We start from the raw sequence: 140,898 nt of genomic DNA on the forward strand, positions 1-140,898 counted from the left end.
CACCGGACAGTCCGGTGCACACCGGACAGTCCGGTGAATTTTAGCGGAGCGGCTGCCACGCGAACCCGAGGCTGGCGAGTTCCGGAGACCGCGCTTCCTTGGAGCACCGGACATGTCCGGTGCACACCGGACAGTCCGGTGAATTATAGCGCGCCGGCTTCCGAGAAATCCCGAGGGTGAAGAGTTTGAGTCTGAGTCCCCTGGTGCACCGGACAGGAACTGTTCACTGTCCGGTGGCACACCGGACAGTCCGGTGCGCCAGACCAGGGGTGCCTTCGGTTGCCCCTTTGCTCCTTTATTGAATCCAAAACTTGGTCTTTTTATTGGCCGAGTGTGAACCTTTTACACCTGTATAATCTATACACTTGGGCAAACTAGTTAGTCCAAGGATTTGTGTTGGGCAATTCAATCACCAAAATTATTTAGGAACTAGGTGTAAGTCTAATTCCCTTTCACCCACTTTGCGATCCTGCCCGAGGCCTCTCGGCACTGGATGATCTCCCCCAGGGGGAAGGATGACACCACAGTTACCGGATGGGACTCGAAGTAGTGTCGCAGCTTCCGCCTCGTCAGGATCACAGCATACAGCAGCTTTTGAACTTGTGGGTAGCGGATCTTAGTCTCGGACAGCACTTCGCTGATGAAGTAGACCGGCCTCTGAACGGGCAATGCATGCCCTTCCTCTTGCCTTTCGACCACAATCGCGGCGCTAACCACCTGAGTGGTCGCGGCGACGTAGACCAAGAGGGCTTCTCCGTCCGCCGGGGGCACCAAGACAGGCGCCTTTGTAAGGAGCGCCTTCAGGTTGCCGAGGGCTTCCTCGGCCTCAGGGGTCCAAGCGAAACACTCGGCCTTCCTTAAGAGGCGGTACAGAGGCAGACCTCTTTCGCCGAGGCGTGAGATGAAGCGGCTCAAGGCCGCGAGGCATCCCATGACCCTCTATACCCCTTTTAAGTCCTTGATGGGTCCCATGCTGGTGATGGCCGCGATCTTCTCCGGGTTGGCTTCGATGCCTTGCTCGGAGACGATGAACCCTAGGAGCATGCCTCGGGGGACCCCGAAGACACACTTCTCAGGATTAAGCTTGACTCCTTTCGCCTTGAGACACCGGAATGTCACTTCAAGGTCGGAGAGGAGGTCGGAAGCCTTCCTTGTCTTGACTACGATGTCATCGACGTAGGCCTCGACTGTGCGACCGATGTGTTCGCCGAACACATGGTTCATGCACCGCTGGTACGTCGCGCCCGCATTCCTCAATCCGAACGGCATGGTGACATAGCAGTACATGCCGAACGACGTGATGAAAGAAGTCGCGAGCTGGTCGAACTCTTTCATCCGGATCTGGTGATACCCTGAGTAGGCATCGAGGAAGGACAGGGTTTCGCACCTAGCGGTGGAATCCACGATTTGGTCGATGCGAGGCAGAGGGTAGGGAACCTTCGGGCATGCTTTGTTGAGACCAGTGTAGTCTACACACATCCGCCATTTCCCCCCTTTCTTCCTCACAAGCACAGGGTTGGCAAGCCATTCGGGATGGAATACCTCTTTGATGAACCCTGCTGCCATTAGCTTGTGGATCTCTTCGCCAATCGCTCCGCGCTTCTCCTCGTCGAATCGGCGCAGAGGCTGCCTGACGGGTCGGGCTCCGGCCCGAATATCCAGCGAGTGCTCGGCGACATCCCTCGGTATGCCGGGCATGTCCGAGGGACTCCACGCAAAGACGTCGGCGTTTGCGCGGAGAAAGTCGACGAGCACTGCTTCCTATTTGGGGTCGAGCCCGGAACCGATCCGGACCTGCTTGGTGGTGTCGCCACTGGGGTCGAGAGGGACGGCCTTGACCGTCTCCGCTGGCTCGAAGTTGCCGGCGTGGCGCTTCACGTCTGGCACCTCCTTGGAGAGGTTCTCCAGGTCGGCGATGAGGGCCTCGGACTCGGCGAGGGCCTCGGCATACTCCACGCACTCCATGTCGCATTCGAACGCGTGTTTGTACGTGGGGCCGACGGTGATGACCCCGTTGGGGCCCAGCATCTTGAGCTTCAGGTAGGTGTAGTTGGGGACGGCCATGAACTTCGCGTAGCATGGCCTCCCTAGCACGGCGTGGTAGGTTCCTCGGAACCCGACCACCTCGAACGTCAGGGTCTCCCTTCGGAAGTTGGAGGGTGTCCCGAAGCAGACGGGGAGGTCGAGTCGCCCGAGGGGCTGGACGCGCTTCCCAGGGATGATCCCGTGGAAGGGCGCAGCGCCTGCTCGGGCGGAGGACAGATCGACGTGCAGGAGCTTGAGGGTCTCGGCGTAGATGATGTTGAGGCAGCTGCCCCCATCCATCAGGACCTTGGTGAGCCTGACATCGCTGACAACGGGGTCGACGACGAGCGGGTATTTCCCCGGGCTCGGCACATGATCGGGGTGGTCGGCCTGGTCGAAAGTGATGGGCTTGTCGGACCAGTCTAGGTAGACTGGTGCCGCCACCTTTACCGAGCAGACCTCCCGGCGCTCTTGCTTGCGGTGCCGAGCCGAGGTATTCGCCGCATGCCCTCCATAGATCATGAAGCAGTCGCGGACCTCGGGGAATTCTCCTGCTAGGTGATCTTCGTTCTTGTCGTCGTCACGGGCCCTGCCACCCTCGGCGGGTGGCCCGGCCCTGTGGAAGTGACGCCGAAGCATAACGCACTCCTCGAGGGTGTGCTTGACGGGCCCCTGATGGTAGGGGCACGGCTCCTTGAGCATCTTGTCGAAGAGGTTCGCACCACCGGGGGGCTTCCGAGGGTTCTTATACTCGGCGGCGGCGACAAGGTCCGCGTCAGCGGCGTCGCGTTTTGATTGCGACTTCTTCTTGCCTTTCTTCTTGGCGCCGCGCGGAGCAGACGCCTCGGGAGCCTCTTCCGATGGGCGGCCCTGGGGCTGCTTGTCTTTTCGGAAGATAGCCTCGACCGCCTCCTGGCCAGAGGCGAACTTGGTGGCGATGTCCATCAGCTCGCTCGCCCTGGTGGGGGTTTTGCGACCCAGCTTGCTCACCAGGTCGCGGCAAGTGGTGCCGGCGAGGAATGCGCCGATGACATCCGAGTCGGTGATGTTGGGCAGCTCGGTGCGCTGCTTCGAGAATCGCCGGATATAGTCCCGGAGCGACTCTCCCGGCTGTTGCCGGCAGCTTCGAAGGTCCCAGGAATTCCCGGGGCGCACGTATGTGCCCTGGAAATTGCCAGCGAAGGCTTGGACCAAGTCGTCCCAGTTGGAGATCTGCCCCGGAGGCAGGTGCTCCAACCAGGCGCGAGCAGTGTCGGAGAGGAACAGGGGGAGGTTACGGATGATGAGGTTGTCGTCGTCCGTTCCACCCAGTTGGCAGGCAAGGCGGTAGTCCGCGAGCCACAGTTCCGGTCTCGTTTCCCCCGAGTACTTTGTGATAGTAGTCGGGGGTCGGAACCGGGTCGGGAATGGCGCCCATCGGATGGCCCGACTGAAGGCCTGCGGACCGGGTGGTTCGGGCGAGGGACTCCGATCCTCCCCGCTGTCGTAGCGCCCCCCACGCCTGGGGTGGTAGCCTCGGCGCACCCTTTCGTCGAGGTGATCCCGACGGTCGCGTCGATGGTGCTCGTTGCCGAGGTGGCCCAGGGCCGCAGGCGCGGTGTTGCGCGTGCGCCCGGTGTAGACCGAGGCTTCCCGCATGAATCGGGAAGTCGCGGCATGAGGTTCCGAGGGACAACCTTGCCTTCGGGAGGCAGTGCTCTCGGCCCGCCGGGCCGCAGCGCCTTCCAGGAGATTCTTGAGTTCTCCCTGGATTCGCCGACCCTCGGTGGTTGATGGCTCCGGCATCGCGCGGATGAGCATTGCTGCGGCTGCCAGGTTCTGACCAACCCCGCTGGATGCGGGCGGCGGCCTGATCCTGACATCGTCGGCGACGCGGTGCTGGAGACCTCGGGGCAGGTGACGTATTTCTCCGGCCAGGGGTTGGCCCACCCACGCCTGTCCGACGTCCCGACGGATCGGCTCAAGCGCTCCTGTTCCCTCGTTGAGCCTGGCCTGCGCCTCGCGGACTTGCTCGAGTTGTGGGTCGTAACCTCCCGCCGGAGCGGGGACCACAACTAGCTCCCGTGGGATGTCGGCGCGAGGCACCGGCCTAGGGAGATCACCGTCCTCCGGCATGCCAAGATGGTTGCCTTCGGAGGGATCCCCTAGCTCGATGTGGAAACATTCGCGGCTTGGGCCGCAGCTCTCGTCGCCAAGGCTGCGGCTTCCATCGGAACAGTCGGATAGGCAGTAGTCACATGCGGTCATGAAGTCCCGCACGGCACTAGGGTTGCCAAGTTCGGAGAAATCCCAACCGATGCTGGGATCGTCATCTTCCTCGGACCCAGAGGGCCCGTAGGTCGAGACGTCCGTCAGTCGGTCCCAAGGCGACCGCATACGGAACCTCAGTGGGGTTGCACTCGCCTTAATGAGAGCGCCCGCCAAAACGAGGTCGTTTGGCGGGTTGAGGCCGAGTCGAAATGACGCAAGATGGGAGTTAGTCGTTACCTTTTGGTCGACGAGGAGCGACGTAGTCACATCGGGGACTGGTTGCACCATCATCTCTGGTCCGAGGGCGACGTCCTGCAGGCTTTCCGCGAGCGCGCCGGCGCCGTCTTCTTGCTCGGGGTCAATGTGCCGCGGGGGGACGGCGCTTGTCTCCGTCTTGAACGCGAGGTCGACGTCCGGCGTGCCTTCCATCGGGGTGTCGGGGGCGTCGATTTGCTCGACGGCCGACGAAGTGCGGCCTCCCACCTGGCCTTGACGGCCCCGTCTCCTCCTCCGTTGGCGGGGGAGAGAACGGAGCGAGCCCGAATGTTGCCCTTCCACCACGCGGGGAAGACGTCGTTGATTCCGCCGCCGGCTGGCGGGTTGTCGGCCGCCATTGTCGTAGTCGCGCGGCGGTGGAAGGAGTATCATGTCGTAGCTGCCGTCGAAGGACATGAACTCAAGAGTCCCGAAACGAAGCACCGTCCCGGGGCGGAGAGGTTGCTGGAGACTGCCCATCTGGAGCTTGACGGGGAGCTGTTCGTCAGCACGCAGCAGGCCCCTACCCAGCGCGCCAACTGTCGGCGTTTCGAGACAGGGGGGTCCCTAAGCCGACGAGTGAATGTGCTGCGTGCCCTAGCCCAGATGGGTCGAGCGCGTGGGCGAGCGCGAAGGGGGGAGAGGCGAGGTGGCCGGAGTCGAGCGTGAGAGAGGTGGAAGTCCCGCGGCCTTCGTGTTCGTCCCGCGCCCAGGTCGGGTGCGCTTGCAGTAGGGGGGTTACAAGCGTCCACGCGGGTGAGGGAAGCGAGCGGCCCCAAGAGAGCGCCTGTCCCGTCCTCGGTCCCGCGCGGCCAACCTCCTCTGAGAAGGCCCTGGTCCTTCCTTTTATAGTCGTAAGGAGAGGATCCAGGTGTACAATGGGGGGTGTAGCAGAGCGCTACGTGTCTAGCGGAGGGAGAGCTAGCGCCCTAGGTACATGCCAATGTGGCAGCCGGAGAGATCTGGGCACCCTGCTGGTGTGATGTCGTGGCTGTCGGAGGTGCGGCGGAGCCTGGCGGAGGGACAGCTGTTGGAGCGGTCGAGTCCCTGCTGACGTCGTTCTGCTTCCGTAAGAGAGCTCGGGGCCGCCGTCGTCATAGAGCTTGTGGAGCGCCATCATTGCCCCTCTGGCGGAGCTGGCCGGATGGGACGCCGGTCTTGTTCTCCGTGACCCGAGTCGATTCGGGGTAGGATGATGATGGCGCTTCCTGTTGACGTGGCGGTCTGTGCCCTAGGCAGGGCGACGTGGGGGTTCCTCCGAAGCCGAGGTCGAGTCCGTCTTCTGTTGCCGTGGCCGAGCCCGAGCTATGGGGTCGGGCGAGGCGGAAGTCGTTCGGCCGAGGCGAAGTCCGAGCCCTGGGGTCGGGCGAGGCAGAGTTTCGTCGTCTTCCGGGTCTTAGCCCGAGTCCGAGCCCTAGGGTCGGGCGGAGCGGAGTTCGCCGTCTTCCGGGTCTTAGCCCGAGTCCGAGCCCTGGGGTCGGGCGGAGCGGAGTTCGCCGTCTTCCGGGTCTTAGCCCGAGTCCGAGCCCTGGGGTCGGGCGGAGCGGAGTTCGCCGTCTTCCGGGTCTTAGCCCGAGTCCGAGCCCTGGGGTCGGGCGGAGCGGAGTTCGCCGTGGCGCCTTTGTCAAGACCTGACTGCCGGTCAGACTCACTCTGTCGAGTGGTGCTGCAGTCGGAGTGGCGCAGGCGGCGCTGTCTCTCTGTGAGACTGGTTAGTGGAGCGGTGGAGTGACGGCGGTCACTTCGGCTCTGCCGGGGGCGCGTGTAAGGATAAAGGTGTCAGGCCACCTTTGCGTTAAATGCCCCTGCAATTTGGTCAGTCGGTGTGGCGATTTAGTCAAGGTTGCTTCTGAGCGAAGCCAAGGCCTCGGGCGAGCCGGTGATGTGTCCGCCATAAAAAGGGGGCCTCGGGCGAGACGGAAGTCTCTCGAGGTCGGCTGCACTTGGCCGAAGCTAGGCTCGGGTGAAGCATGATCGAGTCACTCGTGTGGACTGATCCCTGACTTAATCGTACTCATCAGGCCTTTGCAGCTTTATGCTGATGGGGGTTACCAGCTGAGAATTAGGCGTCTTGAGGGTACCCCTAATTATGGTCCCCGACAAGTAACATATCCACAGGATACCCGATACCCGGTGGATACCCGATGGGCACGGGTACGGGTACAGTTTCTCGCCCGATTGGCTTGGTGGGTATGGATATTTGTAGAAGTCTCGAGTACAATTTCGGGTTGGGTATTATTACTCGAACAAAATCCGATCCGCTGCCATCTCTAAACGGGGCATCGAATCAAACGTTTGCGCTGCAACGAGGTACGGTACGGTGATGTGGGTGATGAACAGCGATCCAGCATCAGATTACCGCTTGCGCGTTTGCGTCTCAGTTATTAGTGCGAATAGTAGGACGTTGCTTACTTGCACTACTCATACTGATAGTGATTACACCTCTCACTATAGGTACGAGAGCAGGTCAATTAGACAATTACTGCTAACTGCTTGGTGTTGACATTGCATAATCAGTCTTCAGATCATTTATTTCACCGTACCACATAAAGGCATGTTTCTCATCACAAGAGTAGAGCTTGAAAAATGTCGCGGGAGGCCTGCAAGCTCAGGTCCCCCGCTCCCTCGGCGTTAATCAGGCTTTAGATTGTATTCGGATCGACGAAACTAGTTTTCTTCGTTTACTAGCCAGTTGTCTGTGCTTTGGTACGTTTTTAATATAATCAGTTTTAAGAGGTATCTAAAAAATTAGTAGAGATAGATTTTAATCCTTTCTCTAACAGATTACTTAAAGTGGCAGATTGTTTCTGAGGAGCCAAAAAAACTCTTTATTTGTAGCTACAAATGAGGGAGCGTTTTAGGAGAACTGTTAGAGACACATTTTTGTGTTTTTCCAAAAAAAAACTTGATTTAGAATAGACTTCTTAGAAGCTCTTGGAGATACTCTAAAAGTATCTCCAACAATGTGACCTATAAAAATATTCTATAATTTAAAATTGAGTATACCGATTAAAAAAAACAGAGTTATACTAGCATTGGCAAGATAGTATAAATACTTAGCCATTAATTTTGTTGTAAACGTATCAGGTGCAAGCAGCCATCATGTTTTTTCGAAATAACCTTCCAATCTCCTCTTGTATATTTTCAAATACATTCTCCTGTCTTCGACAACACGTTGATTCACACGGCTTGCACTTGATACGTTTCCGACTTTGTTGTCGTCTGAAATCTTCGTACTCATATGATGTTTTACGGTTTTAAAGTTGTGACTGTCATGATTTAAAAAGAAATTAGTTTATTTTTCTTAAAAAATAGTTTTTTTTTAAAAAAAATAGAGATATCAAACTAGTTCTTACATGTGTGTTTGACATGATTTTTCTTCGGTGATAGAAATATGACTCTAGTTTGAGAGCCATGAAATCGGAGTGAATTGAATAAATAAGAAAGAGATTTTAGTCTATAACCTTTTCGATATTTTAGCTCCCAAACTAACATGAAGATTGGTTTGGTGCAAGAAGAACCGGAGAGGATCCATAAAGAGTGAGGACAAGCGGCGTGTTTGTTTTGTTTCACCACTGTCATGTGAGCTGCGCGGCACGCAGAGGACAAACATTCCGGTTAGTTAGGGTGGTGGAGAAGGAAGGAGCTCACCACTCATCTAGACATGTGATACATCTCGTGGGCGTGGGCCTGATTACATGGGAATCGCACGCACTACACTGCACTGCAGGATTTTAATTTCAGTGAGTTCATCTGAATACTGATCTCCAAATCACATAAACTTGATTTTATTCGATCATCATGTAGTAATCCTGAATACATTTCGCGGCGAGAATTGTCCTCGCGGATGATTCAGAGGACGGTGTGGATTGAACAAATAAAGAAGACGACTGCTTCAGCTCGTACTCTTGCGCATGTGTGTTGCAGAAAATTTCAGAAGAAGCGGCCGTTGAGATCCAAAATGATCAAGAAGCTGCTCCCGGTTTGGTTACTTCTGGAGTCCGGACAGCTACAATAATCTAGTATTATCTACTAGCTTAATGAGATTGGCTCGCTTATCATCTCATCTCATCTCATCTCATTAGCTTGGTGGTAGCCAAAGACAAAAGAGAAAGGCATCTAGACCGAGGTAGTCATGTCTCCTTTACCTGCCCATCAATCAGAACTACCATACCTACTGAATCCGTCAGGTACAAGCAGCAACATTAGATAACACACTTCTTTTGTACCATGTTCGAACCCTAATAAATACGTTGTCACCGTCCGACGAGCCATAAGCCCATACCCATACCTCAACAAAAATCTATTTATTTAGAACCCCATCAACAAAAAAAAAAAGATTCATAGTACCATGTGCAAAAAGATGCACTGCCGTTTGGTACCCTGTGGGAGTGTGGGCTGTGGCCGCTCAGGACAGGTTTGGGGATCACACAAGGATCCATGGGGAGTAATCACTTGTTATTCAAAATAACAAGGGATCACACAAGGATCCATGACTACCTCCCGAAAGGCCGAAAGAAAGATAGGCAGTATAATGAATGTCCTGACGAAGAATGTTGGCGGACAAGTGCAACAGCAATCAGCGATGGCCATTAACGTTTGTAAAAAGACCTTGTCTTAACGTTTTCGTTTCGTTTTCGTTTCGCTTACTTAATAAATTTCTCAGTAGGGCCCCCTACTGATTCTTCAAAAAAAAAGCAATGAACTAGCGAACCAGAATTCGAGGGGAAAAAATCTGTACATTCCGAATGAAAACACCATCTTTTATAATCTCTCACATCCACCATTTAGTGATCCATAAAAACATATCAAAATTTACAATCTAAACCTTTAGTACCATTTAGTGATCCATAAAAACATATCAAAATTTACAATCTAAACCTTTAGTAATATATTTTTATTATATTTATATGAACCATCAGTTGGTGGATGTGAGAGGCTGTAAAAAAGATTCTTTACATTTTGTATGCATTTTTTCCCGAATTCGAGTGGCATGCAATAAGGTGTCCCTTCAGTTCCCTCTCTCTGAGTTCTCGCCATGGATATATGCATTTCTAATGGACGCGTATGAAAGTTAAAAAAATGCCTTTGAAAGTTTAGATCTTTTTTTGTGGCTTTTGTGATGAGAGGAGTCCATTTAACAAAAGATAATTTAGTGAAACACAATTGATAAGACAGCAAACAATGTTATTTCAGTCACGCAGATAAAACGGCCTGACCTGTTTTTTTAGTGCCGGTTAGCTCGTATGCTTTAGGCAGATCCATGTGGATTATGGTCTTTCTCAGGCCACCTAATGTAATGTTGGCACTTGGCTTCAAAATGATTAGACATGACATAAAATATTTATTACTCACTCCATCCTAAAATATAATTTGTTTTAGACTAATCATATATTCGTTAAGTAACATATTTACTATCATTTAACTGAATGTGGGCAAGAGAAAAATAGGTTAAAAAGAACTATATTTTAGAACGAATGGAGTAATTTTTTGGAGCCGCTACTGCTACTTGTTGGGCTAGTGGTTACGTAGGAATGTAATGGTATTCCAAAACAAAGAAATATCATATTTGCAAGGGTTTTTTTTACTTAATTTTGTATTATCTTCTACTTTGTACGATATAGTTTTAGCGGCCTCACATTTGTCGTAGAAGGTGTATAAGGAGTGTTATTCGGGCATATAGATAACGGTCTAGTTTTGAAATCGATAGCCACCATTGTTTCTCTTTTCCGAATGATAAAGTTTATGCAGAAACACTTTCTCATTACTTAACTCACAGCTATCTGCTCAGTGCAGAAAAAGTGATTAGCCGTTCAGAGAGCCGTGTATAGGTGGCATGCACATCTGAATGGTTGCTATTTAAGCAGTGCTGATTAATAAATGCTTGAAACTAATATATTTATTCTTGATGTATGTGTGTGGCTAGTCCATTACTCCATTTGGTACAACTGCTCTAGCATCTCTACTACCTACGGTAAGGGGTAGGCTGCTTCATTCCGTGTTCTGTCATTCTCATTCCGTCCTCACTGCAAAGCTCATTCCCATTCCCCCCCCCCTCCCTGCAAAGCCCATTCACATTTCCATTCCCGACTTTCGAACCCACGACCTCTCAAATAAATGTGTTTGTAGCTACCACTACACCACATGTGTGTTTATGTCTACATCTATTATAGTAAAAACATATAATACATCTCTCCCGAAACCCACCTGCTACCCTTGCACAATGTGTAGTAGTAGATAAGTATTACTGAGATTATTAAATTATATTTTTGGATTGAGGGAGTAGTATTTAAAGAAGAGCCTTGCATGCAATTTCTTTTGTTTGAATAATGTTTTCAACTTAAATACTTTTTTTTGCATGTGTAACATTTATTCTCCGTAATATTTTTCCATGTATCTAACTTATAAATCATTTTCATAAACCAATGCCAAAGATGAATCCATGTTTCTTACTTGGAAACCCCGAACAAACACCACTAGCACGAGGCGCTCGCGTTGGCGTCGCTCACCGACGACGAGAAAAAACTTGGCGACTGCCAGTTCGACCTCTGGAAGCAGTCCTACATGGCCCATGTGCCGCTGTGTACGGCAAGCTCCGGCGCAGCCGCCACTTGGACGTGGTCCAGAGCGGCTGCACCGCGCTGTCCATCGTCAAACATGGGGACCTCATGGTCGTCGCCAATGTCGACGACTCTCGGGTTGTTCTGGGCATCGCAACCTACGACGACGCCATCACGCCGTCTAGCTCATCATCCACCTGAAGCCTAACCTGCCACGTAAGTCGCTACTGACCGACCATGAATTCTTGTGCGCTGGAATGACGACCATTGTTGTTGTTGTGTGAGTGTCCTCGAACAAGATGTATGTAGAGGAGTAGCACATCCGGTGGTGCAACGACCAGGTGTACTACCTCGCTGATGAGTCCGGGGTGCACTTTATTTGGCAGCCCAGCCAAGAGTGATCGGTACTCACCATATCGCGCGGGTTCGACGACTATTATATCAAGGATTGTGGTGTCATCTCGACACCGGAGGTGAGCAGAGGTGGACCGACAACAATGACCACTCGCCATCGTCGGGGTACCTTTTGTGCCGGCCTGCCTTTAATTCTCTTCGCAAACACACACTTGCATTTTTTGTTTAAGCAAGCGTGTATGGTGGTGCGTGCCTGATGACTAACGATGTACGACGGAACTTCTACCAGCAGGTGTGGCACGTGCTCTCCAATAATGAGACCATGCAAATCATGACATATATCGAAGTCTGCATTACTGATGGTTGCAATGTAGTAGTGAAACAACTAAATTAAAATAACAAAATTTATGTATGGCTAGGATCACAAATGGATTATGAAATATTTTCTTATAACAATATAAGACACATTTTGTATATAAGTTATCATGGTATTATATGTTCCCGTTGCAACGCACGGGTACTGACCTAGTCATTAATTAAGAATGATAATCGGATATGTACGCATCCAACTCTGGGTGCTGATCAGGCCAACCTTAAACTGAAGACCACGACAGAAGGTGATCACGAATTCGTTTACTATTTTTTAGATTATTAAAATGAATTTAATTTTGCGCCTGATAGGGTAGCCGGTAGACGTTGTTAAATCATTAAATCATGTAGGATAGGTGGTGGGTACTTGGGCTTACGTACGTTTTGGGTCTGATGAGTCGTTATATCCACGCCAAACGTATAGTTTCGTAGCCCACGAGTCCACGACGTTCGCGTATTAATTAATACTTCCACATAGCAACCACCACATTTCACGTTTCAGTAATCGTCAGTTCGTCCCCCATGTTGAAGTTCCTAAAAAATTATCCCTACCCTAAACCCTAAACAGTAAACACAATAATCTTTTGAGCGAGAAGGCCTATAGCCAAGTTACGCACTTACCATATTGAGGTATTATATTTAGAGTTACTAAAAATAATTATTTCAGGATTTAATGTCTTTGTGCTGAATAGTATTCCTCTGCAGTAATTTCGTAAATTTCGTTTCGAAGATTTAGCGGTTCAGTCTTTCAAGGTACTTATTATATAGGGGATTTTCATTTTAATATTTGCAGTAAGCAAATATAACAGTACAAAATCGGAACAACGACTTGAAGCCAACACATGTGCATTTTAAACAAAATTAGCACGGAGCAGAACTTTCCATGCAAGGCAAGCAACAGCAATGGTACGGATAGGCACTATCCATGAATAGTGTAACAACATGGGTGCAATGACCCAACATGCACCTAAAGATAGATTATGCATCTGATAATAGTAGCCACATAAATTATCAACTTATAATTCACTCTAAAGATTGAAATCAAGCTAAACACAATATATTAGCTTCACAGGTTTATGAACTTACACGATTGGTCGATTGCATATTAATGCCGTCGAAAGATATCATATATTAATTACATGAGTATATGAATAAATGAGAACAGCATAGACAGAGCCAAGTAGTAGGTAGCATAGGGTTTTTGTTTTGAGATAATTGCTATAGTATAGGGGGAGTTGGGTGAAGGAAAACGTTAGAGACATACTGTATGCATAGGGGAGAATCTTTAAAGAGGAGATTGTAAAATAAATTAGAAAGTATAGATAAAGAAAAATGTATAGGAGAAATTGTTGGAGATGGCCCTTAGACCAACAACAACAACAGCTCCTTGAATACAGTGAGCGAGACTAGGCTATTAAGCCGTGATGTGAGTGGCGAGTACAGTAGCTCTCCTAGCTAGTCCTAGACGGCAAAGGAGTACGCACAGAGCTCCACGGTGACAGCCCCAGCACGGATAGCTGAAATTGTCAGATAGCCTCGAAAATCATGATTCGACTCAGAAGTGCTTTACCAGTGTACATTGCCTTTTGTTTAGCGTTAAAGTTGACACTCCAATTTTGACAGCAGCTTAAACCCACCTTTTGTTAATCCCAGTAGATAGAAGGTCTAACTACAAAAGTACCAGAATTTAGTGCATGGTATAAACGATGGCTCCTATTGCGCAATGCTAAACAGTATCTTTCAGCGTTCCCATGCCCAGCTCAGCTATTCAATCATCACCAAAGGCGATTCTCGATCACAGCTACAGTAATATCCTTCAGCGTTCCCTGCAAAGTTCAAAATTGCTACTCATCAGTCATACATTTTGCCATAGGGCTCGCCATTAATGCTTTCAACTGGGAACTGTCCCGACTGCCTAGTACTAATTATTCAATGTGAGCATTTCTTCTAATAATATCCAAGGGTTTGGAAACCACAACTAATTCAGAAACCAGAACATGTGTTTGGAGAAAATAACAATGGCTCGAGACCATCAAACCTATTACCAAAAAAACAGACATTCGATCTTACCTGAGAATGATCTTTCAGACCCAGAGAAATCACCAATGACCGGGCTGAGCCACTGCCACTACAAAAATGAATGTACAATGTTGTGTGTGAGTATAATATTTCTTTGTGGGACACAAACGTACAAAAATGATGTATCTGTCGTCAGCCAAAAGGAACAGTTAACAGTGGTGTTAGAAATATTACTAATTAAATTTTGTTATAACAGAAGCATGGAAGTTAGTTGAACAGACTGACGATTACAATCAAAGAGCCATTGCTAGGGAAGTTATTTATTTGAAGCATGAAAGTTAGTTTACGCAATGTTTAAACGGTAAAATGTGTTTATGAGTTGGAGCATCCAAACGATTTGATCACATCGCGTAGAAAGTATGTGAAACACGTTTAAATGTATGTTTCGTGTCGTTTAAACGTCTTTGGATATTTAACTCACATTTCAGGCGCTTTAGAGTATTGGGCCTCTCAAAGGCCCATCACTGTGAGGCCCATCATCTTCCAAGTCAAGCATCGTTGGCCTCCAGCTCCCAGAGCATCGTTGGCCTCCGCAATCTGCATCTCCTCTAGGTGCCGCCAGGCGCCAGCAGCCAGCGCCTCCAACTCCGTCGCTCGTCACCTGCCTCCAACAGCGCCCACATCCCTCTTCCAGCGCGCCGCTAGCAGACAGTGCAGCCTGCCTCCAGCAGCCAGCGCTGTCACCCTCCTCTCTGCTCTGCTCTGCTCTGCTCTGCCCCTTTGCCAAAGCAGTATGGAGCCTCAACCTGGCATGGATGCATTTCAATGCGAACCTAATCCAACCGACGAATGAGCCTACACATCTGATCCGGTGGTGGGAAGAAACCCGAGACAATATCCCGAAAAATGATAGAAGGCGATTTAATGGGGTGGTGATCTGCTCTTCGGAACATCTGGAAAGAACGGAATAGAAGGATCTTCTCTGGCACCTCTGAAACGGCAGCTCGGGTGGCCTCTAGATCAAAAGAGGACATCGAGCAACAGAAAAGGGCATAACCTGGGACGGGTAGAATTTTGAGATCATTGTTAGTTTTCGTGTGCTAGGTGTTTCACGGCGCCTTAACCTCTTAAGTGTGTACATAAACTCTTTCCCTATCTTAATTGAAAGGCAGAGCTCCTGTCATTGCCCTTCAAAAAGTTGAATGATGGTTATTGATCCTAGATGCAAGTTCTAACTTACATGTTGCATAGTTGCATAGACTTGTGCGGTTGAACTTGATCAATTTACTTTTATGCTATTTGATTTGTGAACTCAACTTATGAGGATGAACATATCCTATCATGTGTTTTATGTCGAGTCTGAAAAGACGTTTCAACGTTTAAATGTTGAAAAGGTGGTTCCTAATGTTTTATCATTTTATCGCTTTAATAACCATGCATACAGCAAAAAGTAGATGGTATAGGAACTAGGAAGCAAACCTTATGTGCTCAATAAGTTGACGTGCGCAAGCTAGTAGGAGTGGCTGCAGTCACAAAATTTAGTGTGGTCATTAGTCTATGCATGTCTATATCATAGTTTGATGCCAGATAGTTTAAAGAGCTTACCTCATCTCTCTTCCCAAAAAGAACAGACACGTTGTAGGTTGGGTCGGAGAAAACACTTTCATCTTTCCTATCAAGTGAAATTAAAGCTTTAATGAAAATATATAGTATACAAAGTTATAAGGTAAAAGGAAAAATGGTTGTCTACATTCATTATAAGGTCAACATTCTTAAGCTAGAATCACCTTTTGTAGAAATGTCATTCAACAAGGCCTTACAAATAGTAAGATACGACGCACTGATTCCATCACCCATGTCAGATATAGAAATTTGCCATAAAATGTATATATATTGCAATAATAATAACATATAGGTGTTTATTTTAATTGTAAGTTGCAAAACTAGGAAAACTTGTATAAAAACAATCCTTGCTTGTTCATGATTCCCTCATTTCGTCTGGAAAGGGAATAGCATGATTTCTAGTTTATGTCACAAACTAACAATACGATATGGTGATGGAATAAATATTAACCAAGTTCCAACATTAAAAGTTTAGGTTTTCAAACAGCCAACATCTAGCGACCAACAATCTGCCAGTTGTAAACTGATATGCTTGTGAACTGATATCATTAGATAAAGGTATTATCTTGCATACAGGTTTAGACATGTGAACAATCTGCGAGTTGTGAACTAATATACTTGTGACTGCAGTATATCGCAGATCTTTCTACTAGATGATCGAGTTGGTGAAAATATTTGTGGAGGGAACCTGAGTATTCTATCATAAGGATCGAGCAGAATGACAATTCACAATTTCAATGCATTGTGAAAGAAATAGCAATGGAGCTACTTGTGCAGAAGCAGAACTAATAATGCAAATAACATAACTGGATTTTACATGTTTTAGGGGAATGAATTTGCATAGAAACAAAAAGCATACTTGGCAGCTAGTATGGTTCCCATGCAGCCGATTTGGGTCACAATCACCTGCAGATTTAATAAAAATGAACATCTTTGGCAAGTGAGAATAAGGGCCAAACTGAATAAATAACAACACTTTCAACTTACCAGAAAGGTATCTTCGTATTTATTGATAACAATATCTGTTTTATTTCCCTAGAAGATCCAAAAGGGAAAAAGGTAATCAAGTTACCTTTCATAATTAGAGAACTCTAGGAAAGCAAAACATATTCAGATATTCTACAATACCAAGTCGATACTAATAATCATACAAAGCAGATATTATTAAGTCTTCAGTCTAAGAAAACTATTTTATTCTACTGTACATTATATTCATCATATTCGCTTAATCTGACTAAATGCAACAAAATTCAAAACTTTTTGCAGCAAGACAGGTACCTTGATGTCTAACGAGAGGGACCGATGCTGCACAGGGAAGTGAGGACCAGATTGCGTGGTGTTCATTGGCACCTCCATCTATCTAACCAGCAGAGCTGTACATCACAACCTCCAAAGCATTAGCTTTGCCACACTTACGGCATGTTTGGGAGCAAGGGAAATAGAGGGGATTGGAGGGGCTAAAATCCCTAGCAAGGTGATTTTAGCCGCTCCAATCCCCTCCATTCCCTTGGCTCCCAAACAAACCCTTAATTCAAGACACACAAAGCATCACATCTTAGTATGCATCTAAGGCCCTTTCCGAACTCAAATTTTGCTAGGACTTGAGTGCAGTAGCTGACTGAGCCCAAAATTTTTGGAAAAATAAGTTACAACCGTATTATATGTGCAGATTTGCAGAACACGAATAGACTAATCAACCCAAATGGGATGAGGTGGCTAAGTAGCCACCACGTGTATCAAATTACGGTGTTGGCAGTTACCTCGTCATCTAAAACCACAATGTTTGGGCTCGTTTGGTAGAGCTCCACTCCATGATTCTCTAGCTCCAAGAGTTGATTCTTCGATGAAGTGGTTCCGAATGATTCTCTAGTAGAAGTGAATCTATCTGGCGAAATCTGTTTGGCAAATGGTGTGTAAAGTGATTCTTGAGAGGTTGGAGAGTGGGGAGCAGGTTGGGAGCGGTGGAAAGCAGTATTTTTTACTCCGCTCCCACCATAGAGCAGTTCACTTTTTTTTACCGTTTGGCTACGTGGGAGTGATTTGGGAGTGATTCTCGCTGGGAGTGGAGCTGGGGCTCTGCCAAATGCCCCTATACAACTTGAGGCGTAGGGTCAGCGCAAGTATGGTTTCAATTAGCTCAGAGAGCTGAGCTGGGCGGGCATTCCATACTAGGTAAGCGATTCATACAGACAGCTACATCCTAATACTGGTTCGAAGCCATGAAATCCTGTTTTGAACCTAGGGGGGTAGGGATTGGTGAAACCCGCTCCAAAATTAAGGTGTTGCTATTGCTAAGCAACGACAATGAAAAATCATAACACAATTTAAATCAATTTATATCTACGAAATAAATAAGAGATGAATGTGGAAAACAAGCGATGTCAGTGACACTGACCAAATTTCTGTTTGCTGAATCCGGCACAGGCACTCACGGGCGGAGCTGGGCCTCGGCGTCGACGCCTCGACGGAGCTCGCGGCTGGCCGGAGCTCAGACTGAGCAGAGGCGGATCCGCGGGGAGGAGCTCGGCGCTGGCGCGCGGCTGCCGGGGACGGGGAGGAGCTCGACGCGGGCGCGCGGTTGCCGAAGAAAAGATCGGCGCGGGCGAGCAGCTGCCGGGAAAGAGCTCGGCGCGGCGTCCTGCCAGGCGGGCAGGCGGCCTGAGCCACTGGGGGGAGGCGCGTCGTCTCGGAGGCGGAGCTCTGATCGGCGGGCGGTGGCGGAGCTCTGGCCAGAGACGGACCGCCGGGGCACAGCAGCTCCAAGGTTGGGGTCGGGTCGGTGCCTCGGTGGGCGACTGGGTGTCGGCGGCTGCGACTCTCGGCGGAGGCTACGGGTGTTTGGTTTTTTAGTTCCTCGATTTTATTCAATTTTAATTTCTAAGTTCGAAAACTAAAAAATAAATTTTGTATTTAAGAATTTATAAAATATAATAAAATAAAGACACTAAAAATATTACATAAAAACAAAACAGGAATAGCCGAACAGAAGTTTGGGTTAGAGATTACTAGTTTCTTTATCGCTCGTCTCTTGTTGAACTGGGCCTAGATATTGCTTAGGCAATATCAAGCCATACTGGCCCTCCTGGAAATCCATGAAATCATTTTTGTAAGCAACCCGGACGGTCAACTCGACGAGTTCTTCTCGCCATCCTGATGTCTGCTGACTGTTTGGACAATCAGGAGGTGCTAAAACATTGGCAGGACGTGCACCTGTGACGCTGTAGGTTGTGACCGGACAATCGGACAGATGCCGGCAAGCCTGTAGGTTGTGACCGGATTGGGAAGACATAAGTAGAGATGGCAATGGGCTCCATCTCCATTTTCCGCCGGGAATTTCTCCATTAATTCGTCAGTGAGTCATCAGTTTCATCATCCGAATCCCTTACCAGTTACAGTATTAAACTAATCATCTCGTGCGCAGCCGGTCGTGGAAAAGAGACGCGTCTCTCCAGCCCTGTGCCCTCTGGGATGCAATGCAATGCAACGCAAAAAGAGTACAGCAGGGCTGCAGGGATGCCATGCCATCCATGTCATGTCGCCCGGTGGAGCACTGATCGAACTGATGAATGTCATGTGACGAAATGGGAATCGGAACGCGAGCGGTTTGGACTGCTGGGCGTGATGTTACCTCTGAAGAACCATGATGAGCGCATTGTCAGTGCGAGCCATGGGATGGGATCTTCCAGGTAGTACTTGTCAGGGTCCAACCTTTGTGCTAGTATACCGTACCGATTGCTACAACAGGTTTTGTTGCACCCATCAAGAACAACAACAACACAAGGGTTCTAGGCTTCCAGACGCCGTGGGAATTTTTCAGCTGCGCCCTGTCGGATCAAGCAGATTGTACCAGAAGGGTGAATCTGCTAAAAAACAGAGTGAGAGAAAAAAAAAAGACCCTTCTGAAAAAAAATAGAGAGAGAGAGAAAAAAGACCCCTTCTGATAAAAAATAGAGAGAGAAAAAAAAAAGATTGAACAAAAAATTGGCGTCGCCCGGGTTCGAACCGGAGACCTTCAGTGTGTTAGACTGACGTGATAACCAACTACACCACGACACCATCGATGGGTTAACTAGGATCTTGTATTATATGTCCTTATATTTGCCTTGTCATACATGAGCACATTAGGCGTGCGTGGGCGGGCGGACCAACCGCGCCACGGGCAAGGAACGCCCCATCTCCTCCTCCTCCGGCGACGGACGCGCAAGACGCTGGTGTTCCACCAGGGCAGAAAATTGAGCGACGGTAAAAATGACGATCACGTCGGGAGCAAGAAGGAAGCATAGATATGACTAGTTGGCCACTGGCCTGCACGTGTACTTGAGAGAGAGAGAGAGAGCATCGAGCCTGATGCGCCCATGCTTGTGGTGGGGACAAGAGAAGGCTGGATGTTTCGATGGTGGGCATTCAGAGTTCTGACTGGCTGGTCCTTTGGCATGTCTGGTCTGGAAGCTTTTTTGTTGCCTCTGCCGGTCCCAAAGAAACCTAAGGGCATGTACAGTGGAGAGACACCAAAACGGTTCTACAAGCACAGGAGACAACTAAAAGACTCTATTGTACAATGGAGTGTCTATAAACGTAGTCTATTAATAAATACAGAATTAAATGTATTTGTATAGCATCAGATCGATAGAACAGACGACAAATTCGTACAGTGGGAAGTGAGACGTCTGTTACTACTTGGTTTACGAGCTAGAGGCGTCTCTTCACGGAGAGACAGCTCTAAGATTTTTTTGCAAATAAGCCCCTTAAACACCTTAATAGACTCCACATTAAACACCATTGTACATGCCCTAAGAAGAACTGGACCTGAAAGAAGAACGGGAGGCGAAGCGAAGGGAGCAGGGGACGGGTGCCCTGTGACCTGTGTTGGTGGGTGGATTGGATCTACCTATACCTGTCAGATCAGGAGACGGGACGCGATAGGGGTTGGGGCCTTAGGGGGCAGCACCGGCGGCGCTGTCCCTGCCACCATCAGGGCGAGGGAGGCGCATGCGTGCTCAGTGCTCACAAATGCATGTGATGGAACAATTCCATTCCGTCTGGACGCACCCTTGCCTTTTTTCCACATTTTCCCACATTTGGGATTCAGCTGCCAGCCAGCTAGCTTAGCTATAGGCTGGTCGCTCGTTTGAGGCCCGGCCGCCGCCCGGTGCGTTAAGGGGACATATCTATTGCACATATAAGACTGGTGTACATGGTGCACATATTAAATTATCACCACTTATTTTAGATTTAACGTCTCTAGTTGATTATTCAATTTACAAATAACACCTTTCACCACTACACATCACCATGTTGAAGGGTGTCCTTAGTAAAATATACCAAACAACTAGAGACGTTAGATCTAAAATGAGTGGTGATGATTTAATATGTGCACCATATACACCAATGTTCCATGTGCACCAGATACGTTGTCGTGCGTTAAAGCCCCTCCCCCCCCCCCCCCCCCCCCCCGCCTGGCTTTTTTCACTGAACATGCCACGCACACGCACGCGATGCACGCAAGAAGCAGCAGGGGTGGATGGGCCGGGGTAGGGGTGGGCACTTTTTTACCATAAACCGAAAACCGAACCGAACCGTACCGAACCGAACCGAAATTTCGGTTTTTTCGGTATTTCGGTTCGGTTTCGGTTTTTGTATCTAAGAAGTTCGGTTTTCGGTATCGTAATCGGTTCTTACCGTATACCGAACCGAAATACCGAAAAAACCGAATACCAAATTTTATCAATTCTCAAATTTGACTATTCGATTATGTGAACTAAATGTGTGATACAATTAAATTGTTAGTATGTGATGTATGATGTATTTCTAAAAATTTATACCTATATAATTTTTACTTTTTAAAATTATGTGTAATGTATCATGTAAACTTATTGTATGTATTGTCTTGAGTATAAGTTTGGTATTCGGTTTTTACCGAAAAACCAGAGTAAAAAACCGAAACCGAACTACTCGGTTTTTCATTTTCTAGAAAACCGATCGGTTTCTAATGTCTGAAAAACCGAAGTTTTTAAAAACCGAAAAACCGAACCGAAGTTTAGAAAAAAACCGAATACCCAGCCCTAGGCCGGGGCCGGGGTAGCGTGGAAGGGGCAGGACAGGAGCATGCATATCCATATGGTTGGTTGCCCTAGCCAGCTGTGGGCGCTCCCAATATTAGCGGCAACGGCAACCAGATGTGCGCATTTTACAGGCAACAGTGCTGGCATGCATGCATGCATGAATGCGCGCCGGCAGATCATCCATCCATCATCGGGGCGGACCGGAGCAAAACCGCCACCGCAACGCGGTCGCCTGACCCCTCCTCGCCCGGCGGCGACTGCTCCCCGCCTTGACAGCCGGACCGGGACGGATTAGCGTAGCAAACGGAGACGGGACTGGATTTGAACTTTATTAGACTGTCTGCACGGGTCGCCGCTATACTTTCCTCTTCCCTTGCATGCCGTATACACTCCTGGCGGTTCACTGTTCAAGCGTCCTTACACTGTTTGACACTGTGTTGTGGGCCCGTGATGAATTATTAGTGGATGAAAAATTGATAGTGGATAAAAAGTATGTATAGGAAATGATATTTTATGGTTGTAGTGAGGTATAGAGAGAGTATTTAGGAGTAACCGCTGTGGAAGATAAAAAAATAGGGGGGAGAAATTGGGGGGGGAGTGATATAGAGGGGAAAATTTAGATGTAACGGTTGCGGATAGCCTTAGGGTGATGAGAAGGGAAAGGGGAACCAACTTTTTTACTCCCGTTTACCAGGGCGGTAACTTTACCTCTCTGACTAGACAGCAGTCCTTATCCGCAATGGACAGCCTGGCACCTGCAGTAGTCTGGATGGGCGGGCTTTGTAGTCACAGGTCCTTATCCGCAATGGACAGCCTGGCACCTGCAGTAGTCTGGATGGGCGGGCTTTGTAGTCACAGCCCCACCCACTGCAGCTACAAAGCTGCTCAGGTATTTCTGGAATTTGCTCCAGAGCGAAGATACAAAGAGGAAAAATGCTACCCTGTGCTGCCAGAGTACTAGTATTCTATAACTGACCTACATACTTCAGCATAACCAACCTTCAGGTTTAAGTGCGGCCACCTCTCCACATCCACGCCCTCAATCCAAGAGAGAGCCCAGGCGCAAGTACACTGTGTATACATGTACATGTGGGCTGGTCTGGCCCGGCACGACACAGGTCCACAAAAGCACAACCCATAAAGGCACGGCTCACAAAAACACATATCTAATTATGGGCCGTGCCGTGCCAGCACGTGTGCCCAATTATCGGCCCACGACACGGCCCACAATTAGTTATGTGTGCCAGACCAGCCCAAATAGCCCAAAATACCTTAATGTGCTAGACCGGACTATATACATACAACAGTAATACATCAACAAAAAGTATATAATATATATATGACCAAAATAAAACTAAGATGTTTTGTGGATGCACATTATAAACCTTTGGTCAGAAAGAAAAAAATATTACAACTAACTCACAAATAATATTCAGTTCTCTGTTTAGTGTTTAATTGAGTACTATACATCCATACAGAATACATATACAATGATCATCATCACTATTCATTATCCATATCTAGGTATTGGTTCTCGATGGCTTATTGAAGCTCTAGATTCTCCAAGTTATGCTAGTCATGTGGGATTTGACGGACCTTAGTTAAGTACTGAGTCTATATTTAGTGGGCCTCGGTGGGCCTTAGTTAAATGGGCCGTGCCCAGCCAGCCCGTGGGCTTGACTTGAGGCCCAGCCCAGGCCCACAATTAGGTTGGGCCGTGCCAGATATGGGTCGTGCCAGAAATTGTGTGTTTTGGGCCGGCCTATTAGGCACAGCACAAATGTACATCTATAACACTGTGAAAAAAAAAGACATTCCGTTATGAGAAGATAAAAAGGAGGGGGCCGCCAAGCCATGTGTGTTCTGCTGATTAAAGTGCCAGTGTTCTGAATAAGCATGTGTGAACTGCTAGAACCGCGCCAACAGACACCGTCCAGATGCAACCAATCTATTAAACCATTTTTTTGGTCTCAAAATACGAGGCAGGAGCCGTCCAATGACAAGGTGACAACATTTTTGGCTGATTTTCGAGGTAACAGTGGGATTAAGCATGGTAACAGTAAAAGCGTAGCAAAGGTAGCTTGCGAGCCATTTGGCGTTCGAACCCCCGGGACAAGCAAAGGGTTGAGATAGATCCTCCATATATATATACGCGTCCCCTCCCCCTATCCAGGCCTCGCCACCCATGCCCTCCCCGTCTCACTGACGGTGGCCCCCACCGCCCGGCTCCGCTCGTCGGCGAGCACTCTTCCCCTCCTCCCCCGCCCCACCGCAGTCCCGGCCAAGAGATCCGGCCGACTCCGGTGAGTTCTCTTGCCGCGCGCACATTTTTCGTTTGTTTTTTTATTGGGCGAGGTGTGCCGCCGAGTGTATGTAACCGCTTTCCTCGTGTGGCCCGTGTGCCTCGCAGGTCGCTCGGACTCGGAGGCCGGCGAGCCGCTCGTGCTGGGCGCCGGGATGCAGGCGGCCGGCACCAGACGGTTTCCCGGATCTCGCCGGCGCCGCGTCTCGGCGAGGTGAGGAGTGGAGGCGCCTCAATTCTCTCGTGCTCACCTTTTCTCGTTCCCGTTACAAAGTAGTGTGCTGTTTTTTTTTGTTTTCTGTTATTATTATTATTATTTTATCCTTTTGCTCGGTACAGAGTGCGTGCAAACCGTTGTGGCGAGCTGCCGAAGAAACTTTAGCATTCGATATATTTTATTTTTCTTCAGTTCTGAGACAACGGATAACAGAAATGTGCCTAGTAAACGGCTCTCCGTGTTTCTCCGGCGAAGCTTGTCTACAGCTGTATGCGCATCAAGCGTTGTTCAACCAGGAATCAATCGAGTTGGCATTGTGTTGGAATTTTTTTTTTATCTTGTGGCAGCTGTTATGTTGCAAATGTAAGCCTAGTCATGGTAACGACTCATCAAGTGCTTGCTCTTGTGTGATTTATTGGGAGATTGGTATGATATTTTTTTGCCTGATTGAATTAGGAATCTGCCGTGCAACAGTATTCTTGCAGCCTTTCATACTGTTTGCGACAACGAAAGAAGAGTAGCTTTATCTCAAAAGAAAATTTCTATGGGAGAGTATCTTTGAGATTTTTAGCGCTGTACTTTGTAATTTTAGTTGATTTCGGATACGGCAAAGTATGAGATCGGCGACGAAGATATTTCTTATGAATAGTTCAAATATAAAGTTGAATGGCTACCTGTGACCTAGTATCTGTATCTGCCATGGAAGTAAAAAATATCGTGTATCTATTACATACTCTGTTTTTAGTCCACGATTCCTGTGAATCTTACCAAATATCATGTAACATTACGCATTTTCTGAAAGTTTGTCTCTTGATTTTTCCAGAGGGGGCCTCTGGCCTTTCTGACCTCAGGCCCTCGATTTTGTCATAGATCAGACAAATAATGGAAAAGATACAAGATTGCAACTCGAAAAGCCTGGTTGCCCTTCCAGGCTCTTTGGTTCTGCACCTCTTTAGGCTGCTTGGCCATCAGGATCAGAGTTCATGGCAGAAGTACATACTAGCTTACTTTCTGTTGGTCAGAAAGGGCTGCTACTTCTCAGGGGAGTCGAAGAAACACTCAGATGTGTTCTGTGATATCTCAGAATTAGATTTCTTTCCATATGCTACAGATTCGGATAGCGAAGAACTTGAACTGAAGGAGCAGAAACCTGTTCCGAAGGCTCTGTCGGGAGGCGATTCAAGTGGCAACAGATCAAACGATTGCTACTTCCCAGGCCTTCATGATGACCTGTCACAAGACTGCCTTGCCTGGGCAAGCAGATCGGACCACCCTTCCATTTCTTGTCTGAACAAGAGATTCAATCTGCTAATGAACAGCGGGTATCTGTACAAGCTGCGAAGGAAATACGGCATCGTTGAGCACTGGGTGTACCTCGCTTGTAGCCTGATGCCCTGGGAAGCATTTGATCCATCGCAGAGACGGTGGATGAGGCTCCCGAGGATGCCATGCGACGAGTGCTTCTCCTGTGCAGACAAGGAGTCACTCGCCGTCGGAACACAGCTTCTTGTCTTCGGCCGTGAATACACCGGCCTCGCTATTTGGGTGTACAACTTACTGACTCGCAGTTGGTCCCCGTGCGCTCCGATGAATCTGCCCCGCTGCCTTCTTGCCTCGGGAAGCTCAGGCGAGATCGCCATTGTCGCTGGTGGGTGTGATAAGAACGGACAAGTGCTGAGATCTGTTGAGCTGTACAACTCAGAGACTGGCCACTGGGAGACTGTCCCAGGCATGAACCTGCCCAGGCGGCTCGCTTCAGGTTTCTTCATGGACGGCAAGTTTTACGTCATTGGGGGCGTATCGAGCCAGAGGGACTCGTTGACCTGTGGAGAGGAATACAGCCTTGAGACAAGAACCTGGAGAAGAATACTTGACATGTACCCTGGTGGAACCAGCGCATCCCAATCGCCTCCCCTTGTTGCCGTTGTGAATAGCCAGCTCTACGCCGCCGACCAGTCGACGAACGTGGTCAAGAAGTATGACAAGGCAAATAACGCCTGGGACGTAGTGAAGCCACTGCCCGTCAGAGCTGACTCGTCCAATGGCTGGGGCCTAGCTTTCAAGGCCTGTGGCGATAGGTTGCTGGTGATCGGAGGCCATAGAGGACCTCGTGGCGAGGTAATACTGTTGCATTCCTGGTGCCCCGAAGGCGGGGAAGACTGGGAGGTTCTGTCGGTGAAGGAACGCGCAGGCGTCTTCGTTTACAACTGTGCAATAATGGGGTGCTGAGTTACCTTTTGCTCTTCGGTACATGCCGCCGCTGGTTTAGCAAGGCAACGACCATTTCTTGCTGCCATTTAGCTGCCCTTTTATAGTGACTTGTAATTCAGAAATGACCTCCCCTCCCCGAAATTTTGCGGCGCTCTCAAATGTTGAATGTTTTGTAGAGAGCATATATAGAGCATTCAGTTCAGTTTACCTGGAACTACTCTCTTTTTTTTTTCTGTTAAACTCGTTCACATTTTTCCTTGTTCTTGTCCAGTACGAATTTTACGCGGTAGGAGTATTCTTTATTCATCATTGTTGCGAACTTAAATGTCTGCGCCATTGTCCGGAGACATATCTTAGGCCTCGATTTTCAGTGCACCGTACTTCCGTACTGGTATTCAGAAATCATGTGGTCGAAGTCAGAACTTTGTTGTGTGTAGTACTTTCAAACCATCATTGTGTACTACATATTAGCCATACTTTCAAACAGTATTATTCTATACTTTTGAGTATTCTGTTCATACCTATATTTTTTAATTGCAAGAGCTTGACCAGTGGTCTCTTGTAGGGACAAAAAAAAACTATAGCGAGGACAGTTGCAGAAAAAAAAAACTAGAGCTCGGTTTGTCACCTTCTCGTTTACTTCGCTGATGGTTTTGCCCCCCATCTGCGGAACAACCTCTGGCTCTGGCTGGCAGCAGGGTACACTTGCTAGTGACAGGCGTTGAAACTGGAACTCTGCTAAAAAAACACACAAGCTGGTATGATGTGAACGTGAATATGATCTCTGAATAATGAATGCAATGTATGAGGGGTCAATCTCGCTTTTTAAAAGAGTTGAAGGGGCATCGATTCCGACAGCATTTGTCTACAGTTGACATGTTCACGCCGGGCAATTCTCGCGGCGATACAGGCAGCTACCCGGTGACGGCGGGGCGACGCGTTTGTCGTCCGAAATCTCGTGCACTGCTGCGCGGGGATTTCCAGGTTTGATCGGTTCTTCGCTCTTCCTCAACTGCCTGTCGCATCTCTGCGAAAACTCGGAGCCACTTGACCGTCCCTGTTCTTCCTGCCGACATCGGCAGCATGAGCGTGCTGTCAACGTTAGTACGTACTAGAAATCTGGGTGCTCTCTTTTTTTTCTCCCTCATCACGTAACAGCGCGAAGCTAAGCGGTTCTCCTTCACGTATTCTGTGGGACAAAAACCCAAAAGATGTAAGGTGAACTGATCCAAATAATCACCGAGTTGCAGCAGTCCAAAGTAGTTCGACAATGAGAACCGTCGTGCAAAGCTTATCTTGATCATCTTCGTTTACAGATATTTACATGATCAAAGATGCAATAAGAGGCCTACGAGATCTTTCCTCACAGCAAAACAAACAAGAAACTCAAAAAAAAAACCTGTAACCCTGCCCACCTAACACGTCCACACACTATACAAACTAAACCAAAAAAAAAAATGCGTCGTACGCCCACGACTTCACATGGACGACTGCGTGGGCGTCTCCGACGACGAGAACGGCTCCGTGGTGGTGAACGATTTCGTGGTGGGAGCCGTCGTGGGCGAGCGTGCCTCGCCCGGCCTTCGCTCCTTGCTGCTGACCTTGAGCTCCGCGAAATCGGAGATCATGGCGGGCCTAGTGATCTTCTCTACGCTGATCCTCCTCTCCCCCGAGAGCATCCGGACGACGTTGGTCATGTTGGGACGGCGCGCCATCGCGTCTTGCGTGCACAGCAGGCCGATCTTCAGGAACCGGCACGCCTCCTCGACGTCCCGGTCGCCGCCGATGTCCATGTCCACGATGTCCTCTAGACGTCCTTGCTCGTAGAGTGCCCATGTCTGCGAGAGGAGCAGCATAATTGGTAAGATGATCAGCACAAAACTGTCCAGGTTTGTTCTAATTATTTGTTTTTTGGCAGGTTGTTTATCGGAGCGGATGTGTGGCAACAGGGGCTTACCCTCTCAAGGAGGAACTGGTCCTCGCTAGGTAATCTCGTGTTGGTGTTGCATCTCCCACTTACAATCTCTAAAAGAAGAACCCCATAGCTATAGATATCGGACTTCTTCGTCACTTGGCCTCGGATCGCGTATTCAGGAGCCAAGTACCCTCTGAACATAAACAGGAACCAAGAGTCAGAGCTACCGTCAGTTACGTGAAAGAAGGCTCACGTACAGGAGGAGTTAGGGGGTACTGTGCTTACAATGTTCCTGCCACTCGGGTGCTGACATGGGTCGCGTTGGGCGGCAGGAGCCTTGCCAGCCCGAAGTCGGAGATCTTGGGGGTGAGGTCCTTGTCGAGAAGAATGTTGCTCGCCTTTATGTCCCTGTGGATGATGGGGGGACGGATCTCCTCGTGGAGAAACGCGAGCCCACGGGCAACGCCGACAGCGATTCTGGCGCGGGCGTGCCAGTTGAACCGGATGTTGCTGTGCCTGGATCCTGCGATGGCATGCATAGCATAGCATAGAACACCTGTAAGGCATGATGCAAACTTCTGAAGAACATAGGCAACGCGTCGAGGCGTTAGGGTCGCAGAGCAATGTGTCACCTAGCAATGTCTGCGCAAGGCTGTTGTTCTCGAGGTAGTTGTAGACAAGGATCCTGCGAGATCCTTCGGCGCAGCAACCGATCAGAGTGACCAGATTCTCATGCTTGATGTCGGATATCGCCGTAAGCTCAGTCAAAAACTCGCGGATGCCTTGCCTTGAAGTAGCAGATAAAACTTTCACCGCCACCACTGTCCCATCTTTAAGCACTCCCTGTGTTTAGTCAAAGACTAAAATGTGAGCCAAGGATTTTCTTTCCCCCCTCCCCTCCCATACCGTCTGCGCAATACACTGACGGAGTGCTGGAAAAATTTTCGCGCATATTTACCCTGAAGACAGAACCGAAACCGCCCTCGCCAATCTTATTCGCGCCGCTGAAATCCTGCGTAGCCTTTCTCAACTCGCTGTAAGAGAATACCTTGACGCTATGTAGATCTGGAAAAAAAAAAACAAGCACGCGTAAGAACCCGGAAACTGTTTGCAGGTACTGTACTAAAGTAAGAAGCGATGCTAATAAGTGCAAGGAAGTAGCTAACCTTCATCGCCTTCAGTGGTTTGTTTCGCTTTCTTTCCAAACAGAAAGCAGCAGGCCATCTTTACCAACGCAATCGCAGTCGCAGATGCGCCCGCAGAGAGGAAAAGCAGTTTCTGGAAAAGCAGAGATGTGTCGACCAGAGACTATCAGAGAAGGGCTCAATTCAGTAGATCCACTGACATAGCAAAAGAAATGAATTGCAGTACGGTTACAACTAGCATTGGCAAGCAGCCACTGGATGCACATGGCAATCCTGCGTAAACGACAATTTGCGTAATCCAAGTAAGTGAGTGTTTGGTTACTAGGGACTAATTTTTAGTCCCTCTATTTTATTCCACTTTAGTCTATAAATTGTCAAATACGGAAACTATAACTACATTTTAGTTTCCATATTTGGCAATTTATGAACTAAAGTGGAATAAAATAGAGAGACTAAAAATTAGTCCATAAAACCAAACACCCCCTAAGCTGTTTAGTTATCGCATCTGAACTTATCGTCAGGTCGCTACAGTAAAGTCTACGTGTAGAAGAAGATAGGAATACAAAAAAAAAAATTGAGATCACTAAGCTAAGATATTTCCGGTTTTCAGGTGCAAGAAAGCATTAGCCAAGTCAAGGACAAAGTCATCATCAGCCCTGAATTCGCCTACCAACCTGAAGAAGCGAAGCAAGGACCCGACCGTCGCATGTACTCGCGACTCCGAAAAGAACCAGAACCTAACGCGACAGGCGGGGCCAAATCATGCCAGCCAGAGTGTGGAAAATAGCGAGCTACAGTAGATAGCGATGACGAGTCCTCCTAGTTGCTTGTGGTAACCGTCCGGTGCCGACTGCCGACCGACCCATGGTGAAAACTCTTTTGAGCCAGGAAGGAAGAAACAAAAAAAGAACAAGAGAGAGGATGCCTGAATCTTTGAGGACCCCATGGAATGGAACCGAGCAGATACTTCCCTAGCTGCCTACATGCAGAGCTGCTAGTGGTTTCTATGTCCCAAATCAAATCGTACCTGGGACAGGAGGACACGGCAAAAAGGGGGCTTTGCTCTTCAAAGGCCCAAATCCAAATCAGAGCAGGGATTGAAGGAGGACGGGATAATTCGCTCCCGAAGCAACCAGTCCCAACAGACTCACCGACGGGCCGGCAGACGCAGACGCAGACGCAGACGCAGTGAACGAAACGAAAGACGAAAACTTCACGGTTTGTATTGTACGGCACCGCGCCGCGCACCGACGCCCTTCGCTTAGACTCAGGTCCCTCCCGATCCATATTGTGGTAGGAGTGCCAAAAATGAGCGAGCAGTTTCCAACCTCTAGCGCAGTGTCGGAAGTCGGAACATGGCGCCGGTGAAGCCAAACCGCCCGAGAAGAAAAAGAAACCTCAGCAGCACCGACAATCCAATCTAGGAAAGCTACAGACATGAGGGAGCGCAAGAATCACCTGTGGAGACGGAGCGCAGCCTCCCCAACCGGTACGGCGGCGGCGCAACCAGTTCAGCGAGACGCCCGCAAGTGGGGAGGAGAAAATTCTCTACAGATGGAGTGGAGGTAGAGAAGCGGCCCTGCAGCCGTGGGAGAGGGAGGGAGAGGAGGGGCCGCCGCTCTGCTCGACTGCGGCGGTGGTGGGCGTTGTTAAAAGAGAGGGAGCGAAACGTGCGGGGTAGGCGGAGCAGACGAGGAAGGATTGAAGGAAGGAAGGAGGAGAAGGCGCCTCGAGGGTAGGGGATCGCGAGCCTTTGACTTCTCGCCGCCCCCAGCCCCAAGTTGCTTTGCTCCTCCTCTTCGTCAGTGCTTAGGCTCACCGCTCACCCGTGGCCGTGTGAAGCGCAGCGAGATCAGCTGCTCCACCGCACGAGTCCCCTCGTCCTCGCCTCGATTTGTTTTTCCGGGAGTGCCTGCCTTGTCCTTGGCTTGGCGGTTGCGGCGGCGTTACATAAATGGAGGGGTTTGGTTGGTCCGGGAGAGCCGTAACGGCGACGGCCGGCATGGTTTCTTCACCGTGCCCGCGGGCGCGGGCGGGTGCGGCGCGGAAGGTCCGGACCGCACCATCATTAGTACGGACTAAGAAACAATATATATTCTTAGGGGGTGTTTGGTTTCTAGGGACTAATGTTTAGTCCCTTCATTTTATTCTATTTTAGTCTATAAATTGTCAAATTTAGAAACTAAAATAGAGTTTTAGTTTCTATATTTAGCAATTTTGGAACTAAAATGGAATAAAAAGTAGGGACTAAAAATTAGTCCCTAGAAACCAAACACCCTTTTACAGTCATTCTCTCGTGACCAGTCGTGATCGATCGATTGTGGATGAGGTTTTTGTTGACACCGTCGCGGCACTTCATTTTATGTGAACAGTTTAGTTAGTTATATATTTTATTTATCGTGGTTTAGTTAAAAATAAACTAGGAGATGACACGTATTTGAGAGCGGTATAATTTACTTCGGTGGGGTACGGCCGAATCTATACTACTTATTAAGAAGTTAAGAGTAGTCTATCGTTCTGCCGTTCTGCCATCCTGCAATCCCAACCGTCCATTCCGTTGTACTGCAATTTCAACTGTTGGATCTCGCACATCAGCCGCCCGATCCTGCCGCCCGATCCCACCCCTCGATCCTGCCGCCGGACACCGATTTCACCACGAACCTACCTTTCTTCCTTCCCCGATTTCACCGCCACCAGCCGTCCAATCGCGCCGCCCAGCCCCCGCTCCCAGAGGTTGGAGGTGCGAGCGATGGCCCCGACGCCCCCACTGTCGTTACCACCGCCGCGATGCTCGCGTTCGTGAGGCGTCACGCGCACATCGCGCAGCCCAACCCCCTTCCTCTACCGCGGCAGAACGACATCCTCCAACTCCGGCGGCCTCCATTTCCCCATCCTCTTCAACGCGCGGCACAACGGCCTCCTCCTCTCCCACCGACGGCCTCCACCAGACCACCGCCCCACCGGTCGTCGACCTCAACCGTCCCCACCCACCCCGTCGCCACGCCCACGCGCGGCACAACGGCCTCCTCCTCTCCCACCGACGGCCTCCACCAGACCACCACCCCACCGGTCGTCGACCTCAACCGTCCCCACCCACCCCGTCGCCACGCCCACGCGCCGCGCACCGCCCGCCCGCTCGCCACGCCTCCGATCCCTAATCAATCAGACTGACCCTAGCCCGCCGCCCACGACCGCCCGCCTCGGCTCGTCTCAAATCAGGCGCCCCAGGGGAGCGAGGCCTCAATCGCGGCGGACCCCGATGCCTCGCATTCCGGCCCCTCCGGCGACGTCGGCGGCAGCGGAGGCATGATCCGGCGGGGACTCGGCGGACCTGCCAGCCATGGACGCCACCGCAAGCCCGGCCATCGTCATCGACAACGGTACAGGGTAACCCCGATCCCTCCCCCTCTCGTCCTTAGCATTTCGCTGGCGCCACTACTGCTTTATCGCTGCGCGATCCCCCCGTATGCTCGGTGGTTCTCGGCTTTCGGCCATGTACACGCGGTTGGTTCCTGAAATGGGTGCCCGTGCCAGGGGATGGGGCTCGTGGCTTGGTTTGTGGTCGGACATTCTCGTTGTACAGTTTGGAGGCACTGGTTAGGTTAGGACAACTCCATGTGGAAATCTAGATCGTTGGCTAAGATTGGGAGACAGTACCCTAAGAATGATAACTTTAAGTATTATATTTATTCCCTTAACAAAAAAAAGATAAGTGTGCAATTTAATTCAAACGATTTTGAAGTGTTAAGATGACCTGGTAGATTTTTAGACAAGGCGCTGGCTTAACATTGATGAAAGAGAAATGTATAATAATGCATGAAGCACAAAAGGAACACATGTAAGGTAGCAAGGGTATCAGATGACCTTAGTATTAAGAAGGTTCTGATGTTTCAGAAATGGAGAAGTATTCATTTTCATCATAAGGTTTCGAGCAGAAATATTGCTACATTCAAACACGCCAAACTCATTTATTAAAATTTTACAAGGCCAAAACCTGTTCATTTATTTCACTATAGGTTAACAGGAGATACATTTAGGAAAAAACAACGCAAATTTAATAGGAGGATGTACTCATATTATGTTTTCAATAAAGATGTACTAACATGGCATCATGCAATCAGTACATCCAATTATTTCTGCAAAACGTGCTCTTCAGAGATTTTCTAATTATATGGAGAAGATTAGGTTTGCCAAACCAGCATAGGAAAAGCAAATTCTCTTACGACATGAGATTAAGAGTTGATGCCTTATCTTAATGACACATAGCTCTCTTGTGTCATTCGAGAGAGAAAAAGATTAAGCGTTGGTGGATGACGTAAAAGGTCTATGTGATGGACATCAGAACATGTAATAGTTTATTTAAAAACAAATTTCAACTGAATAACTTTTGTGCATACATATCCTATGCAACCAGTGGATGCTATGCTAGACTGCCAAAAGTTTGGCCTGCCAGTCTTGACCAAACCAGGAACAGAAAAGGTAAATCAGCACAATACTTGGATAGAATTATCTGACCACTGTATACTCATTGTTGATTCTGGACGTGCATATGAACAATTTGAGATCGCAAAGGAGTATAAATTTTCACCAAATATAATGGATGACAGATAAATGTATACTTTATCGTAATGTCATGGATACGATCATGTAAGAAATAACTGAAGAAGAATATTTTCTTGGACAGCGCAGTTAAAATCTTGCACGTGAACCTGGATAACGTCAAAAGTTAAGTAAAATGCAAACAATGAATTGCATTCTCAGTTTCTCACTTGCATAAATAGAAGTGTGCCAACCAAACAACATTTGTGGAAATAAGTGTTTTGCTTTATTCAAATTGACATGATAGTCCATAAATTTAAGGTTATCCAGTGGCAAGTGCTCTTGAATCAAAAGATAAACTTGACATGTATGGTGACAGGCTATGTTATTTGAACACTTGGCTTAAGAGTTATTGCTCAAAATCCACCTATCAGCCTACCTTTCAATCAACAGTTAGCAAAATAATCGAGTATTATCACTCAAAATCCCCTTTTTGTAGAGTGGTTCAATCAACTGTCGACCAAAATCAAAACGCGGAAGGAAACTCATGAAACTACAAACTGCTTAGGAGTGAAGTAAAACTGATAATTATAACATGGCTTCTCTGAACTCAGTCATTATTGAACCAACAGTACAGATGCATGTATTGTACATTTAGTAGATGTAGATCAAACCCAACTCTCAAAGCAATATGCTGGTATGGTCCAGAGCAAAGGTGGAAGGAGCGAATTAACAACTCCATTTGGAAGTCTAGATCGTCGGCTGAGATTGAGAGATAGTACCCTGCTCTTTTTGGTTGTGCTGTTGTGCAGTCGGGATAAATCCGTGCAGGTGCAGTGTAAGGGGAAGAGTTAGGGATTGCTTTGTAATGTGGAGACTGGAGAGAGGTCAGAGAACCTTTATTTTAGTCTTGTGATACATTTGAGTTTGGGGGTTCGTCTACACGTCTGCTTTAAACTGGTCCAATATCATCTGTGAACTGTGGTGTGGTGGGGGCGGCGATTCCTACAGCATCCTGTAGAAGCTTGGTCGAATTCTTTTCATTTGAATGTATAGCATGTAGCTAGGGGACATCCTAAACATCATCCAAAAGCAAGCAAGCTACTACCTTCAGATCTTAAGGTCTTTATATTTAAGTTTCTAGATCACCTTCAGCTTGTTGTTCTAGACTATGACGATTTTAATGACAGAGATTTTTTTTGTCACTATATTGGACCACCTCTCAGAAAACGTCATAAACAGAACTAATTTATGACGAAAGTTTGTAGTGTCATTGTATATTCGTCATAGAAGACATAAAAGCTTGTGGCAAATGCTTGAGCCAGGAAGGTAGTGAGTCTAGCTTGGGGCATCCAATGGTTATGAAATTCATGAGTGAAGGCATATCTCTTTTTTTTCGAGGCCCAACCATGACCTCAGTTTGCTCATCTTGCTGGTAACCAGCTGCTCCAGTTTTGGAAATGCCACCCATCATCTGGTGTCCCACATTGGAAATTGATTTGGCAGTCCACTGAAAGTTGGTGTTTCCCCTTCCTTTCTTTATAGTTCAAAGTCCAGTCATTCTTTCAGAAAAGTAGGAAGAAGAAAATCCAAGGTGAAAATGATCCAGCATTGGAGAAGGAGCAAGCTAAATGTCGTAAGCGTGTTAAGAGTTTAGTTAAGAGGCGGAAGATGAGTGAAGCACAGAGGTTAGTTCAACAGGAGTTGGAATTGGAGGAATGGGGCACAGAAGCCCAAGTGAAGGTTTGTTTTCTGTACAGTGCAATGCAAACAGACCAAGGTTATTAAGGCGTTAAGGCGAGACATGGCGACCGACCCCCTTCCAAACGCCTAGGCGAGTTAGGCGTGCGGCGAGGCGACGCCATATGAGGATCGCCTAGGCGAGGATATGCAAAAAAATCCTAACAATCTAACACTTGCAATAACAAAATTGGTAAGGTTAGAGAATACAATACAAGCTTTTTTGTTGTCCATGCTTTGGTATGTACTCTGCCCTTCTCTTTGTTGTTCTTGTAGCATCCATGATCCATCTCTCTTATCGAAGATCCAACCCCTCTTCTTTTCTTTCAAGCTGCAAGCTACATTAACCTTTGAATATTGACATATTAAAACAGTAAGCAGCAGACATGTATATCAAATTAAACCCACAATACATTGGTGGGAATAAAATAGCAGCAACAACATATGCTAGACTGCTAGTCTTAGTGGCATAATTAAATTAGTTCCAGTCCAGCCCCATAATGACTTAGCGACATAGATCAATCAAAAGATTAAAAGACTAGTTGATTAAGAGCACAAGCAGTGAAGCATTGAAGCACTGCACAAAATTAGGTAAGCTGCAAATCTGAAATCAGCCAACTCTTAGTGAGTCAATATCCATCTTCGAACTCATCTGGAGCAGCCTCAGTGTTTTCTCCACCAACATCATCATGTGCATCTTCAGAATCAGTCACATCAACATCATCATGTGGATCTTGGTCCTCCTCTTCTTCATTGGCTGAACCAAAATCTTCTTCAAAGTCAAACCTTGAGTGTGAAACTCTTGCACGCTTGTTGGCATTCCTTGGAAGATTTCGGCCTCGCAGCGAGCTTGATGCACCCACAGCTTGATCAACAAGTTCCCATGTAAGGCCATTCTCATCCTCACCACAATCACACCCACGAGCACCTTGAGGCTGCACATAGGAGGAATCAGCCCACTCATTATCCCAATCGAACTCTTCAATGACCAAAGGGTCAAAACCTTTCCCTTTCTTCTCACGCCTTATTTGAAACCTAGTCTTCATCCTTCGGTTGTAGGAAACATAGACAATATCATTCAATCTCTTATGCAGCAACCTATTACGTTTCTTTGTATGGATCTACAAAAGAATAATTTGTTGGCTTAAATTCTAGACACAAGCTAAGAATTAAACAATTAGACAAAGACAACAATACTCACAAACTCAAATCTACTCCAGTTTCTCTCACAACCCGATGATGAAGCACAAAGACCAACAATACGCCTAGCAAACCTTTGAATCTCAATAGCACGCCCACCATATGAACGCCACCAATCAACTTGATTGCCAAATGTGAAATACAACATAAATTTAGATGTTAATGTATAAAACCTGCTGCAATTACAAGACAATTAGACAAGCATCACTTACGTGGGTTCATTGTCTCCAGGTTGTTCTTGGCCATTTTGTTTGAGAAGGCCTCTCCTCTAAGAGCTTCATAGTCTAAGGATTGAGCATCAATCTTGGCTCTTGTTTCTTCATCATCCACCATTCTTGCAAGCACATCAAGGAAACAACCTCTTAGTTGGCCAACAGTTGCATCATCATCATCTCGAATGAGAGGATGCAATTTTCCTGGATTCAAATAAAGAGCAGCCCCATACAAAGGATGGTCCATTTGTTTCATCCATCGTTTCTCAATGATGTCTATGATTCTCTTAAGTAAGCTTTTCTTGCTATCAATAGCAAAGCTTAGCTTGATCTTCTCTTTTGCATGTTTCATTAGTGCCGCGACCTCTGGCATTGCAGGTTTCTCATCACCATCAACCACTCTAAGTACAATGAGGAGAGGGGCTGAAGCTCTAAGACAATCTTCAACTTTATTCCAAAACTCCACAGAGAGCACAATATCACAAGCCTCCTTACCTGCAGCAGTTTTTGCCAACTTGTTTCCATTCCATTCTTCACTAAGAAATAGGGCCTTCAAAGGATCCTTGTGCTTGTACAAACTTTTCAAAGTAAGGAAAGCAGTGGCAAATCTAGTGGCTGCAGCTCTCACAAGATCTGCCCCACCTGTCTTCTCTCTCATTAAACTAAGAATTCTACCGTGCCTATAGATGAAAGTTGTGACACGTCTTGCACGTACAATGGGCTTCTTAAATTCCTTCAAGTTTCCTATGTCTTCTAGCATAAGATCTAAGCAATGTGCAGCGCATGGGCTCCAAAAAAGTGAAGGAAACCTCTCCATAAGTATCCTACCTGCTGCCTTGTAGTTAGCCCCATTATCAGTGATAACCTGAACCACTTTTTCTTTCCCAATCTCTTCAATTTTCTTCCCTAATAAATCAGCTAGCATAAATGCATCATGAACTTCACTTGATGCATCCACAGACTCTAAGAAGTATGTCCCCTCTGGACTATTCACAAGAAAGTTGATCAAATGCCTGCCCCTCCTATCTGACCATCCATCCGACATAAGCGTGCAACCATAATGCTTCCATGCCCTCTCATGTTCCTCCCTCATAGTACTTGTCAATTTCACAGCATCCTTTAGCAATGGCTGCCCAAGTTGATATGGAGATGGAGGCTTATAGCCTGAACCAAACTGGGCAGTTGCCTCAACTGCAACCTGAAATTGTCTTGCTGCTGCAGCATTAAATGGCACACCACATTCATAAAACCACAAAGCCCATTGCATATCCACATAATTCTTCTCCTCTTTGGACTTCATCTTGGATGGAATTGTGGGTTGAGAACACCCTTTACGCCTTTCATCAACTACATCTTCAGGTGATTTCCGAAGCATCTCCACAATTGACTTTTGCTTGCTTGCTTGATTTGCCTTGGTCTTGATTGATGTTGTATCCTTGTACAGATAGGTTGCACGCCTGTGTTTGGCTGCAGTCCCTGAACTTGGTTGTACCTTAGAGCCTTGGGATTCTATAGGTTCATCTTGTTGAACTTGAACAGATTCAGCTGCTGCATCCACCACCATTACTTCCTCTTCCTCCTCTTGCTGCTCATTATCATCTAGGAAAATAACTCTTTTCCTTCTTTTGGATTCCAAGTAATCCCTCATCTCCTTTCTAATTGCAGTAGTGGTCTTTGAACATATCTTTGTATCTCCATAACCACCTGCTAGATGCTGCTTTAGCCTTTTTATCCCTCCAGAAACTATGGTGTCACAAAGGGTGCATGTCACTTGATCTCTATTTGCCAAATTTGCCCAATAACCATACTTCCAACCTGGATCATTTGAGTTAGCCTTCCTTGCTTTGTCTGTCTTTGGATCATAGTTGACATTGTTGACTGAAGATGGGCTAGCCATTGATTGATGAGGGTGCTGCTGCCTGCTGGCTGCTGTAGTGTTGCTGGCTTGCTGCTATAGTGCTATGCTGCATAAAAATAGGAGATTAGGGAGAGCAGCCAGCAGCAGAGCAGAGGAACTGGGGAAGTTCAAGAGCAGACAACAGAGGAATTGAGGAAGAAGAAGCAGACAGCAGAGGAAAGAACCGGACCGGCTGGAGCAGAGGATTTCCGCTTGGGACCGGCTGGAGCAGAGGATTTCCGCTTGGGACCGGCTGGAGCAGAGGATTTCCGCTTGGCTGGAGGAGGCAGCAGAGGAAAGAACCGGACCGGACTGGCGCTTGCCGCTTGGCTGGAGGAGGCGGCGGCCCGGCGCACCGGCTGGAGGAGGCGGCGGCGCGACGAGTGGAGGACTGGAGGTGGAGGAGAGGCGGCGGCGCGACGAGTCCAGTTGGAGGAGAGGCGGCGCGGCACTGGAAAGGCTTTATTCGCGCGCTGCGCGCGATTGTAAACCCAAAACTACGCGCGCAGAGGCGCCAGCCGCCAGCCCTAAAACAATTCCGCGGCGTCCGTGGCGAATTTTGGACGCCATGGCGACGCCTAGGCGAGCGCGGCGACGCCATACGCATCCATGGCGCGGCGAGCCCGACGCCCAGCTTCTACAGCCGCCTGGACGCCTAGGCGACGCCATAATAACCTTGAAACAGACTCACAAGCCTTTTCACTCACAATATAAATTTTTAACACTCATTTCATGTATACAGTTGGGAAGTCGCCTGATTGAATTATTACTAGATTCAGCATTTGTGCAGCCAGCAGCTGATCAAACACCAGATAGTTCTCCAGATATTCGACCTGCATTTAAGCATGTGCTACGTCAGCCTATAATAGAAAATGGGTAGGGCTGTGTTTTTTCTTTACAATCGTATTGCACTGTTCCATGAGCTGTTGTTGCACTGGGATGCCTTGTTTCATCACCATCCTATGCTGGTTTAGGCATGCTTGTGCAGATGCATGAAGGGACCTTTTGTGATATTTCTCTTTAACCTGCAGGAGGCTAAAGAAGAAGCATTGGGTGATAGAGTGTGACCATCTTGTGCATGAGGGGTTTGAAAGCTCTGTAAGTTTACTTTGCTCTGCCAACCACATCAGTTTTTTTATATAAAATAGATTTATTGATCACGGCAACCAAAAGATTAAATGGAGAACAATTCTATCATCTTCCTTTCTGTGGGCATTGTCTCACATGCCAAAAGCAGGGATGGCAAATTGCAAATTTCTTTTTCTGATCGATACCTTTTTTCGGTTTGCATAAATGGAAGTTTAGGATTATTTTAATTCGAACTTGCAGGCTTGGCATGTTGATATACCCAACCTCCCTATGCTGGTACCTCCTAAGAAATGGAAAGGGTATGTTGGTGTTCAATTTTTGTACCTTTCCAGCAAACTCCTTACATGTTGAGACTGTTTATGATTGTATTAATTCATAGAACTTACTGCTTGTTGCGGGTGATTTGAATGTGCCAACCATAATTTGCTGCAGTTATGATAAAGGTGGTCACCTTTTTCTACCCTCATACATTATGAGGACACATGGTGTGAAGGACCAAAAGGATGCAATTAATAGTGTTCCTAGAAAACAGCTGCGAAAAGTATTTGAGGTTTACTGATCTCCCATCTATGTCACAATGTATATTTATATTTATTATTGTTGTTCTCTGCATAAAAAGTACTTCACATGGGTTCTCTGTTGCTCTACCGAACATAAGCCTGGCAACATGGGGTGTTCTAAACCACGATAACCATCGTTATCTTTACCAAATTCTTTTTCATTTTGTTCAAAAGATAAAACCATTAGGACTATGGATGAAGCATATGGAGAGTGCGGGCCTTTGCTGACGCTGGAGCAGATGTTCTATTCATTGATGCCCTTGCCTCAAGAGAAGAAATGAAGGCATTTTGCGCCATCGCACCTGGAGTTCCAAAAATGGTTAGATATGTGTATCAGTGTTTCTGGTTTTCATATACTTGCAATGCCTTCATCATACTCTTGACCTGCAGGCCAACATGTTAGAAGGCGGTGGTAAAACTCCTATACTGAGCCCTGTTGAACTAGAAGAAATAGGTTATAAAATCATAGCTTATCCATTATCTCTAATTGGTGTATCGATGCGTGCAATGGAGGTTTGTTTTTCATTTATATATGTGAATAGAATGTTTTTCATTCATGTATGCGAACAGTATGATTGTTTTTCATTTATAAAATTAGCCAAACCAGGAGCTAGGTTTGGGACATGCAGGGTCTGGAGTATGCGAAACCAGACTGTCTGGAGAAACTGCAGCCGACCAGAAGGTGGGTGATTGTCTCCGCAACTTGATCACAGAAAGGACAAGCCCTAGGATGGGGTAATCCTCTTTTGGACAGTCTATCTGCTGTCCAACAGCGCTTCTTGAGCACCAACTAAATAAAGAATTTGCAACGAAGGGGAGCCTAGCATTTCTAGATTTTCTTCCAAGGTGAAAAACGGATGGTTCCCAAGAAGAAGGCTGCATTGGCAGACCAGCTGGTGTATTCTCCTGAATCTGTCAACTTCCATCGAAAAGTATGAAGAACTACCCCTTGCAATTGGTCCCAAACCTGGACATATTCCACAAGTAATGGTATGGTTACGACCCTTTTTATATCAGCCACCCACTTGTGGTTATATATAGCTTCTACTACAGTTCTTTTGTTAATCACTCGCCTTGCAATGTTTTGGATCAAATGAGGAGCCAAATCAGCAATGGAAGTTCCGTTTAACCACCTATCCTTCCAGAACAGAATGTTTTCCCCATTACCCAGTACTAGAGCTATTGCCATGTTAAACAAAGCAGTAGCATTCCGAGGAGCCTCAATTTGGAAAACAACCCAAGGAAGGGGACGGTCCACTTTATTGGCCCACAACCAACGAACCTTCAGAGCCCTTATATTTATTCAAAATTGAATAAGAGTAGACTACATTTTTTCCTGGAATAAACGGGAGAGCTACGTATCAATAATATTAAGGAGATAAAAGAGGTCCAAAATAGACTAGCATTGGGCTATGCAATTAGTAATTTAATGGGATGTACCAAAGGAGAAGAATTATGACTTCCTTAGTTTATTGCAGCCTACTGAAATTTTGGTTACCAAATGCTTGATGCTTTCAACAAGACAACAACTATCTAGCTTGAAATGCCTTCTCCATCCCATATGCTGCTGCTGAAGCAAGTGCTCCAATGATAGCAGTGCACTGATGAGTGGCTAATTCCCAGTAAAACGGCCCTTGATGTAGCCAAAGAAAAGTAGTGCGACCAATGTGACTTCAATGGATGTGGGCATGACTTTCTGGGATGTGGAGACGAACATGTAGAGCAGGAGAGGGACCAATCCACCGATCACATAAGATAGTGCGATTGTAAAAAAAGCACTCTGCAGAGCCCTTTTAGGATCTGGTTTCTCCAATCCTAGCTCAAACCTGAACACGTTTCCCTGGTTAGTTGAGAAAACCATTCATCATCCGTGAACGATATTTCAAAGTTTGTTATCATCTTTTTTAGGTTTTTTATGATTAATAACATGATGCTTTATGTTTTTTTCACTCTCAACAGTTTTATGAATTACTGCAAAGCCATTCAGAAGTGTAGCCAAGCTTGAGGGTTTCCCCTACCGTCGATGACAGGGCTATACTCCTGAGGTTCAAGCCCATACTGCGACATGGTCTCTCCAATCTCAACAGCCTCTATAACGGATGACCAAATCAAGGATTCAGAACACCAACGGGTCAGAATGGTCATTGATTAAGGTGGGTTCTGCTGGTTGATGGTCATTGGTGACCATATGCTTGTGTAAGAAACATTTTTTTGTTGTTTATACATGATATTTGTTGTTGCTGCTTCATTCGATAATATGTAATATATAAATTTTGTTGCAGCCTCAGATGTTATAGATGCCAAAAAACATCTATTTAGTTACCCCGGTATATTTTTAGAATTTTACTATTGTGCTCAATTAGGCTACTTGTGTTATGCTAAAGAGGTCTATAAAATCCATGCGCTTCACGCGCCGCCCTCTCCCCGGCAAGCTCGGAGACGGCGATGCCGCCCCCACGAATCTGCTTATCGCGCGTCCCTCCCCTTGCACCCTCGTCAAACTGTAAAACAGTATGTCCGATCAGGCCAATGTCTGTCTGTCTGTCTCTAAACATTATGAACACTTTTGTTCTTATGTGAAGTGTTACATAGCTCCATTTTTTCCATGTTGTTTTCAGACTAGCAGGCAACTGCGACTGATGCGCATTGCTGAGCACCGAGGTGGCCATTGTGGACTTCAACCTGTGGTGGTTTGAGGCCCGCTGCGTTCACGCCGTTGGGAACATTTACTGGAGTTCCGCATCCTCAGCGGGACGCAAATAGCCCAGCTGGGTAATTTCAGACCCTAACATTTTTAGGCTGCTATTGTGCTTGTAAATCTTATGGAGTTTTTTTTCAATATGACAGTCTACTAGCTATTGCTGAGGAGACCTTGGCAAAGTTTCTGTCGAAAGCAACAGGAACTGCTATCGATTGGGTGCAAATGGTTGGGATGAAGGTAATTCACTTATTGTGACAAAAAGAAAGATATGTGCCTTGTGTTGTCTACTTAAATTCTATTTTGGCTAATTACTTAAAGCATGTATTCCTTTATAGCCTGGTCCGGATTCCATTGGAATCATCGCTGTTTCGCACAATTGCAGTGGCGTAGCAGCCCAAGCAGATCAAGGCCTGGTTCCAGAACCGCAGGCGCGTATGTCGCCGGAACACCCCGAGCCTCTCTCTCCGTCCATCATCTCGACTCTGTTTACGCCTCCGCTTATCTGCTGACGAATTATGCGCTCCTGCTGCTGAAACAGGCACGGCTCGGCTCACGGGTGTCAGCCCGTCTCTCTTCTGCATCTCAAGCTAAACAGGCAGGATTGATTGTTGATATTACACAAGCATCTCAAGCTCTACCAGAACTCTGAGATTTTTGCTATGCAGTATTCACATAAATTTCTTTCCTGTGGTCGAATTCACTTAAAACGGGCACTAATCTAACTGTAAAGTTTATGCTCTTCTTTTATTGTGGATTTGTTTGAAATCTGATATATCATTTTGTTTTGGATTGGTTCAGGCAATAAGGATGCCAAATCTGCAGCTTTGCCAACATGAGCAGTTTATACTCGCTTCCCCGCACCCTCCACTTCCTTGTCGTCGTGCTGATTCCAAATCAAGGGGTAGTGATATGGAAGGTGGCTATGTTTTTGTAAGTACAAGGCTCAAGATCTTGTTCAAGGAAGGTGGTTGTGGTACTTTTGATCCTTTGTTCCTCAACTTGATTGCATCAATGCAGCGCTACAACCAGATTGACGCCCAATTTGCTGCTAGCATGACATCTATGTGGACCCTCTGCAATATGTGTATGATAGGATGTGTCATGCGTGAGTTGATATATATTAACTGAATTGGCAAAACACTTGATATATGTTAAAATATGTTGACCTCAATGATCCTACCAAGATCTTTCTTTGGCATTATATATGTTTCATACAAATTTTTTTACTCCCGTCGCAACGCACGGGCATTCTCCTAGTTATACATATATGTAGTTAGGCTAGCTGCTAGTGCCAGCCATAAAAGACAACTTGAGATTTTTAATTCCAGGTCCCTGGTTCAGCACCACCGCTCTGTTTTGTTCCTCTCTCTAATAGCAATTCGATGAGACATGTTTACTATGAGAGATGAGCGAAACAAAGTAGTGGCGCTGAATTAAAGACACGAATTTCAAAGTCTGAAACAACTATGCATGTTAGCATGCATACGTATGGCTATAGAATCATTTCTCAGACGCGCTGTAAGGCTATCTCCAATATCTTAGGCCCCGTTTGGTTAGGGGTAACTAAAGCTTAGTGACTAAATTTTAGTCACTTTTAGTTCCTAAAGAAGCAAACATGGTGACTAAAATGGGGTGACTAAACTTTAGTTCTTTAGTCACCAAGGGGTGACTAAACGGGACTAAAGTAGTATTTTTACCTTATTTGCCCTCTCAACTTTCTTCTTATAGCAAACATTCATTAATTAATAGGGGTAAAACAGTCAATATTCCCAGCAATTAATGATCTTTAGTTCGGTTTAGTCACTGGAACCAAACATGGTACTTTAGCAACTAAACTTTAGTCACTAAAATTTAGTCTAGTGACTAAAGGAACCAAACAGGGCCTTATTCATCTTTAAATCTATATTCGAACTTCACAAACAGCGCAAATCAGTACAATCAGTATTTTTAGAATAAAATATGGATAAACTGTTGCAGACAGTCTAATAATTTTCACGTTGAGCAACATCCAAACTCGTTGCTTCATAAACAACGTGGAGTAAACATGGTGTCACACAGTGGCGGAGCGCAAACAAATAATAAGGTAGGCAGTGGAGCTGTTCAGACTCGCGTCGTCGAGTGGTGCAGAGCTGCAGAGCTGCGCATGACGTGGATGTAGAAGCGTCTTCAGGAGGGGCCGTGAAGTTGAGCGCATAGGCGGAGCCGGGCTCGACGAGGTAGGGTGCGAGCGTGCCGGCCCCACGAGCACGAGGACCCATAGCGAACAGGACAGGGAGGCATGGAGGGAGGCGGCGAGCGCGAAGACGATGACTGTGCGGAGCAGCTTGAACATGAAAACGACATAGACACGCTTCATCATCAATAGCTTTGTCTCGCCGAAGTTCCATACTGTTGACGCCTTTTCGGAGCGCCAATTACTCAAGAAGAACCGGCGGCGGTGCTCTCTGGTCAGGCGCGGACGGTCCGCGGCCTGGGGCCGGACAGTCCGCGACCTGGTGTGAGGCGGCGGTGCTCCCTGGTCAGACGCGGACGGTCCGCGGCACAGGGCCGGACGGTCCGCGACCTGGTGCAGGAGCCCGGGTACCCTGCCTGACGGCCGGACGGTCCGCGCTCTAGGGCCGGACGGTCCGCGCGTGCGCAGGGGCGGCGGAAGATCGCCGGCGGCGCCTGGATCTCGCTCCCGGGAGGGACCCCGTCGGGGAGGAGAGATCCCAGGAGTTGTCTAGGCTCGGGCCGACCGACCTAGACTCCCCTAATCGACGTAGAGTCGAGGAGAGGCAGAGAATTTGTGGATTGGAATACTAAACTAGAGCTAAACTAGAACTAGACTAGAACTACTCCTAATTGTGCTGGAAATAAATGCGAAATAGAAGTGGTATTGGTTCGATTATTGGGGGTTCAATTGGCCGTAGCCCTTCATCTATATAAAGGGGGAGGTCTGGATCCGCTTCCAACTGATTTCCGAGTTAATCCCGCGGTTTTAGGTAACAAATCCCGCGAGAAACTAGGAACCCTAACTGACTCTGCGCACGCGCGGACCGTCCGCGCCACCACCGCGGACGGTCCGGACCGCGGACCGTCCGGCCTCCGGGCCGGACCGTCCGCACGGTCATTTTGGGTTCCAACATATGCCCCCCTGCCTTTTGGTGAAGGTTGACGAACCAAAAGCATATGAACTAAACCTGATGTAAGTCACCGGCTTTTCGATATGGAGATTATTCAATAAAGCACCAATATAAAGGCCGTTTCGGATTGTATCTTTCTCGGCCATGACCATTTGATCAATGGATCAAAAGGAATAGAATGGAGGTGCCCCCCAGTCTGGATAGACGAAGGGACTATACATGTACCATGGATTCATCATCGTGCCATTCCATGTTTGAACAGGATAATGTACCGACGATGAGTAAATAGGTGGAAAGTACCCTGGTCTCATAGAATGAATAGGCGATGCTTGTTGTGTCGCCTTTCGGGTCGTTTTGTTTAACCGTTTTGTTTTAGCAGGTGGCCGGGGTTTCTTTGTTGACCGATCACGTGGAACAGTCTTTTTGCTAGCATTTTTGGAGAGCAACTGATCAAAAGTCGGATCGGCTTTGATCAGCCGATTATATGTGCTTTGACATTGCGTCTTTTTCCTTGCTTTGTGTAGAGGTTGACGCCTTTGGTCATAGGGGGACTGTCCGGCTGAGTTAGCCGGACCGTTTGTCTGAGCACCGGATCGTCCGCACATAGGTGCCGGACCATCTACGATGCTCGGGTTAGGCTGATGTGTTTGGTTCATTAACTGTGCCTGTCCCCCAGTGTCTTCGGACTTTTTAGCCTTCTCGTCCGAAGCCTTTCGAGCAATCTCCTTTTGTGATATATCTGACATGCGGGGATCGCCAATGACGATACCCTTGCCTTTGCCTTTATCGGCCATTTCGGGCCGAACCAAGACCTTTTTGCATGTGAGTTCTATTGTATTAACAGGAAAGGGTTGTGTGTCTACTTGCATCTCCTGAAAAGTCAATCGACCATCATTTATGGCCGATTGTATCTGTCGACGAAAAACATTACAATCATTGGTGGCATGAGAAAAGGAATTATGCCACTTACAATAAGCACGCCTCTTTAATTCATCAGGAGGAGGAATAGTATGAGTTAATTTAATGTTGCCGTTTTTCAGTAACTCGTCAAATATTTTATCGCATTTGGCAACATTAAACGTAAACTTAACTTCTTCTTGTCGATTCTTTCGAATCGACTGTAAAGCAGAACACGGTGAAGGTTTAGCCTGCCCTGGCCAAACCAGTTCGGCGGTGTATACATCCGTGGATTCATCGTCCGAGTTATCGTATCCCACTAGATGCATCTTATGGCTAGACGATTTTGATGTTTCCTTACTTCGGCTTTCACATGTCATAGCCCGCTGGTGCAAGTGCACTAGCGAAAAGAATTGTGTGCCATCTAATTTTTCTTTTAAGTAGGGTCGCAACCCATTGAAAGCTAGCCCTGTTAGTTGTTTTTTTTGCGACATGAATCTGAAAGCATCGGTTTCTAGTGTCCCGGAATCTCCGGATATAGTCATTAACCGATTCTTCAGGCCCCTGTCGGACTGAGGCTAAGTCAGCCAATTCTAATTCATGTTCTCCTGAGAAGAAGTGTTCATGAAATTTTTGCTCTAATTCTTCCCAAGAGTTAATAGAGTTTGGTAGCAAAGCTGCGTACCATGCAAATGCAGTATCAGTAAGGGACAACGAAAATAAACGAACGCGGTAGGCTTCCCCATCAGTCAATTCTCCTAAGTGTGCTATGAATTGGCTAATATGTTCGTGTGTGCTTTTCCCACCTTCACCAGAAAACTTAGAGAAGTCTGGTATTCTAGTTCCCTGTGGATATGGCACGGTGTCGAATCGGTGGCTATAAGGCTTCCGATACGATTGCCCTGTACCTGACAAACTAACACCGAGTTTGTCCCTGAACATCCCGGCTACCTCGTCTCTGATCCTCTCCGCCATATCTGGCGACCATCCATTGAGTTTGTGGGTGGAAACCTCAGGTTGCCTGACATCACTCTGTCGGCTTTCCTCCCAGGGATGTTTGAGGTGTGCGCTAGGTGTCCTATTAATGTCACCAACTCCTGCCCTATACCTCTCAGGCTCTCTTGTGGCCGAACAGTATTCAGCCCTATGTCCATGAGGTGGTATGGCATGATTATAATGTGTTACTGGTGGGGCACCATAATGTTGCTGCGATGAATGCGGAAACTGTGCGTATTGCGCAGCTCTCGGCTCTGCGTATGCATATCCGGACGGTCCGGCGTAAGAGGCCGGATGGTCCGCGACCTGGCCAAATGGTCCGAAGGTATATCCGGATTGTCCAGCCGTATATGGTGCTACATGGGTAGTCTCGTACCCAGACCGTCTGTCGTAGAGAACTGGACGGTCCGCGATCGGGCCGAATGGTCCAGGGCTGTACCCGGACGGATCGGTCATATATGGTGCGACTTGAGTAGTCTGCGCGTGGACTCGTGTAGAGTCGGATGGTCCAGCGTAATACGTCGGCCGGTTCATGCCATATCCGGACGGTCCGGCGTAAGATGGCGGACGGTCCGCAACATATCCGGACGGTCCGGCGTGATGCACCGGACGGTTCGTGATGGGGCCGAAGTGTTCTGGGTTGTACCCTGATGGTCCGGCCATGTACGGTGCGACCTGAGTGTTTTGTGTGCGGGCCTGCATCTGGTCGGACGGCCCGACGAAATACGCCGGACGGTCCGCGGTATGACCGGACTGTCTGAGATGATGCTCGGACGGTCCGGTCGCGTCCAGTACCTGCCGTGTGCCTAGTGGTTGCGGCTGTGATGGTGACACGAAAGCGTGCATCGGCATACCATATGATGGTTGGGTCAAGGGTGACCTGTTTATAGCCGATGTGTTTGACGTGGGTGGCACTGTATTAGACTCTCGTGATGGAAAGTTAGGAGCAGCTGATTTCTCGTATGCACGTAAATGCATTTTAATAGATTCATCTACATATTGCTTTAACTGATCTCCTCGTTGATCCATGAAAGTCGTAAGAGATAAGTCTGGAGTACTTACAGCGGGACCCTGAAGTGGCGGTAGGAGAGATTCCATATCGATCTCCCCTTGACGGACGATCTTCTGGTGGCGATCTACCGTGAAGTGTGACAAGTACTTGTCCGCCGCCTCCTTGCGCCTTTCGGAGAGTTTATGCAGCAGTTCCGCCTCTTCCTTGTCGCGTTGTTCGTTCCATTGCCGCATCACCTCCTTCTCATCGCGCATTACGAGGTCTTCAAAGGGCCTTTGGTCATCAGCCGGGAGCGCCTCCATGGCCGGCTTGATGATGTTGGTAGTGGAGATCTTGGTGGGATCCTTAGAACCGGCCATTTATGGGCCGATTTTTAGCAGATCTAGACACCTAGTCCCCAGCGGAGTCGCCAAAAAGTATGTTGACGCCTTTTCGGAGCGCCAATTACTCAAGAAGAACCGGCGGCGGTGCTCTCTGGTCAGGCGCGGACGGTCCGCGGCCTGGGGCCGGACAGTCCGCGACCTGGTGTGAGGCAGCGGTGCTCCCTGGTCAGACGCGGACAGTCCGCGGCACAGGGCCGGACGGTCCGCGACCTGGTGCAGGAGCCCGGGTACCCTGCCTGACGGCCGGACGGTCCGCGCTCTAGGGCCGGACGGTCCGCGCGTGCGCAGGGGCGGCGGAAGATCGCCGGCGGCGCCTGGATCTCGCTCCCGGGAGGGACCTCGTCGGGGAGGAGAGATCCCAGGAGTTGTCTAGGCTCGGGCCGACCGACCTAGACTCCCCTAATCGACGTAGAGTCGAGGAGAGGCAGAGAATTTGTGGATTGGAATACTAAACTAGAGCTAAACTAGAACTAGACTAGAACTACTCCTAATTGTGCTGGAAATAAATGCGAAATAGAAGTGGTATTGGTTCGATTGTTGGGGGGTTCAATCGGCCGTAGCCCTTCATCTATATAAAGGGGGAGGTCTGGATCCGCTTCCAACTGATTTCCGAGTTAATCCCGCGGTTTTAGGTAACAAATCCCGCGAGAAACTAGGAACCCTAACTGACTCTGCGCACGCGCGGACCGTCCGCGCCACCACCGCGGACGGTCCGGACCGCGGACCGTCCGGCCTCCGGGCCGGACCGTCCGCACGGTCATTTTGGGTTCCAACACATACCGTCCACGTCTGCCTCGCTACCAAGATTCGGCTCCCAGCGATCGAGTAAGGTATGAGAAGCGCCATAGCTCGCAATACCGAGCGCTCCGCCACTGGTGTCATATAGGATCCTGTGTGTGCGTGTGTAATAAGCAGGTTCGACCTAGTCATTAGAAGTATCCAGTCTAGGACTACTATATGTTTAATCTCATGCCAAATCTTGCTCATATCAAACCTCATACCTTTTTTTTGGAAAAAAAAAGAAGCTTTGTTAATCTTAGTCGATCATATCGAGTGATATTCCGTCGTCTACACAACTAGATTGTACACAGCCACACCAAACCTGATTGCTATAGCTAGCATCTGGCAATTAGCACATTAGGCTTGATTTTTGTTCTCCAATAAAAAAGGATCAACGGTCCCCCAACGCATGCTTCTTTCTTCTGCCACGTACTTTAAAAAAAACCACGGTCGCAGACTCGCTGCAAATGAAGTAGGAGTATTAGTTAGAAAAAACACCACACGGTCACGGCGAACAAAAAAGCGGCTAGGCAGTAGGCAACGGAAACGAGTGAGCGTGCATGTGCTTTCGTGTGCCCGAGCCCGGCCGGCCGTATAGAAATCGTCGTCCAATATGGGGACGAGACGACGACCGCACCGTACGTCGTCGTCGTCGCCGTCGCAACACGCGTGGGCCCCCGTTTGCGCGGCAACGAGACCGGCAAGGCGCTGACAGGCTACGTGGCGTAGAGACGTGACGTGGCGAGCTCGACCGGGCGCGCGAGAGGCCAGGCCCCACTGCCCCAGCCTCGGACGCGAACGGAGGGAGGATGACGTGCAGAAAACGACGGCGGGCGGGAAAAAGTCCGCGGACGGGGGACGGCGAGCGCGTGCGTGCGTTCCTATCGTGGAAGCACCAGCAGCACGGGCCGCCGGCGGCGGTACGCCAAGGATGTACGGCAGGTTGGCGTCGCGGTAAAAGTAACCGCGACAGAGCCTTTCGCGGTCGTGAGTCACTCATTGACTCAACGCTCGTTTTGCAGGTAGATTTCTCGAAATTTGATTTTAGCTGAGCTGGTACAAATCCGCTTTAAGTTATAAGTTGTGGAAAACAAAGATATCTTGGTAACATGCATCATATGGATTTGGAAAAATATGGAGTCGAGGATGTAATTCTAAATTGAACAAAAGAAATATGTTGATTTTTTTTTTTTTTGAAATCTACTACGACGTTGTACCCGTCTGGTTGCCATTATTCCATATTTCTCGAACTCACGAGGATGTTGCCCGACTATGGTCGAAGGTTTACCGCTCGACAGGAGCTCAAGCTAGGGTTTGTCGAACAAACCAATCGCGGAAGGATTACGGCGTCCGCGTAGGACGCTCACGGAAACTACAGCGGTGGCGAAAGCGAAGGCATGGAAGAGTTAGAGTTTGCATAACCCTAAAAGCATCGGATGGTGTATTTTATAACCTATCGGAGGAATGTGAAGCGTTCCGTGAAGCACTGAAACTGGAGCCGGCCCTGGATCCACACCCGTCGACGGTTTTCTGACCGCCGTGCCGGTGCCGCAGCCGTTCACGACAGGATGAGCGGCTCTGGCTGTACCTACGGCCCTGGAGTCCCAAACGCTCGTACGGCACGGGCGGCTTCGTAGTCTTCGTCGGCGCATCGTCCTGACGAGGACGATATATGTATGGAACGGTGAATTTCTGGTGGACTCGGACTATCCGTTCGTACCGTACCAGCGTACCTATATAATATCCACACCAAGTAATGGCCATCGAAATAGACCCAGCCGTGCGATCAAAAACCCCACCGTACGGTCCAACCGTCCAACCATGCTGAAACTGAAACACGTGGCCACACTCGATTGAATAACAACAGCCGTTCAATTTTAAACAAGTGAATTTTAGCTCATTCAATCCTTGTTCCCAAACATACCCTTAGCCTAACAAGATACGCATTGAAAATTGGGCGTCCTGACATCGCCAATGATTCAGAACGCTGGGTTAGATTGCCCAGTGCCCAGAGCGGCAAAGCCCAGACATCAGAGTGAGTGCTGCTGACTGCTGAGACTGAATTCTTGAAAATATGGCACCACCAAAAAGACAAAAGTTCGGGCCTGCCCGAAATGCTTTAATTTCCCAAGGATGATGCATAAAGTTCACATGAATCAGCTTAATTTTATAGGAGAAGAAAAACATAGGCATAAGAGAACTTCCCCCATTCCAAACGAGTCCTTGGCATCCAATTCGTTGAGGCCTTCACAAAGCTCGCAATATCTAAGACACTAATTGTGTGTTTGGTTAGACATACAATAAGGGATAAAAAGGGGCGACCACATTTTTTTTTAGTGTTACGTGAGGGCAGAATAAACACCAGAGCAATTTTAGGTGGCAGCGTGATCCCAAAAAATCGAGAGAAATGTGTCGCTCCCACCTCATCCTACTTTATCCTCGAACCAAACACATAATAAATAAACTGAATTTCTGGACCGCCAACAAGCGCATTACAGCAGAAACGCTCTCACAAGTAAATGTGCTATACCGTAGTAATATATATACATCTGAAAATCAGAAAAACATATGTATATATGCATTTAAATTTTATCTGATTCAAGTATAATACGTAACACTTGGCTCATTAGCTGGTTCATGACTCACCGCATCTCAGGTTTCAAGCGGCCTCTCTGCATTTGCAAAGAGAAAGGTTGCCTCGATTTATCAAGACCGTACTCATGCGATAGCCCGCCTCAGGTACAGTAACACTTATTACGACTCTGGCACTGTCCGATTAGCAGTTTACTATGAAATGCAAACCTACCATTGACAATGATGGTGGCGTACAACCACATGATTTTTCTTGATGAAGAACACTAATTTATAGAAGGGAGAAGGGCCTTCAGTACAAATACCCGGACACTGAAAACTAAATATTCTTTTACAGTAACATGAAAGCTAAAAGACCAAAAGCTTTCAGAACTCGAAAGGTTTGAGGAACTTATCTTTCTTTTGATCAATATATGCTAGGCATAGAAGATTTGCATATATTAAGTTGGTAATTGTATAACCACATAAAGTTGAACATTTGAATGTGTCAATGTTGAAAACGTGTTACTAGACCCGGCTTCAGTGAAAATAAAATCTCAAGTACGACCAACAAGAAAGTACCCAGTGATGGCAATGTATGGCCACGATAGACTGCAACTCAGTGAACGGCTACCAATGACAATCCTAATCTAAGACTTGGCCTTCTCATTAATGGCACGCTTGTTGTGCCAAGTTGCGCTCTTATCACCCTTCAGTTGGTTCTTTTTCATGGCTATTGAACACTGGTCAGGCCTTCTAGTATTTGTATTCATCTCCGCTTGTGATTTCCTCCGCCTGATGCGGTTCTCCTGCCTCAAACTCCTTAGAGCCTGTGCCCTCCTCTCAATCTCCAATGCTTCTGAGAAGTTCCAGACTCTAACAGAACCATCCTCACCGGCACATACAATCCTATCTGCACCAATAGCGATGGAGAAGAGATCACATCCAACGCCATGAAGCATCCTCTGTGGAGGCTCTATTGCGCTTCCATCAACTCTCTTAACACGCAGACCCTTTGATGAACTTTTGGAGGACAGAAGCTTCCTCAAATCAATAAGTGCAATCCTGCCATCACTCGAGGCTGACACAAGCCATGGATACTCAAAAGCAAGAGAATGAACAGGACCTGAATGTGGCACCCAAGTTGCCACTGGTTTAATGTCACCCTCATCATCACAGACATCAGAAACATTGAACAATCGAATAGCACCATCCTCTCCACCAGTAAACAGCACATCTGGCAGGTGTGTCCAAGCAATTGAATATGCGCTACCAACATGGGCATTGGAAATTAAGCTTGTTAACTCGCCAGCCCTGATATCCCATACATATGCATCTCTACCAGCAGTACTGGCAACAGTATTTCCACGCAGAGCAAGATCCCAAACCCAGTCTGCATGCATGAACTTTTGCACACACTCCATCTGGTCTCTGTCCCAAACACGAACAGTCATGTCCCAAGAACCACTATAAATCCTCAGTGAATCCAGGGCAAGACAAGTCACAGGACCTTCATGACCCCAGAGGCGAAACTCCGCATTCTGGTCGGTACCACTTCCAGAGATGTGAAATAATTGACCATTGCCTTCAACGGCCCTCCAACACTGAATATAGGCATTAGTTCCTCCACTCACTAAAAGCCTCGAGTCAGCTGCAATCGCCCGGATGGTGCCACCAAGTGCACGGGATGTATCAATCAATAACCCTTCCTCCATCTTCCACATCCTAACCACAGAATCGCGGCCGCCTGTGAATATCAGATTTGCTGATACCAAAAGGGACACAGCACGCACATCCTCATTGTGGCCACGGAGAATATCCAGATTGAATCTTCCCATGAAGGATTTGCTCCTAAACTCCCGCTCCACGAAAAATGTTTTCCAAAACTTCCCATCTAGGGGGACACCCGGCAGCAAGGGCCCATTCAGGGTGGTGGGGAGGTCTGGAAGCCCCCACCTTTCGCAGTATAACTTCTTCCATCCCTGATGATCTGTGGCTAAGGCGTGCAGGAGGGTGGAGACACAGGATACAATTCCAAGGTCCTTCGCATCGAGACGTGCAAGGACCTCGCAGACCAACGAAGCTGGCAGATCAGTGAAGCACCTGAAGCCACACAGTGAGGCAGTTGCCTCATCACTCGCTTCAGCATCCTGTTTTGGATCAGAGCCACTCGGAGCAGATTCATAACTGGACTTCTGGTTCTCCAACTTGTTGAAGTTCTCCAAACGTTTAGGCTTCCAGTAGTGAGATAAGGGATTTGCCTGGACGAGAGTGCCCTCGGTGCAAATGCGGGAGCAACTGTCAGGCGAAGAAACTCCTCTTTCCTTGTTGCAGTCAAAGGCCATAAAAATGTGAGGTCCAACCTCGAGATTAATCTCCCTGGACCTAGATCCTCCCCTGAAACCACGAGAATCAGAACAGGGTCACCTGCAAAAAAAAAAAAGACAAGAAATCAATGGCGAAGTCTCCATCACAAACCATATGCAATATCACTCAGGTACGCCTTAGAATGAATCTAGAGAGCGACAGCAAAGCAAAGAGGCTGCTCGGCACACAAACATCCCTGGTATCGTTTGAGCTAGGAATTAATCAGATCGAAGCAGATTTCACTCACTCCCTGCCTAACCGACGAGCTGTGCACCGTGGACTTCATCCATCGAACCGAGGCAGAGAATAGGGACCTGAACCTGATAGTAATTCGACCTATGATGGCTATAGACGAGACCAAAGTGGGTAAACCAAACAGGCTAGCACCAAACCGGGATCGCGGATCTAGGGTTTCTACGCCAACACAGCTCGAAGTGCTCTACCTAAAATCGAAGCCCCAAAATCCACCGCAATCCCACCGCAGAAGCACGGAACCACAACCGATACAAAACTGTGCCCCCTCCGCATGTCCGGACGCCTGGGTAAAGGTTAACAGAGGCGATACGCAATATTGCACGAATTTGCCGCCGCCGCCGCACAAACCACCAGCTACGGGACCGGGATCGGGACCGAAGAGCGCATCACCAGCCGGGATAATCAGAATCGAGCTAGAAAGGAAGCCACAAGTTACGCGGAGGACGGAGGTTACCTCGAGGCTGCCTCCGAGATCTCGTCGAATGGGTGGGGGGCAATCTCTCTCTCGTCGAATGGGGGGGATGGGGGGACGCACGCGGCGCTGCCCGGAGGAGACCTGACGGCTGACGCGAGGCTTGACCTGAACCGCCCGTGCTGGGCGGCGAGATCGCCCTGGTGCTTTGCGATCTGCGCCGTCGCTGATGCAGAGCAAAAGCATCCGTGCCGCACAAGGAAAAAGGCCGCGAGGTGGGTTGTGGGCTTGTGGGTGGGTGTGGTTTTGCTGGACCGGTGGCCCGTCAGTAACTTGTACTACCTGTGGAACCAAACTCCTCCTGAACAGGGAGGGGGCCCAAGTTTGTGGAATAAATCGGGGGGATTATCCACATTTTGGGCTTCTGAAACTTAGCAAAGCACGCCTGGTGCCTCCCGTCCCCCGTCACTTTGAAACGAAGACGAGCAGGTCGCAGTCTCGGTCTCAGGTTCGTTTGGACTGGCATGATGCTAGAAATAGTTTTCGGAAGCAGATAGTATATCTGTATGATGGCTATAGTAATTCGACCTGATAGTAATTCGACCTATGATGGCTATAGACGAGACCAAAGTGGGTAAACCAAACAGGCTAGCACCAAACAGGGATCGCGGATCTAGGGTTTCTACGCCAACACAGCTCGAAGTGCTCTACCTAAAACCGAAGCCCCAAAATCCACCGCAGAAGCACGGAACCACTACCGATACAAAACTGTGCCCCCTCCGCATGTCCGGACGCCTGGGTAAAGGTTAACAGAGGCGATACGCAATATCGCACGAATTTGCCGCCGCCGCCGCACAAACCACCGGCTACGGGACCGGGACCAGGACCGAAGAGCGCATCACCAGCCGGGATAATCAGAATCGAGCTAGAAAGGAAGCCACAAGTTACGCGGAGGTTACCTCGAGGCTGCCTCCGAGATCTCGTCGAATGGGTGGGGGGCAAACTCTCTCTCGTCGAATGGGGGGGATGGGGGGACGCACGCGCCGCTGCCCGGAGGAGACCTGACGGCTGACGCGAGGCTTGACCTGAACCGCCCGTGCTGGGCGCCGAGATCGCCCTGGTGCTTTGCGATCTGCGCCGTCGCTGATGCAGAGCAAAAGCATCCGTGCCGCACAAGGAAAAGGCCGCAAGGTGTGTTGCTGGACCGGCGGCCCGTCAGTAACTTGTGCCTGTGGAAACCAAACTCCTCCTGAACAGGGAGGGGGCCCAAGATTGTAGAATAGATCGGGGGGATTATCCCATTTTGGGCTTCTGAACTTAGCAAAGCACGCCTGCTGCCTCCCCGTCACTTTGAAACGAATCACACATACGTGCTAATTATAACTATATTGTCTACGCCTGCTAAATGCTAATCTTGGAATCTCTTCGCCCAGCAACAGGAGCAACAACTAATCATAATAGCGTGCACCATCATGAAAAGCTTAAAAAGGACGACCACACGCACCGGGACAGGACAAGCAAGCTAGAGATCGAGCTGCCCCACCCAGCGGCAGGCAGCTCAGCTACCGCACCGCACCAATTTATAACCGTCGATATGCATGTCGCAACACGAGCCATGCAGATCCCCGTACAGACAGAGACAGGTGTTTGTCTCGTCGCGCAAACGAACATGCACGGCCGAGAAGCGCCGACGGGGCCGGGCAACTCTGTCGGCCTCACTCTCACTCCGCTCAGCTACCACATCGTCACTTGTGGAGTCATGGTCACGGCAAGTCGATCGGGACAGTTGCATGCGAGCGGTGGCTGAATCCTGGGAGTGAAGCGGATCTCAATTGGCATTACCCCACCCAGAATTTCTAACCCTGAAGAAGCATCTGTGAACCTCAAACACCAGCTCAACGTTCCCTTCTCTATGGAGATCACTATTCTTATGACTTGGAGCATCTGGAAAAGCCGAAACGAGTGGCTGTTTTCAAACAGAGATCCCTCCGTGCTCCGCTGCACTCAGGAATTTAGTAAAGAATTGCGACTAATCATTCACAGAGCACGGGGAGAATTCGACACCTCAATCCCGAACTGGCTAAATTTGTGGCAAATATAGAAATAGCTCTTCCTTTTTCTTTCTTTTTCTCTTCTTTTTATTGATTGTAAAAGGAACAGGGCCTAACCTTTAATTTTCGCTTTCTAATAAAATGCGCAGTAGGGGTTTCCCCCTCCTTATCCTTCAAAAAAAAAAGCGGATTTTGACGATGTTACGTTAATCAAGCTCCAAAGAGACACGCATGCACGAGGCAGTCATACCACTATCGTCCGTCCTGATCCATAAATTAAACCCGGCCTTCACGTTCGCCAGTCGTATGCAGTCGCACCACTGTCGTCCGTCCTGATCCATGCATACGTATGATATATTGGGGTTGAGTTAGGTAGAAAGAGCTAGCGTGTAAAAAAGGAGCCAGCTAAGCTAATGCAACAATATAATCGGCTGGGGCTGGCCCCAAGATCGATCTATGCTAGCTTACATTACTTGTAGCTAGTATTAGTATACTGGACCAGCGGGCAGCGCAGACCTACTCCGATCATGAGATTCCCTGCCTCTGCACGTAGATCCAATGCATGCGCTCACTCTCTTGGCAATTGTTTTTTTTTTTGAAAGAGAAAGGCAAAAGATTTGCCATTCCAATATATTAGAAGAGGTAAAAATAAACTTTACAAACAGACACAGCCCGAAAAACTTAACAAAAAAAAAACCTAGATAGAACACTGACGCTTAAAGAAAAAGACCCAAACCCTCCCCCCCTTGACCGGGACTCCAGCCGCTACAGACACGCTACACCTCCACCAATGAGCTCTTTCACCACCTGCACCATTTGCTCTGTCGTTCTCTGCTGGCCCTTAAAAATTCTGTTGTTTCTTTCTAGCCATAAACTCCACCACAAATATATTATGAGGCCATCAAAATGTTCTCTCGGTAATTGTTATTGCCGCTTATTACTCACCTAAAAGCAGTTCAAGTTGCTACCACTAGCGTTTTATTACTACCGCTACAGCCTGTTTAATTAATTAGGTTCATGATCTAACAGCTATTAGTACGCTAAATTTAACAAGGGATGGATCCAAACAGACTAACTGAGAGTCCTAGCTAGTAGACCACGTTCGTTTTCACTTTTTATACATGGGAGAATTACATGCCGCACCACTGCATGGCACAAAACCTCAGATTTCACCTTAGCAATGAAAATTCCTCAGTTCTACCCTTGTATTCGGAGCAGCGCATCAGAAAAACTCTCACCGTCAGCCGTTACCGTTTGCCGTCACCTGCAGTTGGGCCCCACACGCCACATCCCAAAATCCCCAATCGAACAACAGAGGGAATCCATCGCAAAAATCGTTGTGCCGCCGCCCTAGGTTCCCGTCGCCGCCGGTGGTCGCCGTCGCCGTGGAGGCGCGCGGCGCTGCCCCTGCCGTGGCCCCAGACTCCCTCGGCCACGCGGCTGCTCCTCGCCCGGAGCCCGGTACACATCGCCGCCGCTGGTGGTCGCCGTGGAGGCGCGCGGCGCTGCCCCTGCCGTGGCTCCAGACGCCCTCGGCCACGCGGCTGCTCCTCGCCTGGAGCCCGGTAGACATCACTGCCGCTGGTGGTCGTCGTGGAGGCGCACGGCGCTGCCCCTGCCGTGGCACCAGGCGCCCTGGGCCACGCGGTCGTCGTCCCCTGCCGTGGCTCCAGAGTGGAATCGCCGCTCTGCTCACCTTGGCCTGCGAGTCGCGCGGCGCAGCTGCTCCTGTCGTGGCCCTCGGGACGAGCCGCTGCTCACCATGGTCTGCTAGGCGCGCGACGCAGCTGCTCTCCAGAAGCTGACCCGCGGAGCTCGCTCGTCGGCCACGCGACGCTCCTCACCCTCGGCTGCGAACCTCCTCACTTTGGAGCTGTTTGAGCATATGGAGGCCTTTCTCTCACCTCCCGACGCTGCTCGACAGGATGTACCGAGCCATCGCACAGGGTGAGTGGTGAGAAAAATACTTCACATGGGTGGTCCTGATCCCTTTCCTATGGTCACAGTGGTCCCCTTTGTATTTGGCATGTTCTGTCTTGTTTTCTAGTGTCATCCAAGAACGAACTTATTTATTGGGACCCCTTTGTTTAGTGAACAATACTTAATAGGATGGTTAGGACTAATACTTCTCTTTTTTTGTGTCAAATAGGATGGATCTTCGTGGTGCGAGTGATGATGATTATGATTTTGCGAATGATGATGAGAGTTCATATCCGGAGTTTGTTCAAAATTGGGATACTCATGGTGCGAATGAGCCTAACATGCTTGCTCAATTTGATGACACCGATGAAGAAGAGAGAGAGGAGAACATTGCTGTGTTGGTGCCTGAGAATGCAGATGATGTGGACATGCCGGTGATTGATTATGATAGAGAGAATCCTTGTATGGATGAAGGCAGTTGTTTTCCAACAATGGAAGATTGTAGGAATGCCCTTGCAACATATTGCATCAAGGGTGAGTATGACTTTGTGATTGACCATAGTGAGCCAGACAGGTATACTGTGCATTGTGCATTCTCTCGGTGTAAGTGGAGGATGCATGCCTCTAATATGAGAAATAGCAAAGTTATTCAAGTCAAGGTTAACCCCTTTCCACATACTTGTCCAAGTGAAGCAAGGAAAGGGTCACAAAAGGCAGCCACGGCTAGGTGGTGTTGTGATAAAATGTTACAGTGGGTGGCAGAGAATCCTTCAATTGGTCCAGCTGCATTGATAAAGAAGCTCAAAGAGAAATATAACATTACAGTGCCTTACATGAGGGTATTCTATGGAAAGGAAATGGCTCTTAACAAAATTAATGGTCCATGGAAGGATAGTTTTGCATTGTTGTACTCTTTCAAATCCGAAGTGGAGAAGGCTTCTCCAGGAAGTGTTGTGGAGATTGACAGGCATACAGTGGAGTACATAGTGAAAGGCCAAACTATGAGCAAAGAATGCTTTCGGAGGGTCTTTGTCTCATTTAAAGCTTGTTGGAAGGGCTTCCTAGAAGGTTGTAGGCCTTATTTGGCGGTGGATGCAACTGTTCTTACTGGGAGATTTAAAGGACAGTTAGTAGCTGCTTGTGCAATTGATGGACACAATTGGTTGTTTCCGGTTGCTTATGGTGTGATAGAGTCAGAAAATGCAGAGAGCTGGACATGGTTTTTGAATAATTTGCGCCAAGTTATTGGGTTTCCAAATGGATTGACCATACACACTGATGCTTGTAAAGGTTTGGAAGATGCGGTTGATAAGGCGTTTCCTGGAGTGGAACACAGGGAATGCATGAGACACCTAGCTGGAAACTTTACAAAAAAGTTTAAAGGAGATCTATTGAGTAAGCACTTATGGCCAGCAGCATACACATGTTGCATGGATGAATACAATGAACACATGAGTGAAATGTACAAGAAGGCAGGTATGCAGGCATGGATGGCACAACATCACAATAGGGTGTGGTCAAGGAGCAAGTTCAATGAACACTGCAAGGTTGATTATTTGACCAGCAATTTGGCAGAGTCTTTCAATTCTTTGATAAAGGAAGTCAAAGGGTTGTACGTGGTTGATGTGTTGGACAAGATTAGGCGGATTCTTATAGCAAAGTTTTCGTTGCGCCGAAGAATTGCAACAGAAAAATTTAGAGACCACCTAATAATTCCACGAGTGATGAAGACATTGCATGTGAACACTAGAGGGCTGAGAATGGACTTGCTTATGCTACGGCCTTATTTTGCAGAGGTGACAGTATTTGAGAAGGAGAAGGAGTTGAGGTATTCTGTGGATTTGCAAAGGAGAACTTTACAAAAAAAATTAAGTTTTCGCATGACTTAGGCTTCTACGTGTTAAAGGAACATGTGTGACAAATTTTATGTCAAAATAATAAAAAACTTTTTGAGAGTGGTACAAACTACTAACTTCATGTAGGATGTGATGAAACTATATAGGAGATGTGCCCATTTGTGAACCATGTCTACACGAATTTTCACGAAATCCTTTGAAATTTTTATGTTAACCTTCCATGACCATAATATGGAGCCACACCAAATTTCACGAGTTTTTGAACATGTTTGCTATTTATTTATTTATTTTCAACTATACCTTTAAATTATGTAATATGGTGAATAATTCAAAAAAAAATTAAGTTTTCGCATGACTTAGGCTTCTACGTGTTAAAGGAACATGTGTGACAAATTTTATGTCAAAATAATAAAAAACTTTTTGAGAGTGGTACAAACTACTAACTTCATGTAGGATGTGATGAAACTATATAGGAGATGTGCCCATTTGTGAACCATGTCTACACGAATTTTCACGAAATCCTTTGAAATTTTTATGTTAACCTTTCATGACCATAATATGGAGCCACACCAAATTTCACGAGTTTTTGAACATGTTTGCTATTTATTTATTTATTTTCAACTATACCTTTAAATTATGTAATATGGTGAATAATTCAAAAAAAAATTAAGTTTTCGCATGACTTAGGCTTCTACGTGTTAAAGGAACATGTGTGACAAATTTTATGTCAAAATAATAAAAAACTTTTTGAGAGTGGTACAAACTACTAACTTCATGTAGGATTTGATGAAACTATATAGGAGATGTGCCCATTTGTGAACCATGTCTACACGAATTTTCACGAAATCCTTTGAAATTTTTATGTTAACCTTCCATGACCATAATATGGAGCCACACCAAATTTCACGAGTTTTTGAACATGTTTGCTATTTATTTATTTATTTTCAACTATACCTTTAAATTATGTAATATGGTGAATAATTCAAAAAAAATTAAGTTTTCGCATGACTTAGGCTTCTACGTGTTAAAGGAACATGTGTGACAAATTTTATGTCAAAATAATAAAAAACTTTTTGAGAGTGGTACAAACTACTAACTTCATGTAGGATGTGATGAAACTATATAGGAGATGTGCCCATTTGTGAACCATGTCTACACGAATTTTCACGAAATCCTTTGAAATTTTTATGTTAACCTTCCATGACCATAATATGGAGCCACACCAAATTTCACGAGTTTTTGAACATGTTTGCTATTTATTTATTTATTTTCAACTATACCTTTAAATTATGTAATATGGTGAATAATTCAAAAAAAAATTAAGTTTTCGCATGACTTAGGCTTCTACGTGTTAAAGGAACATGTGTGACAAATTTTATGTCAAAATAATAAAAAACTTTTTGAGAGTGGTACAAACTACTAACTTCATGTAGGATGTGATGAAACTATATAGGAGATGTGCCCATTTGTGAACCATGTCTACACGAATTTTCACGAAATCCTTTGAAATTTTTATGTTAACCTTCCATGACCATAATATGGAGCCACACCAAATTTCACGAGTTTTTGAACATGTTTGCTATTTATTTATTTATTTTCAACTATACCTTTAAATTATGTAATATGGTGAATAATTCAAAAAAAAATTAAGTTTTCGCATGACTTAGGCTTCTACGTGTTAAAGGAACATGTGTGACAAATTTTATGTCAAAATAATAAAAAACTTTTTGAGAGTGGTACAAACTACTAACTTCATGTAGGATGTGATGAAACTATATAGGAGATGTGCCCATTTGTGAACCATGTCTACACGAATTTTCACGAAATCCTTTGAAATTTTTATGTTAACCTTCCATGACCATAATATGGAGCCACACCAAATTTCACGAGTTTTTGAACATGTTTGCTATTTATTTATTTATTTTCAACTATACCTTTAAATTATGTAATATGGTGAATAATTCAAAAAAAATTAAGTTTTCGCATGACTTAGGCTTCTACGTGTTAAAGGAACATGTGTGACAAATTTTATGTCAAAATAATAAAAAACTTTTTGAGAGTGGTACAAACTACTAACTTCATGTAGGATGTGATGAAACTATATAGGAGATGTGCCCATTTGTGAACCATGTCTACACGAATTTTCACGAAATCCTTTGAAATTTTTATGTTAACCTTCCATGACCATAATATGGAGCCACACCAAATTTCACGAGTTTTTGAACATGTTTGCTATTTATTTATTTATTTTCAACTATACCTTTAAATTATGTAATATGGTGAATAATTCAAAAAAAAATTAAGTTTTCGCATGACTTAGGCTTCTACGTGTTAAAGGAACATGTGTGACAAATTTTATGTCAAAATAATAAAAAACTTTTTGAGAGTGCATGGTGATATACTAATTGTTGTGCCACTACTTATGAAAACATGTGGATGGTGTAGTGGTGAGGTGCTGTACTACTTATGAAAACACTAGATGTGTGCCCGTGCGTTGCTACGGAGTAAACATGCTATAATAAGATATATTGAGATGCAGAAGCATTAATTATCATTCAATGTTTTTGTTAGCATCTTTTTAAAGGTTAAGAATGTTTACATAACTATAATTTTATCTTTATTAATGAAGATAAAATCCATAAAAACATTTCGTGATAATTTGCTTTTCATGATAGGACAACGCTAGAGACATTGACCTAGAGTCCTCACATCGTCATCTCGATGTTGAGGCTAGGTATAGCCAAAGACGTCGGATAGGAGGTCCGAGACTTCGAGAGCCTATCGTGGAGGTCTATGATCTTAAAGAGTTTCTAGGTGGGCGACCGATGTTGATGGCCTCGGCGAAGCTGAAGAGGTGCAGCGCGGCGCCATTGATGGCCTTGGCGAAGGGGGTGTGAAGAACAAAAATACCAAGCATCACAATACTTGTTGAGCTTTGAAACCAATTTACACGATAAGTTGAGCTTCAAATAGAATGTCCTTCTTGAATGTAAAGTAAACATAAGAACATACCTGAGAACGATGTCCTTCTCGGCTTTACTAATATCTTTGTGCTTCTGAACATCGCAATTCATACAATACAAGGAAAATATATTAATTGGAGTTTGACAAAAGAAAAACCAAATATCTCAACAGCATTCATCAGACAGTGAAAACATATCCACTATTGCAAATGGAACCTAAATTTTTTCTTTTAAACAAGCAACAGTAAATTTAGTACTACACGAAGCAAAAGGAGCAGTTGCTACAATACAAATAGTCAAATACTATGAGGAATTGTTAATATCACAAGATACATGACTATTTCAGATCATAACTATTTCAGCAAGTTTTACCTCTAGCAGCTCACACCTCATAGATTATTTGCAACATAGAAGTTACAGTTCCTATCTTCCAAATCATACCAGTTCATAGAGTTTGATACGCTTCAAGGCTTGCATTAACAAAAATAATAAACTGGTACTGCTCAAAATCCAAATCTATGAGATCGCAAACATATGTATGACAAGCAATATATTTAGAGAGCAAAAACCACAGAGTGGAACTAAATGTTACTCCCAACTGAAGGATTCCAGGGATGGCATGCTTTCGGCGCGATCTCAAAGTTTGCTTGCGCTCGGGGATGATCCATGTGAGCCCCTGAGAAGAGTTGAAGCAAGCATAAGCAAAGTGGCAACTCCTAGGCCTCATATCATATCGATTAGCTAAAGAAGCTGTGATACAGAACAACAAACATATATATGACAAGCAATATATTCTAAGAGCAAAAACCACACAAATCTGCATTTTGTAAGCACAGCTCAAACTGAATCATTAACATACCACACCTTGGACATCGAAGATGGTAGTGGAGTCAATATGCCTCTTAGCAGCTAATGTGCAGGCAGAGAACCTCTCCCTAAAAGCTCTCTCAAACTCCAGGACACCTTCCCTGGCCTCTCTATGTACATCGGCCGGCCTTCACAGTCCACACCATGTAGCCCCGAGGATAGTAAACAACACATCATCCAATCCTCAAAAACAAAATCATGAACGCATATTCTAAATGCATAGAACCACAACAGATTATTTTAGTATACCAAACAATTGATTAGTATCTCCCAAGTACTACTCACGATCCAGACTTGGTAGTGGTCACCATCCACAAGAAATTTCGCTTAAAATTTTATAAATTGGATCACATATCAATGTACTATGAATGTATGTAGAAAAGAAAGAAGCGAGCGAGTTTGAAATGCCGTGAGATAAGTTCTTGCAATATATTGCAGCAGCTTTTCTCAGCTTCCAAGTCTCTTTCTAGCTACTGCCTAGAACCCAAACAATTTAGCCTATCAGCTTTCTCCAAAAGCACATATATAAAGACGAAACACGCACCAAATTAACAGTGGCTATAAGAGAAATTTCTGAATCAACAATATAATTCTCTAGAAAGATCTTTGTTCTAGTCGATGGCCTGCAGAATAGCAATACAATGACCTGAAAGATATGGATCAGTGGTGGTAGAGTAGCGGGCATGCTACCTGAAAAACAGAGTAAAGTCACATGTCAATGTGGTAGCGTTTGTAACACCTTTTAAAATTCATCTGGCTTTGGTGTAATAGAACAATGAGATGGGAATGCGAGTGGGAGGAAGTAGACTAAGCAGGACTTGAGTTTCATTGATCATGCCTAAAACATTACTATATGTGCCTAATAATAACATAAAACACAAGATGTTTTTATGAAAATAGCAAAGCAAGGCTAGAGAAATACTGCTGCTAAAGTAATCACCTGATCCCGGGTTGATGTTTGGTTTGATTCGTCCGTAAGAATACTACTGTAAAAGATAAAAAGACAAGACTTATAGTGGAGTCGAGGATGCCAACACTTTTGGAAGCAACCAATTGCAATAAGTCAGAGAGCAAATGTTTTCAAAGAAAATGTCATTGAAAGCAAGAAAAACATTAAACTTGTGATGACTTAAGACAGAGAGACTGACCTACAGGGTGTAGACTGTAGTGAGGAAATTTAGTCACATGTTGGCTGTGACAGTGGAGTCCATTCCAGCCTGAAAAAAACAAGATTACTTAGTGTATCAATGTATTGTAACGAGGAACACTTTACTCAGTGTATCAGTGTTCTACTATGATACAAATCAAGCTACCAATAGGGATAAAAAATTCTAGATTCGTATATTTGCACCGTCAGAAAAAACAGTGGCTCCAATATCTTAAACAGATGGCTCACATTTCAGCTTGAACTGGTGCTTGTGGATGTGTTGATCTTGTAACTGAAGCATAGATCCAGAGATTCCCAAATAGGTCAACCTTTTGAACTGCCTGCTGAATCCATGAGCAGGCAAGAGACAACCTGACGAACTGAAACCTTTACCAGTTGCTCTATACTGTTAATATTTTAAAAACTTGAATCAGATCAATATCCAAAAAATTAGAAAGTGATAGGCAACACTTTGTATCCAAAAGACTACCTTTGCACATACCCGTTAACAAATTTGACCAACTCAAGTGAATTACAGATGTCTCTACTCTCTAGCAACGAAATAAGACCATAAGTGCAAGCATTTAGCTTCAGGTAGCATTGGTGTATTACTACGTTTCAGCAGAAATATAGGAGGAAAAAAACGTCCACATGAATAATGTTCTATAGTGACAACTCAGACCGAGCCATGAAGAATGAAGTTGAAAAACAAATCATGTTATGGCATCACATCGAGAACTGCTCAGGCAAGAACACCTTAAAGTAGTGAATGATCAAACTTAAGAGAACATGGGACAAAAGGATGGATCTTACATCAGAAATAATAATGAATAACTCCATGAAAACAAATTATGGGCATTACCTGCTGCGGATCGACTAAAACTTGATGTTCAAATCCTTATGTGCAGAAAAAGAAATTCGCAGGTAGCAGGATGTTACATGCTCCGGAAGCAAGTAACTACGATAAAGGTCCAAAGGAAAATTCAATTTATAACAAGCATAAGAAAGTACAACAAACAACAAGAAGGCCACACAATGTCACCTTGGGATGCTCCTTCCATCTAAGGATTCTCTAGCAGCTAAAGCAGTAGCCGCATCAGTGTACTGGATCAATGCCTGCCAGAAAGAATAAGATAAGGCTCTTGATGTTCATTTCAAAATTACTAAGTATCTGAAGCAAGTAACTTTAACCTGACCTAAAAACCTGTAGCCTTTTCAAAGGTGGCTATTTTATGAACATACCCAAAAGCCGAGAAAACCTGAAAGGAAAATAATAAAGGGATCATACGTATGAGGTAAAGGGAAGGTTGTTTTAGGAAATGCATAACAATTCATGGCACATGTAAAAAACTGCAGCACAGGACACAACACACAGTGATTGACATAATATTTGATAATAAAAGTAAACATCATTTCCAGACAAAAGATAAAAAACTCTTGAAGCTTAATATAGTAGAGATAAACCTTGTCTTAAATTATTGCACAATCAATTGGCGAACTGTTCCAAAACGTGTTGCTTGTTGTACACAGATCGATCAGGTGTTGGCTCGTTAAGCATCAGTGACGCCAACATGCTCTCGTTAGTACACATCGAGATCGAGGGATCAGTACTCACTCGCAGTCACACCAAATTTGAGTCCTCCCCGGGCCTGGGCGCGTCTTCAACGTGCAGCGATTTCTTGTAGAGCTGGATGGGCAGACGACGCCCGTGAAAGGGAACAAGACGCTGGCGGCGATCGGCATGCCCAGGACGTAGCCCAGTGCCCACACGTAGTTCAGCCGGATCCTGGAGAGGGTCTTGTGCGAGAGATCAATGGCAGTGATGACGTCCTCAAGGTTGCTCTTCATTAGAACGATGTCAGCAGCATCGATGGCCACGTCTGTGCCAGCACCGATCGCCATGCCCACGTCTGCCGCCGCCAATGCTGGGGAGTCGTTTACCCCATCGCCAACCATTGCCACGTCTGCCGCCATCAACCCTTGAATCTATTCGGCAATGGGCTCACCGTACACAAATCATACTATTAGCTAAGCCTTCCCACTATCATTAGATAAATAGCATCAACCTCTATATACAGGAAGCATGCATATAAACTTTACACTACCCCAATAAATACCCGAAACACACACAAGTTTGGAATATTATACTAATTACTAATTAGTGTGTCAATTAGTACTCGACCAATCAAGTGTTTCTAAATATTGTCGCTACCTAGATTAAATTACTTTGTACGCAGTTGTAGAAATTCAGCAGAGAAATGCATCAACTCATTTTTGGGCTAGGTTGGGCCCTGGAGATCCACTTGCTTTAGTGATTGTTTGGTTCCTAGCCGAGCGGTGTGCGGAGGACCGGAGGCGAGGGCGCGGGGCGATTGGTGAGAGGTAGGAGGGAGAGGGGGATATTCAACAAACCATGATGACTTTCAGTTGATCAAGGATTTTATATTTCGGCAATCTGCTGCGCTGAGAGGGAGAGGGGGATATTCAAGCAATGCAAGTGCCGGTCTGTTGCAGGTGTTGGCATGGTGGCTGCAGCTGCAGTATCAGCTACAGCTGCAGTATCAGCTGCATCTGGGAAACCAGTTAATGCACCTGACCTCCCTACTTTTGATAAATGGTTGTCTATAAGTACCTCTATTCTAACTGCACTGTTGAGTGGAAGAAATGTGCTGAGATGTCAGTCTGAAAGCAAGACTCATACAAGTCCTACTGAGAAGAATGGACAACTTCCTGTAGGATCTAATGCTATTGAGATCACATTATCGTGCTTGGAAAGTAACAATGGGCTTAACATGAAATTTTCTTCATCATGGTGTCAAAGGGTGCTTCCAACTGATAAGGAGATATACTTGAAAGGTTTGCCTGCCTTTTACACCACAAGAATGCATGAAGTGCAGCTACAAAAGGCATTGCGGTCCTTTGGCTCAATGGTTAAAGGACCAGCAGTCAGGGTATTCTCAAAGAAGCTAGAAGATGAATGCCGGGCAATATGGGAATCTGGAAGGCAGCAATGTGACACTGTTAGCCTAACTGGCAGACCATGTAAGCACCGCAGGCATGGCGATTTCTTTTCATCAGATGCAATGGAGCAACATTTTAGTGGATATGTCTTCCTCCATGCATGTTCCTGTGGCCGGTCACGCCGCCTTAGAGATGAACCTTTTGACTTTCAGACAACCAACGTGTCTTTTAATTGTTTCCAAAATTGTGATGACCTATTACCTACCCTTGCGCTTCCAAGAGGCAACAATGTTGGTTCATTTTCAGTATCCTCTTGGTGCTTGGTGCGTCTTGAAGGAGCAAGGTACTACAAGCCAACAAAAGGACTCCTTCAAAGTGGATTAGCTTCAAAAGCATTGATGAGTCGCTAGTCACTAAAAAAATTAGGAAGCTAGAAGCTGCTTTTGGTGACTGCTCCTGCTTTGCCACGCGCTTGACAGCTTGGCCAGGTGACGAAGAGATGTAAATGTGAGTATAAAATACGTGGAAAGAAATTAGAAAAGTGAAAAAATACGATAAATGGTAGTATAATCAATTGGAAGATGTTTATTGTCCTGTTTTTACAAAATAAATGTTTTGGATGGTATTATTGTGAAACGTCATATTTGAAGTCCCAAAAATGCAATTATCTCATTAGGAAAGTCAGTTGGCTTGGAAGTTGAAACCATATGGAGGCTTGATTGTTTTTCCCCAGATTTTGGAACTAATGTGTCTGCTACCCAAACACCTGCAATCGTGCTTGTATTTCTTTTGTGCTTTCCTACATGTAATGCCATTTTGTGGCCATCGACAAAGATTGGTGGACACTTCTCCCTCTTACTGCTATAATGAGCCCAGGATTAAAGTCATAGGGGTTGGAGGTGGTGGCTCCAATGCTGTGTACAAGATGATTGAAAGCTCCATGAAGGGTGTGGAATTCTGGATTGTGAACACTAATTTTCAGGCTATGCGGATGTCACCCATTGAACCAGAAAATAGGTTACAGATTGGCCAGGAATTGACACGTGGTCTTGGTGCTGGTGCTGATATGGTTTTTGTGACGGTAAGTACATATTGCTCAAGCTGTCAAGCATTACACATTTCAGTTTGATCTAGAATGGTCTGCTTTTGGTGACTGCTACAGATAACTGCCAACACTTCTTAAGAAATACAAATGAACCGAAGTCAAAGTATACTACCAGCTAAGCCTCCCCACTATAATTTTATCTAAAAATTAGCATCAACCGATATATACCGGAAGAATGCATATAAACTTTATACCCCATTTAAAAAACCCCAATACACACAAGCTCGACATTGTATTACTTAACATTTGTCATATAAAAGTTATATTAGGGGAAGCATATAAGAACAACAAGAGGATAATTGCATGTCAGAAAATGAACCAAGACCAAGTTGGTCTTTGTAATAATGTATTATCTTTTTTCTCTTCCATACTATTCATGTGCTTATACTTATCAACCATAAATATGCAAAGAAGGGAGTAGGAGATGTGCAGAAACAATAATGCTAACCTTTGATAGTAGAACAGAGCACCTCTAAAATGCTTCAGTGGATCCAAGAATGGGAGAGCCTCTAATTGTCGACAAGCTGGGAAATTATTCAAAAAAAATAAAAGTTATATTAGGGGAAGCATAAGAACAACAAGAGGCCACTTTCATGTTAGAAATGAACCAAGACCAAGTTGTTTTTTGTAATAATGTAACACATCAAAGAGTAGCCTAAAACAAAAATTTATCCATGAATTGAACTAAGGGATAAGGAAATATTACAATCCGCAAGACTAACATGCGACGGGTGCGCCAAATCTGAACCCATTGGCCACCTTGAAAGGAATATAAATCAACAAAGGGGGAAGTAGTAGCTGTGCAAAAATAGTGGCCTCCAGAGGTGTAGACTAAGGTGCAGCAGAAACAATAAATGAGCCCCTTTGTTGATTTATATTCCTTTCAAGGTGGCCTCCAGAGGTGTAGACTAAGGTGCAGCAAAAAAAATAAATGAGCCCCCTTTGTTGATTTATATTCCTTTCAAGGTGGCCTCCAGAGGTGTAGACTAAGGTGCAGCAAAAAAAATAAATGAGCCCCCTTTGTTGATTTATATTCCTTTCAAGGTGACCTCCAGAGGTGCAAACTAAGGTGCAGCAGAAAAAATAAATGAGCAAGGTATTATAGGGACACCAGCATTAAACCATGAAAGCTCATCGTCCTTGCCTTTTAGAAAGTCCTGCCTTGAGTACAAACTGTTATAGTCAACATCAACATCCGTCTCAGATTTGGAATCCTGGAATCCTGATACTGAAACAAGTAATGCGGTGAATCGCGTGTCCATGAATAAAGTGAACCTTTTTGCAATGTCATACAGGAGAGCCAATAATCTTCAATGGGCATTAATAACCAGAGTACCATTCAAATTCACTGGAGAATTTCCATTGTGAGGTCATCTTCCCATATAAAATTAGATCGATACAGTAAAGTTTTTTTAGGTCCAACTACTATACCAATAAAGCACGGGTCTACTAATACCGAGACAACTTCTTAAGCAGAGCAAACAATCTGCCTTCACACCCTATCAATTGTCAGACTTCTTAGCATTGGGTGTGTTCATAGAAGATAGAGCAGTACATCCTGTGGTATCGTAGAAATTGGCTACCTACACTTCCAGTTTCAATTCAATGACATAACCTATAAGCACATCAGAGACGTGCACTTTTGAATATTCAATCCTTCTACGGACATTCGCAACAGATGACACAAGCAACCGGTGGGGCAGAGGAAAAAGGACGGAGGGAGAACTCACCTCGGCGAAAACCAACGTGACGAGGGCGGCTGCTAGGTGACAGTGGAGTAGATGTACAGTCGGGGAGCGGGCTTGCCGGAGTAGCGGGCTTGCCGGAGGGGGCGGCCGTGCGCGTGATCCGTTGCAGTGGGGGTGGGTGAGGGGAATCGCGGCGGCGGAGGGCGAGCCGTGCGCGTGATCCGTCGCGGCGGCGGGGGGCGAGCCGTGTGCGTGATCTGTCGCGGCGGGGGGGGGGCGAGCCGTGCGCGTGATCCGTCGCGGCGAGGGTGGGCGAGGGGAGCGAGCCGTGCGCGTGATCCGTCGCGGCGGGGGTGGGCGAGGGGAATCGCGGCGGCGGGGGGCGAGCCGTGCGCGTGATCCGTCGCGGCGAGGGTGGGCGAGGGGAGCGAGCCGTGCGCGTGATCCGTCGCGGCGGGGGTGGGCGAGGGGAATCGCGGCGGCGGGGGGCGAGCCGTGCGCGTGATCCGTCGCGGCGGGGGTGGGGAGGCCGTGCGGGAGCGAGGTCGACGGCGCGCGCGGGCGAGCGGGGGGTTCGCTGGCGTGCGGGAGCGAGGAGTTGCTGACGCGCGGGCGTTGCGGGAGCGGCGGTTTCGCTGGCGCGCGGATGTGCGGGAGCGGGGGCAGTCTACACTGCTCCCTTAATAGTTAGTAGAGATGTGGATGGTGTAGTGGTGAGGTGCTGTACTACTATCCTAAAGGTTCCAGGTTCGACTCCTTGAAGTCCTCTTTTTTCCATTTTTTTCCCATTTTTTTATTTGGGCTTGCTGAAGGTATTGTTCACACAGCATGCACTAGCATATATTCCAGACAACATGCCAACTCAAATATTCCAGACAGTGCCAGACTCAAATATTCCAGACAAAGTGCCAGACTAGCATATATTGTTCACAGATCACTACAACACATATCACCAATCACTACATAGCATGCACTAGAAAAGTTCACACATCAATACAACACACAAACCTGCCACACTTCAAATTAAATGCTTTCAATTACATTTCATCACAAAGAAAAGCGAGGAAATTAAAATCATAGTAGCGCAAAAAGCTCCAACAATCTTCTTCATCTCGCTCAAGTTGTGATTCACCTTCTTAACTTCAGCGATCAGGTCACTAATTGCTTTCGCGTTAGCAGTTGCCACATGTTGGTGCCCAATGTATTCATTTGGACCACCCGCCAACCCTTCTGCTTCTATCATCTTCATATAATCATCCAGCCACATGAAGAAGTCACATTTTCGCAAATCCTAATCAAAACAAACAAAGTTGAGCATAAATAATCCCAAATAAACTAAAGTTGATAGGGATGGCAAAATAAGGATCAACCTTCCATGGGCACTTCACGAACTCACGACCATAGTTGCCATTCTCAGTTTTCCTCGATGTGAGCCGCAAAAGAGGCTCTGGCCGTTCACACTCGGGGCAGCGCATAAGTGGCACTGTCCCATACTGAGGCCATTGATGTCGTCTGTTCGACGAACTACTCGCACGCGACATGTGATTCAGGCTACAACAACAGTAACAAACAACTTCAGGCTGCAAGTAATGTACATACCCATGAAAATTCCAGACAAGGTCCCTAAAGATGAGTGTCAAGTAAACTTCAGGCTGCAACTTAAGAACAGAGAGAACCCTAAGAACAAGGTCCCTAAAGATGAGTGTCAAGTAATTTCACTCATCTTGTAATCCAACTAGTCTCACACCCATGAAAATTTCGAGTGTATACTTTATTGGATGTTGAAATTTCACTGTGCAGGATGAGTGTCAAGTACTTTAATGGATGACAACTTCAGGCTACTGGATGTTGAAATTTCACTGTGAGTTTCACTGCGAGAACCCTAAGATACCTTTCAGAGCGAGGGAAGGGAGATCCACGCCGCCAATCCGACGCCCTCGCCCTCTGCGCGGAGAGGCCACCAGATCCACGACGGGGCTACTCCAGAGCTCGCCCTGCTCCTCTTCGCCCTCGCCCTGCTCCTCTTCGCCCTCGCCTTCGCCCTGCTCCCTCCGCGCGCCGATCTGTCAACGGGGTTGAGGACAGCGGGGTTGCGAGGACGGTGGGGTTGCGAGGACGCACATTGAGCGAGGGAGGAGGGCACGACCCGTCGGTGGCGTGGGGGGGGGGGGGGGGGGGGCGTCGCCGGCGGGATCTGCCGACGGCGGGAGGACTGGGACCTCGCCCTGCTCCTCTTCGCCTCTGTAGAGGTGGGGTGTGGCGACGGGCCGACGGGGGGACAGTGGGCGGCGACGGCGGGACTCCTCCACCTCCCGGCGCGACGGCGGGAGGACTCCACCTCCCAGCGCGTGAAGGTCTGGCGATTTTGGATTGGGGAATTGTTGGCACAGTTGAGCACCGCTGGCCAGGCTGGGACCCACATGACAGTAACGCCAACACGACGGAAACGGCGTGGGATGGCAAAGTTGAGCACTGCATGGCACACCGGGGTGAAAAACGAGTCTGGGTAAAATCTGTGGCTAGCGATGAGTTGCGCGCAAAAACTGTGGTGCGGCATGTAATTCTCCCTTTATACATCTATCAGGAATTCAGGATAGCCACAGTGACATATATGTATGTACAGCTGCCTGATGACCTATGCAGTGGTGAATCTAGATATCAAGTACATGTAGCTACTTTATAGTCTCATGTAAACAGTAAAGCTAGTAGGTACGAGAGCGTATGCATTGGTGAATCTAGATATGCAATGCGAGAGAAAGATTATAAAAGAGAATGTACATTTATGAGCAAAAGTAAATGTTAGGCAAACAAGAGACAACTATTCTATAGCTTAGCTTTTATAATTTAACGTATATATAGCCAAATATTTTGCCTCTATTATAATTAGACTTGCTCTTATTATCGTGAACAGCCTATGTCATCTGCTCTCCTTATTCATCAGGCATGCAATATCATCACGCAGCTAGCTAGTGCCATCAGCTCCCTCCGGCCATGCATCGGGGTCATCCTTTAGGGTTATTACTCCTTTCCTTGCTTCGTCCCATAAAAATGGCCATTTTAATTTAAAATTTAAAGGTCTGTACAAGTTATCAATGTTATTGGTAAATGACCAAACAACTCATAAAAAATAGCCTACATTGTATTTCCATTGTGGACGAGGCTAGCTAGCTAGTACCAAGGGCCAGCCGGGACATCGATCCATGGTTGCTAATTTCACTCTTCGTGTGTCAAAATCTAAACACTATAATGGCATTGTTTTTACTGGCCGGATAATGGAGGAAGTACGACTAGCAAACATATCCTAAACTCTTTTTGTTGGTTCCACGGGTCTCGAAGTCAACTATCAGAAATCAAGCATTTACCAAATAAATGTATCGGAGGCAAAAATGGAGAACCTAGCTAACACTTTTCAATGCAAAATACGGACCTTTCCATTCACCTATTTGGACATACCTATAGGGTTAACCAAACCAAAGTTGGACTCTTTTTCTGCCCCTGATGAGAAACTTGCAAAAAAAATTCAACATGATCAATGTCCTTTGGGTGAACTTGGTTTGGAGCAGTCACTACAAGGACAGGTTGATTCCACTCTCAAGAAAAGTTGGACCTTTTTTGTGGTAGGATGTGCTGAAAACGACGATCGAGCATCTACAAAGGGTTCTCGAAGGTGAGCGTTTGCAGCTGTCGGATTCGGATATATTTCTCTTGGCTGTTAGAGCATGCAACATAGACTTCCTAAACACACTAGCTAGCCACCCAAAAAATTTCAAATTTGTTTATGGCGATGAAGAAAATAAGTAAGAGAATTACATGAGGGACTTATTTTGCATGGCATCTCCTACTAGAATAGATTTGAGGTTTGGTTTAGATGGAGATTCGATCCTTCAGAGGGGGGAGGGGTGGTACTAGCAAAATCTACAACTACCCAAATAAAAAATCGAGACACTGTTGTTTTAGGCATCACGCCGCTGCTGGCCCTGTGCATCCGTGAGTATCGATCTCATGGCAGCAGTAGCGGCACGGGCATGTAGTGATGAGTTCCGTGAACGCAAAGAGCGCGTGACTGCCTGCCAAGAGCAAGCAGGCGACGCATGAGCTAATCAATCGAGTTAACGCTCCTCGTGGTCTCATCTCAATCGAGAATGGCTTCTCGTTTCGCAGCGCATGCACGGCGTCGCCGTCGTCGTCTCGGTCCGTCTCCCTATCCGTCGCGTCGGCCAGAGCGGTGGCTTGCCCGTGAATCTCGGCATTCCCGGCCTTGTGAATTGAGGTGGCGCGGAATCTCGACACGGGCGGGCGGCGTACGTACGTGGTGAATAGTGGATCGAAGCAAGCCGACAGAGGTTGGTGAAGGCTCACATGCTCACCTAACGCGTGGGTGCCCGTGGCTGGCTGAGTTCTCCCAAAGTCCCAGCCGTGGTCATTCTAGCTTCGTTCTCACTCCAGAGTCTCCAGGCTCCAGGCAGGCTACGCTCCAAACAGTGAGCCCTGCCCTGCCCCCACAGAGCAGCAGGCAGCAGATAGATCCTCGCCAGTTTCTCTCTCTCGCTCGCTCACATGATCACATCGCATCTCCCTAAACATGCTCTTACTCTTGGGTATCAGGAGCCACAGGAGCGTGTATAAAAAGGTCCTGGCCCTCTAAACTCTGAACCTCCAAGCACGCGCGCGCCCTGTGCTCCCCCTCAGTCCTCGCTGGTCCTTTCTCCATCACAAACGCTAGTCTTTTCCTAAAGGTACGTGCTAGTGTTACTCAAACAAAGCAACCTTTTTTTTCTTCTTCCGTTTGAGCTCTACTACCTTTGTGGTTGTGGGATTGGGAACAGAGAAAACTCCTTCCGTGTGTAACCAGATCCGCTAGCATCGGTGGAACCTCGGCCTCGTTTAGTTCGTAAAGCTGAGTCCAATTCTTTGAGTAACCTGAGTCCTGAGCTAGGTTTTCAGTCGTTTCTAACTAACAGTTCTTTGGCGACGTACGTACGTACAGCTCGGAGACCGCCGGAAGCGAGCGATGGCGTGCAAGACGAAGAGCCTGCTGTTGGCGCTCAGCGTGGCGGCGCTGCTCGCGGCGCGGTCGGAGTCCCACGGCCTGGGGGACTTCACGAGCGGGAGCGACGAGGCGACGACGACGCCGGAGATGCAGACCTTCTTCAAGCCCCAGGCCGCCGCGGCGCTCCCGGAGGCCCTCGACGCCTCCATGCCCGCCAAGCCGGAGGCCACGGCGCTCCCGGCCACCACCACCGCCGCCGCCGCGACAACGGCCGGCACGGCGCCGTCAGCCACGCCGCGCAGGTCCGTGTCCGTGGCCGCCGGCGTGGCCTGCGGCGTGGCGGCCGTGGCCGTGGCCGGCATCGCGGCCGCCGTGGCGTACGTGGTGGTGCGCGGCGCGCGGCGCGGGACGGAGGTGCAGCTCGGTTAGCTCCTCCCCCGTGAGCCCCGTCCGGCCGGGCCCGCGTCATAGGCCGTCGTCGTCGGCGTTAGGATCTGGGTTAAGCGCGTTGTTTAGCTTTGCGATTTTGTGTTTTAGTCGATCTGCAGACTGGGCTTGCTTTTGGGTCGGCGGTTGTATTCTTTCGTACGTGTCGTGTCGCTACCGAGTACGTACGGACCAGCACAGTGGTGCATGTGTGACATAAATAAATGCTGGTTGTAGCGTCGTCGTGGTGTCTAGAGTCTAGAACTTTGCTATTGCTGCATGAGGATTTTTGCTGTTGAGATGTGAGTGAGATGTTGCCGTCTCTGGCTGGCTACTAGCTAGCTAGATCTCAGGACGCCTGAACTCTGTACCTTGGCGACTGGAGCCCACCATGAACGTCCTTGACTGCATGAGCCTCCCAGAGAATAGAGATGCAGCCAAACGACTTGATGATGATTAAAAAGAGGTAGGAAGAAAGGCCTGCCAGAGTGGCCGCGTTGTCCAGAACGGAACAGGGACATCACTGCCTGCCAACGCGATCTCGCCCTGGACCATTCGTGAGCAGCCGGGGAAAAAATGTTTGTACCTTTTTTGAAAAGGAACCCTACAAAGTTTGCCAAATAAAAACCTAGACAACACAATGCTAGACGCATAAGCAACTCAGACAACAGCAACCCTCACACACAATACCCATCATGAGTCATCCATCGTTGGCGAGCTCAACACAAGTGACGAGAAGCTCTGACTCCACAAGACAGGTAACACATGGCCAACGGAAAACCACAGCGATAACTACAAACATCGGCACAGGAAAAAGAAGAACACGCAAACCGGGTCCGCAAGACGAAAGCAACCATCGAAAGTGACGATGTAGCCGAGACGAACTTCAGTAGCGACACCTTCAGGAAAGGAGTGACGTCGGAGACGTCACCATCGCCGGTCTGAGATAGACTGGACTTTCGCCCACTCAAGACAATACTGGGGAACACGACGCGCTCAACCGAGGAATCGGCGCCCAGGGGCGGCACTATCGGCAAGGCTTTCGCCCAAGAAAAACCCTAGCTCAACACCCGGTTAGGACCCCACGACAAAACAACCACCTCCTTCATCGTCGTCGTCCAAACAACCCACACAGACCCATCTCGTGGTCATTCCCGTTCGATCGTGGTGGGGGGAGTAAGTCAAAATAGAAAAAACTCACATTAGGTTTAGGGATAATCAGGCTCGAACTGATGACTTCCACCACGTCAAGGTGACACTCTACCGCTGAGTTATATCCCTTCCCCGTCCCATCGAGAAAGAGAATTAACGAATCCTAAGGCAAAGGGGCGAGAAACGCAAGGCCACTCTTCCTCCGGGCTTTCTTTCCACACTATTATGGACAGTCAAATAATGGGAAAAATTGGATTCAATTGTCAACCGGTCCTATCGAAAATAGGATTGACTATGGATTCGAGGCATAGCACATGGTTTCATAAATTCTGTACGATTTTCCCGATCTAAATCGAGTGGGTTTCCATGAAGAAGATCTTGTTCAGCATGTTCTATTCGATACTGGTAGGAGAACTCGTGGTCATCGGCTGCCACAAAAGCCGTAAAGTTGCGTCGACCACCGCCACCTTCGGATGGGCCCACGTTCCAGGCCAAGCAATGATAGCACCTCTCGCCGCACCTCCCGCAGATGCCACCTGGACGACTTCTGCCCATTTATCGTCGCCACACACCACAACCAGGGGCGACGACAAGAGGGCAATGCCCCCCTAATTTTATAGGACATGTTAGTTTTTTAGCTAATTCTCATGTAAATAGTATAAAAAAATGCTTCTAACCGCCCTCTCTAATCTAATTTGGTTCCCCTAATTTTAGATCCTGACTTTGCCCCTAACCACAACTGAGCTAGATCCGGCAGCAGCAGCCCCAGATAAGGTCAGGACGCAAATCTCTGTACCTGCGCTACAGAGAAACGGTCGAGGCTGTTTCGGATCTGCGATATGTGTTCACTTATTAATGAATCGGTGGTTGTATTTTTTCTATTTTCCAGCACAATTTAGTACGTAAAAAAAATCCAAACTGAATAAACCTCACGATCATTGGCAGATGAACGAATCACGAATATGAAATAGGTTACAGGGCTGCTTCTCTATAGCTAGCTAAGCTACAGAGTTTTTTCTTTCTTTCTTTCTAGCTGATGGCAGTGACTGCACAGAGAATTTTCATGCAGGCGATCCATGAACTCCGAGGGACATGCATGGCAGGGGGGTGCGCAGGTTGTGCTCCTGGCGCTGGGGCTTGCTTCTCTGGCGTGGCGTCAGTGGATCGGAACAGGAGAGGAATCGATCGAGCCGGCGCGCGCGGGGCAACCTGAAGAGCTGTACTACTACTGTACTAGTAGATCCGTGATTGCAGGCATCTTCCGCGGGCCACGGAGGCATGGAGACATGAAGCGCATCGGTTCCTCGCTTGGTTCCTCAGACTGAAGTTTTCCGGGCACAAGCATTCTTCCACCTACGACCCTTTCCCTGTTTCAAATGACAGCTATCTCAGAATTATTCAGGCTACCACGTCTGTTTCTGTCTTTATGGAGATATACAACGTGTTTGGTTACCCGTACAACCATATCCAGACTCAAGGCGTGTTTTGACCGCGCGCAAGTATGTGTTTGGTTGGCTCTGCCTCCATCTGCGAGCCTGCACGCATGCGTACAACTTAGTCTGATTTTTACCGTTCAGCGGCCTCACAGCCTGCACGCGTGGAGATATGAAAAACGAGCTTCGCTCGTGGACTAGGCTAGCGCGAGGCTGGAGCGCTGGAGAGCAGCAACCAAACATGCGGATACTCTCTACAAAGGATGCCCCTTTAAAGTTTAGATAGATACCATGTGTTTGGTTCCCCGCCCAAGTGCAACTAGATTCTACGCATGCATTAATTAGGTCTTGGCTTGTGTTTCGTTGGCTATATGAGACAGACGAGTTCTGCATGTGTGGGTGCAATCTAAATCAAATCTAATACTTTTGTTTGTATCTTGTGGAGACGCACCTCATGCATGTTTGTGACGGATCTGGCTGCGGTGAGCTAGACCCTTAAGAGCATCTCCAAGAAAACATGTAAACTAACCCCAAAAGCGTTTTTAGTGAAGAAAATGCTTTTTATGCCCTCCAACAGTTCCCTCTTCTTTCCCCCATATTATTCGTGTCCCGAATCCATTGCCTGGCCTCCCTCAAATTTACGTGTCACACATTGTTTCCCAATAGCTTCAGTGCACCTGGTTCCGTGTATTTTTTTCGCGCGCAGTTCTTTTGGTAGAGAAAGCAGCAACGGGCGGCGACGTACTGGTCTCCGGTGCTTGCTTCTTCCAGATGGCTCCGGTGCTTGCTTCTTCGGTCATGGAACAAAATGAACGATGAATATATATGTTCTTGTTTTTTAATCCATCATCTCACATCACCTCACATTGTAGAGTACTAGGGTCAATATCCATCAGCTCATCGGCTGCTGTAGCGGGCAGCACAACAAAGGATAGCAGACTGCCGTGGCCACATGGTTGTTTTAAACATTTTATAGATTGGTTATTAGCAGTCTGATGTAGGTTTAGATTTTTTTAGGGATTTTTTTTACAACAATCCCCAATAACAAGTTTTGGGGAATAGTTTTTTAGTAAGCTCTTGGAGTTGCTCTAACACGCATGAAACCAATCACATGGATAGATTTGCAAGGAGTGCAGGGAAAGATCTGTAAGATTGCCGCCACAAGGTCGCATGGGCATAGTTTTGTTTTTCAAACGGAATACCTCTATTTCTATTATTTGCATAATAAAAATACAAAAAAAATAACGTTCACACCAGCCGCTTGAGCATCCAAGTCCCAACCAGCAGTAAACCACCACAGACGATCTGATTCAGGCAACAAACGACTACCCATATAACATATAATTTAGTCGTTTTAGGTTTTAGATTTGTCCTAAGTTAAACTATTTCGACTTTGACCAGCAATATATATATAAGATCAAATTATTTAAACTAAAAATATTATATATTATGGTAGTTCAAGTCACAAAGAATCTAGTGACTTTACATTTATGTTGTAAAATCTCATGAAACATATGGTATAACTGGACATATGGTATAACTGGTCAAAGTTGACACTAATTGACTTAGAACAAATCCAAAACGACTAAATCATGTGGACTAAAGGAGTACCAGGAATGACCAACATATTGGAAAAGATCCACCGAGAACAAAACACCGCTCACACAAAGGAGCTATACAATTGCAAGCGCAAAGAAGAATGCCTACTCAAAACCACATATAGGCAAAAAAATAGCCAAGGTGACAAATAGATGAGCGAGGAATCCCGGTAGGCGATGAGCCGATGAGGACGACCGTGTTGTGCGGGGGTGGGAGGTGTAGCCGACAGGCGCGAAGCCGTCGTTTGCGCGCGATGGCGGGGGAGGTGGTGATTTGCTCGCGGGTGAAGCGGGCGTCGGGAGAGGGGCGATGAGGATGGAAGGTTGGAAGGGGGCGTGGGTTGATTTGTACAACTTTAGGGGTTATTTGTAAAATTTTGACATAAGACGACCGTCGAAACCGATGTTTTAATATATTACAGATTATACCGTCGAAACCGATGTTTTAATATATTAGAGATTATATACTAAACAGTATCATAGTAAAAAATAATTATTATCATGATTTTTTTAATAACACGAGCATGTCAAACTTGATGTAAAATTTTAAACGAATTATAAATTGGGACGAACACAGTACATAGTTGACATTTGTTTCAACTAAAGAATTTTTAGCTTTTCTACAATCAGGATTGGATTTTCAGAAATCTACAACCAAACTAAACATACCCTAATTCTATTAGACAAAGCTGGCCTCTTCTGCACGTTGTTTTGTAACACAGTTCACCCTTACGGCTGAAGAATTAACAGATGCCGAATATGCCGCACGTCCAAACAAAATTCAGACATATCCAGTAGAGTCAGTTATCAAAAGATATTTATGTAGGATCCCTTTCATAGAAGACTATATCCTGTAGATCAAGTAGAAAGAATCAGGATGACTCGACACTAATGTGTCCCACATTGCAGATTCACATCCAGTCACAGATCAAGAAGCAACTTTCAATAAGCAAACTGTGAATGGCGAAACAAGCGAGAGATCTGCTCCTTTAAAATTGTGAGAAGCGTTGACAGTAGTTTACAGGCTGCATTGTCCCTTCAATTGCAGAACGAGCAACGTTGAAAAACACATGCAGTACAGGAAAAAAGAGCCTGTCAGACAACCTGTAGGCCACCCCAGCCAGGCAAGCCTGAGCAAGGAACGATCCTCTACAGCAACCAGAGCAAGCAGTAGAGCTGAACTCATAGCCGTTAATCACGCTCTGGCCCACAGGTCATGTCTCATCAACCAGGCTTAAGTGCTTGCCTCCTTATTAATCAAGGATGCAACGGTACGATCCTATAGAACAGATCCTGTTCAAGTAAGGTCGTGCTACCGGACCCCAGAGCTGAACTTTTAAGCTGGCTTCTACTAAATCGAGCAACCGAGGTGGTACTAATTAATTGGTGGGAGTTCTGGCAAATCGTGTGGCCTTTCAGGTCGAGCCCATCTAGATGATTGTAGTTGACACTTCGCAGAGCTCAATCTTTGGCCCAAGTGCAATGCTGGATCTTGATACCTATGGACCATGGTTGCGTTGCCGGTGATCCTGATTCCTGACAGGGAAAAGAAAATCTATACGTCCCCGCTGCTGCAAATCCTCCTATTTACAGCCCCTCAGTCATAGTCGTTCTCGTTCAGCGGGTCATAGAAGTCAGGTTCTCCTGCGTGCAGCCAACACATGGTGGCTGCAGACGATTCCCCGGTTGTCAGCAGCAACCCCGACTCTTGCTACTGCATCAAACCCGTCCGCCTGTAAAAAGGAAAAATAAACCTTTCCCTCAATTTTCTGAACAGGGCTTTGCTTCAAACCCCCAAATAATAAAGGCTACTATGATTAGGATGCTAACATATTAACGCTAAATACTGTCCATCGGATTCACTATTTGGAATGGAGGGAGCAAGTGCTATGTGTTTTACCCGTAAAAAACAGCGTTCTAACTTCTAAGAATACTCATCAGGCTTCGAGAAGCAAGGGCCGTCTCTGTCTCTCTGAGTTTTTTGGGTGCCCTGGTGCAACCCTTGACCTATAGTATATAGCGGTAAGAAATATCTAAAATGGATTTTTTTATATTTGATCTATTATCATATTCTTGTCCTCTCATACTATCTATTTTTAAGTTAAGATTTTGTAGCTTATTTTACAAAACACCAAACAATATTTGCCTTCTTAGATTATCTATTTCAGAAAACTCAAAATTTTGGGGGCCTGTACCATCGCCCTAGTTGCATTGGGCACTAGACAGGCCTGCCAGAAGCTGATCTAGTCATCTTGAGACAACTCCACCGATGATGGTAGAAAAGGGAAGGTGATCAATACCATTTTATCACTACCTGCATTGTTTTGACACAGGGACTCAGCATTGTACATATTAAAGTCTTCACGAGCACAGCAAAACTGAAGGGAATACCACCCAAATCATGTAAGTGCTGAATCAAGTTTCAGCATAGTGCATTATAATGTTTGTGCCAGGAAGCTGCTGGTCTAAGCTACTGCTGCAGGTTCAGTTTGCTGAACCACAGGTGACCTTCTTCAGACTACTTGTGACTATTCGATGTAGTAGACACACTGAAATGAGCGCTTCACCGTTTCCAGTCGAGGTCGGATTCTGTGTCTGCGAAGCTCCTTTAAAATTGAGAAAACAACGCTGAGAAACAGCACAGAGTCGAGGTCGGATTCTGTGTCTGCGAAGCTCCTTTAAAATTGAGAACGCTGAGAAACAGCACAAAAAAAAAGAGCCTGTCAGACAACCTGTAAGCCACCCCTGGCCCACAGGTCATGACTCATCAACCAGGCTTAAGTGCTTGCCTCCTTATTAATCAAGGATGCAACGGTATCCTCCTATAGAACAGATCCTGTTCAAGTAAGATCGTGCTGTAGGGTTCCAGAGCTGAACATTTAAGCCGGCTTATACTTAATCGAGCAATCGAGGTGGAGCTAATCGGTCAGGAGTGTCCAGCAAATCGTGTACTGGGTCGGCCCATTCTGGTATTCTATGCGTGGGCTTCAGGTCGAGCCCATCAAGATGGTTGTAGTTCACACTTCCTTGGCCCATGTGCAATGCTGAATGTTGCTATCCACGGCCCCCGTCCCCGTTGATCCTGACAGGATTGGAAGGTTGGCCTGCACTCTGCGTCTCTGCGACTCTGCCGATCTGATGCTATTCGCCTATTCCTCTGGAAATCTTGATACGAGCTCAAAAAAAAAGGGTAATGTAGATTACTAGCAAGCACACACTTGACACTAGACTCACCTCGTACTCACATGCGGAAAATCATGTTTCTCCGCAACTCAGTTTTACTGTAACGTTTCGTACCTTCGAAAATGATCCATCTATGGTCGTTTGACAACACACAAGTCATCCGTGGTGGTTGAATCGGCGAGTGAACTTGTGCTTTTGTGACTCGTATTTTCAGTACGGGTACCATCATTCATGACAATGCAATGCAAGCACGGTGTAAAATATAGGGTCTAACTGATCTGTGATCACGGTGTAAAGAGAAGTTTTTTGTCGTCGCTGCCTTGTTTCTTTAGCGTTTTTATGTTTGGCTTTGTTTCCAAGACAAAACCTGAATATAGTGCAAAGTATATACACCATGTATTCTAAATTACAAAAATATTTTAGGTTTTCCATATATATTAATTTTACTATAATCTATATATAGTCGATATCTAAGTACACAGTAAAAACTACCGATCTCATGATTTTAAATGTAGGCAGGACATTGCTCCACTCAAAACAACCACAAAAAAAAGTTCTTAACACATAGCCTAAGGTCAAATGGGCATTTCATATTATTGCCAGCTTTTGTTAGACGCACAAAAAAAAAGTCATTTCACATTGTTATTAGGTCTTTCATGATATCGAGGTGTAAATAAATTCGACTTCTGTGCTGAGTAGGAGCTAGTACTACGTAGTAGATGTTTTTCTCGTGACATCATAGATAAAAAGTGTATATGGAATTAGGAACATTCGAATTGTTCCTCTGAGAAAAGGTGCGGAGAACTAGGAACGTACAAACGGGTCGCTGGGGCCTGAGGAATTCAAGGCCCAGCGAGGCAGTGTCACTGTGTGAGGAAAATCGCATCGACCAAACCGCCGCCAGTGCCGCACGTACGCTAATCGGGTAACTGTAGCCAGGCCGAATCCTGCTAGATCGAAATCTCGGATGCCAGTGCGGCGCTGCAAATCACCACTGACACGAGTGTCCCACATCCTCTCGGACCCACAGGCAGTGGGAGAACCATGGGTCAACAGGAATGCCCGATGCACGCCGGCAGGAGCTATCGGCCCCGACCCACGCCACGTCGTTAACCGCGGAAAGGCTACTGCGACCGAAACACACCCTTTCCTTTCACGTCACACTGCGGCGCGGTCCCGCAAAGGACTTGGCCCACGCGACATTCTAGGGTGTAGCATCTCAAACGACCAGGGTACACGCTCATGTAACCGTAGCGTACGTCTTCACGCAGACGCAGCTCTCTAGCGCCACCGACGAATTCAAACTGCTCTCGCTGACGTACAGGGCCCACACGCCGTGGCCCCAGCGACAAGCGAGGCAACCGTATATACGCGCACCTGGACGGAGACCCCCACCCCAGTCCAGCTCCCCATGTCGCATCGAGACGAAGCCTTTCGTTTAGATTATTCTCCCCAAAGTTTCTTCCGGCCTCTCCTCCACCCCCACCTCCGCCTCGCCCTGCTGCTTCCCTTCTTCCGCCTCCGCCTCCACTCCACCTCCGCCTCCGCGCCCTTCCGACCTCCCAGTCCTCCTCATCTCGCGATTGGCGAATTATAGGGTTTCGCGGCGGCCACCCGGATCCAGCTCGGCTTGGTGAGCGCCTCCAAAGCTTCGGATCGCGAGAGGGCGCTGTGCTCACTCGCTGTTCCGCCGCCGCCGCGACGACGACGACGAGCTTCTGTGCGCCTGTGCCTGGGTTCGGAGCCCCCGTCGCCCCTCCGCTGGCCACCGGTGAGGAACTCCGCTCCTTTCTCGAGCTCTACTGCTGTTTGCTGCTCTCTACTCGCTCAGTTCGATCGCGTCGTCTTGTTGTTTGATGCATCGGGATAAGACATATAGAAGTTTTCGGTGGAGCTGGGGCCTGGGGTGCGCAGCTTGGAGCTAGTTAGGGAGTGATGTCGTCTGTGTTTGTGCGCTTGCCTTTTTTTTTATGCGGGTGGGTGGGGGCTGCCGTGCGTTACTGTGTCAGTCGTCGCTTTAGCTGTCTCCCTTTGCGGGTTGGTGCTTGCGGAGCTGGAAGCTCGTAGGATTGCTTAGCTTTATTAGACACTTCGGACTTTTGAGGCGGGATAGGCTGGAGGTGTGGGGGTAAACATTGTTGTGTTGTGCCCCGATGTGTTCGGCTCCTGGACTGTCGCTTCGAGTGTAGCACTCCAGCGTAATGAATCAGAAAGCTCATAATGGGGGGATTGCTATTCGGTGGCTGACTGCATGCTGTACACTTTTTGAAGATTTCAGTACAGGAGATCTCGGGTGTTTTTGTCTATTGCATATTTGTCATTTCCATTCTATGCTGGAAACATTTTTTGGGGTATAAGGATACAATTGGAATTTAGTTTTCTGTTGCTATGCTTACATTGTTTCTTAGGTGAATTGATGTTTGTTGTGGCTAGCGATGTTTAATTGGATGGCTAATGGTTCCATTTCCATATTCACTTTTCTCGAGTTTCTTCCGTTTAGGGGTTTGGCTTGTGGGCTTTCAGGGTGTTAAATTAAATGTTTTAAACTTCTAACTTCTAATAGTGTTTTGGAATTCTTATGAACTTTGAGACGTATACAGTGTTATGCCAAGCGGGTGTGGGTTAGTTTGTTGGGTGGGTGGGTGCTTAATGGTCTGGACTCTGGAGTAGCCAAAGTTTGAAGACTATTTCTTAAAGTAACTCCAAATGTATACTCATGTTATAGATGAGACTGAATGGTGAAGCGGCATAGTGTGGGTAGTGTGCCACACAAAAAGAATGTCATTCTTGTTTTTGAGAAGTAAATAAATCTCAAGTTTGACCAAATATACTAATGTTTATGGTGTGTAATAAGTACCATCAGACAAATAATGAAATATATTTTCATAATAAATCTATTTAGAGATACAAATCCTGATAATGTTTTTTTTGTAAGTCTAGCCAAGTTTAACTCAGTCCAAACCTAGAATGACATTCTTTTTGGGACAAAGGTAGTAAAAATCAGTTTCCAGTGGGTAGTTTATTGGTGTGTAAAGGATATATGTTCTTCATACCAATGCTTCATCTATTTGGTGATGAAACGTTGCCGTGTCATCTCACTATCATGTATTTCCAGGATACCAGCTCATGATGTGGAAATCTCAGCTCTAAATCCGCTTAGGTTGTGATACCGTGACAGTGTGGGACTGACATAATTGTCACTGTGCAAGATGTTTTGGCACGTGCCAGGATTCTCCGCTGCATCACCTGTGAGTGCTTGCAGTTCGATGTTCATTTATTTTTTTTCTCCTAAGCTACAGTTTTTTAAACATTCCTTTTATGTCTTTCAGGTGGATACTATTTTGGACAAGGAAAATTTTAAGTTGGAGGATCTTCTTGATGAGGATGAAATAATTCAGGAGTGCAAAGCACTGAATACCCGCTTAATCAATTTGTACTGTTTCTTTTCTAGAGCTCTGTTACATTGCGGTTGTCCTTTTTTTTATATTATTGGCGGTAAGTTTTTTTTTTTTCTGGTAATGAACTAATCTGTGTATCTTGTTAGTGCAGTTTGCGGGATAAGGTTCAAGTGGAGCAATTGCTCCGCTACATTGTAGAGGAGGCTCCTGAAGATGCAGAAAAGAAACGGATATTTAGGTACAGCATGGGTAACTAAGATTACATAAACTCAACTTTTTACAATATCCTAATGTGGAATTTATTCAAAACCATGGAGTACCACTGTGCAGATTTCCATTTATAGCTTGTGAAATATTTACATGTGACGTGGATGTCATCATGAAGACATTAGTGGAGGATGAAGATGTATGCTTTCCTTTTAAGCTTGTAATTGTTGTTTTGATGCAATTATTGATACTACTGTTCTCCCAACTGTGTGTAAAGTTGTCTTTTGCAACTGATGAAGTTATGATCTCTGTGCAGCTTATGAATTTGCTTTTCTCCTTCCTAAAACCTGACCACCCTCATGGGACATTGTTGGCTGGTTACTTTGCTAAGGTACTTTTCGCATCTGTTTATTTCTGGAACAAAAATCTCTACTTGCACGACCAAAATTGTAATTTGCTGATTCTTGTACTGACATCCTAAATGATCATGTTCTTAATTTTGCAGGTAGTAATTTGTTTGGCGATGAGGAAGACACTTCAACTAGTTCATTATGTGCAGGTTTGTGTAGTTCTTTTATCAGTTTTTAGCTCTTCTTTTGCTCATCTAGTTTCTTTTTGATTCACTGATATCCCTTTGTTTGTCATTTGTCTTGTTAATGCATTGCTATATCTAATAATGCTTACTTTGTACTATACATATAATGAAACACCACTAACTCCCTTGGAACATAATGCTTCTGGATGGCTATCACATTCATGCAATGCTTTTGTAGTTTTGTATCTCTCGTTTTTACACTGTGTGTTGTATCTAAAATCAGCACTTAATATGTATTGATTATTCCCAAACTGTCTTGTTTCTACAGGGCCATCCTGAAATAGTTAGCCAGCTTGTTGATCTTATTGGGATTACTTCTATCATGGAGGTCAGTTTTCTCTAAAACTATACTATAACTGTAAGTTGTTACTTCGATCGCTGGTAAAGGTTTTGAAAAAGTATATGCTTGTGATACTGGCTAATGAGGGATTGACCATCCTAACATTTTACACAAAGTGGTTATTTTGAAAATGTACTTTTCCCATACAATTAATTAATGATCCAGTCCATATAGTTTAATTGTTTGTTGGTTTGGACAGGTTTTGATTCGCTTAATCGGTGCAGATGAAACTATGTATTCAAGCCATGCAGATTCTATGCAATGGTTAGATGACATACAAGTCCTTGAGATGATTGTTGACAAGTTCAGCACATCAGTAAGAACTAAAGTTTGTTTTTAGCATCTAACCTTGTCAGTTATCCATTTATGCTGTTTATTGTTTGTAACTACCTAAGTTTGCATCTGTTGACATTTAAATGTTGTTGAAATGTTATTTCTCAATTGTCCTCACTGAGCTTATGGGAAAGCAATTGCTTCTCTTTTTGTGGAAGGCCTTGCCTGTACCATTCTGTTGGTTGTGGGTAAAACAGCACTGCTGCTTGCCAGTGCCAGGTTGGATTTAAGGGATGATAAAAACCAACATATTTGTACTTAATTAACTTGGCAAAGCATGATAAACCTTGTACAAAAACTGGGTTTCTTGATGCCCCATTTTTAGAATACCCGTTGATTTGTAAAATATGGTTATCATTGCATTAGCTTTGGCTACAACTTTCTATTCCAGAACCTACATGACTAGTCCAATCTCCTCCAGGCCTGAGATGCAATGGTCCAATTTCTGGTTCACATTGTCATGTTTGTGGAGTAATTGCACTTAATTGATCTCATTTTTTTGGGAATCTGTGCTTCTGCATTCAACATGATTTTCTTTATTTGACTGATGCCGCAGGATTCTGCTGAGGTTCACGCAAATGCTGCTGAAATCCTTTGTGCAGTAACCAGATACGCCCCTCCAGCACTTGCTGCAAAGATTTCCAGTCCAAGGTAATTTTGAGTTGTGCTAATGTTTAAATTTATCAAGATTTTCATAGTGTGATGGTTTTGTCTTTTCAACTTGATGTTCAAAATAGTTATGTGCTTCACATTTACAGCTTCGTAGGGAGGTTATTTCAACATGCTTTTGAAGATTCAAGGCCTAAATCGGTGCTGGTCCACTCATTATCAGTGTGCATATCTTTGTTAGATCCTAAGAGACTTGTATCGGCTTCCTACCAAGCTTTCCGTAGCCAGTTGAGCCATGGAACACTTGTCACTGCAAGTCCAGAGACAGTAAATGGCATGCTGGATAGCCTAGGTTAGTGGTTGTTTAAGCTGTAAATTCCATGTATATTTACTTACGGAGTTATCATTGTCATAGCTACAACCATCTATCTAATGTGCCATTTGAAACATCTATGTTCTTACCTTCAGGGGATTTGTTGAAGCTGCTGGATGTTTCATCTGCCGAAAATGTTCTGCCAACAACATATGGAAGCTTACAACCTCCACTCGGGAAACATCGCTTAAAGGTAACCTGTACTTGTTTTGTTTATTTGATGATTTTAAGTAGTCATGAACTAAATACACAACTAGTGCTGGAGAACTTAGTCATTTGATGCCACTGTTGGTCTACACACAACTTTTGTGGAAAATATCAAAGGATTGCTTGATTTATCCAGAGAACGAACTGTTATGACCGGCCGCCACTATAGGCGCCGGGCAACAGCATAAAACATGCAGATAAGGATTAGAAGATAAGATTGCATGCTGATAAGGATTAGAAGATAAGATTGCATGCAGATAAGGATTAGAAGATAAGATTTGTTAGAGAGAAAATAGGAGATCTATCTCATTAGATAAGGATTAGAAGGGAGTATAAATGATTGTAAGCACCACTCTATAGATGAAGCAGAAACAAGATTGTTCCGGCTCCCCAGAGGGAGCCGGGAGATTACTGTGACCTAGCTGCCCCTTTCCTCGCGCCTCTCTCCTCTCACGCGCGGTGAACACGACGACCTCCAGCAGAGCCATAAGTCGCTCCCCCTTGACCATCACCGGAAGCACCATGGAGCTCTCTGTGCGAATGCCTGCGAGTGCCTGGAGGGAGACCACAAAAGCAATAGCGGCCTCAGGGTCCTGGACAGACGCAGCCTGCAGTCCTGCGTCATCGGTAGCCGCGGGCGCGCCCTCGTCGACGATGTAGTCCCCGCACTCCAAATAGAAGAGGCGCTGGCACACGTGACCCGGAACATATGGCTCGTCACAGTTGTAGCACAGCCCTTGGCGGCGTCGCTCTTGCATCTCCGCCGGTGTGAGCCGACGAAAGGGGCGCCCCCTGGAGGTGTATGCGCCGCTGCAGGAGGTTGCCCCCCACTTGCGCACGCGCCGGTGGCTGCTGGGGCGGGCGAGGGGCGTGTCGCGTGGGGCGGGATGTCGGAGCCGGCTGTGCGGCCGCCGTGCATAGCTCAAATGCGCGAGCATAGTACATGGCGGTCTGAAGATCCCGTGGATGGTGCATCTGCACTTGCACCCGTATGTGGTCGGGAAGGCCGCCGACGAAGAGTTCCGCCCGCTGAACCGAGGATACACTGTCGACGTGACACGCAAGCGCTTGGAAGCGCTCGGCGAACTCCTGCACCGTGGACTGAAAGGGAAGCCGACCCAATTCCGCAAGTCGGCTGCCCTGTATTGGCGGCCCGAAACGCAGGTGGCAGAGTTCTCGGAACCGTTCCCACGTCGGCATGCCCTCGTCCTGCTCGAGGGCGTAGTACCACGTCTGGGCCGTGCCCCTCAAGTGGTATGAGGCCAGCCATGTGCGGTCGGAAGCGAGCGTGCGTTGGCCCCGAAAAAACTGCTCACATTGATTGAGCCAATTGACGGGGTCAGTAGCGCCGTCGTATGTTGCGAACTCCAGTTTGTAGAATCGTGGAGGCAGGGGGTCGGATGCCGCGGGTGCTGTCGGTGCTGCTGCTGGCGGGGACGAGCACTGGCCCCTGGACCCCGGGGGCGGAACGCTGCTGCCGTGGAACAGCGACCCATCCACCCCGCCGTAGAGGACACCGGCCGCCGATGAGCCCCCGTGAGAGGGAACTCCCCCAACGGCTGGCTGAAACGGTACGTGTGGTTGTATGGCGGCCGATCCGAAGACGGGCGCCGATGTCACGGTCGCCCACGCCGGCAGTGGTGAGGGCGAGGGCGGAAATCGGACCATATGGATGGGGAGGCCCTGGGACGCCTGTGGTGAAGAAGATGAAGCGGAACCTGCCCAGTCCGGCGACATCCCGTATTGGTACGAGGTCGCCGACGCGGGCGGTTGCTGCGGCGGAGGCAGCTGCGGTGGCGGCGTATAGGGCCCTGCCAGGAAAGCGCGGATCCCGGCCACCGCCTGGCCCAGCTCCAAGATGGCCGCCGTCATCTCATGAGGCGTGAATGCCTGGAGGCGGGAAGAGCCCGCCAGGACGTCGGCTGGCGGCGCAGTGGGCACCAGTGCGGCCGCCGTGTGATCGCCGAGCATGGGGGCGGTCGTCCCCTGGGATGCCGATGTCTGCAGCTGGGCACCCGGCGGCTGGGACAGCCCCGGAGATGGTGGCGGCTGCGGGTGGTGGGGAGAAGGTGGAGGGTTGGGGCTGGACATGGTGATCGAACCTGAAATTGCTGATACCAGGTTGATAGGAATCGGGGCTGATTCCCGGATTGATCGCAGGTTGTAGTGGTGGGTGATTGGTGGCCGGGGTTTGGGGCGCGATGCACAGCGGCGGGTCGCCGTGTTCACCGCGCGTGAGAGGAGAGAGGCGCGAGGAAAGGGGCAGCTAGGTCACAGTAATCTCCCGGCTCCCTCTGGGAAGCCGGAACAATCTTGTTTCTGCTTCATCTATAGAGTGGTGCTTACAATTATTTATACTCCCTTCTAATCCTTATCTAATGAGATAGATCTCCTATTTTCTCTCTAACAAATCTTATCTTCTAATCCTTATCTGCATGCAATCTTATCTTCTAATCCTTATCTGCATGCAATCTTATCTTCTAATCCTTATCTGCATGCTTTATGCTGTTGCCCGGCGCCTATAGTGGCGGCCGGTCATAACACGAACACTATCTGTTTCTTTGATTCTTTATAGAATATCAGGTAATGGTTCTTTTTTTGGTATTAACTCTGCCTATTTCATTTACAGATTGTTGAGTTCATCTCTGTTCTACTATCAATTGGTAGTGAAGTTGCCGAAACGCGACTGATTCAACTAGGAGCAATCCAGCACGCTATAGATCTATTTTTTGAGTAAGTTAAATATTGGAATCTGCATATGAAAACTATTGAAATCCTGACACAGACCATCATTAGGTACCCGTTTAACAACTTCTTGCACCACCATGTCGAGAATATCATTGGGTCATGTCTGGAGAGTAAGCAGGATCACCTGATTGGCCATGTCCTTGATGAGTGTAAACTTGTTACAAGAATTCTGGAAGCGGAGAAGAACTCTGCTCTGTCGTCAGATTTAACTAAGGTAGTTAAATCAAATCATGTCACTACGTTCATTTTTCACTGTGGTTTACCTTTATCATCTTTTTTTATATTTATTTATCCACTTATATTTTTCCTGCAGCATACATTGTCTACAGAGGGAAGATGTCCACCAAGGATAGGAATTGTTGGTCATATGACACGAATAGCTAACAAGCTCCTTCAGCTGGCCAATACCAACATCATGGTCCAATCATATTTGCAGGTTTGAGTTCGATGATCATTGTATAGAGAAAAAACTGGAATTATTTATATGTTAGTCTGCTAGGTATCACAAATTCACTTCATCACTTGCAATTTGTCTGATGATCATTGTACAACACTCAACAAAATTATGTGATGTAAACTTTTTTGCTTATTTTTCCATCTTGATTCTATAGGTTGTATTGAGCTTCATGTTAAGTCAGAGTTTGATCAATATCATCCCTGAAGTTCTTTGATGGAAGTTCTGTTCCTAGGAAATCTTGATGTATGCAAGTTAAATTCACCTGCAGTATTGTAGCCTCTGCAATACCCATTGTTAATCATGATTGTATATGCTGGTAGAACGTACATGCTAAGGTTTTGTACAATACAATCTTGTAGAATTCTGCAATACCCATTGTGCTTGTTGTCAGCTGTATTATCTTGTTTGTTTATCTTTGCTGTTTAAGTTCATTCTTAAAAGAACTGCTCACATGATTTGTTTTTTTAATGATTCAAGCAACAGCCAATTTTGTATAACAGGCTTAATTTGATTGCAGCAAAATTCTGATTGGATTGAGTGGCACACCAGTACCCTAACGAAGCGTAATGCATTAGAAAATGTTTACCAGTGGGCATGTGGGTAAGTACATTTTAGCTTTTCGTGGTTTATATTGTGCAAAAAATTATTTAACTGCAATTTTGAATTCTCCATGTGCTCTATCGTCATTCTGAATCATAAAATATGTGTCCTACAGAGAATGTAGTATAGTCAATGTGATTGCTTTAGAAACATTGCACATGTGTTAACCACAACTATGCTGCTTTGATATCCAAAATGACATTCTGCATCACTCCTAGACTACTTGGTAGATTTGGAAGGAACTATAGTGAACAGACGTATGTGGAGTAACAAGTCCATCACGAACAATTAATGTCCATATTCTACAAAAAAAAGAGGAAGAAAATTTTCTTGTCACTATCCTACAAAAAAGAGAGGACGGTGGTGTTCTTTGTCACTAGAATGCTTTCTCTTTTCTCCCAAGGATGAACAAGAGCTAATTTCTCTTATGTGATATGGAATCTGAATTTTTCCTTGAATGTCATTGGCATGTGGGTCTGCAGTCCACACACCATTGACACATTAAGGGCTTGTTTGGTTGCATGCCTAAGGTGCCAAAAATTGTCACACTTGACTAAGGTTAGGCGCTCAAATTCAGTGCCTCACCTTAGGCATGTCTAAAAAAATCTTGCCACTTTTATGAGTCATTGACGAGCGGGGCCTATACAGAAGGAGAAAAATCTTGCCACAACTGTAGCTACAAACCAAACGCATGTCTAACTTGGTCAAACCTACCTAACCAGGGGCGGAGGAGCCATTATGGTTAGGTATAGCCCAAGCCATACCTACATATGAAAACAAAATTTAATAGACCAGCATTAGAAACACAAGGTTAGCACAATTTAAGATGATAAGGAGAAAAAACACAAGAAAATCACAAACTCGTAGATTTGAATAGTTATTTTAGTCGGGCATCTAGTAGCACAAACACAAGTATTTATGGGAATGGAGTTGGCCAGGAGGACAATCCACCAATAGTGGAGGAAGCTATTGGATCTCAATTAGAGGACGATGAAAAGGTTCGATGTGAAGAAGATGCCAATGGTAAAGGTATAACCAATGAGTTCCATATAGGTCATGACTCTTAGCAATTTATTCTCATTTAGACAATATTTTACTTCTATATATATATGTTGTGAATTTTTATTCTATAATTTAATTAGTTGTGTACTATTATACGACGTAGAGCCATACCTAAATTTTATCCATCCTCCGCCACTGTACCTAACCTTAGGCGTGATAAACTGTGACAAGTGAGGCAGCGAACCAAAGGTGCCCTAAATGCATATATGATGGTTTAGGAAATAGTTGCAGTGACATATAAGGAATCAACAATAACAATATTGTGATGTTTCAGAATTTCCCTCATGTTGCTAACCGCTTGGTCCAGATGTGGTTAAGACTTCTGTAGTTCTGTCTCTCTAGGATGTTAATGTCAAATGACATAGCTCTTGTATCTATCAATTCTTCAATACTTTCAAGGGGCAGTCTGTATGTCCTGCATGTTTGCATAAGTATATGGACTTGCCACAAACTTCAGCTGCTTTGGCATTGCTATGTGTAAAGAGATACTGTGATGAACGATCATATGCTAAATTTCTGCTTTCTTCTCTGGTATAGTCGACCAACATCACTACAGGATCGTGGTAGGGATAGTGATGATGAAGACTTCCGAGATAGGGACTACGATGTGGCTGCACTTGCTAGTAATTTAAGCCAGGCATTTAAATATGGTATCTACAGTAACGATGACATTGACGAGGTCAGTTTCTCTTGATTAGTGCAGTTGTTTCTAATTTTGGATCCTTTTTGTCACTTTCCATTTTGGATCCTTTTCTCTTCCTTCTTAATGAAAAGATGCACATGTCTCTTGCGCGTTCAAGAAAAAAAAATGTTTCTAATTTGGTCTATTAGCATTCTTTAGTGCTTTATATATAGGCATATTGATTTACATTAAAAGATTGAATCATTGTTTTTTCTGAGATCCAAAATGCTGAATTACATTAAAAGAATATTCTTAAATTTTACTATGGACCTAAACAGCAAGCTTTGGCTGTAGTTGCAACACATTAACAGTTTTAAAAATTTATTCAGTAACTTTTTGTTTATATTTGATACATGTAGGCTCAAGCATCACTTGAGCGGGATGATGAGGTATATTCAGATTTACTGTTTATATTCATTGTATCATTTCGAATTGAACTGAACAGATTGGTGTTTGATGTTTTTCTCTGGTTATTATATCTGCCGCAGGATGTATATTTTGATGATGAATCTGCAGAGGTAGTAATCTCCTCCCTTCGCCTTGGAGACGACCAAGAAAGGTTTATTCTTTTTATATTTGATTTGACTACTGTTCTTCCTTTTGTAAGCACATTTGGTGTTTGATACAAGAATTGGCTAATGAAGATGTCATTTGCAGTGGCTCGCTCTTTACAAATTCCAACTGGTTTGCATTTGACGAGGACAAGGCACTGAATGATGGTTTGGTTAGCCCAGAAGCTTCCCCATCTCCAAATTCAGAAATATCCGCACTAAAAGAGGATGATGAAGTCATTCTTGGCGAAGTAATAGATGACACAGAAGGTTCTGAACCAACTCTACCAGTCTCCAACAAAGACGCAAACGAAGAGTCTGGTCACACCGTCTTGGCAAATGGTACCATTGACAAACAGGAAGATGATATCAGGCCACTGACTCCGGATGTAAAAGAGAGTCAACCCGAGTTTGTGGAATGGAAGGAGGAAGAAGCTGAACCTGGTGATGTTGCTGAGAAGGATACTGCAGTTCCTGGTATTGAGGTTGAAAGTGAGAAGCAGCTGAATTCCATGGACGATGTTATGCTTTGTGATGCCGAGTTAGGAGAGGAAAAGAAGAGTGGTGGTATGCTTGGATCTTCAGCACCTGAGGCAGAAGCAGCATCGCCTGTTTCATCTGACATCGATTCAATCAAGCACCCGGAACAAGCTGCTGACAGTGCTGTATCAGAGTATCCAATGGGCGAACAAAATCCTGAGATATGAAATGAATTTGAGGGCAGCAGAGTTCCGCTCACGTGATGGCGGATGATGATGGACGTGCAGGAAGCACTTGGAACTGGTTGGACCATTACTGTACAAGCAGTTTGAGGATCATGTGTGGGTTTTCTGTTCTACTCTCTTGGAGGAAGGTGGTCCCGGAACATGCATCTGATGGAGCCTCAAAGGTTCCACTTAGTCTCATGGAGATGCTTAGGTTCGATGTGTAACATATTCATGGAGACGCAAAATTCAGAAAGTTGACTTCCCTGCCCTTTTCCTTAATCAGTGGGGTTCTGGTTGTGTCACTCTGGTAAATAGCCGATAATTGAATAGGTGATATCTGGTCTGGCTACATGTCCATTACTGTAGTTGGTGCTATTTGTACGAAAGTTTTGGCTCAAATGCAGTCAGTTGATTCTTGTCATATTTAGAACTTGTTTGAAATTTGTGTAAACGAAAAAAATATAGCTTCTATTTTTCCCAGGTGCTTGGTGCTTAATTCATCTGTTATAAATATAGATTTTATTTTCCCCTCTTGTTCTTTGTTTTCCCCAGCAGAACAGAAAAAGAAAACTTCGTTCCTTATACCAGTTGCTAAAGCACATGCTTTTTCGAAGGATGGCAGCAGCAGCAGTGTCACATCGATCGGGGCCATCTTTGTAGACAAGAGCAGGAAGTAGCCAGTGCCAGATTTTATTATACCAGCGGATCCCAAAATTTATATTAGTCAGTACCGTAGTGTGTAGCTTGGATTAGTTTGCACTTGTTTCTATTTTCCAGATTCGTCCAAACTTTAGTACTTCTGCTAGAAAACTGTGAGAAGTTTTAGTCAGATTTTGCTCAATCTTAATTTAACTTCATCCAAAAAGATGATCACTTTCAAACTTTTGAGCGAGAAGTAGATCTGCAAGCTTTACCAGTCCAACGGGGTCTGATAAAGACTTTTAAATGGACATCAAAATCAAAAGCGTAACTAAGCCAAGAGTTCCCTTTTTTTGGATGTGCTGTGTATATGAATCTAGAATGTAAGTCGTAGTTAGCACACTCGGCGATAAGTTACTTCAGATTTGAGGGCCCCACCGTATGATGAACTGTATGAGAGTGCCGGGGAAACAAAATTGTCAACAATGCAACTGTATGAGCTACCTGATTCAACACAAGGAATCGTTAAAAAGGATCACCGGCATCTCTTCATTCCTATTTGCAGCAACAAAACATGGCACTTCATCCTTCCTTTCTTCAATGTTGGCGCCCCTTGTCTATCAGTGAAACAATGAAATCACATGTTACACAATGATCTACCAGAAATTCCAACAGCACACCTGCACCTATTTTTTCTATAGATTTTTATTTTTTCAAGGGAAATTAGTTCATTTTCCCTTGAGAAAATAGGAATTCCTTCAAAAAATAAAGTTCCCAAACTAGCCCGGCTTTTTCTCCTCCATTACTATATAATAAAGCGGGACACAAAAGTGTTCTCTCATGCGTCCACGTCAGCAGAAAAAAGCCCATGCACACGATGCTTCATCAACGGACGAGAGAATGCTTCTCAGCCTACCAGCGCCGGTACACTCACCTGGAGACTTCCAGAGCCGCGTATATGAATATCTCCATGCCGTCGTCTCCCAAAAGGGGCTCTCAAAGGGCCTTGCATCTCCAGCGTCGGCGTCCACGACGCCGGGGACCAGCGACCATGCGGCCACTTTCCTGTTGCGCTCTCGTCCGTCTCCACAATTTGTGCAGGTTCGTTGAACACATCATGGCCTTTTCTTCCCCAATAGCGCGTATTCTTAGCTAGGGTTTCAAGCTCTCCATCTTCGATTGAGCGTAAGTCCGTCCAAGGTTGTTGTCGTCCTCTCCCATCAGTCCGTCACCGGAGCCGCGCTTCACCCGCCGCCGCTGCCTCATGCCTCCACCCATCTCAGCCGTCGAACCCATAGTGTCGGCGACGTCGCCTGCTAGCCGCACAACGATTTTGGCATCGTCATCCGCGTACGCCTCAATGTCTCTGGCACCCTGCTCTATTTTGACATCGTATATGCTGTCCGGGGGATGCGGTCATGACGCCGAGTACACCCACGGTAGCAAGTTGCTGAGTTCCAGACCATATTAAAGTTGGCGTTGTGAGGGTCTTATTTATTTCTAAAATCCTTCAAAAATAACCAAACGTCGACTGGTGTATGCACTAATGAATCATGAGAGTTGTATTGAAGATAACATTTCCCTTCATTTACATACTGAGGTCCATTGTTTTTCCTTTGGACAACTATGCATCTTTTCACTTCCCCCGTTCTAAAAATCTATCATCTTGGTTGCAAAGTCTAATGCTTTGGTGCTAGGAAGAATTAAGTTAGTTGCATATTTTGGGTTGAATCACTTAGTTGATTTTTGTAGGACGTTTTGCTGAATTACGAATATGATATTTTCTTTTTAAATTACCTATATGCTTATCGCACAAACATTTATATTTTTTGTTATATTATATGAATAACTTACAACTCAGTTTGGTATTGAAATTTGTATTTTAGACCAAAGACAAAGTAAGAGTGTGCTGAAAGAAGAAATTGACCTACTTAAGGTGGAACCAAACGAAAGCGAAGGTAAGATAAGTGATGAGGATGCAATAGCCATGTCTGAGAAAATAACTCAAATGGAAGAGCAACTGGTACTTCTTAGAATTATGATGGATAACAAAATCAGATTTTTCGCAAAGACATGGTTATGCAACAGGCATGGTTATAACAAAATCAGATTGTAGCTTATTTACTTTAGACGACAGATTTGGCACTATGCAGTGTTGCTTTACTAATTTGGTTCTGTTGTGGGCCTGTCAGTGGATCTAGAAAGAAGCATTTAACGACTGGCCGCACCAGACCAAACCGTAGCAGAACTCAACTGAAGGCAACTGCGGGCCCGCGGCCGCAATGAGTCAACAGGTCCACCATCCATGCTCATCCTTTCTTTGTGTTTCCGTTCCATCTGTTTTTTTGTATTGTACCACTATCATCACTTTTTGATCAAGCAACTGCATAGTATGCGTTATGCAAAAGAACATGATGATGCCTTATTTTGAATCTGAAAGAATGTTCTAGCCAAAGAACCTTAACTCAGGGATAATCTATGCATTGTAGTTTCAGAGGTATTCACTATAGTTATTGAGTTTACTAAACCATATTCATCCTTTTTTTGTTTACATTTTCCACTTAACTTTTAGATGAAGTGTTTGAGAAGACAAATTATTATTCTTTGGGGAGAGTGCATAAATCTTCGATAAGCGAAGGTGATTGTTGCTTCGCAGCCTGTCTAATATTTATAATGTTATATGCCATTGTTTTGAAATTTTTTTTGTTCAGTCCATGCGAAGGATGAACCATAAAAACTGTGAAGATCAAATAAGTCATAAGAGAATGATTTTTGAGTACATGCTATGGACAACTCATACCTCTTGCTCCTATCGTTTTTACAATGTACTCTGTAAGGTCAGTAAAGTTCATGTTATTTATTGTAATTTCAGGAATGCAGTCTATCAGATGATGAAAAGCAGAAGGAATCCCTTCTCAGAGAGTGAAATCCAAAACTGGTGCTTTCAAATATTTCAAGATCTGATTTACATGCATTCGCATGGATATTTCCAATGCGACCTTAATCCTGATATGTGGTTTTGCATTTTTTTTACAAACAATATTGCAATGGTTGATCTATGATTCCTGTTTGTTGTGAAACAAGTTTCTAGCCCCAACCATTTTCACATGACATTTTAGATAAGAAAATAGTTCTCCATATAGCTCAATCTTCATGTTTAAAATATCATGTGTATTTGACTGGAGGGACTATCAGTTATAAGCCCAAGAATAGCTGCCTTGCAATTTTCCTACATGAGTTGCATCTTATATTTGTTTAAAGTATAGAAAATAATAATACACCTGTATAACAGCGACATGAGAAACACAACGCGCGCGAAGGGCGCGTGAGATACTAGTATGTACCAAATAAAGACACATTAACCCATGGTCTTGTGGTGATACACAATAAAGAAGCACACGCCTACCAAAGGATGGTAATTTTCATAGATCAAGCAACACCACCAGAACAAACTCAACAGTCAACACAAATTTGCATGGTCGTTGAAATTTATCTTGCGTAATCCTATCCAAAATGCAGAAATAACTCTTACATCAAAAGTCATCACCCAACAAATGATACTGCATTGTTACTTATAAAACCATACTTTAATGTCATGCACAAAGCATCAATTACGAGAAGGTCGATCAACCCTACCATTAAGAACACAGACACTAGCCCTGGCCCCCTTCATACGAGAAGGTCGATCAGCTACTTTTAACACACCAGTACCTTCCACCTCCAGCTTACATACACATGGTGCTGTACTGCTGTCAGACACCCACAAAGCCAGTTTGTTATCTACTACTAACGTAATCAAAGCCTAAGCAGACACCCATGTCTCAGAAACAGCTACACACTTACAATTACCTGCACACGAACTCGGATCATTCAGATTTTCAAATCCTATTGTTACCAACCTCCCCTAAGTCAAAGAATGAGCATTGCCAGCTCCTGAGGCACTGTCCCCTGAGCTCCTCGACTCAGAACCTGTAAATGTAAAAAGTCCGCACCCTGAAGAAATTTTGGAACTATTGAAGGACTACACAATGCCAGCTTGATCATACCACTGGACGATGAAGAGCCACTGCCAGAACCACCAGAGCCAGTCGTACCTTCAGCGTCCTTCTCGATCTCCATGGATTGGTAAGTGGCTGCTGGCATTTCATCCCCAATATCAACATACTCATCCACCTGCTCAGCCACTGTAGTGCTCTTCACAGGTTCCTCACTCTCCTGCAAAAATAATAAATAAACAAACCAGCATCAGCGCCCAATTCACACGTCCACTAGCTGCAACCAAAAACAAACGTGCTGCTCCTATTGTCATTACCGCATCGTCATTGCCAACCAATGTAGGCACATCGCCCACAGGTGCAGTGTCATCCTCAGCCACAGCAGTACTGGTTACATCAGCAACGCCACCATTCAACATCGCAGCACGCTGGGACTTCTTGAGCGCCTTGTTGAAGTTAGTAACGAAACGATCAAGCTCCCACTGTGTCTCAACATCCATCTCATCAATATCAAGCTCGATCTCATCCCCAAGCATCTCCGGGTTGTTGTTCCTCTTGCGCACGATCTGAAGCACATTGTGCATCTTCTCTTCGGGCAGGCTCACCAGCCCCAGCCTGAGCATGTTCTTCTCCTCCAGGCTCATCTCCCTCTTGTTAGGCTCCCTCGCCTTGGGCTTCCGCATCCTCACATTCCCTGCTCTCGTCTTAGCCTTCGCCTCGACAGGCTCAACTGCCGGCGGAGGTGGCAGCTCAGCCGCCACTGGCCTCGGCGGCTCAAGGCGCTTGCGCTCTTCCTCTAAACAAACGAGCGCCTCCTTGTACATCCTCTCGAAGTAGGCGAGGAGGGCGCCAGCGAACGTGTGAACCTCGTGGCCGACCGGGTTGTACCGCAGCGCGTTGGTGAAGGTGAGGCGGACGTCGGCCGCGAAGTCGTCGTGCGAGGCGTACCTCCCGGCGGCGAGGCCCTCCTTGACGGTGCCGAGATCCATGGGGCGCTTGATGACGGCATGGTAGTCGTGGAGGCCGAGGCGCTCCACCTCGACGGGCGCGTTGAACCACACGCTGCGCTTGTCCTTGCGCAGCCTGCTGAGGATCTGGCCGCACCGCTTCCGCATCGCCCCGCGGAGCACCGCGCGCGGCGGCGGGCCCTGCTGCTGCCAGGTGTCGATGCGGGAGAGGAGGGCGCGGACCTGGCCGAGCTCCACCGCGAGGCGGTCCCGGAGCGCGCGGGCCTCGCGGTGGCCCAGGGACGCCGGGCGGAACTTCACGTAGCCGGCCGCCGCCCGCGGCTTGGACTTGGACCCGTCGGCGCGCGGGTGGGGCTGGCTGGGACTAGGGTTGGGGGGTATGGGCTCGAGCGGGGCGCGCGTCTCCCCCCAGTTGTGGTGGTGGCCCCCTCCCCGTCCGGCCAAAAGGGAGGAGGCCATCGCCGGCGCCGGCGAGGTCCCGCGAGCTCGACTGGTGCGCTGGCAATTCGGATCCTGGGGAGAGGGAGAGAGCACGGGAGCGGGAGAGAGAGAGGGAGGATGCAGGTGGACTGGTGGAGTGGAGACGACGGGAATTTTTTCCCCGAGTGGCGGGCGGATCTGGCCGGCGTCGGGAGAGGAGGGATCCGCGCCGTTGGTAGGATGAGTGGACGGATGGGATGGCTCGAGACTTTCGTCTCCGAGAGTCGGTGCATGGCCGTGGACTCTGGGTTTGACTGGTCGTTGGGAGACAGATAACTGTCATGTGGGGTCAGAGTGTGCGGTGGGGTCGTAGTCTTGGTGTTAGAGCCTCATGTCATGGCAGTAGAGTTAATGAGTTATAAAGCTGTAGTTTATAATATCAACTAATATAATAATCATGCGCTGCGACGGCACAATTGAATAAAATAGCTGCTTGCTATCTCTAGGATAGAGTTATACAAAAGATCTAACCTATGAACTTGTTTAATATCTCTAGGATATTAAAGCTTTCCTAGTTGTGTTCTACAAATTCTCGAACATGTATTTTGGAAGTAAAAGCCTAATTGTTCTATATGTAAACTTTCTGACTGAACCTGATAAAACGGCAGCTCCACTAATGAAAAAAACGTTAGGTTTTGTTTGAATACTTTAGTATTGACTCCAATCCACGTGTGTTGAGGTGGATTGAGGTATAAATTAGTTTAAGTTACATCAAATCCACCTCAATATATGTGGATTGAGCTCAATACTAAAATATCCAAAGTAGGCCTAGCAAATTAACTGACCTCGTCAGCAATGTCTCCACTTCCAAGTTGTTTTGTAAATAGCCTCTTTCCAGCATTTTTTGTTTGGTTCAGACATCTTCGGGACACTTGGACAGAGGAGGAAGCGAGTACCCAAGTAACTGACAAAATCCACACGGCCATGAATCGACGAGATCACCCCACGAATGAACATTCACCACACCTGAATTTCGTTACCATAAATAAATTGCACCGGTTGATGTAGATCAGACAGGGCTCGTCAAAGGCAGGTCGATTTCAGAAAGTTTTGTTTATGCAAAACTGAACTAATCCAGTGCTGCTACAAAAGGAAAATGTCGACCCTAGTTCTGAAGATAGACTTTGCAAAAGCATTTGATAGTGTTAATTGGGACAGTCTGCTTGTAATTCTACGCACACGAGGCTTTCCTGATCAGTGGTGCTCTTGGCGAAATCAGCTATCCTACTTAGGGTTTGTTAGTTTTGCTCTCAATCCATATGGATTAGATGAGTTTAAATATCAAACGAGTTAAAATCTTTTACAATTTTTTCCAATCTCATCCAATCCATATATGATAGAAATAATCGAACAAGACATTAATAGATTACTGGGGAGATGGATTTCTTGCGAGAAAGGCCTACAACAGGAAGACCCCCTTGTCTTCGTACTAGTTGCATATGTGCTTCAACAGCTATTATCCTCGGATCCAGTGCTCCGAGCCTCCGATTGCCCCAGACCGCCCGTGCACTATCCTACAATATCCTGACGACACACTGATCATTGCCCGAGTAGATGAACCTGCTGTGCAAAGCCTCAAAACGCTACTACACAGCTTCTCTCAGGCCACATGTTTTTTGCATATGAATTACTCGAAGAGCACCATTGTCCCCATGCACGTTCCTGAAGTAGATATGATGTTGACAACTATGTAACTACACTCGGCTGTGCAAAGGGCTCCTTCCCACAGACTTATCTTGGTCTTGCTCTTTCCAACATGAAATTGAAGCTATCATCATTTGCGCCCATCATCTCTTGTGTTGACCGTTACCTGTCTGAGTGGCGGGCAAGTTCCATCATGGTCGTCGCCTCACCTTGGTGAATGCAGTTCTTGATAGTCTTCCTGTATATGCAATGGGGGCCTTGCTGCTTCCGCAAGGTGCGTGATCGACACACTTGATGCGCGTCGTCGCGCCTTCCTGTGTTTTTTTTTATTTTCTTTCTCTTTCCAGTTTTGATTGTTTGATCAATTTTTTTTATCGTGGGATCATTTCATGTCATCATCCATTTCGGTGGTGAACTAATTCAGCAACTTAGTGAAGTGCTCATATAATTTTGGCTGGTTTTATCTTCTCGTTGGTCTTGTAGTGCTTTTTCACCATGTTCTTCTTTTGGTCAGGGGGCTCGCTGCTAATCGTTGTTGGCCCTTACCTATGTATTGCGCTCTTGCCTTATCATCACCAACAGAGCATGGTGGTTCGACAGTATCAGACGATGCGAACTATATCATCATCAATGTTGATGAGATCGTTTGGTCGCTTCAACGAAGTCACCATGCCGCACATTCCACTTAGGTTGATGACGAAGAGCACGCCCCCATGTAGTCTAGCTTAAAATACGTTTCAGGCCTATTGCAAAAACTCTTATCTGCCGCTTCGAGCAGCATATCACCATCTGATCTGCTTGGTCGGTCCACGAACAAATGGCTGAATCCATGATTAACGTTACGATAGCAAGGAGATTCAGTAGTGGAAAGGCCCAGATAGTCTAAGTGGAGTTGGTGGCTAGTCTGGGCGTTGGGACGAGCTGCAAGTAAGGGTGGGTGATTCAAATGTTTCTTTAAGGTTCGTTTTGCGACCTTAATTAATTTTAGTTCAAAATAGAAATAGAGCTCAATTATAATACTAATACGATCTGATCCTTAAATTTTATAGTATAAAATTTAGAGTCTATTACTACCCCTAACGGTAAGCAGCTGACGTGTTACATGCCAAATAACTCAATACTCCAAACAGTTAAGTTACATATATGTATTATTATTACTAGTGTTCATAATACATACGGGGCATCCTTTTCTACCAAGATGACATGATAACCCTGAACACACACAGACCCACAAGGCCACAATACACAATATAGGTTTTAACATGAAACGCCACACAAGTAATGCCAGCACATTCCTCATGCCGAAGAGGGAGAAGCAAGGGGAGTTTCTTTCTCCCTGTACTGCCAGCTTTCCCTCCGGCAATCAGTGGGACGTCCAGCGTACTGTCAGGTGCCAATCAATCCCATAGACAACCTCTCGTCTGCTTAGAGCCGAGAGATGAGCAACGGGACGGAGACAGGGCTTTCGTCGCCCATGGCAGGGTGGCACATCTCCAGCATGTCAAGCTCCCTGAACCGCTCCAGAACTCGCATCTTGCACTCCTCGGCTGCCATAACACCAGTGGAGAAGGCGCCGTGCACCGTGCCCGTGTACTTGACACTCGTGGCCTCTCCTGCGAAGAACAGGTTGTCCACGGGGATGCGCAGCTTCTCGTACAGGTCGCGGGGTTTGTTCACCCCATCGAACGTGTAGGAGCCAAGTGTGTTCTCGTCCGAGCCCCAGTGCGACACCAAGTAATTCATCTGCAACACCAAATTTTGGTCAGCGTAGGCTGTATCATCTTTTGTTACTATAGCTCAAGTTATTGCCAACAAACTACTAACCGGCTCAGCTGCATTGGGAAGGATCTTCTTCAACTGAGAAAAGGCAAACTGCGCAGCAGCCTCATCTGACATCTTCTCAATGTCACGAGCAAGTCGGCCAGCAGGCATGTAAACAAGGACAGGGTGGCCTGTTGCCTTGTGAAGGTTCAGGAAATAGCTGCAACCATACGTGCTAGAGGAAACGACGCCGAGGAACTCCACGTTAGGCCAGAAAACCTGGCCGAAGTGCAGAACAATTTTGTTCTCAACTCCAACCGTCAGTTCTCTGATTGCCTCTTCTTTCCACTCTGGCAGCCTCGGCTCAAATCTGATGGTTTTCACTTTCAGGACACCCAACGGAACAGTGACCACTGCAGCGTCCGCAACGAATGTTTGGCCACTGCTTACAGTAACCTCTACCCTGTTCCGGTGGCGAACAATTTCCAAAACCCTGAAGAACAAAGAACAAGGGTCGGTGCTGGAGCAATGGCTGATGAAAGTGAAACTACAACTAAATATCAAATTGATAATAAAAAGGATATATTATGCATACTTATGGTTGAGGCGTATATCTAAGCCTTTTGCAAGAGTATTTATAACTGGACGATATCCACGAACCATGAGGCCATGGCCACCTGGAAGCAGCACCTCCTGCATCCCATCAACATTATCATGCATAAGGCACAATAATTTCACAATGTGCAAGTATACTGGCCAGATAGTAAGGAAAAAAACATACCTGATCCCAGCCCTGTAGTGAAATTGAATCTGCGTCAGTGGCAAACCAACCCTCCATACGGCACAAATACCACTGAAGAACTTCATGAGCAATCCCTTCTTGCCTGTAGTGAACACATGGAAAACCCACTGTTAAAATGACTGGTATGTTTGTGTTGAACAGTGAACAAAGGCAGGAAGTAGATTAGTACAAACCTCAACTGTGGATTTCTATCCATAACAATTGCAATGGCTTTTGCGATAGACATATCTTCATTGGTTCCTTCCCTCAATTTGCCAGTCTGTGCACAGAAGTGTTGTGGGTAAATCAAATAATAGAAACTACCTAAAATCAACAGGCACTGACACACCACTAATTGAAAGGAGGGAATACCTCTTCCAGTATGGTCTCAAACACCTTCCCAATCTTTTCTACCAACTCCTGTGGTACTTGACGTCCATTAGTGTCATAGAGTGCATAGCTGAAGGCAATAGAGCAAGTTAGCTGCCATCATTAGCCCCCATCATCTCTCAAAGCACAATTCAGCCTAATGCAAAGTTTTACCTCTCCAGATCATGATCAAACAGCACAGAATCGTCTCCACTTGTGCGGTACAGTGGAAGTCCAAGCCTTCCAATTATTGGTGCCAAGGGATTTTCTTCACAAACGCCATGAAGCCTTCTCAATAGAAATGATGAAAAAAACACTCAATGCATTCCTTCAAGATGAACTTTTGGGCACATGGTGAAAGTTCAAAAGAATGGAACTCACCAAGATGCTCCCAAATCGACTGGAAACCCAAAAGAGTAGTCAGTGTGAACTCTGCCACCAATTCTATCACGAGATTCCAGAAGAATAACCTGAAATGCATCAGAGCAACCGAAATGCATCACAAAAGGATCTTTCCATTTTTCTCAAATAAATATGATTGCATCACCAACACACAAACATGACAAGAAGTAACACTGAAAAATACCTGGAAGGATGCATTTCTGAGCGCATCAGCAGCAGCAAGACCTGCAAACCCACCACCAATAACAATAGCGGATGGTGTGTGTGGCTTTCTCGCATTTTCACCACATGAGCCTGACATGAAGACAAGATATGTTTTATCTCAGTAAAGATAACACATGAAATAAAAATGTTTAAGTACCAAATGTGTTCAGAAGTACAAGTTTAGTTCTATTGATCATATTGAGAAGAAAAGATAAGTTTCGAAGTCATTTCTAATCAAATTTATTATTCCAGCAGTATCACAATTTGGACATGGAGAAAAGAAGGAAATAAAGGTGGATGGCTCCTGCTTTTTTAACAATATTCATAAAAAGAAACTTCCTGAAACATTCTTATGTCCGTTACTGCTAGCGTTTGGATGACATACAACCTGTTCAAGTTTAATCTTCTGCAAATTTGGATGCAATTGGGTGATTGCAATCTGGAGGGGTTTAGCATAAGGCTGATATTTTGCTCCAAAGAACAGACTACCTCCAAATGATTAAAAAACCCAGTTCATACATAATCAATATAAAGAAGCCTACCAAGTTGTGAAATTGCTGATCTCCTGTTCTTCTCACATCAACCCTCCTCTACCCCCCTCCACAATAGAGGGTTAGTAGTGAGGCATGTTCCCCTGTCTCAGAACAATGATGGTGAAATAAGACAGGACAGTTTAAGATTCAGTTATCCTCTCAACAACTAAATTTGGGCCTGTGCAATGTTCTTTGTCTGTATTAACCGCAGATTTATCTTTTTTGTAAAAAAAAAAGACAGAGCATGGTGATTGGTACACTCTTGTAGATCATGTTTTGACAAGATGGGCTCCAACTCCAAACTAAAAGGAATGAGTGTGCCATGTCTCATGACTAATGTTTGCCATGGTAACACTGGTACTCTGTAGGATTGTGGAAGAAACCTCTTTAGCAAACCCTTCTATCAGATACGCTTCACGTCTTCAGAACACTAAGCAGCCCAACTTCATTAGTCACCAAGCTTCTGTCGCCTAATGCTAGCAGGCACAATGAGACACCCAAAAGTGTTACCCATGAATGTGCGACAATGACAAAAAGCAAATTATATTCCGAGAAACCCTAACAAATACACGCAAATTGCAGCATTGGACTATAGTGAACAAGTAGACGGTTATATCCACTAGCCAATATACATTTGCCTACCCGTGTTCATGAGCATGATACCGCTGTGGATCGAACATGCATGGAATTAAGCACTTAACAAAAACATCACAGCACTTGATGGCATATACTTTTCGGTAGTCAGGTTTTGTAGCAATCGGTATAAGTCTATAAGCTAAATTGTTCCGTTTTCCTTATCGTACAACAGTGGTAGGGTTGTGAGAACAATTATCTTAGTGAACGAAGGTCCCCAGTACTACAAAATGAGGCACAAGAGTTCACAAATCCACATGGTGGGGTCAAATCCGAGAAGCTTCCAAGTGGTCGGTCCTCTCTTGGCCTCTTGCGTGAGATGTTGGTATAACAAGTGTGAAATGTAAACAACTTGCAGAGTTGTAGTATATTTATTTATTTATTTATTTTTGCCTTTCTTCACCAACAATTGAATATGGGACTTCATGGTTCATGGCCCATGCGTGCCTCCCAACTACCATCAGAACCCCGAATTTTTCTTGTTATCAAAAGAACGATTTTTCAAAACCACACGATCAGAAAGTTAAGTTGAAAATTTTCAATTTTGCCACGAACTGGCATCAGATCCACCAAATAAATACCTAATCAATAACCCGATAACGTATCATGTAGGAAAACAAATACTAGTGATCCCAAGTCATCCAATCGGTTCTTCTTCAGCCGAGCAGCTTTAATAATTCACGTCGATTTAAGATATATTTTCAAATTGGAACAAACATCCATCTGTCAACTATAAGCCCAAAACTGGAAGAGCTCCCGGGGAAGAAGCAGGACTTACTGTTGCTCGCCATCTGTGCAGCTCTGTTCTTCTCCTTCACAACTACTAGTTGAATTAGAATTGGATGGATTTAACTGGGGGGAGAAATGCAGCAGGAAGATGAGGAGGCAGGCGACGTAGTGGTTCGAGTTCGAGTTGAGTCCCAGGTTCACGAAACAGTTCATACAGCCGAGCAGCCGAATCACCGCAGCCCTCTCAGGATTTCACGGTCCCCTTCGCGATCTCACACAACCTTCCAGTGTGCCCCCGGTCCCATCAACTTCTCGCCCAATTCGACTGCGGGGGAGAAGAAAACTCTGGCGGGGCTAGCAACACTGCGAAATTAGGGAAATCAAAACTATCAATTCGTCACCAAAAAAATCAGGTAATAGCCCACATGCTCGGTCCTCTAGATAATTCCAAAAATCGCCACGCAACCCGGTGAACCGAAGCGGAATCGCGCCCGTGAAGCCAACCAGTCTATGGAGGCAGGGTCAAAAAAGGTCCCATCTTTTCATGTCTCCCCGCAAAGCGGGCTGCAATCACGCGACGCGGAGGGCGAATTCATGCATGGTGGAAAGAAAATCACGAGACCCACCTCGAAAACTTGGCAGCGGCCGAAAGAACTGGGGATTTACTTTGCGCAGGAAGGAACTCAGTGGATGCGTAGAAGGAGGAGACCTCCGGCCTGCTGCTGTCTCCTGCCGTTTGGGGGGGGCTTAGGCGCTGGTGTCGGTGATGGTCGGGGCGGTGTGGTGCGTGCGGGGCGGCGATTGGGTGGAATTTATAGCTTCTTTGGACGGCGAGGAGAGTTACCGGCGTGCACCACCGCACCAGCCTCGCCGACCCCACCAAACGCGTGGTTTCGTGAGCGTTTGCAGCCTGTTTGCTTGGCTATGTACCGAGCTCTTGATCGTGTTTTTGGACGGTGCTGATGCGTACGTAATTAGGGCTAGTTTGAAAAATCAAATCCTTATCAGAACTGAAGAGAATCGGAAAGAAAATTAGTTTATTTCTACCTCAATTTCCTCTAACTCTGGTGGGAATTTGAGGTTTCCAAAGTACCTCGGGATGGCAAAATTTCCATAGAAACGGGGTCGTGGGGATCTGATGCGTACGGAGCGGGTAGGGACGGTTTCTCCCCCACAGAGCTAACGGGGCGAGGCCCACTGACCCGATAAGAAATTATAATATGTATTAGTTAGTGTCGGGGACCATAATTAGGGGTACCCTCAAGACCACTAAATCTCAGCTGGTAACCCACATCAGCACAAAGCTGCAAAGGTCTGATGTGTGCGATTAAGCCAAGGATCGGTCCATTCAAGGGACATTATCGTGCCTGAAAGGGAATTAGGCTTACACCTAGTTCCTAAATAATTTTGGTGGTTGAATTGCCCAACACAAATCTTTGGACTAACTAGTTTGCTCTAGTTGTTAAGTTATACAGGTGCTAAAGGTTCACACTTAGCCAATAAAAAGACCAAGAGTTGGGTTCAACAAAAGAGCAAAGGGGCAACCGAAGGCACATCTGGTCTGGCACACCGGACTGTCCGGTGTGCCACCGGACAGTGTCCGGTGCACCGCCGGACATGTCCGGTGCACCAGAGGACTCCGACTCGAACTCGCCACCTTCGGGAATTTCAAGAGGCACTCGCGCTATAATTCACCGGACTGTCCGGTGCACACCGGACATGTCCGGTGCGCCATGGAAGGACGGCCTCAGGAACTCGCCAGCCTCGGGTTTTCACTCCAGCCGCTCCGCTATAATTCACCGGACTGTCCGGTGCATCTGCGGAGCAACGGCTACTTCAGGCGCCAACGGCTACCTACAGCGCATTTATTGCGCGCCAGCGCGCGCAGAGGTCAGGCACGCCCATACTGGCGCACCGGACACTCTACAGTACATGTCCGGTGCGCCACCGGACATCAAGGCGGGCCCAGAAGTCAGAACTCCAACGGTCGATTTCCAACGGCACTGGTGACGTGGCGGGGGCACCGGACTGTCCGGTGTACACCGGACTGTCCGGTGCGGCATCAAACAGACAGCCCAGCCAACGGTCAAGTTTGGTGGTTGGGGCTATAAATACCCCAACCACCCCACCATTCATTGCATCCAAGTTCTCTACTTCCCAACTACTACAAGAGCTCTAGTATTCAATTCTAGACACACCAAAGAGATCAAATCCTCTCCAAATTCCACACAACGCCATAGTGACTAGAGAGAGTGATTTGCTTGTGTTCTTTCGAGCTCTTGCGCTTGGATTGCTTCCTTCTTTCTTGATTCTTTCTTGTGATCAAACACTCACTTGTAATTGAGGCAAGAGGCACCAATTGTGTGGTGGCCCTTGCGGGAAGTTTGATTCCCAAGTGATTTGAGAAGAGAAGCTCACTCGGTCCGAGGGACCGATTGAGAGAGGGAAGGGTTGAAAGAGACCCGGCCTTTGTGGCCTCCTCAACGGGGAGTAGGTTTGCAAGAACCGAACCTCGGTAAAACAAATCCGCGTGTCACACTCTTCATTTTCTTGCGATTTGTTTTGCTCCCTCTCTCGCGGACTCGTTTATATTTCTAACGCTAACCCGACTTGTAGTTGTGATTATTTTTGAGAATTTCAGTTTCGCCCTATTCACCCCCCCCCCTCTAGGCGACTTTCAATTGGTATCAAAGCCCGGTGCTTTATTAGAGCCTAACCGCTCGAAGTGATGTCGGGAGATCACGCCAAGAAGGAGATGGAGACCGGCGAAAAGCCCACTACAAGCCACGGGAGCACTTCATCGGAAGAGTCCCGCACCAAGAGGAAGGAGAAGAAGAAGAACTCCTCCAACAAAGGGAAGGAGAAGAAATCTTCTTCGCACCGCGAAGAGAAGAAGGAGAGATCTTCCTCCCACAAGACACATCGGAAAGGGGACAAGCACAAAAGGATGAGGAAAGTGGTCTACTACGAGACCGACACTTCATCAACATCGACCTCCGACTCCGATGCGCCCTCCGTAACTTCTAAACGCCAAGAGCGTAAGAAGTTTAGTAAGATCCCCCTACATTACCCTCGCATTTCTAAAAATGCACCTTTACTTTCCGTCCCGTTAGGCAAACCACCAACTTTTGATGGTGAAGATTATGCTAGGTGGAGTGATTTAATGCGATTTCATCTAACCTCACTCCACAAAAGTATATGGGATGTTGTTGAGTTTGGTGCACAGGTACCATCCGTAGGGGACAAGAATTATGATGAGGATGAGGTGGCCCAAATCGAGCACTTCAACTCTCAAGCGACAACAATACTCCTCGCCTCTTTAAGTAGAGAGGAGTATAACAAAGTTCAAGGGTTGAAGAGCGCCAAGGAGGTTTGGGATGTGCTCAAAACCGCGCACGAAGGAGATGAGCTCACCAAGATCACCAAGCGGGAAACGATCGAGGGGGAGCTCGGTCGGTTCCGGCTTCGCAAAGGGGAGGAGCCACAACACATGTACAACCGGCTCAAGACTTTGGTGAACCAAGTGCGCAACCTCGGGAGCGTCAAGTGGGACGACCACGAAATGGTTAAGGTTATTCTAAGATCTCTCATTTTCCTTAACCCCACTCAAGTTCAATTAATTCGTGGTAATCCTAGATATACTAAAATGACCCCCGAGGAAGTTATCGGGCATTTTGTAAGTTTTGAGTGCATGATCGAAGGCTCGAGGAAGATCAACGAGCTTGATGATCCATCTACATCCGAAGCTCAACCCGTCGCATTCAAGGCGACGGAAGAAAAGAAGGAGGAGTCTACACCAAGTAGACAACCAATCGACGCCTCCAAGCTTGACAATGAGGAGATGACGCTCGTCATCAAGAGCTTCCGCCAAATCCTCAAACAAAGGAGGGGGAAAGACTACAAGTCCCGCTCCAAGAAGGTTTGCTACAAATGTGGTAAGCCCGGTCATTTTATTGCCAAATGTCCTATATCAAGTGACAGTGACCGAGGCGACGACAAGAAGGGGAGAAGAAAGGAGAAAAAGAAGTACTACAAGAAGAAGGACGGCGATGCCCATGTTTGTCGGGAGTGGGATTCCGACGAAAGCTCAAGCGACTCCTCCGATGACGAGGACGCCGCCAACATCGCCGTCACCAAGGGACTCCTCTTCCCCAACGTCGGCCACAAGTGCCTCATGGCAAAGGACGGCAAACGGAAGAAGGTTAAATCTAACTCCTCCACTAAATATGAGTCTTCTAGTGATGATAATAATAGTGATGAGGAGGATAATTTGCGTGTTCTTTTTGCCAATCTTAACATGGAGCAAAAAGAAAAATTAAATGAGTTGATTAGTGCTATTCATGAAAAGGATGACCTTTTGGACTCCCAAGAGGATTGTCTAATTAAAGAAAACAAGAAACATGTTAAGGTTAAAAAGGCTTATGCTCTAGAAGTAGAAAAATGTGAAAAATTATCTAGTGAGCTAAGCACTTGCCGTGAAATGATTGACAACCTTAGGAATGAAAATGCTAGTTTAAATGCTAAGATTGATTCTCATGTTTGCATTGTTTCAACTTCCAATCCTAAAGATAATAATGATGATTTGCTTGCTAGGATTGAAGAATTGAATATTTCTCTTGCTAGCCTTAGAGTAGAAAATAAAAATTTAATTGCTAAGGCTAAAGATTATGATGTTTGCAAAGTTACAATTTTCGATCTTAGAGATAAAAATGATATTCTTCATCCTAAGATTGTTGAACTTAATTCTTGCAAACCCTCTACATCTATTGTTGAGCATGTATCTATTTGTACTAGATGTAGAGATGTTGATGTTAATGCTATTCATGATCATATGGCTTTAATTAAACAACAAAATGATCATATAGCAAAACTAGATGCTAAAATTGCCGAGCACAACTTAGAAAATGAGAAATTTAAATTTGCTCGTAGCATGCTTTATAATGGGAGACGCCCGGGTATCAAGGATGGCATTGGCTTCCAAAGGGGAGACAATGTCAAAATTAGTGCCCCTCCTAAAAGATTGTCTAATTTTGTTAAGGGCAAGGCTCCCATGCCTCAGGATAACGAGGGTTACATTTTATACCCTGCCGGTTATCCGGAGAGCAAAATTAGGAGAATTCATTCTAGGAAGTCTCACTCTGGCCCTAATCATGCTTTTATGTATAAGGGTGAGACATCTAGCTCTAGGCAACCAGCCCGTGCTAAGTTGCCTAGAAAGAAAACTCCTAATGCATCAAATGATCATGACATTTCATTTAAAACTTTTGATGCTTCTTATGTGCTTACTAGCAAATCCGGCAAGGTAGTTGCCAAGTTTGTTGGGGGCAAACACAAGGGTTCCAAGACTTGTGTTTGGGTACCCAAAGTTCTTGTGTCTAATGCCAAAGGACCCAAAACCGTTTGGGTACCTAAAGTCAAGAACTAAAATTGTTTTGTAGGTTTATGCATCTGGGGGCTCAAGTTGGATACTCGATAGCGGGTGCACAAACCACATGACTGGGGAGAAGAAGATGTTCTCCTCATATGAGAAAAACCAAGATCCCCAACGAGCTATCACATTCGGGGATGGAAATCAAGGTTTGGTCAAAGGATTGGGTAAAATTGCTATATCACCTGACCATACTATTTCCAATGTTTTTCTTGTAGATTCTTTAGATTACAATTTGCTTTCCGTATCCCAATTATGTCAAATGGGCTACAACTGTCTATTTACTGATGTAGGTGTCACTGTCTTTAGAAGAAGTGATGATTCAATAGCATTTAAGGGAGTGTTAGAGGGTCAGCTATACTTGGTAGATTTTGATAGAGCTGAACTCGACACTTGCTTGGTTGCTAAGACTAACTTGGGTTGGCTCTGGCACCGCCGACTAGCCCATGTTGGAATGAAGAATCTTCATAAGCTTCTAAAGGGAGAACACATTTTAGGACTAACAAATGTTCATTTTGAGAAAGACAGGATTTGTAGCGCATGCCAAGCCGGGAAGCAAGTTGGTACCCATCATCCACACAAAAACATCATGACGACCGACAGGCCACTAGAGCTCCTACACATGGACCTATTCGGCCCGATTGCTTACATAAGCATCGGCGGGAGTAAGTACTGTCTAGTTATTGTGGATGATTATTCTCGCTTCACTTGGGTATTCTTTTTACAGGAAAAAATCTCAAACCCAAGAGACCTTAAAGGGATTCTTGAGACGGGCTCAAAATGAGTTCAGCTTAAGGATAAAGAAAATAAGAAGCGACAACGGGACGGAGTTCAAGAACTCTCAAATTGAAGGCTTTCTTGAGGAGGAGGGCATCAAGCATGAGTTCTCTTCTCCCTACACCCCACAACAAAATGGTGTAGTGGAGAGGAAGAATCGAACTCTATTGGACATGGCAAGGACCATGCTTGATGAGTACAAGACTTCGGATCGGTTTTGGGCCGAGGCAGTCAACACCGCCTGCTACGCCATCAACCGGTTATATCTTCACCGAATCCTCAAGAAGACATCATATGAACTCCTAACCGGTAAAAAGCCCAATATTTCTTATTTTAGAGTCTTTGGTAGCAAATGTTTTATTCTTGTTAAAAGAGGTAGAAAATCTAAATTTGCTCCTAAGACTGTAGAAGGTTTTTTTCTCGGTTATGACTCAAACACAAGGGCATATAGAGTCTTTAACAAGTCCACTGGACTAGTTGAAGTCTCATGTGACGTTGTGTTTGATGAGACTAACGGCTCTCAAGTAGAGCAAGTTGATCTTGATGAGATAGGTGAAGAACAGGCTCCATGCATAGCGCTAAGGAACATGTCCATTGGGGATGTGTGTCCTAAGGAATCCAAAGAGCCTCCAAATGCACAAGATCAACCATCCTCCTCCACTCAAGCATCTCCGTCAACTCAAAATGAGGATGAAGCTCAAGTTGATGAAGTAGAAGATCAAGCAAATGAGCCACCTCAAGATGACGGCAATGATCAAGGGGGAGATGCAAATGATCAAGACAAGGAGGATGAAGAGCAAAGGCCGCCACACCCAAGAGTCCACCAAGCAATACAACGAGATCACCCCGTCGACACTATCCTCGGCGACATTCATAAGGGGGTAACTACTAGATCTCGTGTTGCACATTTTTGTGAGCATTACTCGTTTGTTTCCTCTATTGAGCCACACAGGGTAGAGGAGGCACTACAAAATTCGGATTGGGTGGTGGCAATGCAAGAGGAGCTCAACAATTTCACAAGGAACGAGGTATGGCACTTAGTTCCACGTCCTAACCAAAATGTTGTAGGAACCAAATGGGTCTTCCGCAACAAGCAAGATGAGCATGGTGTGGTGACAAGGAACAAAGCTTGACTTGTGGCCAAAGGATACTCCCAAGTCGAAGGTTTGGATTTCGGTGAAACCTATGCACCCGTAGCTAGCCTTGAATCAATTCGCATATTTTTAGCCTATGCTACTTACCATGGCTTCAAGCTTTATCAAATGGACGTGAAGAGTGCCTTCCTCAACGGACCAATCAAGGAAGAGGTCTATGTTGAGCAACCTCCCGGCTTTGAAGACAGTGAGTATCCTAACCATGTCTATAAGCTCTCTAAGACGCTTTACGGGCTAAAGCAAGCCCCAAGAGCATGGTATGAATGCCTTAGAGATTTCCTTATTGCAAATGGCTTCAAAGTCGGCAAGGCCGATCCTACTCTATTCACTAAAACTCTTGACAATGATTTGTTTGTATGCCAAATTTATGTTGATGATATCATATTTGGGTCTACTAACGAATCTACTTGTGAGGAATTTAGTAGGATCATGACACAGAAATTCGAGATGTCTATGATGGGGGAGTTGAAGTACTTCTTAGGATTTCAAGTGAAGCAACTCCAAGAGGGCACCTTCCTTAGCCAAACGAAGTATACTCAAGATATTCTAAGCAAGTTTGGGATGAAGGATGCCAAGCCCATCAAGACACCCATGGGAACCAATGGGCATCTCGACCTCGACACGGGAGGTAAGTCCGTGGATCAAAAGGTATACCGGTCGATGATAGGTTCCCTACTCTATTTATGTGCTTCTCGACCGGACATTATGCTTTCCGTTTGCATGTGTGCAAGATTCCAATCCAACCCTAAGGAATCCCACCTTACGGCCGTAAAACGAATCTTGAGATATTTGGCTTATACTCCTAAGTTTGGGCTTTGGTACCCTCGGGGATCAACATTTGATTTGATTGGTTATTCGGATGCCGATTGGGCAGAGTGTAAGATTAACAGGAAGAGCACATCAGGGACTTGCCAGTTCTTGGGGAGATCCTTGGTGTCTTGGGCTTCAAAGAAGCAAAATTTGGTCGCTCTTTCAACCGCCGAAGCCGAGTACATTGCCGCAGGTCATTGTTGCGCGCAATTACTTTGGATGAGGCAAACCCTGCGGGACTACGGTTACAAATTAACCAAAGTTCCTTTGCTATGTGATAATGAGAGTGCAATCAAAATGGCCGACAATCCCGTCGAGCATAGCCGCACTAAGCACATAGCCATTCGGTATCATTTTCTTAGGGATCACCAACAAAAGGGAGATATCGAGATTGCTTACATTAATACTAAAGATCAATTAGCCGATATCTTTACCAAGCCACTTGATGAACAAACTTTTACCAAACTTAGGCATGAGCTCAATATTCTTGATTCCCGCAACTTCTTTTGTTAGATTGCACACATAGCTCATTTATATACTTTTGATCATATCTCTTTTATATGCTATGACTAATGTGTTTCCAAGTCTATTTCAAATCAAGTCATAGGTATATTGAAAGGGAATTGGAGTTTTAGGCGAAGACAAAGGCTTCCACTCCGCAACCCATCCTTCGTCGTCGCTCCAAGCCACTCTCCATCTTTGGGGGAGAGAACAAAAGGACTTCATCTTTGGTACAATCTTAACTCATTTGTTTATGACCAAAGAGGAAGACATTACTTCAAGGGCTCTAATAATTCCGTTTTTGGCGATTCATGCCAAAGGGGGAGAGAGTATGAGCCCAAAGCAAAAGGACCGCACCACCACCAATTTCAAAAACTTAGTGTTTTCCGAGAATATTTATCAACTGGTATTCTATTGTGTTCAAAAAGGGGAGAAAGTAGTATTTCAAAAATGATATATCAAAACCCTCTTGAACACTAAGAGGAGGATCTCCTTTAGGGGGAGTTTTGTTTAGTCAAAGGAAAAACATTTGAAACAGGGGGAGAAAATTTCAAATCTTGAAAATGCTCTGCAAAATCCTATTCATTTACCTTTGACCATTTGCAAAAGAACTTTGAATAGGATTTACAGAAGAGTTTGCAAAAACAAAACATGTGGTGCAAGCGTGGTCCAAAATGTTAAATAAGAAAGAAATAATCCATGCATATCTTGTAATTAGTTATAGTGGCTCAATTCCAAGCAACCTTTACACTTACATTATGCAAACTAGTTCAATTATGCTCTTCTATATTTGCTTTGGTTTGTGTTGGCATCAATCACCAAAAAGGGGGAGATTGAAAGGGAATTAGGCTTACACCTAGTTCCTAAATAATTTTGGTGGTTGAATTGCCCAACACAAATCTTTGGACTAACTAGTTTGCTCTAGTTGTTAAGTTATACAGGTGCTAAAGGTTCACACTTAGCCAATAAAAAGACCAAGAGTTGGGTTCAACAAAAGAGCAAAGGGGCAACCGAAGGCACATCTGGTCTGGCACACCGGACTGTCCGGTGTGCCACCGGACAGTGTCCGGTGCACCGCCGGACATGTCCGGTGCACCAGAGGACTCCGACTCGAACTCGCCACCTTCGGGAATTTCAAGAGGCACTCGCGCTATAATTCACCGGACTGTCCGGTGCACACCGGACATGTCCGGTGCGCCATGGAAGGACAGCCTCAGGAACTCGCCAGCCTCGGGTTTTCACTCCAGCCGCTCCGCTATAATTCACCGGACTGTCTGGTGTACACCGGACTGTCCGGTGCATCTACGGAGCAACGGCTACTTCAGGCGCCAACGGCTACCTGCAGCGCATTTATTGCGCGCCAGCGCGCGCAGAGGTCAGGCACGCCCATACTGGCGCACCGGACACTCTACAGTACATGTCCGGTGTGCCACCGGACATCAAGGCGGGCCCAGAAGTCAGAACTCCAACGGTCGATTTCCAACGGCACTGGTGACGTGGCGGGGGCACCGGACTGTCCGGTGTACACCGGACTGTCTGGTGCGGCATCAAACAGACAACCCAGCCAACGGTCAAGTTTGGTGGTTGGGGCTATAAATACCCCAACCACCCCACCATTCATTGCATCCAAGTTCTCTACTTCCCAACTACTACAAGAGCTCTAGTATTCAATTCTAGACACACCAAAGAGATCAAATCCTCTCCAAATTCCACACAACGCCATAGTGACTAGAGAGAGTGATTTGCTTGTGTTCTTTCGAGCTCTTGCGCTTGGATTGCTTCCTTCTTTCTTGATTCTTTCTTGTGATCAAACACTCACTTGTAATTGAGGCAAGAGGCACCAATTGTGTGGTGGCCCTTGCGGGAAGTTTGATTCCCAAGTGATTTGAGAAGAGAAGCTCACTCGGTCCGAGGGACCGATTGAGAGAGGGAAGGGTTGAAAGAGACCCGGCCTTTGTGGCCTCCTCAACGGGGAGTAGGTTTGCAAGAACCGAACCTCGGTAAAACAAATCCGCGTGTCACACTCTTCATTTTCTTGCGATTTGTTTTGCTCCCTCTCTCGCGGACTCGTTTATATTTCTAACGCTATCCCGGCTTGTAGTTGTGATTATTTTTGAGAATTTCAGTTTCGCCCTATTCACCCCCCCCTCTAGGCGACTTTCAGTGCCTCGCCCGAGCCTAGCCTCGGGCAAAGGGAAGCCGACCCCGGAGAACCTACGTCTCGCCCGAGGACCTCCCTCCAGCAACGGGCACACTATCGGCTCGCCCGAGGCCCGATCTTCACCAAGAAGCAACCTTTGCCACATCGTCACGCCGACCGACCAAATCGCAGGGGCATTTAACGCAAAGGTGGCCTGACACCTTTATCCTGACGCACGCCCTCCAGTCGACAGGGCCGAAGTGACCGCAGTCACTTCGCCGCTCTACTGACCGGTCTGACAAGAGGACAGTGCCACCTGCGCCGCTCCGACTGCTGAGCCACCCGACAGAGTGAGGCTGACAGCAGCCAAGGCCGGCCTCAGGCGTCATAGGAAACTCCGCCTCGCCCGACCCAGGGCTCGGACTCGGGCTCAGCCCCGGAAGACGGCGAACTCCGCTCCGCCCGACCCAGGGCTCGGTCTCGGGCTCAGCCCCGGAAGACGGCGAACTCCGCTCCGCCCGACCCAGGGCTCGGACTCAGGCTTAGCCCCGGAAGACGACGAACTCCGCTCCGCCCGACGCAGGGCTCGGACTCGGGCTCAGCCCCGGAAGACGACGAACTCCGCTCCGCCCGACCTAGGGCTCGGACTTGGGCTCATCCCCAGGAGACGACGGACTCCGCTTCGCCCGACCCCAGGGCTCGAACTCAGCCCTGGCCTCAACCGACGGTCTCCGCCTCGCCCGACCCAGGGGCTCGGACTCGGCCACGGCCACGGAAGACAGACTCGACCTCGACCTCGGAGGAGCCTCCACATCGCCCAACCTAGGGCGCGGACCGACCACGTCGACAAGAGGCGCCATCATTACCCTACCCCAAGCTGACTCAGGATACGGGGAACAAGACCGGCGTCCCATCTGGCTCGCTCCGCCAGATAGGCAATGATGGCGTCCCGCACGATCTGTGACGACGGCGGCTCTCGGCCCCCTTACGGAAGCAAGAGGACGTCAGCAAGGACTCGACAGCTCCGACAGTTGTCCTTCCACCAGGCTCCAGCACTCCTCCGACGGCCACGACACCACACGAACCGGGTGCCAAAACCTCTCCGGCTGCCACGATGGCATGTACTTAGGGCACTAGCTCTCCTCCGCTAGACACGTAGCACTCTGCTACACCCCCCATTGTACACCTGGATCCTCTCCTTACGCCTATAAAAGGAAGGACCAGGGCCCTCTTACAGGGGGTTGGCCCGCGCGGAGAAGGACGAGACGGCGCTCGCGCAAGGCCGCTCGCTCCCACTCCCGCGTGGACGCTTGTATTCCCCTACTGCAAGCGCACCCGACTCAGGCGCGGGGCTAACATGAAGGCCGTGGGATCCACTCTCTCACGCCTGCCTCCCTCCGGCTGCTTCCTTTCCCCCTTCGCGTTCCGCCTTGCATCGACCCATCTGGGCTGGGGCACGCGGCGACAATTCACTCGTCGGTCCAGGGACCCCCGGGTTTCGAAACACCGACACTTGGCGCGCCAGGTAGGGGCCTGCTGCGTGCTGACGAACAGCCTCCCGTCAAGCTCCAGATGGGCAGTCTCCAGCAACCTTTCCAGCCCGGGACGGTGCTCCGTTTCGGGAATCTTGAGTTCATGTCCCTCGACGGCAGCTACGACATGATACTCCCCCCCCCGCCGTGCGACAGCGACAATGGCGGTCGACAACCCGCTCGCCGGCGGGGAAATCGACGACGCCTTCCCCACGTGGTGGAAGGACGACATTTGGGCTTGTCCCGTCCTCTCCCCCGCCGACGGAGGAGGAGGCGGGGCAACCAAGGCCAAGCGGGAAGCGGCACCTCGTTGGCTGTCGAGCGAGTCGACGGCGCCGGCGCCCCAACGGAGGGCGCGTCGGGCATCGATCTCGTGTCTGAGACGAAGACGAGCGCCGCCTCCCCACAACGCGCCGATCTCAAGCAAACGCACGACGCCAGCACGCTCGCGAAGGACTTGCTGGGCGTCACCCTCGTACCTGAGACGACGGTGCAGTCAGTCCCAGACGCGACCTCGACACCGACCGTCAACCGAAAGGTACCGACCGATTCCCATCTCGTGTCTTTTGGATTCGGCCTCGACCCACCAAGCGGCTCCGCTTCGGTGAGCACTTTCATAGAGGCGAGTCCAAACCCCCGGGGGTATCGTGTGCGGTCACCCTGGGACCGACTGACGGCCGACTCGACCTACGAGCCCTCGGGGTCCGAGGAAGATGGCGAACCCGACCTCTGTTGGGATTTCTCCAGACTCGGTAACCCCAGTGCCGTGCGGGACTTCATGATCGCATGTGACTACTGCCTTTCCGACTATTTTGACGGCAGCCGCGGCCTCGACAACGAGGACCGCGACCCAAGTCGTGAATGTTTCCACGTCGATCTAGGGGGTCCCGGCGAAGGCAACCATCTTGGTATGCCGGAAAACGGCGATCCCCCTAGGCCCGCGCCTCGAGTTGACATACTTCGGGAGCTAGTTGTGGTCCCCGTCCCGGCGGGGGGTCCTGATCCACAGCTCGAGCAAATCCGCGAGAGGCAGGCTAGGCTCGACGAGGGAGCGGGAACGCTTGTGCCGATCCGCCGGGACATCGGGCAGGAATGGGCGGTCCAACCCCCGGCCGGAGAAGCGCGTCATCTCCCCCAGGACATCCAGCACCGCATCGCCGACGACGTCAGGGTGAGGCCGCCGCCGGATTCCAGCGGAGTCGGCCAGAACCTGGCTGCAGCAGCAATGCTTCTCCGCGCGATGCCGGAGTCATCAACCACCGAGGGGCGGCGTATCCAGGGGGAGCTCAAGAATCTCCTGGAGGACGCCGCGGTCCGACGGGCCGAAAGCTCTGCCTCCCGAAGGCAGGGGTTCCCCTCGGAACATCGCGCCGCGACTTCCCGATTCATGCGGGAAGCCTCGGTCCACTCCGGGCGCACGCGCAACACAGCGCCTGCGGCCCCGGGTCGCCTCGGTAACGAGCGCCTTCATCACGGCCGTCGGGCCCACCTCAACGACAGGGCGCGCCGAGGCTACCACCCCAGGCGTGGGGGACGCTACGACAGCGGGGAGGATCGGAGTCCTTCGCCCGAACCACCCGGTCCGTAGGCTTTCAGCCGCGCCATACGACGGGCACCGTTCCCGACCCGGTTCCGAACCCCGACCACTATCACAAAGTACTCGGGGGAGACGAGACCGGAACTGTGGCTCGTGGACTATCGGCTGGCCTGCCAACTGGGTGAAACGGACGATGACAACCTCATCATCCGTAACCTCCCCCTGTTCCTCTCCGACACCGCTCGAGCCTCGCTGGAGCACCTGCCCCGAGGCAGATCTCCAACTGGGACGACCTGGTCCAAGCCTTCGCCGGCAATTTCCAGGGCACGTACGTGCGCCCTGGGAACTCCTGGGATCTCCGAAGCTGCCGCCAGCAGCCGGGAGAGCCTCTCCGGGACTACATCCGGCGATTCTCGAAGCAACGCACCGAGTTGCCCAACGTCACCGATTCAGATGTCATCGGCGCGTTCCTCGCCGGCACCACCTGCCGCGACCTGGTGAGCAAGCTGGGTCGCAAGACCCCCACCAGGGCGAGCGAGCTGATGGACATCGCCACCAAGTTCGCCTCTGGCCAGGAGGCGGTTGAGGCCATTTTCCGGAAGGACAAGCAGCCCCAGGGCCGCCCACCGGAAGATGCTCCTGAGGCGTCAACTCAGCACGGCGCCAAGAAGAAGGGCAAGAAGAAGTCGCAAGCGAAACGCGACGTCGCCGACGCGGACCTTGTCGCCGCCGCCGAGTACAAGAACCCTCGGAAACCTCCCGGAGGTGCCAACCTCTTCGACAAGATGCTCAAGGAGTCGTGCCCCTATCATCAGGGGCCTGTCAAGCACACCCTTGAGGAGTGTGCCATGCTTCGACGACACTTCCACAAGGTCGGGCCACCCGCGGAGGGTGGCAAGGCCCTCGACGACGCAAAGGAGGAAGATCGCAAGGCAGGAGGGTTCCCCGAGGTCCGCGACTGCTTCATGATCTACGACGGGCAAGTGGAGAACGCCTCGGCTCGGCACCGCAAGCAAGAGCGTCGGGAGGTCTGCTCGGTAAAGGTGGCGGCGCCAGTCTACCTAGACTGGTCCGACGAGCCCATCACCTTCGACCAGGCTGACCATCCAGACTACGTGCCAAGCCCGGGGAGATACCCACTCGTTGTCGACCCCATCATCGGCAACGTCAGGCTCACCAAGGTCCACATGGACGGAGGCAGCAGCCTCAACATCATCTACGCCGAGACCCTCGGGCTTCTGCGGGTCGATCTGTCCTTGGTCCGGACGAGCGCTGCGCCTTTCCACGGGATCGTCCCCGGGAAGCGCGTTCAACCCCTCGGACAACTCGACCTACCCGTCTGCTTCGGGACGCCCTCCAACTTTCGAAAGGAGACCCTCACGTTCGAAGTGGTCGGGTTTCGAGGAACCTACCACGCAGTGCTGGGGAGGCCATGCTACGCTAAGTTCATGGTCGTCCCCAACTACACCTACCTCAAGCTCAAGATGTCGGGCCCCAACGGGGTCATCACCGTCGGGCCCACGTACCGACACGCATTCGAATGCGATGTGGAGTGCGTGGAGTACGCCGAGGCCCTCGCCGAATCCGAGGCCCTCATCGCTGACCTGGAGAGCCTCTCTAGGGAGGCGCCCGACGTGAAGCGCCACGCCGACAACTTCGAACCAGCGGAGACGGTCAAGTCCGTCCCTCTCAACCCCTGCAACGACGCCTCCAAGCAGATCCGGATCGGTTCCGAGCTCGACCCCAAATAGGAAGCAGTGCTCGTCGACTTTCTCCGCGCAAACACCGATGTTTTCGCGTGGAGTCCCTCAGACATGCCCGGCATACCGAGGGAAGTCGCCGAGCACTCTCTGGATATTTGAGCTGGGGCCCGACCCGTGAAGCAGCCTCTGCGCCGATTCGACGAAGAAAAGCGCAGAGCCATAGGCAAGGAGATCCATAAGCTACTGGCGGCAGGGTTCATCAAAGAGGTATTCCATCCCGAATGGCTTGCCAACCCTGTGCTTGTGAGAAAGAAAGGGGGGAAATGGCGGATGTGTGTAGATTACACTGGTCTAAACAAAGCATGTCCGAAGGTTCCCTACCCTCTGCCTCGCATCGATCAGATCGTGGATTCCACTGCTGGGTGCGAAACCCTGTCTTTCCTCGATGCCTACTCAGGGTATCACCAGATCAGGATGAAGGAGTCCGACCAGCTCGCGACTTCATTCATCACACCCTTCGGCATGTACTGCTATATTACAATGCCGTTTGGTTTGAGGAATGTGGGGGCGACGTACCAGCGATGCATGAACCATGTGTTTGGCGAACACATCGGCCGAACGGTCGAGGCCTACGTCGATGACATCGTAGTCAAGACGCGGAAGGCCTCCGACCTCCTTTCCGACCTTGAAGCGACATTGATAGTCGCCTAGAGGGGGGGTGAATAGGGCGAAACTGAAATTTACAAATATAAACACAACTACAAGCCGGGTTAGCGTTAGAAATGTAAACGAGTCCGCGAGAGAGAGCGCAAAACAAATCGCAAGCAAATGAAGAGTGTGACACGCGGATTTGTTTTACCGAGGTTCGGTTCTCGCAAACCTACTCCCCGTTGAGGAGGCCACAAAGGCCGGGTCTCTTTCAACCCTTCCCTCTCTCAAACGGTCCCTCAGACCGAGTGAGCTTCTCTTCTCAAATCAAAGCCGGGAATAAAACTTCCCCGCAAGGGCCACCACACGATTGGTGCCTCTTGCCTTGATTACAATTGAGTGTAGATCACAAGAGCAAGTGAGAAAGAAAAGAAGCAATCCAAGCGCAAGAGCTCAAAAGAACACGACAAATCTCTTTGGTGTGTCTAGAATTGAATGCCTAGCTCTTGTAAGTGGTTGAGAAGTGGAAAACTTGGATGCAATGAATGGTGGGGTGGTTGGGGTATTTATAGCCCCAACCACCAAAAGTGGCCGTTGGGAGGCTGTCTGTTCGATGGCGCACCGGACAGTCCGGTGCACACTGGACATGTCTGGTGCCCCCGCCACGTCATCACTGCCGTTGGATTCTGACCGTTGGGGCTTCTGACTTGTGGGCCCGCATGGATGTCCGGTGCACACCGGACATCTCCTGTTCATTGTCCGGTGCGCCAGTATGGGCGCACCTGACTTCTGCGTGCGCAGAGCGCGCATTAATTGCGTCGCAGGTAGCCGTTGGCGTCGAATAGCCGTTGCTCCGGAGTTGCACCGGACATGTCCGGTGAATTATAGCGGACTAGCCGTTAGAGATTCCCGAAGCCGGCGAGTTCCTGAGGCCGCTCTTCCTTGGTGCATCCGGTGAATTATAGCGAAGTCGCCTCTGGAAATTCCCGAAGGTGGCGAGTTTGCGTTGGAGTCCTCTAGTGCACCGGACATGTCCGGTGGTGCACCGGACACTGTCCGGTGGCACACCGGACAGTCCGGTGCGCCAGACCAGAGGTGCCTTCGGTTGACCCCTTTGCTCTTTTGTTGAATCCAACTCTTGGTCTTTTTATTGGCTAAGTGTGAACCTTTAACACCTGTAAAACTTATACACTGGAGCAAACTAGTTAGTCCAATTATTTGTGTTGGGCAATTCAACCACCAAAATTAATTAGGGACTAGGTGTAAGCCTAATTCCCTTTCAATCTCCCCCTTTTTGGTGATTGATGCCAACACAAACCAAAGCAAATATGGAAGTGCATAATTGAACTAGTTTGCATAATGTAAGTGTGAAGGTTGCTTGGAATTGAGCCAATATAAGTACTTACAAGATATGCATGGATCGTTTCTTTCTTATTTAACGTTTTGGACCACGCTTGCACCACATGTTTTGTTTTTGCAAACTATTTTGTAAATCATTTTCAAAGATCTTTTGCAAATAGTCAAAGGCAAATGAATAAGATTTTGAGAAGCATTTTCAAGATTTGAAATTTTCTCCCCCTGTTTCAAATGCTTTTCCTTTGACTAAACAAAACTCCCCCTAAATGAGATCCTCCTCTTAGTGTTCAAGAGGGTTTTGATATATCATTTTTGAAATACTACTACTTTCTCCTCCTTTTGAACACAATAGGAAACCAATTGATAATATTTTTGGAAAACACGAAGTTTTTGAAATTGGTGGTGGTGCGGTCCTTTTGCTTTGGGCTCATACTCTCTCCCCCTTTGGCATGAATCGCCAAAAACGGAATCATTAGAGCCCGCGAAGTGCTATCTTCCCTTTTGGTCATAAATAAATGAGTTAAGATTATACCAAAGACGAAGTCCTTTTGCTCTCTCCCCCAAAGATGGAGAGTCTCTTGGAGCGACGGCGAAGGATGAGTTACGGAGTGGAAGCCTTTGTCTTCGCCGAAGACTCCAATTCCCTTTCAATACACCTATGACTTGGTTTGAAATAGACTTGAAAAACACATTAGTCATAGCATATGAAAGAGACATGATCAAAGGTATATAGAAGAGCAATGTGTGCAATTTAACAAAAGAAGTTCCTAGAATCAAGAATATTGAGCTCATGCCTAAGTTTGTTAAAAGATTGTTCATCAAGAGGCTTGGTAAAGATATCGGCTAATTGATCTTTAGTATTAATGTATGAAATCTCGATATCTCCCTTTTGTTGGTGATCCCTAAGAAAATGATACCGAATGGCTATGTGTTTAGTGCGACTATGCTCGACGGGATTATCCGCCATCTTGATTGCACTCTCATTATCACATAGCAAAGGGACTTTGGTTAATTTGTAACCGTAGTCCCGCAGGGTTTGCCTCATCCAAAGCAATTGCGCGCAACAATGTCCTGCGGCAATGTACTCGGCTTCGGCGGTGGAAAGAGCGACCGAATTTTGCTTCTTTGAAGCCCAAGACACCAAGGATCTTCCCAAGAACTGGCAAGTCCCCGATGTGCTCTTCCTATTGATTTTACACCCCGCCCAATCGGCATCCGAATATCCAATTAAATCAAATGTGGATCCCCTAGGATACCAAAGCCCAAACTTAGGAGTATAAGCCAAATATCTCAAGATTCGTTTTACGGCCGTAAGGTGAGCTTCCTTAGGGTCGGCTTGGAATCTTGCACACATGCATACGGAAAGCATAATGTCCGGTCGAGATGCACATAAATATAGCAAAGAACCTATCATCGACCGGTATACCTTTTGATCCACGGACTTACCTCCCGTGTCGAGGTCGAGATGCCCATTGGTTCCCATGGGTGTCTTGATGGGCTTGGCATCCTTCATCCCAAACTTGTTTAGAATGTCTTGAGTGTACTTCGTTTGGCTAATGAAGGTGCCCTCTTGGAGTTGCTTCACTTGGAATCCTAAGAAATACTTCAACTCCCCCATCATAGACATCTCGAATTTCTGTGTCATAATCCTACTAAACTCTTCACATGTAGACTCGTTAGTAGACCCAAATATAATATCATCAACATAAATTTGGCATACAAACAAGTCATTTTCAAGAGTTTTAGTAAAGAGTGTAGGATCGGCCTTTCCGACTTTGAAACCATTAGTAATAAGGAAATCTCTATGGCATTCATACCATGCTCTTGGGGCTTGCTTGAGCCCATAAAGCGCCTTAGAGAGCTTATAGACATGGTTAGGGTACTCACTGTCTTCAAAGCCGGGAGGTTGCTCAACATAGACCTCTTCCTTGATTGGTCCATTGAGGAAGGCACTTTTCACATCCATTTGATAAAGCTTAAAGCAATGGTAAGTAGCATAGGCTAATAATATGCGAATTGACTCAAGCCTAGCTACGGGTGCATAGGTTTCACCGAAATCCAAACCTTCGACTTGGGAGTATCCTTTGGCCACAAGTCGAGCTTTGTTCCTTGTCACCACACCATGCTCATCTTGCTTGTTGCGGAAGACCCATTTGGTTCCTACAACATTTTGATTAGGACGTGGAACTAAGTGCCATACCTCATTCCTAGTGAAGTTGTTGAGCTCCTCTTGCATTGCCACCACCCAATCCGAATCTTGAAGCGCTTCCTCTACCCTGTGTGGCTCAATAGAGGAAACAAAAGAGTAATGTTCACAAAAATGTGCAACACGAGATCTAGTGGTTACCCCTTTATGAATGTCGCCGAGGATGGTGTCGACGGGGTGATCTCGTTGGATTGCTTGGTGGACTCTTGGGTGTGGCGGCCTTGGTTCTTGCTCATTCTCCTTTTCTTGATCATTTGCATCTCCCCCTTGATTATTGCCATCATCTTGAGGTGGCTCATTTTCTTGATCTTGTCCTTCATCAACTTGAGCCTTATCCTCATTTTGAGTTGGTGGAGATGCTTGCGTGGAGGAGGATGGTTGATTTTGTGCATGTGGAGGCTCTTCGGGTTCCTTAGGACACACATCCCCAATGGACATGATCCTTAGCGCAATGCATGGAGCCTGTTCTTCACCTATCTCATCAAGATCAACTTGCTCTACTTGAGAGCCGTTAGTTTCATCAAACACAACGTGTAACACCCACTTGTAAATAGCTAGAAAAAAATACCAATAGAGAAAACAATTTCTCTTTATGTGAGTTTTACCTTTATGCATCATCACATGTGAACACTAGATTCAAAAAAAAACAAATAAGTAATAAAAGGATATATTATTAAAGTTTATGCATCATGCTGAGTTTTTTTATTTGGATGTGCATTTGTGCTTAATAAAATAAATATACCATTAATAGCATATCAATGGATCCATAGAATTTAAAGTTTGACTTGAAAATAAAACCATGAGAATATAGAAAAGAAAGGGAAAGAGTATAGAATTTATAGAAAATATATACATAAAAATAAGTATCTTCAAAGTCAGTACTTTAATGGCACAATATAAAATTGTAAGGAAGGGCCAAAAGGTTTGAATTAGATCTGAATTCAAATTGAATTTGAAAAGGGAGAAAAGGAAATAGGAAATAAAAAGAGAAAAGATATTGTACCCCTAACTGGGCCTCTGTACCAAATTCGGCCCACCAGAAACCTTCACCCGCGTGGCCCAAAACTCTTCCACGCGCGCTCCACTCCATCTGTCTCGCGGGACCCACACGTCATACCGCGCCGCGCACGCTGCCGCGTGGGACCCACCTGGCGGTCTCTCGCTCGCGCTCGCGCTCAGTGGTTCGCGGGACCGCGTCAACAGATCCCTCTGTCGCTGCTTCGGGGAACCCACATGTCAGATCCTTCCCCAACAAACTCACCCGCGTTTCTTGCACGACCGGCGTGACGCGGACTCCTCGGCCGGAGATCTCGGGGTAGCTCGTTCGTGCGCATGGACCGGCTCACGGGTACTTAAGTACCGAGTCTTCGGAGCCCGAGCATACCCTCTCTCCTCCACTCGTCCACTCGCGCCCACCATTGCCGTGAGGAAGACAGAGGTCCGTCGCGGGCGCACTTACCAGTTCGCCGTCGACCGCACTCTCGGTGAAATCTCAACAGGCTTCTCTAGGTCGGGGAAGGTTGGCCGAGTTCGTATTGCTCTGGATTGGCCGCCAGCGTCGACGAATTTCATCGCCGATACCACGGATCCGCCGTGTGCCGTGGGCGGACTACCTCGGTGCTTCGATTGGCGGTATGGAACCTCCTCTAATGCTAGCCGTGTACCAATTTCATTTTGTGAGTAGTGGAACTAGTGGAGATGCACCGGGGGGGGGGACGAATTCGACTATCACCGGCGAGCTGCGCCACCGCGGGTGTACCTCGCCGCCGCGGTCCGGTATTTAGGGAGGTGATTGGGGAGGCTCGCTCTCGACCGTCGATCGTGGGGGGAATGGTTAGGATGGCTCTGCGCATAACCCTTTTCGCACTGGTTAACTGGAGCCGTTGATCGGAGCGTGAACGGGTGAGATCGTGCCCTCGCGTTATGTTTGCGGATCAATCGAGGGCCATTGGATCTAGATCCAATAGTCCATATAGCGTACCGGTTCAGATGAAGATCGATTTAATCCGTGTCGTCCAGATCTAATCCTACGGCTGAAAACCCTAGATACCCCTTCGCGGGTCAACTTTGCTAAAGAACCCCCCAGAAACCCTGTAAATAACCCGCCGTCCACAGGGCCTGTTCTCTGTGTCTCTGGATTATTACCCCGAGGCCCCTGCGTTTTCCAGAAAATGAGGCCACGTCCAGAATAGTTCTAACCTGAGAATTTAAATTTCAAATTGATTTTCAATGTATAAATAATGTCTAGAACTTCAATAATTCATAGAAAATGCATATGAACTCCAAATTACTCCATTCCAGTTCCTAAAATTTTATAATTTTATTCTCTATCACTTAGAGCCTCTATTTTGTCATGAAAACAGTAATAAATTTAATTCCTTACTTAATCCCATTTTAAACACATAAAACATTTGAAAATGCATAACTTAAAATCTATAAGTCCAAAAATTATGATTTCTGTTCCTAGAATTTTATTTTAATGTGTAGATTATTACTGTGTATTTTGCATATATGTTTGGTGTAATGTTAATTTTGCCTATACAATGTTTGTCTGTATTGCTACGACTAGCAGTGAGGTCACGAGTCATCTGAAGATCATCCTGGTACCTGGAATCTCAAGTCCCAGGCAAGTTGTGCCCTTGATCACTTCCTTTTACCTACTCATGTTCTGATTAATCATAATGATCTGCATATGTTAATTTTGATGGGACCCAATAGGTTACCCTAGTTTGATTATCTTTATACCTTGTTTACCACTGAACTTTTTGGGTAGTGCTTGCTAGTGCTTTATGTGGTTTTGGGTATGAAGATACATTATTCATGATCACACTTTTATTATCTGTTTATTATCACTGTTCATGATAAGATCATTATGTTAATTGGAACATGGAGCGACCACCCGGGAAAACAGTGCTACCACAAGGGTTTAATGGGACGCCCTTGGCCGATTAATTAGGAAAGCTAGTGGAAGACTACCTTACCCGAAAGGGGCAAGGGCAGTAGGGGAGTGGTCAGTGTAGGGAGGCCCTCGGGAGGATTTTGCTGCGATGGCGGTCCTGCAAGGGATTCCTGCATTGGAGCTTCCTATAAACTGTAGCGGGTTTTCTGAAGCTAGTGGAACTTTGTAAAGGCCTCGTAGTGTTACCCTGCCTCGCCTCCTCGGTAGAGGTGTATGAGAAGTCGCGATCCCTTGGCAGATGGGTAACATGACTTGTGGGTAAAGATGCGCAACCTCTGCAGAGTGTAAAACTGGTATACTAGCCGTGCTCACGGTCATGAGCAGCTCGGACCCTCACATGATTAAATTATGGAACTTAAACTCAATTTGTCATATGCATTGCATCGCAGGTGAGGTTGTTACTTTTGTTCTACTACTTAATTGGGTTGGTATTCACTTATACTTAGTAATTGCTAATAAAATTTTGACCAACTTTAAAAGCAATGCTCAGCTTCAACCATCTCCTTTGGTAAGCCTTACACTCCACGTGAGCTCCCACCTTTGGCGAGTTCATGCACATTATTCCCCACAACTTGTTGAGCGATGAACGTATGTGAGCTCACTCTTGCTGTCTCACACCCCCCACAGGTCAAGAACAGGTACCACAGGATGAGGCGCATGAAGGATGCTGTGACGAGTTCGTGAGAGGTCTAGGTCGTCGTCTCCCAGTCAACTTTGGGTTGCTGGATCGTTTCCTCATATGATGTAATTATTTAATTATTTTTGTACAGAACTCCTGTTATATATAGTAAAGATGTGACATTCGATCCTGTGCCACTATGCATCATATGTGTGAGACTTGGTCCCAGCACACCTGGTGTTTATGTTCGCGCCCGGGTTTTGGACCCTAAAATCCGGGTGTGACAGAAGTGGTATCAGAGGAATGTTGACTGTAGGACGAAACCTAGATAGAACTGGACAACCATTGTCTACTTACCTCTGCTACTCTGATCTTTTCTAAACTTTTCTTAAACTTTTCTCATCTATTTCCGCTTTACTCTGATTACTCCGACCTTTTCTTTCTAAAGACAAATGTGGATTTCACACTTTGAAATCCCGTGCTTAAAGTGACTTTTAGGAATAGGAGACCTACTCTTAGGAAAAAAACAAAACTATTTTTGTAAATATTTATATGCTTGAATGTTTGTTCTTATGATACTTGTCTGATTTGGATCTTTGTTTGAGTGTGATGGGTTGTGGAGTAATGTCCACAATTATACCTGCATATACATATAGGTATAAATATAAATAAATAAAATTCATAAGATAACTAAACAACCTGGTTTATCCTCCATTAAAGTGTATCTATTTTATATAGATCCCTCAAATCTTAAAAGACTCTCTCTTATCTTAATTGGTCCATCTTATCTTAAAAGATACTCTCTTATCTTAATAGACTCATCTTATCTTGAAAAGATTTTATCTCATCCTAATAGATCTAACTGATCTCAAATGATTCTATCTTATCTTTATGGATCCATCTTATCCTAACAAGCATACTTATCCACCCTAGTCTAACAACCATGATCTAATGCAAATTAATTAGATCTTATCTAGTCATACCAATCTAATCTAGATCCCATCTAATCTAATATGATCAAATCTAATGTGGTCTACTTAAACAGATTAGTGAGACTGGTAGAAGAGATTAAACCCTACTAGCCAGGTATTAACTTAACTTCGCATATTAGACCAACTCAACCATGGGCATAAGATCTAACCTAGCCAATAGAGTCTTGATGGATTGCATAATCTATCTATCTCCACCTAACCTCAAACAAACTTTTGACCTACATCAATCTCACCCATATCTATCTTAACCATACCCTGGTAACTCCGATGATAAACGCTGACCCCGACTCAATGAGACCAAGACCAGAAAAGAACAAGATCAACCTCGTCAGGGAAGGAGAGAAGTCAAACTCAATCTTCAGATGCATTACCACCCAACAAGGAGTCCTTTCTCACCATAAACTGTCTTACCCCTAGCTAATGTTTCCCTAACCTATCCATCTCTTATATCCTACATAATAGGTGGCTAGAAACCCATGCTTTCCTAAATACCTATTTATTTGTATAAAAAAAATTTTCAATATTGAACTAAAAGACAATTACAAGCAAAACTTTCTACACCTCTTTCTTACAAATCTCGGGGACGAGATTTCTGTTAGGGGGGTAGGATTTGTAACACCCACTTATAAATAGCTAGAAAAAAATACCAATAGAGAAAACAATTTCTCTTTATGTGAGTTTTACCTTTATGCATCATCACATGTGAACAATAGATTAAAAAAACAAATAAGTAATAAAAGGATATATTATTAAAGTTTATGCATCATGCTGAGTTTTTTTATTTGGATGTGCATTTGTGCTTAATAAAATAAATATACCATTAATAGCATATCAATGGATCCATAGAATTTAAAGTTTGACTTGAAAATAAAACCATGAGAATATAGAAAAGAAAGGGAAAGAGTATAGAATTTATAGAAAATATATACATAAAAATAAGTATCTTCAAAGTCAGTACTTTAATGGCACAATATAAAATTGTAAGGAAGGGCCAAAAGGTTTGAATTAGATCTGAATTCAAATTGAATTTGAAAAGGGAGAAAAGGAAATAGGAAATAAAAAGAGAAAAGATATTGTACCCCTAACTGGGCCTCTGTACCAAATTCGGCCCACCAGAAACCTTCACCCGCGCGGCCCAAAACTCTTCCACGCGCGCTCCACTCCATCTGTCTCGCGGGACCCACACGTCATACCGCGCCGCGCACGCTGCCGCGTGGGACCCACCTGGCGGTTTCTTGCTCGCGCTCGCGCTCAGTGGTTCGCGGGACCGCGTCAACAGATCCCTCTGTCGCTGCTTCGGGGAACCCACATGTCAGATCCTTCCCCAACAAACTCACCCGCGTTTCTTGCACGACCGGCGCGACGCGGACTCCTCGGCCGGAGATCTCGGGGTAGCTCGTTCATGCGCATGGACCGGCTCGCGGGTACTTAAGTACCGAGTCATCGGAGCCCGAGCATACCCTCTCTCCTCCACTCGTCCACTCGCGCCCACCATTGCCGTGAGGAAGACAGAGGTCCGTCGCGAGCGCACTTACCAGTTCGCCGTCGACCGCACTCTCGGTGAAATCTCAACAGGCTTCTCTAGGTCGGGGAAGGTTGGCCGAGTTCGTATTGCTCTGGATTGGCCGCCAGCATCGACGAATTTCATCGCCGATACCGCGGATCCGCCGTGTGCCGTGGGCGGACTACCTCGGTGCTTCGATTGGCGGTATGGAACCTCCTCTAATGCTAGCCGTTGTACCAATTTCATTTTGTGAGTAGTGGAACTAGTGGAGATGCACCGGGGGGGAACAGATTCGACTATCACCGGCGAGCTGCGCCACCACGGGTGTACCTCGCCGCCGCGGTCCGGTATTTAGGAAGGTGATTGGGGAGGCTCGCTCTCGACCGTCGATCGTGGGGGGAATGGTTAGGATGGCTCTGCGCATAACCCTTTTCACACTGGTTAACCGGAGCCGTTGATCAGAGCGTGAACGGGTGAGATCGTGCCCTCGCGTTATGTTTGCGGATCAATCGAGGGCCGTTGGATCTAGATCCAATAGTCCATATAGCGTACCGGTTCAGATGAAGATCGATTTAATCCGTGTCGTCCAGATCTAATCCTACGGCTGAAAACCCTAGATACCCCTTCGCGGGTCAACTTTGCTAAAGAACCCCCCAGAAACCCTGTAAATAACCCGCCGTCCACAGGGCCTGTTCTCTGTGTCTCTGGATTATTACCCCGAGGCCCCTGCGTTTTCCAGAAAATGAGGCCACGTCCAGAATAGTTCTAACCCGAGAATTTAAATTTCAAATTGATTTTCAATGTATAAATAATGTCTAGAACTTCAATAATTCATAGAAAATGCATATGAACTCCAAATTACTCCATTCCAGTTCCTAAAATTTTATAATTTTATTCTCTATCACTTAGAGCCTCTGTTTTGTCATGAAAACAGTAATAAATTTAATTCCTTACTTAATCCCATTTTAAACACATAAAACATTTGAAAATGCATAACTTAAAATCTATAAGTCCAAAAATTATGATTTCTGTTCCTAGAATTTTATTTTAATGTGTAGATTATTACTGTGTATTTTGCATATATGTTTGGTGTAATGTTAATTTTGCCTATACAATGTTTGTCTGTATTGCTACGACTAGCAGTGAGGTCACGAGTCATCTGAAGATCATCCTGGTACCTGGAATCTCAAGTCCCAGGCAAGTTGTGCCCTTGATCACTTCTTTTTACCTACTCATGTTCTGATTAATCATAATGATCTGTATAGGTTAATTTTGATGGGACCCAATAGGTTACCCTAGTTTGATTATCTTTATACCTTGTTTACCACTGAACTTTTTGGGTAGTGCTTGCTAGTGCTTTATGCGGTTTTGGGTATGAAGATACATTATTCATGATCACACTTTTATTATCTGTTTATTATCACTGTTCATGATAAGATCATTATGTTAATTGGAACATGGAGCGACCACCCGGGAAAACAGTGCTACCACAAGGGTTTAATGGGACGCCCTTGGCCGATTAATTAGGAAAGCTAGTGGAAGACTACCTTACCCGAAAGGGGCAAGGGCAGTAGGGGAGTGGTCAGTGTAGGGAGGCCCTCGGGAGGATTTTGCTGCGATGGCGGTCCTGCAAGGGATTCCTGCATTGGAGCTTCCTATAAACTGTAGCGGGTTTTCTGAAGCTAGTGGAACTTTGTAAAGGCCTCGTAGTGTTACCCTGCCTCGCCTCCTCGGTAGAGGTGTATGAGAAGTCGCGATCCCTTGGCAGATGGGTAACATGACTTGTGGGTAAAGATGCGCAACCTCTGCAGAGTGTAAAACTGGTATACTAGCCGTGCTCACGGTCATGAGCAGCTCGGACCCTCACATGATTAAATTATGGAACTTAAACTCAATTTGTCATATGCATTGCATCGCAGGTGAGGTTGTTACTTTTGTTCTACTACTTAATTGGGTTGGTATTCACTTATACTTAGTAATTGCTAATAAAATTTTGACCAACTTTAAAAGCAATGCTCAGCTTCAACCATCTCCTTTGGTAAGCCTTACACTCCACGTGAGCTCCCACCATTGGCGAGTTCATGCACATTATTCCCCACAACTTGTTGAGCGATGAACGTATGTGAGCTCACTCTTGCTGTCTCACACCCCCCACAGGTCAAGAACAGGTACCACAGGATGAGGCGCATGAAGGATGCTGTGACGAGTTCGTGAGAGGTCTAGGTCGTCGTCTCCCAGTCAACTTTGGGTTGCTGGATCGTTTCCTCATATGATGTAATTATTTAATTATTTTTGTACAAAACTCCTGTTATATATAGTAAAGATGTGACATTCGATCCTGTGCCACTATGCATCATATGTGTGAGACTTGGTCCCAGCACACCTGGTGTTTATGTTCGCGCCCGGGTTTTGGACCCTAAAATCCGGGTGTGACACAACGTCACAAGAAACTTCAACTAGTCCTGAGGACTTGTTAAAGACTCTATATGCCCTTGTGTTTGAATCATATCCTAGTAAAAAGCCTTCTACAATTTTAGGAGCAAATTTAGATTTTCTACTTCTCTTAACAAGAATAAAGCATTTGCTACCAAAAACTCTAAAATATGAAATATTGGGCTTTTTACCGGTTAGGAGTTCATAGGATGTCTTCTTGAGGATTCGGTGAAGATATAACCGGTTGATGGCGTAGCAGGCGGTGTTCACCGCCTCGGCCCAAAACCGATCCGGTGTCTTGTACTCATCAAGCATGGTTCTTGCCATGTCTAATAGAGTTCGATTCTTCCTCTCCACTACACCATTTTGTTGTGGGGTGTAGGGAGAAGAGAATTCATGCTTGATGCCCTCCTCCTCAAGAAAGCCTTCGATTTGAGAGTTCTTGAACTCCGTCCCGTTGTCGCTTCTTATTTTCTTGATCCTTAAGCCGAACTCATTTTGAGCTCGTCTCAAGAATCCCTTTAAGGTCTCTTGGGTTTGAGATTTTTCCTGCAAAAAGAATACCCAAGTGAAGCGAGAATAATCATCCACTATTACAAGACAATACTTACTCCCGCCGATGCTTATGTAAGCAATCGGGCCGAATAGATCCATATGGAGTAGCTCAAGCGGCCTGTCGGTCGTCATGATGTTCTTGTGTGGATGATGAGCACCAACTTGCTTTCCTGCTTGGCATGCGCTACAAACATTGTCTTTCTCAAAATGAACATTTGTTAGTCCTAAAATGTGTTCTCCCTTTAGAAGCTTGTGAAGATTCTTCATCCCAACATGGGCGAGTCGGCGGTGCCAGAGCCAACCCATGTTAGTCTTAGCAATTAAGCATGTGTTGAGTTCAGCTCTATCAAAATCTACTAAGTATAGCTGACCCTCTAACGCACCCTTAAATGCTATTGAATCATCACTTCTTCTAAAGACAGTGACACCTATATCAGTGAATAGACAGTTGTAGCCCATTTTGCATAATTGAGATACAGAAAGCAAATTGTAATCTAATGAATCTACAAGAAAAACATTGGAAATAGAATGGTCAGGAGATATAGCTATTTTACCAAGACCTTTGACCAAACCTTGATTTCCATCCCCGAATGTGATAACTCGTTGGGATCTTGGTTTTTCTCATATGAGGAGAACATCTTCTTCTCCCCTGTC

The 140,898-nt window shown here is 46.7% G+C and overlaps 9 protein-coding genes, 2 long non-coding RNA genes, 2 other non-coding genes and 2 pseudogenes across 34 annotated transcripts; 5 read left to right on the forward strand and 10 right to left on the reverse strand.

The window, feature by feature from the left end:
* Window positions 1-13,325: 13,325 nt before the first annotated feature.
* On the reverse strand, window positions 13,326-18,298 carry LOC100274652 (uncharacterized). 2 transcript variants are annotated; one of them, XM_008663443.2, is made up of 8 exons: window positions 17,851-18,298; window positions 16,734-16,828; window positions 16,443-16,490; window positions 16,315-16,361; window positions 15,438-15,504; window positions 15,312-15,355; window positions 13,884-13,935; window positions 13,326-13,639 (listed from the first exon to the last, which is right to left on the reverse strand). In XM_008663443.2, the coding sequence occupies exons 2-8, from the start codon at window positions 16,809-16,811 to the stop codon at window positions 13,589-13,591; spliced, it is 387 nt and encodes a 128-aa protein (XP_008661665.1). In that variant the 5' UTR covers window positions 16,812-16,828; window positions 17,851-18,298; the 3' UTR covers window positions 13,326-13,588. The 2 variants fall into 2 exon arrangements, with proteins under 2 accessions (XP_008661665.1, NP_001142453.1); NM_001148981.2 differs by having other exon boundaries at window positions 13,363-13,639; window positions 13,884-13,941; window positions 17,851-18,255.
* A 1,139-nt stretch (window positions 18,299-19,437) lies between these two features.
* TRNAV-AAC (transfer RNA valine (anticodon AAC)) lies at window positions 19,438-19,511 on the reverse strand. The gene has a single exon. It is a non-coding gene; the product is annotated as a tRNA-Val (tRNA).
* A 4,202-nt stretch (window positions 19,512-23,713) lies between these two features.
* On the forward strand, window positions 23,714-26,622 carry LOC100281762 (uncharacterized). Its single transcript, NM_001154682.2, has 3 exons — window positions 23,714-23,820; window positions 23,928-24,033; window positions 24,860-26,622. The coding sequence occupies exon 3, from the start codon at window positions 24,919-24,921 to the stop codon at window positions 26,263-26,265; it is 1,347 nt and encodes a 448-aa protein (NP_001148154.1). The 5' UTR covers window positions 23,714-23,820; window positions 23,928-24,033; window positions 24,860-24,918; the 3' UTR covers window positions 26,266-26,622.
* Window positions 26,623-27,507: 885 nt separating this feature from the next.
* LOC100280471 (serine/threonine-protein kinase receptor) lies at window positions 27,508-31,363 on the reverse strand. Of its 9 annotated transcripts, none has more exons than XM_020545028.3 (7): window positions 31,134-31,363; window positions 29,329-29,440; window positions 29,121-29,227; window positions 28,795-29,005; window positions 28,448-28,685; window positions 28,205-28,355; window positions 27,508-28,085 (listed from the first exon to the last, which is right to left on the reverse strand). In XM_020545028.3, exons 2-7 carry the CDS (start codon window positions 29,384-29,386, stop codon window positions 27,726-27,728), a joined length of 1,125 nt encoding a protein of 374 aa, XP_020400617.1. In that variant the 5' UTR covers window positions 29,387-29,440; window positions 31,134-31,363; the 3' UTR covers window positions 27,508-27,725. The 9 variants fall into 9 exon arrangements, with proteins under 9 accessions (XP_020400617.1, XP_035818916.1, XP_020400616.1 ...); XM_035963023.1 differs by having other exon boundaries at window positions 28,448-28,718; XM_020545027.3 differs by having other exon boundaries at window positions 30,766-31,363.
* Window positions 31,364-38,901: 7,538 nt separating this feature from the next.
* LOC118473531 (uncharacterized) lies at window positions 38,902-39,554 on the forward strand. The gene is made up of 3 exons (XM_035963274.1): window positions 38,902-38,907; window positions 38,985-39,132; window positions 39,163-39,554. Exons 1-3 carry the CDS (start codon window positions 38,902-38,904, stop codon window positions 39,552-39,554), a joined length of 546 nt encoding a protein of 181 aa, XP_035819167.1.
* A 13,857-nt stretch (window positions 39,555-53,411) lies between these two features.
* Window positions 53,412-57,189, reverse strand: LOC100282533 (F-box domain containing protein). Of its 2 annotated transcripts, none has more exons than XM_008663718.4 (2): window positions 56,086-56,505; window positions 53,412-55,436 (listed from the first exon to the last, which is right to left on the reverse strand). In XM_008663718.4, the coding sequence occupies exon 2, from the start codon at window positions 55,352-55,354 to the stop codon at window positions 53,660-53,662; it is 1,695 nt and encodes a 564-aa protein (XP_008661940.1). In that variant the 5' UTR covers window positions 55,355-55,436; window positions 56,086-56,505; the 3' UTR covers window positions 53,412-53,659. The 2 variants fall into 2 exon arrangements, with proteins under 2 accessions (XP_008661940.1, NP_001148913.2); NM_001155441.2 differs by lacking the exon at window positions 56,086-56,505 and adding an exon at window positions 57,003-57,189 and having other exon boundaries at window positions 53,445-55,436.
* Window positions 57,190-64,470: 7,281 nt separating this feature from the next.
* Window positions 64,471-71,439, reverse strand: LOC103642067 (uncharacterized). 3 transcript variants are annotated; one of them, XR_002265940.1, is made up of 10 exons: window positions 71,362-71,439; window positions 68,044-68,106; window positions 67,890-67,963; window positions 67,710-67,805; window positions 67,097-67,253; window positions 66,849-66,917; window positions 66,641-66,686; window positions 65,698-66,390; window positions 64,883-65,509; window positions 64,471-64,748 (listed from the first exon to the last, which is right to left on the reverse strand). It is a non-coding gene; the product is annotated as an uncharacterized lncRNA (long non-coding RNA). The 3 variants fall into 3 exon arrangements; XR_002749440.1 differs by having other exon boundaries at window positions 65,693-66,390; XR_002749439.1 differs by lacking the exon at window positions 71,362-71,439 and adding an exon at window positions 68,312-68,823.
* A 1,980-nt stretch (window positions 71,440-73,419) lies between these two features.
* Window positions 73,420-74,253, reverse strand: LOC111590300 (uncharacterized). The gene is made up of 2 exons (XR_002749400.1): window positions 73,972-74,253; window positions 73,420-73,892 (listed from the first exon to the last, which is right to left on the reverse strand). It is a non-coding gene; the product is annotated as an uncharacterized lncRNA (long non-coding RNA).
* Window positions 74,254-77,025: 2,772 nt separating this feature from the next.
* Window positions 77,026-78,323, forward strand: LOC100275301 (uncharacterized). Of its 2 annotated transcripts, none has more exons than XM_020544961.3 (2): window positions 77,026-77,337; window positions 77,428-78,323. In XM_020544961.3, the coding sequence occupies exon 2, from the start codon at window positions 77,613-77,615 to the stop codon at window positions 78,018-78,020; it is 408 nt and encodes a 135-aa protein (XP_020400550.1). In that variant the 5' UTR covers window positions 77,026-77,337; window positions 77,428-77,612; the 3' UTR covers window positions 78,021-78,323. The 2 variants fall into 2 exon arrangements, with proteins under 2 accessions (XP_020400550.1, NP_001314935.1); NM_001328006.1 differs by having other exon boundaries at window positions 77,053-77,337; window positions 77,589-78,256.
* A 4,966-nt stretch (window positions 78,324-83,289) lies between these two features.
* LOC111590386 (small nucleolar RNA U3) lies at window positions 83,290-83,511 on the reverse strand. Its single transcript, XR_004853515.1, has one exon. It is a non-coding gene; the product is annotated as a small nucleolar RNA U3 (small nucleolar RNA).
* A 1,406-nt stretch (window positions 83,512-84,917) lies between these two features.
* On the reverse strand, window positions 84,918-85,054 carry LOC111590391 (uncharacterized; annotated as a pseudogene).
* A 1,727-nt stretch (window positions 85,055-86,781) lies between these two features.
* Window positions 86,782-98,783, forward strand: LOC100383205 (SIT4 phosphatase-associated family protein). 5 transcript variants are annotated; one of them, XM_035963148.1, is made up of 20 exons: window positions 86,782-87,154; window positions 88,499-88,631; window positions 88,713-88,816; window positions 88,928-89,019; window positions 89,112-89,187; window positions 89,305-89,379; window positions 89,494-89,547; window positions 89,852-89,911; window positions 90,123-90,239; window positions 90,813-90,907; window positions 91,015-91,217; window positions 91,334-91,431; window positions 94,075-94,178; window positions 94,242-94,407; window positions 94,507-94,629; window positions 95,168-95,250; window positions 96,850-96,991; window positions 97,354-97,383; window positions 97,483-97,553; window positions 97,652-98,783. In XM_035963148.1, exons 5-20 carry the CDS (start codon window positions 89,161-89,163, stop codon window positions 98,250-98,252), a joined length of 2,049 nt encoding a protein of 682 aa, XP_035819041.1. In that variant the 5' UTR covers window positions 86,782-87,154; window positions 88,499-88,631; window positions 88,713-88,816; window positions 88,928-89,019; window positions 89,112-89,160; the 3' UTR covers window positions 98,253-98,783.
* A 1,098-nt stretch (window positions 98,784-99,881) lies between these two features.
* LOC103642074 (protein kinase pseudogene) lies at window positions 99,882-102,123 on the forward strand (annotated as a pseudogene). Its single transcript, NR_157384.1, has 5 exons — window positions 99,882-99,992; window positions 100,778-100,849; window positions 101,084-101,185; window positions 101,464-101,529; window positions 101,764-102,123. The product of NR_157384.1 is annotated as a protein kinase pseudogene (transcript).
* A 230-nt stretch (window positions 102,124-102,353) lies between these two features.
* LOC100284851 (bromodomain containing protein) lies at window positions 102,354-104,487 on the reverse strand. 4 transcript variants are annotated; one of them, XM_008663811.4, is made up of 3 exons: window positions 103,204-104,487; window positions 102,986-103,106; window positions 102,354-102,860 (listed from the first exon to the last, which is right to left on the reverse strand). In XM_008663811.4, exons 1-3 carry the CDS (start codon window positions 104,311-104,313, stop codon window positions 102,796-102,798), a joined length of 1,296 nt encoding a protein of 431 aa, XP_008662033.1. In that variant the 5' UTR covers window positions 104,314-104,487; the 3' UTR covers window positions 102,354-102,795. The 4 variants fall into 4 exon arrangements, with proteins under 4 accessions (XP_008662033.1, XP_008662032.1, XP_008662031.1 ...); XM_008663810.4 differs by having other exon boundaries at window positions 102,354-102,884; NM_001157746.2 differs by having other exon boundaries at window positions 102,432-102,860; window positions 102,938-103,106; window positions 103,204-104,408.
* Window positions 104,488-107,103: 2,616 nt separating this feature from the next.
* LOC103642073 (probable polyamine oxidase 2) lies at window positions 107,104-112,329 on the reverse strand. Its single transcript, NM_001329439.1, is given in 11 exon segments — window positions 107,104-107,721; window positions 107,803-108,232; window positions 108,335-108,432; window positions 108,521-108,623; window positions 108,715-108,800; window positions 108,893-108,980; window positions 109,064-109,177; window positions 109,271-109,359; window positions 109,476-109,585; window positions 111,440-111,753; window positions 112,017-112,329. Coding segments are annotated over 10 exon segments (1,449 nt in total). The 5' UTR covers window positions 111,453-111,753; window positions 112,017-112,329; the 3' UTR covers window positions 107,104-107,403.
* Window positions 112,330-140,898: the final 28,569 nt, after the last annotated feature.

Source organism: Zea mays, chromosome 10, assembly GCF_902167145.1.
Source record: "Zea mays cultivar B73 chromosome 10, Zm-B73-REFERENCE-NAM-5.0, whole genome shotgun sequence".
Classification (NCBI taxonomy): Eukaryota; Viridiplantae; Streptophyta; class Magnoliopsida; order Poales; family Poaceae; genus Zea; species Zea mays.

Coding starts and splice junctions, on each gene's coding strand:
- LOC100282533 (XM_008663718.4), bottom strand. CDS start 55,354: ATGGCCTTTGACTGCAACAAGGAAAGAGGAGTTTCTTCGCCTGACAGT.
- LOC118473531 (XM_035963274.1), top strand. Junction 39,133..39,162: donor GACCGGCTGGAGCAGAGGAT/TTCCGCTTGGGA, acceptor GGAGCAGAGGAT/TTCCGCTTGGCTGGAGGAGG.
- LOC100383205 (XM_008663960.3), top strand. CDS start 88,593: ATGTTTTGGCACGTGCCAGGATTCTCCGCTGCATCACCT. Junction 89,548..89,851: donor AACTAGTTCATTATGTGCAG/GTTTGTGTAGTT, acceptor TTGTTTCTACAG/GGCCATCCTGAAATAGTTAG. Junction 97,554..97,651: donor CTTGGAGACGACCAAGAAAG/GTTTATTCTTTT, acceptor TGTCATTTGCAG/TGGCTCGCTCTTTACAAATT.
- LOC100281762 (NM_001154682.2), top strand. CDS start 24,919: ATGGAAAAGATACAAGATTGCAACTCGAAAAGCCTGGTTGCCCTTCCA.
- LOC100274652 (NM_001148981.2), bottom strand. CDS start 16,811: ATGGAGGTGCCAATGAACACCACGCAATCTGGTCCTCACTTCCCTGTG. Junction 16,491..16,733: donor CCCTCTCGTTAGACATCAAG/GTACCTGTCTTG, acceptor TGGATCTTCTAG/GGAAATAAAACAGATATTGT. Junction 15,356..15,437: donor TTTTTGGGAAGAGAGATGAG/GTAAGCTCTTTA, acceptor TTGTGACTGCAG/CCACTCCTACTAGCTTGCGC.
- LOC100275301 (XM_020544961.3), top strand. CDS start 77,613: ATGGCGTGCAAGACGAAGAGCCTGCTGTTGGCGCTCAGCGTGGCGGCG.
- LOC100284851 (XM_008663809.4), bottom strand. CDS start 104,313: ATGGCCTCCTCCCTTTTGGCCGGACGGGGAGGGGGCCACCACCACAAC. Junction 103,107..103,203: donor TGGTTGGCAATGACGATGCG/GTAATGACAATA, acceptor TTATTTTTGCAG/GAGAGTGAGGAACCTGTGAA.
- LOC100280471 (XM_020545026.2), bottom strand. CDS start 30,746: ATGTCTGTAGCTTTCCTAGATTGGATTGTCGGTGCTGCTGAGGTTTCT. Junction 29,006..29,120: donor GTTTCGGTTCTGTCTTCAGG/GTAAATATGCGC, acceptor GACTAAACACAG/GGAGTGCTTAAAGATGGGAC. Junction 28,086..28,204: donor ACCAGTTCCTCCTTGAGAGG/GTAAGCCCCTGT, acceptor CTCCTCTCGCAG/ACATGGGCACTCTACGAGCA.